The 144,179-nt window shown below is 43.2% G+C and overlaps 1 protein-coding gene across 2 annotated transcripts; it reads left to right on the top strand.

Annotated features, from left to right (window-relative positions):
* Positions 1-23,689: 23,689 nt before the first annotated feature.
* Positions 23,690-137,859, top strand: GABRG2 (gamma-aminobutyric acid type A receptor subunit gamma2). 2 transcript variants are annotated; one of them, XM_077327194.1, is made up of 10 exons: positions 23,690-24,282; positions 55,983-56,131; positions 59,857-59,924; positions 63,599-63,819; positions 64,893-64,975; positions 68,790-68,927; positions 127,743-127,895; positions 131,981-132,186; positions 134,350-134,373; positions 135,699-137,859. In XM_077327194.1, exons 1-10 carry the CDS (start codon positions 24,173-24,175, stop codon positions 135,972-135,974), a joined length of 1,428 nt encoding a protein of 475 aa, XP_077183309.1. In that variant the 5' UTR covers positions 23,690-24,172; the 3' UTR covers positions 135,975-137,859. The 2 variants fall into 2 exon arrangements, with proteins under 2 accessions (XP_077183309.1, XP_077183311.1); XM_077327196.1 differs by lacking the exon at positions 134,350-134,373 and having other exon boundaries at positions 23,691-24,282.
* The last annotated feature ends 6,320 nt before the right edge of the window (positions 137,860-144,179 follow it).

Below are 144,179 nucleotides of genomic sequence, written 5' to 3'. Positions count from 1 at the left end.
GGAAGTCTGAGCAACAATAAAGCTAGTGGTGGTGACAGCCTTCCAGTTGAACTATTCAAAATCTTAAAGGACGATGCAGTAAAAGTGCTACACTCAATATGCCAGCAAATTTGGAAAACTCAACAATGGCCACAGGATTGGAAAAGGTCAGTTTACATTCCAATCCCAAAGAAGGGCAATGCCAAAGAATGTTCAAACTACCGCACCATTGCACTAATTTCTCATGCTAGCAAAGTTATGCTCAAAATCCTACAAGCTAGGCTCCAGCAATATGTGGACCGAGAACTTCCAGAAATACAGGCAGGATTTCGAAGAAGCAGAGGAACTAGAGATCAAATTGCCAACATACGCTGGATCATGGAGAAAGCTAGGGAGTACCAGAAGAACGTCTACTTCTGCTTCATTGCCTGTGCTAAAGCCTTTGATTGTGTGGAGCACAAAAAATTGTGGCAAGTTCTTAAAGAGATGGGAATACCAGAGCATCTTATTTGTCTTTTGAGAAATTTATATGCAGGTCAAGAAGCAACAGTGAGAACTGAACATGGAATCACTGACTGGTTCAAAATTGAGAAAGGAGTTCGGCAAGGCTGTATACTGTCGCCTTGCCTATTTAACTTGTATGCAGAGCACATCATGAGAAATGCGGGATTAGAGGAGTCACAAATTGGGATCAAGATTGCAGGGAGAAATATCAACAACCTCAGATATGCAGATGATACCACTCTAATGGCAGAAAGTGAAGAGGAACTAAAGAGCCTGTTGATGCGGGTGAAGGAGGAGAGTGCAAAGGTTGGCTTGAAACTCAACATCAAGAAAACAAAGATCATGGCAGCCGGCCCTCTCAATTCCTGGCAAATAGATGGGGAAGAAATGGAGATAGTGACAGATTTTATTTTCCTGGGCTCCAAGATCACTGTGGATGGGGACTGCAGCAAAGAAATTAAAAGACGCTTGCTCCTGGGGAGGAAAGCTATGGCAAATCTAGACAGCATCCTAAAAAGCAGAGACATCACCCTGGCAACAAAAGTGCGTTTAGTCAAGGCTATGGTCTTCCCAGTTGCAATGTATGGTTGCGAAAGTTGGACCATAAGGAAGGCCGAGCGTCAAAGAATTGAGGCTTTTGAACTCTGGTGCTGGAGAAGACTCTTGCGAGTCCCTTGGACTGCAAGGCGAACAAACCAGTCAGTCCTAGAGGAGATCAATCCTGACTGCTCTTTAGAAGGCCAGATCCTGAAGATGAAACTCAAATACTTTGGCCACCTCATGAGAAGGAAGGACTCCCTGGAGAAGAGCCTAATGCTGGGAGCGATCGAGGGCAAAAGAAGAAGGGGACGACAGAGAATGAGGTGGCTGGATGGAGTCACTGAAGCAGTAGGTGCAAACTTAAATGGACTCCGGGGAATGGTAGAGGACAGGAAGGCCTGGAGGATCATTGTCCATGGGGTCGCGATGGGTCGGACACGACTTCGCACATAACAACAACAACAACATCTAGACGCCACCTACTGGCAAGTACCCAACTTTTTACTCTCATATCCCATTGGCATAAGAAATCAAAATGAACTCAAGCTCCTAAGTTTTTAATGTTAACTGTTGTAATATTTTTAATGTTAGATTCTAAATTTTCATGTGGAAATGTTTTATCTCTGTTGTTATAGATGTTGTAAGTCACCCTGAACCCTCGGGGAAGGGCAATATATAAACTGAATAAATAATATGACAAATAGCAATGGAATGGATAGCAGGAGCTAGTGTTAGCAAGTGAAGCAACCAAATTCTATTTGGTGGTGGTCTCTCCCTCACTGCCTTCTTATTTAATTTCATAAAGCACCACATACTTCTCATCCTTCGATGGCACCCGGTAATTGGAGCTGGACTCTTCCTGATGAGCCCCCATCCAAGTTGCCAGTATGGCCATTGGCCGAAGGACATGGGGTTTTAATGGGGATTTGTGATATTGTTACCCGCCACGAGCCGCAAGGGAGTGGCGGGATATAAATCTAATAATAATAATAATAATAATAATAATAATAATAATAATAATAATAATAATAATAATGTGAAGAAGTACTTTGGCTGTCTTTCAGCTTCATTCAATTTGATCAAAGACAGAGGAAAATCCTCTTTCTACAAATATTTTATTATTCTCCCCCCTTCAAAATATCTCATTTCCAAGCTAAAGTGTCTTAAATGTTTTCCTCATAGAAAATTCCTTTGTTTTTTCTCATACCTTTTCCAATTCTATGATATCATTATGGAGAGGGGGCAACTGGGTATTCCAAATATGTCCACGGTATTCCAAATATGTCTCTTTCCTTGAGCTACACAAAAACACATTGAATACTTATCCGTTTATTCTAGGTCTGTCTCCTAATAATTCTGAATACTGAGTTAAGCACTTCCCTCATTATTGCTGCATACTAAATTAATGTTTTCAGTAAATTATCTGCAAGATGTGCAAGGTCTCATTCACGGCAAGCTCAGACTCCATGTGAAGTTAGAACTTTTGCCCTAAGGTGTGTCACTCAGTACTTTCTTAGATTACATCTGGCCTTCTGTGTTGCTGACTAGAATGTGGTCTCAGGAGTCTGTGCTGAGAGACTTTTCAAAGGAAAGGAAATTAAGAAGTGGATGACAACAGCAGAGCTGTTCCAACCTTGTATAAATGTCAGGCTGTCTCACATCTCAGCTGCAATTGTTCTCTTGAGCATCATTCTTTTCCATCAGTATTCTTCCACAAACACACTGGCCCTTCCATTGAAGTTCTGCAAAAAGTTCAATTAGCAAATAGCCAAATCAAACACATTAATGCATGTCATGGGGGAAAAAATCCAATAGAAACACTAAAAGGAGAGGGAAATGATAAGTCAACAACCAGGGTTAGGGTAGCATATAAAATTTCTTCTAAACATCCATAGAAGTTAGTAAGCTGTAATACTTTGAGTACTCACAGATATATCTTAATGGTATATTTACTAGTGTACCTTCAAATAGCAACCGTCAGATAGCATTCAGATATCAGATATTCTAGCTGAAGAATTTTGGCTTCAGGTCTTTAGCTTGAATCCTATTCCCATATATCTTTTACAAGCAACCTGTGTGCACATTTAAAGGCACATATAGTATATGCACATAGAAGAGTGTATGATTGTGCCCAGTAGGTCCTCTGATCATCTGATCACACAACTGATGATCTGTAGGAAACCCTGTGTATGTCTAGGTGAATATGTTTAGCATTCATAGGAACACATGAGATAACCTATATGTAGGACTTTTTGCTAATGTTCTACTGAATGTTTGGACACCAAGGGAGGAATAGGGGTGAGGTTCCTGCTGAATTTCCCAATAATCCGACTCTTGGACAAATTATGCACGGGGCTGATAATCCAGGATGGCGGCAGCAGGGCAGCCCCAGTTATGCACCCTGCTGCCGCCATCCCAGACCTGGCCCCGCAGCGCCCCGGGAATACCCGCAACAATCTTCTGCATTCCCTGGAATGCTGCAGGTACCAGTGGGAGTGGGTCAGGCCAGCCCTGTGCATAAGCGAATGAACTGGGCTTTTTGTCACAGCCCTTCCCTCAACCTACAGTGTCCCTGGAGGGACACTGCACACTGGAGGGAGCCGTGGAACCGACTGGGGAGTCCCCTCACCCCCACCTTGGTGGGAGAACAGCATGCTGCTCCCCACCATTGTGCGGTGGGGGGCCCATTCCCTCCACTCCCCCACACCCACCTCCTCGCTGTTGCTGCCTCCAGGCAGCAAGTCGGGCTTTCCAGCCCCAGCGTTGTGTGTGTGGGCACGCCCGCACTACGCCGGGGCAGCCTGCGTACTCTGGGGGATTCCTCCCCTGTGAGTACACAGAAAGCACCGGGGCATCCTGTGGCTGCTGCTGTGAATAATGGGTCTTGTAGGAGCAAAGAAGGCTTTACTGATTGGTTTTAGAATTGATTACAGGCATACTCCAGGTTGTTGACAAAGCTACCAGACCAGGTCAAGTTTCCATCTATAATACCCATGCCCAACCCTCCTCCGTGGCCCCCAGGTGCTCCCTTTCCACAACACTTACCCCATTTGTTTCACTGTTATCACCAAAGGAACCACAAAGGGCAAGACACTATATTTCAGTACAGACATATGAATCTTGAGTGCATGACTAGCAGTTAGGGAGCTCACAATCTCCTCCACCCCCTCCTCATTCCCTCAAGCATGGTACCGCACCCCCATTCCAGTCAGAACAGAGCAGATCACTGCACAGCCCTTCCCCTGCAACCGAGCCAGATCCATGGTTTGGGTAGATCAGCCTGTGATATCATGGCACAGGTAGAGTTCAATCTCTCTTTCTTCATTGACAAATACTGCATGCCTTCCTCAACATTTCTCTTGAGCTGTGCTTAAGTATATATCGTATTTCTTGTAGTCCCAATAAAAGCCCACTGTTGTTAGAAGAATGATAAGTTGTCACTTAGTTCCCTCATCCTATTGTGGATCAGGTTTCATGTATCATTCCCTTTTATCACATATTCCAGTTGTGCAACAAATGGTGCCTTGTGTTTTTCATCCCCTTGAACTGATTGCTAGAGCACAGCTTGAGTCACTTAATTACAGTGACTTTGCAGACTAGTGAACAACAAATTGGAATGAACTGGGACAAATATATATCGCGTGTCTCCTGCTGAGACTGCTCCTTAAAGCAAGCCAATGTTGTGATTGGATCAAAGTGCACTTCTCAATACCATGACATATTATTTTATGTATTATAAGCTTCCCTTCTTTGGTGAAATGCAATTGCTGTTGTGCCTCTAGGGAAGAGGTTCTGTGGGACTTACTCCATTGAGATTCAAAGTAAATTGAGCGTAAGATTCTTCAGCCATGGTTACATCTTCTGATAAATGTGAAGCAAGATGACATCGCTTGTTTTACCAAAGCTGCCACAAAATGCACATTCACTGTTGAGTAAAGATGCCTAGAATCATGCAAAAATGTGCACAGAATGAATGCACATATTCAGTGCATTAAACATTCTTAACATAAAACACATTATTGGAAATGTATTTAAAAACTTGCTTTAGAAGCCAGGGAAAGACAGGGTGATATAAAATAAATGAATTCAGCATAGAGTAACCAGAGAAAATTTGTCTGCAATGTGCAATGATAATGGGAGTGGGGCAGTGATTAGTTGTACAAGAACTGGTACATTACACATTCCCAAAAGTATCCTATTCTCATATAGGAAATGGTGGTGGGCATGCTTCTCTGCACAGCTGCCCCCTAGATATGAAAATAGGGTATATGAATGGCTGGGTATATGAATGGCTTGATGTATGTTGAAAGTAAGCACATTCAATCATGTAAAGTGGCCTTCTGATGGTAGCCCTAAAGAAAGATATTGCCACTGTGGTGATAACATCTAGATTAAATTATTGCAATGTATTCTATGTGGGGCTGCCCTTCAAGACTATTCAGAAACTACTGATGTTACAGAATGCTGTGGCCAGAATGTTTACTTGAGTGGGTTGCAGGTAGTATATCACTTCAGTCTTCTTCCATCTACACTGGAACCCAGTTTGCTCATGGTCCAATTCATGATGTAGGTATTGACCTTAAAAGCTCAATACAGCTTGAGGTCAGTATACCTTAAGGCAGGGGTAGTCAAACTGCGACCCTCCAGATGTCCATGGACTACAGTTCCCATGAGCCCCTGCCAGCTAATGCATTCACTGACAGGGGCTCATGAAAATTGTAGTCCATGGACATCTGGAGGGCCGCAGTTTGACTACCCCTGCCTTAAGGTATTCTCCCCTATGAACCTCCTTGTGCACGCTAATCATAATTGGGGACCTTGCTTTGGGAGTCACCATTGCTTGAAACTAGGTGGATGGCAACCTGAGAAAGAGCCTTATTGGTTGTGGAGATTGGACTGTCTCTCTTTATATCATTGTCTTCTGCCAGTGGGCATTTTTGTTTGTTTGTTTCATTATACTTTATGTAAGAAGAGGTGGGCATAGTTTTTTGCAATTGTACTAGCTTGTGTTGTTAAACGAAACTTTAAATGTTAAACTCTATTTTATTCATGACTTTGTATTTTGATTTTTGTATGTTTGATTTCTGATTTCTCAGGGCCACCCTGAGCCCTTTTTGGGTATGGTAGGATAAAAGATTTAAAAATAAATAAATTTGTGAACCCCCAATAACTGTTATTGGCTATCCCCCCTATTATGTTATGTTTTTGTGTTTATATGTTTCTAATGATTATTTATTTGATCTATATTTGTTCATTTAATGTTGTGACATTTTAATGTTCTGATTTTTGCCTGCCTTGGGGACTTTATTTGGGCAAAAAGGTAGCATAGAAATGTTTTAAATGAATATTAAAATAAAATAAACACTCTATGCATGCAGTATTTGAAAGATGGTCTCCAGTGTTATCAGCTATAATGTGTCCCCCATGCCTGCCAATAACACTACATGTGATGGCACCAGAGGGAATGACATCTATTTCTTTCAGATAATTATAGTTATGGAACATTCTGAGTTTGTATTGCAATAAAAATAACTAAATATGGCTGTTCATGATGGAACAAGTCCCTAGACAGATTGAGTATCTGGCACTGACCCTTTAATAATTCCTTTGTGCAAACGCTTTTGAGTGATAAAAGAAGGTGTCTTCCCTCTCCTACTGATACCTCAAGCCTGGATAGCTTATAGATGTCTTTCCCACAAACGGATTAACGATTTCTGTCTCCTCTCACCCTGCTTTGATTGGATTTTTTATTTTAAAAAGTACTTTCCAACAATCTACTCTGACACACTGTGGGTGAGGAAAAATAGCTTCCATGCCCTTTCTTTATGCATGCAGGTCTTGAAATAGAAGTCTGTGGGAAGAAAGGCCCTGCACAGTTCACAGTTGTATTATTTACAGATAATGATGAAACTTGTTCCCAACTTAATTTAAATTTGACAATGCTAGCTATACTAAAATTAGGAATAACGTCTGTGGTAACAATCACAAAAACAGCATTATCGTTTAAAAAAATCTTTAGGCAACTTTGAACAACATTAGAGGAACACTTGGAGAGGTAAAATTGAAACTTTTAGAGGACCAACTGGTAAAGAAGTATATCTGGGAAAAATAGAGGAAAACATCAAAGCTGAAAAGAATGTGCTGACTTGGACAAGATTCATTATAACTTACAGTCCATGTTCTGTGATTAACTTTCTGCTAATTGGTAAGTACTATCTGGTAAGCCTAGAACCATATGTATGACATGGGATTTTAAAAGCACAGGTATATTAATCCTAGCAGGAAAAAAAAATCCAGTGGAGCAAATTGGGTCTAGCTGTCTCATCTTAATAAGCCAGGACTAAAAGACCTGGATAGGGGAATGAAACCACGATTGCCTATATTTTTTGTGACTTTTCACATGAAATTTCCTTATATTAAATTAGACCTGAGTAGGATGGGGTCCTAAGTAAATAAGTGCCACTTTATTAAATGGGATTTACTCTCAAGAAAGTGTTCTTAGGATTGCATTCATAACTAAATTTATATTGATTTAACTAATACCCAAAAGGATAAATAATTCCAAATCTAAGGGTCCAGTAATGCTATGTTTAAATATTTAAAATGTGTTGTTAAATATAGGAAAATAGGCCTTGGGCCTATAATTATTTTTAATTCAGTTGTGACAAATACATTTATTTTCCTATTGTTGATAACACATATGTTAAATATGAAGACATAGCATTACTGGGCCCTTAGATTTGGAAATATTTGTCCTTTTGGGTCTTAGTTAAATGAATATAAGTAAAAATATGAAATAATAATAGTAAGAAATTTTAAAAAATGCCAGTTGTATATGTTTTCAAGTTATATATTTAGTTTACATCAATACCTATGGGGCCACCTATCTCCTTATGCCCTCTGCAGGGTACAAGTCTGTTGGAGGTCACTGGCCCACAGAAGGTTTGCCTGGCCTTGACCAGTTCCACAGGGCCTGCAAAATGGCACTCTTCCACTAGATATTTGGTTGATGCCAGAGCAAGGAAGATCTGGGCCACTCTCGGAGCAAATCTATGTGGTTACCTTGTGTTTCCCCCTGATGCACTTTTTAAGGAGTCTGTTGAGCAGGGGAGGGTTAGTTGCTGCCTAGGGAAATTTAATTTATTATTATTATTATTATTATTATTATTATTATTATTATTATTATTAAACTTTTATACCGCCGTTCCCTTAGGCTCATGGTGGTTTACAAGATAAAAATTACAATAAAACCAATAGTTAAAACCATTAAAACCAATCTATACTATCAACGTTATCAACGTTAGGCAACAGGCAAGAACTAACTAACCCCACTACCCCCCCCAAAACCGCCCCACGTTAGCCGAGGGACATCAGGTTGCTAATATGGGAGTGAGGCAATCAGATCATTCAGATGAACCTAGGGAGCCCAGATCTAATGTCAGGACCGCCCGCCCTGGCCTCAACCATATGCCTCGTGGAAGAGCTCCTGTGGAAAGCTGTTAACTTAGCTCTTCCGGGAGCTCATTCCACTAGGCTGGGGCCAGGGCCGAAAAAGCCCTGGCTTGGGTTGAGGCCAGGCGAACATCCCGAGGGCCTGGAACCACCAGTAGGTTTGCACCCGCAGAGCAAAGGGCCCTGCAGGGGGCATAAGCAACCAAGCGGTCCCGTAGGTAGGCAGGACCCAGGCCGCGTGCAGCCTTAAAGGTTAAAACCAAAACCTTGAACTTGATCTGGAAACAAATTGGCAACCAGTGCAGATCTTGGAGTACCGGCTGAATGTGGGCCCTCCAAGGTGTTCTAGTGAGGACCCTAGCAGCTGCATTCTGTACCAATTGTAACTTCCGGGTCAAAGACAAGGGCAGACCCGCGTAGAGCGAGTTACAGTAGTCTAGTCTAGAGGTGACCGTTGCATGGATCACTGTGGCTAAGTGAACTGAGGACAGGTAGGGCGCTGGTAGTCTGGCTTGGCGAAGATGGAAAAACGCCATCCGGTCTACTTTTGTGACCTGAGCCTTCATGGAAAGGGAAGCATCAAAGGTCATGCCCAAATTCCTGGCTATTGGTGCAGGTGTTAATTGCACTCTGTGTTAATTGCACTCTGTCCAGGCATGGGAGGCGCCCTTCCTGATCCGGCCTTCTTCTACCCAGCCACAGGACCTCCATCTTGGCGGGGTTGAGTTTCAGGCGACTCTGCCTGAGCCATCCAGCCACTGCTTCCAAACAGCTGGCAAATGTATTCGGGGGGGGGGAGTCCGGCTGTCCATTAGGAAGTAGAGCTTGGTGTCATCCACATATTGGTGACTTCCCAGCCCATAGCCCTGGACCAGCTGGGCTAGGGGGCGCATATAGATGTCGAAAAGTGTGGGGGAGAGTATTGCCCCCTGCGGAACCCCACATGGGAGCTCACAGGGTTCCGATAACTCATCCCCTGCTGCAATCCTCTGCGTCCGGTTCTGGAGAAAGGAGACCAGCCATTGTAGTCCCTCTTATTCTGGTTCCAGCGAGGCAGTATGCCAATATCTCGTGGTCAACCACATCAAATGCAGCTGACAGATCTAAGAGCGCGAGTATGGCAGAATTTTCTAAACTTTTTTATTGTGATTGTATTGTGGGAATGAATATCACTCCCCATGAGTCACTGCTAGTGGTAGGATACAAATAGAAAAATAAATAAATAAATATTAGCTATAGCTACTAATGTTTTAGTCATGGATCAAGAAAAATAAATTGTCAAGCAGCTGGTTGTTGTGATGCATTGTCAGCTTTTTGTGGGATTTTAAAGGAAAATGAAATATCATAAAATGGCAATAAATAAGGAAGTAGCTCCAAACTCAAATAAAATGTGCTCATTTTGTATCATAATATTCATATCTACCATATAATATTGCTTTGCCTGTTGCCTGTAAGATATATCAATAACACTTGCATAAGACTTTCTGATAACTTGAGAAGAGCTGAGGCAGTGAACCCCTTTGGATTCAATATTTATGAGATCACTTGTTCTTCATTACCTAGAAACAGCCCTCAGTGCCCGGGACAATATCTCATCATATGCAGTGGGCCAGATGGTAGTGAAATTTGTTTTTATTTCAAGTAAAAACATGGTACATGATTTAAATCTTATGGATTAATCTAGAAACATAAGGCATAAGTGGTTAAAAGACAACTACTTGCCACAGTAATTTTCTGATTTCTTTGTTCTTTCCAAGATTTATCTCCTAAAATAAGGCTCCATATTTGCAAAGCATTCCTGGATAGTAGATGACAACTGAAAATGTCCACATACCTGGCAGCGGTACTTTCACTTTTCAATTAGTAGTTGAGCAAATGCCAGCCAAGAGATGGGTCTGGGGCTTTCTTGCAAGTACACGTTATAGTAATGAGATATAGCATCTTATCTCAGAGGATTCCAAAAGCACTATACAAGCGGATACGCTGTGAGGGTTGCAATTACTGGAGTGCAACTTCCTCTTGACTCCATACACTGTTTGCCAATACCTGATGACAATCACAATGCCACTTCATCATGTGATTTTTATGCTTCAGAAATGGTTTTATGAATTCACTCTCAGAACTGGCATAGAAAACAGCAGAAAGAGAACACTATAGAGTTACAAAGTTACCCGGAACAAGAATCACAGAATCATAGCCTCTGAGGCTACCTATCTACTATCTTCAAGGAGGAGAGATGGTATTGTCTTGGATGTTTTGGTATTGTCTTCTGCTTGTACAGAGAGCTAGAAAGAAGCTACAGTATGTGTTATGTAATGGGCAGCAATGCCAGTTTCTTATATTCATCATATTCCAACCACTATATAGAATGGGTACAAGAGATGAGATTAAGAATGTGGAGATGTTCTTGTAACCAGCCATGACCTAGCCTTACCAGGATAGTTTTACGTGCATGCATGTCTCTGCTTTGAGATAAGGATGCAGAATAATATTTTAAATAAATCAGTAGTTTAATGAGCGAACCATGAACTACTATGAGCAACCACCCAACAAAAGAATCTTCATCATGGACCAGTTTGTCAGCCTTATAGCTGTAACCCTTGCATGGTGCTATTACAGTTCCAAGGGAAGAAATAATAATATGCAATATTATTGAAAATGAAAGAAGAATGAGCATTAGATATTTTATTATGCAATTCTTGAGCAGAAAAAAATACAGAAGTCTATTTTATTTTATTGATAAGCCATTTATTGATAAGCCTCTTCAGAGACCTGCTCAAGGGAGCTCACAAAAATAACAATACAATAAAACCATACAGCCATTAAAAAACAAACTATTAAAAGAAGCCAGAGCATAAAAATAAGCCATTAAATATGGAAAATAATTCTCAGGCTAGAGCAGACTATAAAAACAATTTTAAAAGAGCAAGCTCTTAATGAAATACTTGAGTAAAAAGAAATGCTTTGGTTCATCTTCATGTCTGAAGAAAAATCTGATAAAAAAAGAAACTGAGGTATTTTAAAAAAACCCTGGAAGGATATGATTATGAGCTGGGATAAGGGGTGTTGTACCCTGTTTTTTACTACCTGAAGGTATCTCACAGTAGCTTATGATCACCTACACTTCCTTTCCCCACAACAGACACCCTGTGTGGTAGATAAGGTGGAGGGAGCTCAGAGAAGTCTGTGACTGGCCCAAGGTCACCCAGCTGGCTGTATGTGAAGGAGAAATGGGGAATCATAGTTCTTCAGATTACAGGCATACACTCTTAATCACTACACCAAGCTGTCTCTCAAGTGATGGTGAAGGAGAAAAAGCAGAAGAAATAACCTTTAGTGTCTGAGGTTCTGGGTTGCACCAACAATGTGTAAATGTGATGGCAATTGCTAATTGGGTCAGGTGAGGAAGGGATGCTGGTGCAGGTTCCAGTTCCTACCCACTGTCTTCTGAATTGAGTGGCAGACTGCTAGGAGGAAGGGTGACCAAGGGGGTAGGGGTGGAAGCTGGAATGAACAAGGCTGGGAAGGAAGGGAGAATGAGTGAGTGGAAAGGAAGGTGATATGGAGAGGAGAGAAACTGAGTAGGTGGTATGTGGAGAAAGTAGAATCAGAGAGAGGAGTGAATGGAAGGAAAGTGAACACTAAGAATCAGTGCAGGAATAGGATTTCCCTTGGTAACACCCTCCTATCCTATCAGCTCTGAATTTGGTTGATTTGAAAATGTCTGGAGTTCTCGGTTCATTTAAAAAAAAAGAAATTAGAGTGACATGACTAATGACATCACAGAAGTTTGTTAACCACCTCATTTACCATGTGAATTTGTGAAGTATGTAATGTTTAGCTGTGTCAGATATTGAGCTCCATATCTTCAAGTTTCTTTCCAGCTCTGAATGTTACACAACATTCTGAGCATGCATGAATAGCATTCAATAAGCTGGGCAACCAAAGCACCTGGTTTTAGCACAGGGACAAAAGAGAGCCAGTTTGGTGTAGTGGTTAGGAGTGCGGACTTCTAATCTGGCATGCCGGGTTCGATTCTGCATTCTCCCACATGCAACCAGCTGGGTGACCTTGGGCTCGCCATGGCACTGATAAAACTGTTCTGACCGAGCAGTGATATCAGGGCTCTCTCAGCCTCATCCACCCCACAGGGTGTCTGTTGTGGGGAGAGGAATGGGAAGGCGACTGTAAGCCGCTATGAGTCTCCTTCGGGTAGGGAAAAGCGGCATATAAGAACCAACTCTTCTTCTTCTTCTTGAATATTAGGTCCATTTCCACATGAGAACAATGTTCCTGGACAACCTTGGCATGTTGGCAGCATATAAAGCCCCCTCAAAATGACATTGCCAACATCCCGATGCTGTCCAGTAGCAAGGGAGTGATCTGGCCATTTTAAAATCACAATTTGGGAATCCAGGAAACTGTATTTAACACCCTAAATCGCATGAACTACTGGTGAGCAACCAGTGAGCAACCAGGGAAAAGACCGTATGGAGGGGGAAATGTGCAATAGTCTCAGCAGCTTTGTCCCACCTTTACACTCACCCACCCCTCTATATTTCCTGCTCTGAATAATTTTTTTAATTGCATGGTCCATGTTGCCGCGGGACCACAAACCTACATTATTTATGATGAAATAAAATCTTCTTTTAGGTGTCCATAGTCTTCTTGGTATCAGGCTGGCAAAACACAGCCCCCTTTTTGTTTTCTGACAGTGGGAAATGAGCTGGGAAAGGGGGGGGCAGGCAATCAAGGAACTTTTTTCCAGTCATTCAGCCATGTGTGCACTTTCTTTGTAAGCCTACCATTAGGATAAAATGTCTTTTTGGGTTCCAGGGACAATGTGCAGTATCTCAGAAATCCACCAAAAACATACGAATCCCCAAAACGGTGGGGAATGTTTTTCATTCTGGCTTTTCTCCTTAGCAATGGGGCAGTGTTGATTTTATTAAAAATACATTTGTGTCGTGGCATTATCGCACAGCAATGTGGAAGTGCCTTTTTTAAAAATTAATTTCAGGGCTGGAGCGGGGGGGGGGGGGAGAGAAAGTTTCAGTCCATGAGAGAACTGCTGCATTGTGATTGACTTGCTTGCTGTGATTGAGCAATAAGGTTGTGAATGATAGGGTTGTGAGCAATAGAGTTGTGAGTGTCTTGCACAGTGCAGGGGGTTGGACTAGATGACCCAGGAGGTCCCTTCCAACTCAATTAATCTGTGATTCTATTCTATGATTCTGTGATTGACAAGCCAATGAGCAGAGGGAGAAGTTTGTGTTTCTTTCCCTTGCAGCCTCGTCAGGAGGCAAAAAGCCTCGATGAAGCAGAGGGAAAATGCGTTTGCCAGCAGGAAGCCACTTAAGTTTAACCCCTCTGTGCGGAAATCGCCTAGCTCTTGTCAAACCATTTGCAGATCGCTGTGAATGAATAGCCAGAGAGGTTTTTATCCGCTGATTATCATGTTCTTAATTTGGGTCATTAAGTTTCCTTGATGGTTACTTGCACAAATTTTGTGACTATTGTCATCCATCCAAATCTTTGCTTCCTTGTTTGTTTGTTTGTTTGGGAGCCTGGACGAAAGGTAAATTCCCAGGCAGGTGAAATTCAGCTACTGTTCCATCGGGGCAATGCATAGAAGCACCCATGTGCCTTATGGCTCACTAAGAAAGCTTGTGAAGACTGAGCCAGTTCTAAACTGAGCAAAGCGAGTTTGTCCATCACTAGGTATAAGTTTAATGGGGGGGGGGGGGTGCAGTCTAATTCTCTATCCCATGAGGTACAAAATGATTTTGATCATAATTATTTCTAAATGATGGGCTATGCTTCTCTAAGGAAGCCTGGGTAGCTTCCAACAATGGCATGAGTTTATCTGTGGTTCTCCCTAGGCATGTTATAATTGCCTGGATAAATAGATGGCATGTACAATGTGTTTCAGTACCCATAGTGTGTTGTATGGCGTAATTTTAAAAAATGTCCATTAAATAAATGTCAGGTTCCTTTTCCCACTTCCAAGTCATCTGAGCATGAGGAAGTTCATTCAAGCACACTAGCAAACAAAGCCTTGACCAAAACTGTGAACATTAATAGACATTTTTTTTCTGAATGGAACCCTATCCCCCTTCCTCCAGTGTTCCTTGTCTTAAGGCCCATCTTAGCTAAAAAGGGTTTAAAACAAGATACGTCTCACAATGTCATTACATTGGCACAAGTCTGACATCAAAAGCCACAGGATTGAAAAACCTGTAGCGGAACACTTCAACCTTCCAGGACATTCAGTAAAGGACCTGAAAGTAGCTGTTTTATAGCAAAGAAATTTCAAGAACAGGCTAGAAAGGGAGATTGCAGAAATGCAAGTTAATATAGCACTCAATACTTTGACATACCTTGGACTCAACAAGGACAAAGCTTTTTTATCTCACTATGCATGCTAACCTTATGTAACTTGTATATCCACATTCCTCACAATTTATTTTAATTGGGATTATGGAACTGTTAGTAATATATAATGTAATTTTGAATACTACTTTCTGGTCCCAGGACAAGATAACTGCCAGCTTAGCTTCTACTTGTAAGAAAGTTTCAGACTAGTATGGGGACAGATGGGGCCGGCAGTAAATAGTAGGGTGTGAGCTGTGGATCACTGGCTTTGACAGTTTTATTTCTCATATGTCTTTGTGAACTACAAATGGGCTCGAGGGGTCTGATTGGCTGTTTTGGCAGGGAGTTATCATCTGGCTGTGTGTGGATGCTGTGACACAGTTTACTAATGTAACAGAATTAACTTTTGCTTTTATATTCCTACTGTTACGAGGGTCAGTTCTTAGTCTGACAAAGAGTGCTTGCACTCGAAAGCTCATGCCTTGAATAAATCTTTGTTGGTCTTAAAGGTGCTACTGGACTCTAATTTTAATGTCACAATGCTTTCACAAACCCATTAGAAAAATAGCATGGTGGTACAAGGTGAGTCAATATGAGAGTTGCCATAGATAATTGACTAGGATGTCTGCATTTCTGAGCAGGTGCTTTCTTCTCCTCATGTGCTATATGATGTAGTGGCTAAGAATGGCAGACCCTAATCAGGAGAACGCTGCATCTCTTTTGTGAGTCTTCTTGTGCCTGGTTGCTATATTTGGAGTGCAACCCTGTTCTCCTCACCTTAGCTTTTGTTCTCCCAGAACTTTTCTGCGCATGGGATTTTGTGTGTCTCAGAGTTAATTCCTGCAGGGCTAATTCCTGCTTCCTGATGATGTGAGTGCCACCCTGGGGTGGTCCCAGCACTTGCACGCTTCTGGCCATCAGCTGCAATGTTACAATTCAACTGTTGGGGGGTAGGTCATATGTGGGCCCTCCATGATGTCCTAGTAAGAACCCAAGCAGCTGCATTTTTTACCATCTGCAGTTTCTGGGTCAAGGCTAAGGGTAGGCCCATGAAGTTACAGTAATTAACCCTGCAGGAGACCATCACATGGATTATTGTGCCCAGGTTTTCCAGGTTTAGATAGGGTGCTAGTAGCCTCAACTGATACCAAATTCCAGTTGCAACAAACTGCCTCAACATTCACCCAGAATATTACACAACTGTAATAGCAATCCTGTTGAAATTTGCACTTCCCCTTCCCCTTTGCCTTTCTATGACCCAGCAAAATGGAGGCCAGTCAACCATTAGTTTTATGTGGTCCAAGAAAAGAACCACTGTCAAATTTGATAGGATGCGAACTGCTAGGGATGGACATGAACAGCTCATGAACTAACGTTTGTGATGAATTTTGGCTGATTTGTGGCTTGTAAAGTGAAGTTTGTGGCAGGTCAACCCACAGAGAAGGGAAAGGTGCTTATAAGCCACTTTGGAACACTTTTGAGTAGTGAAAAGCAGAGAATAAAAACCAGCTCTTCTTTTCACAACTTTCAAGCTGTTTGTGGTGGTTTGTGAATGGCTACATTTCTGAAGAGTTTATCTCCACAGTCTAAATGTTTATTAATCTTCAAAACAAAAGGGTGGGTAGAATTTTGGAGAGCATGTAGAGGAGCATCTCGGGACAGTCCCCTGCTATTCTGATGTCTCCAATTTGCACAGGTTATGTTCTAGATACTCAGGAGCCTCCCAAACCTGTGAAAGCATTTTCCTGGGGGCACCTTCCTTGGGCAGCCATAAGTTAGACCCTGGAAATTTAATCCTCACCAGACTTGGAGGCCAGAATGAGTCAGAGACTCCCTGCATGGCCCACTATGCACGGCCGCCGAAACGGCGATTTCAGGTCACATGGAAAACGCGGAGGGGGAAGAAGCGAAGCACACCAGTTATGTACGGGGTGGGGCGCGACAGCGGCAAAACCCAGAGTAACCGATTATGCACGCGGCGATCCCAGCAACACTTCTGGTTGCGCCCCGGTCACCCGGAAGCTGTGCTTTCTTCCGTGTTCCGTGAACGCGGCATGCACCGAAGCTGCCAACCTGGGGTAGTCCCAGCACTTTTTCGGCGGCATGCACCGAAGCTGCGGCCGATTGCAGCTGGCACCGTGCGTTATCGGTGATTTTAGTCGCCGCAATTCCACCCCGAATGTGCGCTAAAACCCCCGTGTATAATGGGTCCAAGAGAGACTCCCTCCTGAACCTGTCATTTCTTCAAAAAGCAGTGTTCTGGGGGGCATCTTTTTGGGAAGGCCATAACTCAGACCCAATAAACCCAACTCAGCCATTAAATGCAAGGAGAGTCAGCCAGAGAACCCTGTGAGCTTGGGGTCTGTAAGAAGAGTTGGTTTTTATACCCCACTTTTCACTATCTAAAGGAGTCACAAAGTGGCTTACAATCATATTCCCTCTCCCCACAACAGACTCCCTATGAGGTAGGTGTGGCCAAGAAAGCTCTAAGAGATCTGTTGAGCAAGAACAGCCCTAAGAGAACTGTGACTAGCCCAAGGTCACCCAGATGACATGTGGAGGAGTGGAGATTCAAACTTGGCTCTCTGGATTAGAGGCTACCACTCTTAACTAATGCATTTCACACACCATTTCACAAACTAAACCAGTGTGTCTGGTGGCAAAAAATGTCCTGATGGTTCGTAGTTTGCAAACTGGGTATGCCACAAGCTATGAACGAAATGTTTGTGCTCATCCCTAGAAACTGCCCCATTCAACTCAGTCAAGTTACCATTGTGATAAGACTGACAGATGTATGCTTGAACCCCTCCTTGGATTGTCTGTGGCCCCCTCCAGCTTATTTACATCCAGACCTTTACAGCCCAATATTATGTAAGTAGCACTATTTATTTGGGATGCTACTGCTCATGTGCCAGTGCCACAATCTTGCCAATTAACCGTGTAATGACCTGTGTGAATATCTAGGCAATTAGGATTTTAGCTTTCAATTGAATCCAGATAATAGGAAATTGGACTGAATTACTATAAAGAAAAGAAATGCAGTTATTATAGACATCACTGTGAATTAGGTTGTAACTTTAATAAATGCTTGAGATTGGCTATGCTTCATTTAGCAGCACAATATATGTTCTGAGAAAAGCAGAAACTGTGGATTCTGGCACTTACCTATTGCCATGCCTATTTATAGTGGCTTGTTTTTTTCCTGATTTAAGGCTCATCTGCTATCTTTGCATTTGCCAATTACCATCACTGTGAGATAGGATTTTAAAGCAGATTTTGTTTGCATTTTTTAAAAATAATCAGGCATTCTCCTTCCCCCTAGCCTGCATTCACATGACTGCTGACCTATACATTCTCAATAAGTTTAATGGAGCTGATATTGTCAGAGTTATTCTGTGCAGTTCACACTTGTGCACATGTTTGCTTTTTCCCACTGGCAATACAATGTTCAGTGAAGTCCTGTGACATTATCCCAGGGCTTCCCGCTTTGATTTCTAGACACTTTTGTCATAGTGTCACTGAGGTCATTCCATATTCTATTCATGTCCACATGTATATGCAGTGGGAAATTATGTAGTTTTCTTACACTAGTATTTCATATTTCTTATATGTTTACCTTAATTCCTCTCTCGAAGCTTTTGCCATTTCTTCCCATTGATAACTATAATTTATCTTCTCAGATGGGAACAGATGGGGTCTGCTCAACAGAAGAAGATGGGGTTTTGTACTCCAATTTTTTGCTATCTGAAGGATTACAATTACCTACCCTTCCACTCCCCACAACAGACACCCTTTTAGGTGGGTGGGGATGAGAGAACTCTGAAAGAACTGAAGCTGGCCGAAGATCACTAAGCTGGCTGCATGTGGAGGAGAAAGGGATCAAACCCGGTTAAGGCCACTGCGCTTAACCACTATACCAAGCTGGGTCTCTGATTTTCTGTCACAGTACAGAATTTCCTTTGCTCACAAGGCTAGTCCAGCTACTTAGTATTCATCCCCTAGCATAGTGATGCTCTCCATGGCAGGTTATTGTGTTTTGTTTTTGCCATCAAATCACAGCTGACATAATTTTTAATTATATATTAATCTACTCTTTAATCAGGTTGTTTACAAAAATTATTTACTCGGCCTACAATGATAACCAGGGTTGACCCTGCTTACTTTCTAAGATATTATGAGACTAGGGGCAAAGCCCGTTGTATCCAGGAATACAATGGGCACTAGAGCTTAGCGGTGGGAGGAGGAAGGGGAGGAGTTGTCTAGTCTGTAAGGGCATGGGGTAGAATGTGTGTGTTGTGTGGGAGGTTGTGGTGGTGTGGTGTCAAATGAGGACATGGGTGTGGAGAGATGGGTGTCAAGAACCTGTGGTTTGGAATGTTCGTTGTGTGTGGGAGAGGACTGACCTTTGGAAATTGTGGCATAGTGGTTACAGATGAGCTTTCCAGAGCCATGTCTTCGGTTATGTGAAGGGAAGATCAGACTGGAGACTCTTCTTAGGGGGAGCTTACATTGCAACCAATTCCTCCCAGTTCTGCATCATTTTCCTTCTTGTGTGAATTAGGCCACAGACACCGTAATATCCCCTTGCCCTAATACACATGGGGTAGTCACAGTACACAGGTGTCCACCCTGCTCCTTCTGTCTCCATTTTTTCACTGTTGATAAAATGTTATGTGCCCACATGCGTCTTAAAAGAACTGGATTTTTGTACCCTGTTGTTTACTACCCAAAGGAGTCTCAAAGTGGTTTAACAGCACCTTTTCCCTTCTTTTCTCCACAATGGACAACCTGTGAGGGATGTGGGGCTGTGAGGGGTCTGAGAGAACTGAAAATGGGCTGCAATGACCCAGCAGGCCTCAGGTGTCTCAAAGCAGTTTCCCATTGTCTTCCCTTCTTCTTCCCATAGCAGACTCCCTGTAAGGGAGGTGGGGTAAAGAGCCTCACAAGGAAGCTGGCAACCCTCAAAGATAGTTTCTCTGTGCACAGCAGTCTTGACCTTAGTAAGGTTTTTTATACTGGTATTTTATTTGCCAGGCCAAGGTTGAAAAAAGTCACTTTAGTTCCCATGTCTCTCCAGCCAGGTGGGGCCTGGAGAGCTCCTGGAATCACAGTTCATCTGAAGAGTATAAGAATCAGCTCCCCAGACTGAAAGGGCTACTTTGGACAGGGTTGTGGCGAAGAAACATTTAAGGCCTCCCACACAGATTGCTATTGAATTGAAAGTTTTGAGGCCTACTGCACAGGATTGTTGTGCAGATGAAACAGGAGACCAAAGAACCTCCACAATAGCATCCAGTTTCGTCTGCAGAATAACGCAGTGCAGTAGGCCTCAAATCTGCAGAGAGTTGTGAAGAAGAAATACACATGGGTTGGCTGTGTCTAACCCCTTCCAGAGCAGTATTTAAAATGAGAAGGGGCTTTTCTGTGGTCTCCGTCAGGCAACTGTTTGGCAGAAGGGGAAAGTTCCCCACCCTCAAGCCTGGCTCTTCTTGTTTTATGTCGGAACTAGTAGTAAAGCCCATTGTATTTTAAATACAATGGGTGCTGGTGGGGTGGGGGGGCTCGCAGGGCTCCTTGCGCCCCCCCTGGCACAGCGTCCCCACCGGCCCTCTTTTAACCCCCACCCCCAATATGGCTGCTTCAGCGCGGCGACAGGAGTAGGCCCGGCACATTGACGACGTGCTGGGCCTGCTGTTTGGGGCGCAGCAAAGCCTTTGCTCTCCCCCTGCCAGGTTCCGTGGTGGTTTGTCATTGCCTGCTTCCATGTCAGCCCTGTAGAGCTTCTGAGATCTGATGAGATCATGCTGTCCTGGAGCTATCCATGTCAGGGCTAGGCTAAGAGTAACATGACTGGTCCAAGATCACCCAGCAAGCTTCCATGGTAGGAGCAGGGATTCAAACATGGATTTCCCAGATCCTAGTCCCACACCATGCTGGCTCTTGTGATGGAATAGCCTGTTAGAATTTGACTTTTTAAAAATTGGAATTATTATTTATATGAAGTTAAATAATTTTTTCACTGTCTGTGTATAAAAATAAATTATAGGGTGATATGGCCATATATAGTCATGTTGATCCCCACCCCCTCAAAATGGCCAGTGAGGGTACTAGAGGGGGTGGGAAGGGGAGGGGTTGTGGCAATACAAAGTCACATGTGGTAGTGACTAAAGTCCAGAGACGCTCATTTTAACTTAACTGCAGGGTGGGCGATGGAGTGGCATAGGCTTGCCCTAGCCCTGTTCCTGCATGCTCCTGCTGCAGGTTCCCTTTGGTGAACAACAGCAAACTGATAGCCAGTCCAGAGTGCAGGTAAGGTTCTGTTCACAAATCATCTGAAAATATTTTTGTTCTGCCACTTCCTGTGCTGTGGCCTGGTGACATCACATCTGGTGGGAGTGCCTGTGTCCTGTCACTTATAGTGACATGTGACTTCTCAGGTTGTGGTAGGAAGCTGTGGCCTGCTGATATCATTCCAGGATTTCTTGAAGTCTGAAGAATGTTTCAGGAGTTTCTAAATGGGAAAAATGTTGAGAAAAGCTGAGTGGCACATTTAAGGCCCAACTTTGTCCTGCTGCTTCAGATCAACATGGCTACTCACCTGAATCTATTTTCTGGCCATTATAATTATTTGTTTTATTTCATGATTATTACTGAAAATCATTTTGTCATATCAAGGAGGGGACCTGATCTGGATAGCGCCAGCATAGCCTGATCACATTAGATCTCCAGGGTAGTGGAAGGCATTTCTTGCCTTGAAAATCCTATGGGGTCATCATAACTCAACTGTGACTTGATGACCCCCCCCCAAAAAAAAAGAAAAGAAAAGAAAAAAAGAAGAGGAGGATGGTTTTAAAAAATGATTCACCCTAGGTGCCAAACAGGCAGGGTACACTACTAGATAATGCTGACTGTGGATGTGTGAATGTGCTTCTGAACCTCTCTTGTTTCCTGTCTGGTATGACTGGGAACAGCAGATCCCCTTCAAAGACTGTTTTGCTTCTGCATCCTCCCTCAAATGCCCCTTCTTCTGAGATCCAGACCTCTTCTCTCAATTACGGGAGTTGCTTAGCAACCGTCACCATTCTCCCTCCCGCCTGCTCCCCCCCCCCCAATAAAATGCTTAGAAGAGTAGGGTGTGTGTCTTGGGTCACCCAATCACTTCTCTGATGAGAAAGGCAGGATGTTTGTGAAGGCAAAAGGCTTTTCTTTTTGTTTCCCTCCCCACCTCCCCAGCTGATCTGGATTCACCATTGAAACTAGCTCACTTTCCAAATCCAGCCCTGCACATGTGTAAGTAAGAAAGTAAACGTTGGATCTACATAGATCCTCATGGATTCTCCACTTTTAAAAACTAAACTCTAACAAATCTAGTATCAAATCACATGCAGAAGACAGGACTATGGACTGGACCATAAAAAAAAATGAATCCAACATGTTGAGGTGCTTCAGCAGCACAAAAATGTGGATCCAAGGCATGGATCCTTATGAATTCGTAAATTTTTTTACATTGAAACAAAATAAAAACACCTTCATACTGTAGACCCTGTCTGAGACTACAGGCAGCACCACAGAAACCCAACATCCACTGCATTGTGGGCTGCAATGGCAAGAAATGGCACCATTGAAATACGTGGATCCTCGTGATTTTTGCACTAGTGTTGCCACGAAGGTGTGGATCCATGATTGTCGTGGGGTATGCTGTGGCTATCAATGTAATAGGTGATCTTATGGTGAACTTGGGGAGGCCCTATGCAACAACTTTGAGGATTCATGAGGATCCATGCTTCAGAGCCATATTTTCACTTCATGGTGTTGCCACAAAGGAATGGAGCCATGGATTTTCTGGGGTATTCTGTCGCTATCAACATAATAGGTGATCTTATAGTGAGTCTGTGGTGACCTGAATCCATGCTTTGGAACCATGTTTTTACACCCTGGTGTTACCATGATCCATGATTTTTGTGGTGGGAGCTGTGGCCATGGACATGATATGGGATGGTGAGTTTGGGGTGACCTGATGCAAAAACCCTGCGGATACGTTTCAAAACCATGTTTTTGCTATCGGTTGTTGCCACAAAGGCATGGATTTGTGATTTTTGTGGTGGGAGCTTTGGCCATGAACATAATGTGTGATTTGATGGTGAGTTTGGGATGACCTGATGCAACAACCTTGAGGCTCCATGATTTTTGTGTCCAAGGACATCATATGTGATAGTGAGTTTGGGGTGACCCAATGCAACCCCCCCCCCGAGGATCCATGATACAGAACTATGTTTTTGCTCCCTGGTATTGCCACAAAGTTGTGGAGGCATGATTTTTGTGGTTGGAACTGTGGCCATAAACATGATACTTGACCCAATACAAAAATCCTGAGGATCCATGCTTTGGAACCCTGTACTTTTTCTGTGGCATGGCCACAAAGGTGTGATTTTGTAGTGTATGCTATGGCTCTCAATATAATAGGTGATCTTATTGTGAGTTTGGGGTGATCTAGTGTCAAAATCATGAGGATCCATTTATTTCAACTTCGTTTTTCGCATTCCCATTATGCTATAGATGCATGATCATCATTCCCATGATGCTATAGATGTGTGAGTTTTGTGATGCTGTCTATAGAATAACTGCAGTTTTATTTCCTTTCAAATGTAAAAATCATACGAATTCATGAGGATCCATTTTAAAACATCTCGCTCAGACGCACCCCTCCCCCGTGTAATGATAATATATACAGTAAAAAAATCCACCCCCAAGAGCTGGCTGACACCACGCATGTGTTGAGGCGGGCTGCTGCAGCCCCGTGTGCATCATTTCCACTTTGACCTCCTGCTTAAATCTGCAGTGAAGCAGACAACTCTCTCGCTCGCTCCGCTCTCTTCCTCAAAGCCCCCACCCCACCCCAGTCCCTTCCTTACCATGGACCTCAGGGGGCCCTTCTTCCCTGGTCCTGCCTAGGTAGTGCCCAGCGCGTGTGCATCCTCGTGCAAACCTCCCCACCCCCGCGTACGTCGTCCCCCTACATTTGGACGGTGTCGCCCGAGCAGAGGCGTTTGTCTCGACCAAGGGGGTTTGCACAGGTCTGCTTTTTAACACTCCCCCCCCCCCTCCTCCCAGTCTTCAATTCGGTAGCCGGGAAACCGAGCCGATGCGCCTTCCCACCCGGTAGCAGGCGAGGCGAGGGGGGGGGAGGGGGTCACGGCCATGGCCCCCCCCAATCACCAAAAATAAAAGGGAAGGAGCCGTCCGCGGCTAAGAAGAAGGCGACGAGGGGGGCGGGAAAGTGTGTGGGGAGAAGCGAGAGGGCGGGCGAGAGCGAGCGAGAGGGATGAGTCCTTCGAATCCACCCCGCCAAGGGAGCCTTCCACTCCTGCTGGATGCAGCATCTCGGCTCACAATGCTGGCGCGGGCGCTGCTGCTCCTCGTTCTCATCCAGGGGTAAGCGGAGCTTGCGGTTCGCCATGGAGGGCGCCGGGGGGTGGGGGTGGGAAGGCAGCGGGGTGCGTGTGAGTGTGTGTCGGGCCGACCGGGGGGGGGGCGGCGGGAGGAGATGCCAGCAAGGAAGGCACAGAGCCGCAAGGAGGAGGATGGAGGGCTGCAGGGAAGCCTTCAAAACATACACACCCGAATACGCGCGCGCGCACACATACACACACACACATACACGCACACTGCTCTAACCTTCCGAGCCGCTCACAGTCATCCCGAATAGATGCTGCCCGTCCTGTCCTTATAGTGCAAGAAGGGCGAGCCTGGCAGAGGGTGGCTGGTCAGCGGGCTGGGGGATAAGGCGCTTTTCCAAGGAAGGCTCCCCCCCCCCCATGGGAATGACAGTCGAGCCTGACTGGGCTAAGAAGAATGTGCTGCTGGAGCAGCAGCCATAGTGGTTGGTTCCCCCCCCCCGCTCCCCCCGGTGCTCTGGATTCGGCTGGGCCAAGCAAAAAAACAGGGATACTTCCTTCTGCACCCCCCCCCCCGAGCCCTGGGCCTGAGTGTCCAGTGATGGCATGCCGAGCCCCTAGAGAAAGCACTGGCATCTCCCCCCCCACACACACACACACCCATACCGTCCCATTAGGCAAATGACGCTGTCACGGCTGTATTGCTTTCAGGTAGGCTTCGTTGGTGACACTGTGCCGACAAGCACCGTGATGGCTGCATGTGCGTGTGTGTGAAACAGCTAAAATAGACACAGCCTCAGGGCAAATGGGAGGATAGGAATTATACAGCAAAGATGGGGGAGAAGGTGTTGGAATTGCAAGTGCTTATTACTGCAGTGCCGAGCAGCCCCCTGCTGCTGAACTAGGCAGGGTTTTTTTTGGGGGGGGGGGAGGGGGGTTATACACATGGCGGACTGTGCATTTATCAGGTTGGGAGTCAAAAGTAGCAAAGCATTTGCCAAGCAGGTATTCAGATCCTGCCTTCTCTGTAGGGACAGTGGTTTTCTTTCCTTCTCTGGGTGCAAGGCAGCAGGAGGTTCCCTCCTCTCTCCAGCTCTAAGACCAGGTAAGGGGAAAGCAGATGTGATGCTTGGGCTGCTTGCTTCACTTCTCCTTTACCTGCCATGGTTGTTTGGGAAAGGAAAAGCACAGCATGCTGTTCTGTGCTTAGACTGTAACATGATCATAGCTTGAGGGAAGGAGAAAAAAAGAAATAAAAATGCACATTTTCATTCCTACCACAGACATGCAAGTGTTATTTTCATGTCCATAGAACAACTATAAGCAAAGTGCTTGACATATTTTGTTTTTCTCATATACATGCTATCCCTAAAGTGGGAAGCTGTGACACAGAAGGGGACTGCTGCTCAATGACCCCCCCCCCAAAAAAAAGAATCAAGTAATGAGGAAGTTTATTCTTTGAGTCTGAGGAGCATCTGAGGTCTGTTTGGTTTCCTAAGGAATCAAATATTTCTAGCTATACTTCCAGCAGAATTTCCAAGAGGCTGAAACAAACATATGGGCTGGCCTTTGAGTACCTCAGTTGAAGCTATTTTTTGCCTTGCTACTTCTAGTATATTTCTTCTCACCCACGACTAAAAGGCAGGTTTTGCATGCAAGAATTCCAGCATAAAAGAAAGATGTGTAAATGAAGAGCATGTGTGCTGGCTTGTTTCTGTTTCGAACCCTTTCCATTAGACTTGATAATAGTACTTCTGAAACTGGTTGTCTCTGAGATGGGTAGGCCGCAAGTTACAATGGCCATCCACATAGCCTTATGGAAAAGTTACCAAAGGTTCCCATTTTTTTCTTTTTGTGATTGTGGACATTCATTTACACTTCACATCTGCAATGGGAATTACACATCTGCAATTTTCTTAGTCATTGTCCACAACATAATATTTGGAAATCAATTCTCCAACTCCTTTGCCCTCATTTTGAGACAATTAAGAGGGAATAGCTGGTCAGTCTCAAATAGTATTACATTTTCAGCAAACCAGTGTCTGTGAATTTCCAGATGGAACATGCTAGGATTGGTTAAAAACAAGAGAAATCAGCACAAAGATCTAATGGTATTATATTATTATTTCTGATTTGTATTTTCTTTTTTATCAGTTAAGCGCTTAAGCCTTACTGATTTCTAAGCAAGACATATGCTATAAAGTACATAACCTTGGCTAGATCATTACTTGTAATAATGCACTGGGATGCTGAGGCTGCTTAAAGCACAAAATGCCAGATTTGATCCCTCCAAAGTTAAGAACTGTCAAGTCCCATTGACAAGGGAACCTCACTCCTCATCCATCCTATTCTTTGTTTATGCAGTTGTTTAAACAATGTTAGCTAAGAAATATCACTACTGTCTAAACTGCTAACAGTGCCTTTCTTGATTGGAACCACTCAGCCACATAAATTCTCTCTCCAGCATTTAATCACAGGTAAGGCTGTATTAGTCTGTCTATTCAAAGGTCTCTGAGTACCAGCATGGGGTAGTAGTTAGCATGGTAGACTACCATGCTGGGAATCTGGGAAACTCAGGTTTGAATTTCCACTTTGCTATGAAAGCTCACTGTGTAACCTTTGGTCAGTCACACTCTCCTAGTTTAATCTTCCTTGGATTTTTGATTATTTTTTGTGAGATTGAAACAGAGGAGAGGGGAATGGGGAAAGCTATTTTTGGTCCCTGTTGGGAAGAAAAGTGGGATAGCTAAAAGTGACTGAACACAATAGCTACAAGAGGTGAATGCACATTGGGGAAATTCTTTCCCCTGTTCTCACCAGCAGACATCAATTGCCCTCACTTATTAAAATCCCTGTCAGTGTGATATCAACAGAAGGGAACAACTGTTGGCACAATATGGTTAAATTCTGGTGTTATAAGAACCAGGGCTAAGTTTCTGTATGAATCCTGCAATTTAACCCCACAGAAGTAAAGCAGTTCTTGGGATTGGGTCTTCAGCAGAATGACTAACACGCTGATCCTAGGTATAATGATTCAAAATGATTAAAAATGAAATCTATGCATTTTGAACAGAACTGACTTCAAAGAAAAGATTTCCCCCCACACAAATTGCTATCTATAGTACCCAAATTTTAGTAGATCTACAGTGCTATTTTAACCAGAGTTACACACTTCAAAGCCCATTGACTTCATTAGACTCTGAAGGATAGAACGCTGTTTAGGATTGCACTGTAATCCTTAGATATGTGACACAATTAATAAACAGTTTTGTGGGGAAGGGCTTGTTCCACAATGAACCTCCTAGAGCTCTGAAGTCATCTTTGTTCATACAGACAAATGGATAATTCTTCCTTCTAAAGTAAGGCAATTGGTGACCACTAGCAGGATCTTTTCTGTGATGGCACTCTTTTTGTGACTAGGCTATTCAAATGGTCATATGGTTTTTACTTTATTTTATTTTCTGGTGACATACATAAATGTGGCATAGTGGTTAAGAGTGGCAGCTTCTAATCCAATGAGCTGATTTGGATTCCCTGCTCCTCCACATGCAGCCACCTGTTCTGACAGTTCTCTCAGAGCTCTCTCAGCCCCAGTCACCTCATAGAGTGAAGATCACAGGGAGGGGAAGGGAAGGTGATTGAAAGCCACTTTGACACTTCTTCTGGTAGAGAAAAGCAGGGTATAAAAACCAATACTTCTTCCTTTGTATTTTTTCTCTCCAGCTTTGGTTTTACTATTTCTGAGATAATTGCTCTCGTATGTGTGTTTGATGCTATTGCTTGTTATTTTATTATTATTCTATCGGTGCGATTTACCTAAAGTATTTGTAGTACATATACATTTTCTAATTTTCTAATTAAGTATAAAACACAAAATATAAATGTGTTGTCTCAAGTTACTGCTTCAATTCTGATGAAACTCTCAGATTATATGAATTTGTTATTAGTAAATGCCACTCTTGGTGCCATGCTGAGTATAGCTGTATGAATGCCAGGGGCACCCGTAGTCTTTGTGACATGGCAGTAAGAGAGCAGTGTCAATAGGTGTGCTAGTGTAGGTTTGTCCTATGAGGCAGCCCCACCCAGTGAAAAAATGCTGTGTTGTCTCCCTATCTAGTGTATCACTCAAAGCGCAAATAAGAGAGTAGAAAGTGGAAGATATCAACAAACTATCTCCTGCCTCTGAACCAATACTCTTGCTAATCCTGGTTTTATTTTTCTATAACTTTTAAGCTAGTTGTTTTGGCTTTTCTGATATCTACTTCTCGTATTGCATACATGGCTACTTCATGTGAAAAAGTTATTTCACTTCCCTGTTCAAATGAAAAAGATAAGGCTCTGCACAAAATCATTTCCTTCCACATATTCTTTACTGTAGGAATTATAAAACAGCTTACTTGTGGCTCTTGTGCTGAAAGGACTAGGAATAAATTAGGTCTAGAGCAGTGATTCTCAACCTGGGGGTCGAATGACCCTTTCAGAGGGGTCGCAGCAGGGTGAGCAGCTTGGCACGGGGGGGGGGGGCTCTGCCACTGCCACTGTTGCTGCTTCTCCTGCAGGCGCCTGTGCTTGGCTGCCAACCACTCCAGCAGAGCCCCCATAAAAAACAAACAATTTATGTACAATCATGAACAATGGATCTACAGTTTCAGTTTAATTTCTGTGAAAGAACACTTGCATAATGTTATGGTTGGGGGGTCACCACAACATGAGGAACTGTATTAAAGGGCCGCAGCATTAGGAAGGTTGAGAACCACTGGTCTAGAGGTACGCAGAATGGTAACCAAGTTGGCTTCTGAAACTGATGTATAGGATTGTAGATCAGGCTATAAGGCTATCATCCAGCATCCAGTTTAAGGAATGTTGTGTACCAGTTAGATTTTGGGACATTTATGATCATTCAAATAATCTGAACAGGACAACTGGTAGTGTAATACAGTAGTGTATAGCAATTTACAGATGAAACTGAATATTCTCATGAAATGTATTTAAACATTAAATATAAATAGTATTAATAATTTTAATATAAGGCAGTTATTAGTCATAATGACTATTATTGACTTGATATGCCCTAAAAGATCTTCTGTAAATTGTTTTTCAAAAGAATTAAGAACCCAATCTTTTAATAACTCTATAAAGTAGCCAACTACTGCTTTATTCTTTGTTCTAGCTCCTGTCATGTCCCTAGGGTTTAATCAGCTCTAAATTGTAACAATGAGGAGTCTATAAATAATTTTGACGTGCTTCTAACAGCTGGCTCATATGCAAACCATGGAATATATGTGATGGATGTGATGGGGACTGGAAGAAAGCTTCAAATTGGTCCTGAGCATAGGGGAGTACTTGGGAATAACAAGTACTATGTACTTTGTATAAGTACAAGCAGTTTTTGTTCACATAAAGTTTACTTTGGATCTGATCCATGTGTACAGAGGCCTGTGTTTATAGATTAATATTAATATAGAAGAATGGCAATGTACGCGTGATCTATTGCAAAAATAATAAATGGATCACATCTGAAGGACATGCTTGCCTATTTAGATATATTTATGGGAGATAGCAAGTCTATGTATGGTATAGCCATCACCTTTGCATGATTTGAAATTTAGCACCTGATGATCAAATTCAAAATTCATACTTGCTTTGAAGAAATGCCTTTTTTTTCTGTGGAGGGTTGAATTGAGGGAAAACATCACTCTGAGTTTAACAGCCTCCCCCATCCCCGCAGAGAACATTGGAATCCTTTGCACAGCCTGGTGCTGTGCTAAAAGTTTGCTTATATTCATTTTCTTTTAAATAAATACTTTATAAGTTTGGATGCTGATAGTGGTTCTCTGTATCACTTAGATCTCTACCTTCTCAGAAACTATTGTAAAAGGGAGCTCCAGGAGAGGGAAGGCTGGCAGTTGGCAAGCAGCTATTCCTCCAGGAATGTACCAGGCCAGCCTTTCTCAACCTTTTTACCATTGAGAAACCCCTGAATCATTCTTTAGGCTTTAAGAAACCCCAGAAGTGATGCAATCATGTTGGACATGGTTATGAAGCATAGCTGTGTACATGCCCACCTCTCCTTCCCACCCTGCCCAGATTCATCATTGGCCATTCTGGGAGGGTCAACATGATCATATATGGTCACCTGATAAATGTTGAACAAATTTTAAATATATTAAAATTAATTAACTCCCACCCATTTAGGAAACCCTTCCAGGGCCATCAACCCCCCCCCCCCAGGGTTTCATGAAACCCTAGTTGAGAAACTCTGCACCAGGCAGTAAATTGTTCCCATGGTGGTCAGGCATTGGGAGGCTCAGAGGCAATGCCTCAGAACTTGGAAGGGAAACTGGAAGTCCTGACCTTCTCAGTGGGTAATATTGTATAAAGGTCATGTGATGGGGTCAGTTTACCTGAGAGAGACAGACAGACAAGCCTCTCAAAATATTGGGAACCTCTTGGAGTGTGCAGGGTGGAATATGGTCTCCAATCTAGAGCATGCCCATTCCACCACACTTGCAAAGGACAAAGATTTGAGAAGAGAATAACTCTAAAGCGGTGGTCCCGAACCACCCTGGCACCAGGCCGCGGCTCCCTCTCTCCGCAGGCTCCCTCTCTCTGCCATGCGCGGCCGCAAATGTGCATGCGCGGCTGGGTCACACATGTGCATTTGCACCGTGCGCACCACAAACGCACATGCGCGGCACTCCCGCGCTTGCACACATGCGTGGGAGTGCCACACATGCGCATTTGTGACCGCGCATTGCACAAACACGTGTGACCCGGCCGCGTGTGTGCGGCGTGTGCGGTGTGCGCGGCCGGGCAATCGCCCTCCCCGCCGCCGGTCCACAGCCTGAAGAAGGTTGCAGACCACTGCTCTAAAGCCTTTGTATTGTAGGTAAAAATAATATCTTTTGTAATTGATACAGGGTCTTTATTTTGGAACTAGATTTAAAGCCCATTTTATCTTTAAATAACATGGGCGCTAGATGTTCCATCCCCCGGGGGCGAGTTCCAAAGGCTTCTGCCAAGCTGTGGCCGGCGTGGGTCGCAGAAGCAGGCATCCTCATCCCCGGGGTGTAGTGCGGAAGGCTTCCGCCGGGGCGGGCTTCTTGTCGTCTAGCATCCTACCTGTGGTGTGCGCTGGCGTTTCGAGAGCTTCAGTGAGCTGCAGGGATGCTGGGTCGGCGGCTGCTCGGAGGCGTGCAGGCATGTGCGTCGCTGAGGGTGGGCGGGTCGGCTGGCGGCGGCGAGCGGGATGCTGGTGGCCGGTTGGTGTTGGGGGGAGTGGGAAGGGAATGACGCATGGCATGGATCTGGCGCAAGCGTCGTGTGTTGTGGTCCTTTGGGCGGGGGAGGGTGGGTCGAGGCAGGGACGCATACGTGGAACTCCTCGCATGCGTGGGTCAGTGTGTCGGTGGCTCAGCAGGAGCGCAGGTCATGCGGTCTGCCAGCACCTTTGCCACGGCTCTCAGCGTGCCGGGGGAGAAGGGGCCGGTCTCGGAGGGGGTAAGGTTTTGTCAGAGTGTGTGTGGGTGGGTGGCGGGTCTAAGGGTGGTGTGGGAGGGTAGGGTTTAGGGGGGAAAGCGCGGGGGAGTTGGCGAAGGAGGAGATGTTGGGGGGTAGTGAGGGAAGGGAGGGGGGTTTCACCGGCGGGCGTCGTCGAAAGCGGGCGGTGGCCGAGCATCTTCCTCTGTTGGCGGCAGGGTCCTGGAGGTTGGCGGTGGGTAGGTGGGAGGCGGAAGGTGTCCTGGGACCGTGGCATTGGTCCCCGGCTCCCCATCGAAGTGTGGAGGGTGTGCGGCTGGAAAGGAGCAGGGCTGCCGCGTATTTGACGCCGCATCCCTGCTCCTTTCCCTGCATCGAGATGCAGTCCATGGCGGCCAAGGAGGCACAAAGCGCGCCTCCCCATTGCCTCCTTGGTCCAGGATTGACACTCGCGGCTCCTGATTTGCCCCTCCAAGTTTTATCCCGGACAGAGCCCACCCTAACTCCTCCCAACTTGCCCTTAGCCTTTTATTTAATAACCGCGGAGCGGTTTACAGATATGATTTTTAAAGACTATGAATGAAACTATCCTGTTACAACTTCAGTTCTATCTTTTGTTGTGTGTATTCTTCTATTTATACATTTTGAAGCAATGTGAGATCTGCCACCAGATTTTTGCAGAAAAAAATATATATTTATATGTGTGTGTGTGTGTGAATTATATCCTACTAGTAATTAATCCCACCGCAGGCTGAATGCAGTGGGAGCTAGAGGTGCGAGGGAGTCCCGGGGGTCGTGGCAGGACAGGGCCGGGAGGTGAGGGGTGGGTCGTCCAGTGTCCACCCTCCCCGCAGCGTGGCATACTGTGGCGTTGGCGGAGGAGATGGAGCAGGCAAGGGTGTGGTTGTTGAGGCATTGGGGCCGTCGGTGATGTGGCAAGGCTCCGTGGAGGCGATGGGCCGAAGGCGGGCGGGCGGAGTGACAGGGGGTGGCAGGGAGGGCTGGCCCCGGGTGTGTGGGAGAGGCGTTTTTCATGCGGGCGGCTCGAGGCGGCGTGAGGAGGACGACAGGCGGCCATCCCTGTGAATGTGGAGGCGAGGACGACGGGGGGCGGCCCTGAGTGGTCGGGCGGGAACGATTAGTCAGTCCAGTGCCGATTAGTCAGTCCAGTGCCAAGGGGCCAATTGCGAGCTGCATTTTGTGCGGCTCGCAATTGGTCCCTTGGCGCAGGACTGACAATTGGAGGGCTCAATTGGGCTCTCCGATTGTCAGTCCAGAGGAAGGGGCCTATGGGCACCCTTCCTCATCACGGACAGGGCCCGCCTTGGGTGCCATTACCGAATTATTTAATTTGCTCCGCTAGGAGCGGGTTAAAGATAATGTCCTAAAGAGTAGAGTAAGGGAGTGGTTTGAAAATCTAAATTGTTGTTGGTTATTGCTGTTACCTGCCACAAGCCATTGTGTGGAAGTGGCAAGCTATAATGTATACTGACCTGAGATCCTTGGAAGAATAGTGGAATGAAAGTGTACCAGATAGATTGTTGAGTTAGGTTACAGGAAGTTCACAGTTCAAATATATCTTTGCAAAATTGTTGTCTTCTAACTTTTTAGAGGCAAAAGTGTGTTTCTGAGTACCATGAAAATCCCATTCTTTATTTTTCCACACTGATTTCTCTCATTCACCCCATTTCTATGGAGATTGTTTTTTGATCTGCCACTGTCTACACATTTTAAGCACTTCCACAAGACTTCCAGCTCATTCAGTACATGATCCAAAGCCAATCACAGATCACATAATGAATGTGATAAGATCACAGAACAATGGAGCTAATCAGTTGAGGTGACAGCAGTGAATGAAGCAACATTGCTTTTACTTTGTAGTCCAAGTCCAGCTCTTGACACAGTAGAATATGCATTAGAGAGCCCAGTCCAGTGGCAGCAACAGCCACAGTCGGACATACATGCCAATGTGACTTTCATCACATGGATGTGTCTCAAATAGCGTGTAAACTGATGCTACTCTTCTTTCCACTTCATCTCCTCCCACAAGACTCTTTTGAGCTCTTTAGCGTCTCTGTCAATGATCACTGAAAATGTTACAAGATTTGACAACATTTTACTGGGTTGGCTCAGCTGTACCTCAACCTCTAGATGACCCTGGACAAATTACTCTGTTTTAGCCGTTTCATCCTTCCAGATGTGTCTGGATAAAATGAGAGAACATCACTATGTATGCCTTTAGTGCTCCTCATGAAAGGATATAATAGAAATATCACTGTAAGGTTTTCTTGCAATTCTCATTCTTTCTCCTCTCCTTGCCCTATTGCTGAACCCCTTCTTCTCCTTTAGTGACTTGAAGAGAAAAAAGATTGAAATAATTCATTATAAAGTTCAGAGTTTCTTAAACAAGGAGTTTGTTTGCCTGAGGACAGTGTTCTGGTGTAGGAATGAAAAGGCATTCCTGGAGGAGAGGATCATCTTGATTAAAAAATCCAATAGGGTACACCTGTGTCTGCCCTTCTTTCCTCTTTTCTGAAAGATTCAGAGAAAAGAGACTGAACACAATAGCTGATAATTTTCAGATAACATGGCAAATAGGTACAAATAGGTTGCTTTAGATACTGTCTACACATCTCTGCCGTACTATAGTTTGGCCATATAAATAGTATATTCTGGTCATATGAGGCTTTTGCTAAGCTGCATGAGACTATCTTCAGATATAAGTCTGTACTATCTGGCAGATTGAGGATTAACATCTGAATTGCATTTCCAGTTGCCTAGTCTTTTAGCATAACTTGTCAAGTCTTATACTAAATATAAAAGTGGCTCATAGGTGAATTAATGAGAGTGACATATCCCATCTCAGGGACTGTTCTTCTTTAACAATGACCTTGTTTGACTGCATATGAAAGCACAATGGAATGGGATTGTAAAACAACACATGTATGTTTTCTGTTCTTTTTTTTGCCTCATTTAAAACCAAAATAGTGCTGATGTATACATTATTCAGCAACTTCCATGGGTATACACCATGATTGACTGCATGGCCAAAGCTGAATAGTTCCTTAATGAAATAGCAAGTGACATCACAGTAGATCTGTTTAGCTGCTTGAGTCCATTGGGAGATCAGAGCAAATCTGAGCTAATACCTTGAGAGAGGGGGGAAATTGGCTGCAGAAGGCTGTGGGGGCCCCAGTATGTGGTGTTTGCCTCTTCAGTAAAGTGTACTCACTGTGGAGGCGGGTAAATGGTCTGCCCTAAGGCCAGAGAGACACAGGAGACAGGATGTCCTCAAGACCTTCATTAATGTGTAGAACAACAAGACATGGAGCAACTTAGATTTAACAATGGCTAAAGTCCTAACTACCAGCAGCCTGCTTTCTAACTGGTATATCCCAGAAGACATACCCCTTCCTGTAAAGAAAGGGAGTTCCACTTAGGACCTAGGCCTGTCTCTTCAAGAGAAGGAGTCCATATACTACATCCTCCCTCTTTACACAGCTATCACCTAGTGTGACATTTCTTCAAATGAAATATCTATTGCAAGTTTGAGGTCAAAGGCTCAAGTGCATGCCTCTCCTGCAGGGAGTAGTGCTTTTCACTTTCATATAACAAGATCAGCATATTTACATGGCAGCGGGATTGCTGACTGACTTACCCATTCCTGGTCTTGGTGAATGTTTGTTGCAGATTTGCTGACAGTTTTGGAGGTTTTGCAGAATGAACACTTTTCCTAGGCATGGACTCAAGGTCCTGTGCTAGAGAAACCTCTGGGGCTTACAGGAATCAGGATGGTGCTTGGATAACAAGGTGCTGTCTTTTCTATGGAAGAGTACAGTGGGAGCTAGGTTGTGGCACCCACACATGCACCAGTGGGCAAGAATCTTTTACAAGTGCCTCCTGTTCTTTCTGAAGGTAGCCAGTCGGAAGTCTTCAGATCGGGGGGGGGGGGGGGGTGTGAAGGATTTTTTGAAAATCCTGCAATTGTCAGGTTCAATAGACCTGAACTAAAAAAATGTCAACAAAAATATACCAGCCTGATCCTGGGGCTGGCTTGGCTTTTTTTTGCACCTCAGTTGTCTGACAGAACTATTGGTGCCCTCTGCTTCATTGAACCTGAGCTGCCTAAACTGACAACAACCAAAAAACAGGATTATTTTCTGGGTTTACAATAGTTTTTAAAGGTTGTTAGGACTTCTTCCAGGGTTTCCCTGGCTGGATCTGCAAACACTTTCTGCATATTATTGTATATTTCCAAGGCTTTATCACCAATACAGTGCAGTAAGACTACAATCTTATACTCTTCTGGTTTATTTATTGCATTGGATACTGTGAGATAAAAATGGAGCATGTGCTGTTATCGTCTCTAGCTGTCCCCCAAATCACCAACTCAGATAGAGGCTTGAATTACTGCATTTTATAGGTCTGAACAGAAACCACAGTCCCTAGGAAAGCTGTCAGGCTTAATGAAGGTGCCAACCCACTTGTTACACCAAGTGATGTTTGGCCCTTCCATAAAGTGTATTTATTGTGATGGTCAGTAAATGGACTATCCCAAGGCCAGAGAAACACAGCAGGTAGGATGTCTTCAAAACCTTCCTTAACGTGCAGGACAACACAGCAGTGAACAACTTAGACTTAATAAGGGCTGGACTACAATCAACAACTCTCTTCTATATCCCAGAAGACATGGCCGTTCATATGAAGAGAAAGAGTTCAACTTGGAATCTAAGCTGGTATTTTAAGGAGAGAGGTTCCATATCCTACACAGTTCTGATGGATTTGCTCCAGAACACAATTCAGATGGCTTGGCTCCAAAAATCAGATTTCAAATTCAGGAGCTTTCACTGGAGCAGCCTCTTCCCAGGAAAGAGGACACTGCACGTAAAGCAGTAAAGGTAAAATGCATCATTTCTATTTTTACTAGGGAATATGAAAAGGATAGCAACAAATATCTTGCTGTGCTCCAGGCTATAAAGAAGAAAAGGAAAAGGAAAGAAAGCCAGGGGCTTTCTCCTTTGAGAGGAGAAACTGTTGAAGGGTTAGATTCAAGTCCATCAAGATTAGGCCTGGGTCATTGGTCTGTTTGGGGGTCCTACTTCCCTGGACCACCCTCTTCTGCACTGGCTGAGCTGTCCCCAGCCTCAGCTATGCTGCAGCTGGGCTTGGCAGGGTTGGACATGCCCTCTGATTTGCTGGCTCAGCACAGCTGTGCTGCCAATGGCTGCAATGTGCATGGCCAACCAGTCTGCTCCTGCTCCCACCTGGGTGCATCGCCTCTGTTGCATCCCTGCCCCATTAGATTTCAGGCAATCAGCATTGGGAACTTTCTCTTTCCAGCATGGCTTGAGGAATTTGGGGGGGGGGGCTTCCCCTCACCATGGCTCTGGTCCTAGAAAGATGTTAATTCAATGTATTTGCTTTGTTTTTCATTTCCATTGCTTTCAATGAAAGATGCATGTCTAACTGCAACGTCCTCCAGATTGGACGAAATTTTCAGACATTGTACTTATTGACCAAAGGATTCTTTACCATCCAGAGTCCTTAGGAAGTGATATGATTGCAGGGGACTAGCTTACCATATGTCAGGGCTTTCTGCTACATAGTTCATTGGTTATACATTTTGTGTATATATATATTTGCAATTAATGTATGTATTAAAATATAGGGTAACATGGCTTCCCTGCATTTCCTGCTTGGTTGTGTGTATGTAAGGTGCTGTCAGTTCACTTTGGCAGCTCCACAAGAGACAAATAGGTTTGTCTTCATAGCAAGAGATAAATAGGTTTGCTATCACCTTCCTCTGTGTACCAACTCTGGTATTCCTTGTTGGTCTCCCACTCAATCCCTAAACATGGCTGATACCACTCCAAAATATGATGAGATAGTGCTAGCCTGGGTCATCTAGGTCAGTGGTCCCCAACCTTTTTATCACCGGGGACCACTCAACGCCTTTTACTGAGGCCCGGTGGGGGAGGGAGGTTGTTTCTCTGCAACGAGATAGTCCCATCTGGGAGTGATGGGAGACAATGACACCTGAAGTGTGTTGTAAAGGGCCGGGGGGGGGGGGAGAAGGCGTCCTTCGGGGCCCACCTCCAATTAGTCGAAGGACCACATGTGGTCCGCAGCCCACAGGTTGGGAATCGCTAATCTAGGTCACGACTTACTATCTGACTATTGTTGTATTTGCTAGAAATCCAGTGCTGATTTATTTTCCTTTAAGATATTCCCTTAAAAATTTGAGTTTTATTTGATTAATTCAAATATTTTACCTCGTTTTTCTCTTTCTCTGGGTACTCTGGTCCCAAGTGTTCTTCTGAAGCAGGTGATAAGTCACAAGATTATCCCAGCCTGCTGCTAGTTCTGCCACCAGGTTATATACAGAATCACCGCTGTGAGCGACAGACTATAAACGAGAAAGTCAAGAACCCTTTTGCTTGTGCCAAAGGCTCCTGCTTCTAGCCATGCCAAGGCTGTAAATTACTCACAGAAAGGGAGGGACATATGCTCAAGACAGATCTTATTCATTCAGCTTCAATGTATCTAGTTTCTCCAAATGCTGCTGGCCAGATAGATTCACATCAAACTTTGTAGGCTGAGGACCCTGAGGAGTCCTTCTTCTACTGCTTCTTTGGGATTCAGCAGACTGATGTTTATATAATGAGAAGTGGAGTTTTTTCCATCCGTGGAATGGCTGCCTTTTCTCCATAGCTCCAGGTTTTAACCTCAGCAGGTGTTGTTTATGCACTGAAAGATTAAAAGTATGTGTGGGTTTTGTACGTTTTTGTACTTTTAATCTTCATTTTTGTATCGATATGTTCACTTCTTTTTAACAGTAAACAAACTATTCTGATATCTCTTATGTTTATGCCTTGTGTGATAAGGAGCCCTACAGCCCAATGGATGATATAAGACTGCTATGTCTCTTATCGTTGTCCCTCATCTTTATGCCTTATGTAAATATTTGAGGAGGGTCCCCCTCCTTTTCTTTTTTCACAAAAGAAGTGAGTACAGTTGTACCATTAAGAAAATGACTTGAGTAGAGAATATCACAGGCAATGGACATGTGTAATTTAAATTACAAACACAATAGGGGTGTGTTTTAACTATCCACGCAACGATCTCATTCTGTAAACAAACAGCCAGTAGACTGATAAAATGTTTCAGCAATGCATGGAGAGATAAGTAGGACTAACATCAATCCATTAGCAACTGATATGGGTCAGTGGAACAACAGTGGTTGCAACTTCCAGGTGGGGGCTGGAGATCTTAGAATTACAGCTGATGTCCAGATGGCAGAGATCAGTTCTCCTAAATAAAATGGTTGTCCCAGAGGGCAGCATCTATATAATATCATTACTGTTGTTAGGTGCGAAGTCATGTCCGACCCATCGTGACACCATGGACAATGATCCTCCAGGCCTTCCTGTCCTCTACCATTCCCTGGAGTCCATTTAAATTTGCTTCAGTGACTCCATCTAACCACCTCATCCTGTGTCACCCCCTTCTTCTTTTGCCCTCAATCGCTTCCAGCATTAGGCTCTTCTCCAGGGAGTCCTTCTTTCTCATGAGGTGGCCAAAGTATTTGAGTTTCATCTTCAGGATCTGGCCTTCTAACGAGCAGTCAGGGCTGATCTCCAGGACTGACCGGTTTGTTCGCCTTGCAGTCTATGGGACTCGCAAGAGTCTTCTCCAGCACCAGAGTTCAAAAGTCTCAATTCTTTGACGCTCAGCCTTCCTTATGGTCCAACTTTCGCAGCCATACATTGCAACTGGGAATACCATAGCCTTGACTAAATGCACTTTTGTTGGCAGGGTGATGTCTCTGCTTTTTAGGATGCTGTCTAGATTTGCCATACCTTTCCTCCCCAGGAGCAAGCGTCTTTTAATTTATTTGCTGCAGTCCCCATCTTGGAGCCCAGGAAAATAAAATCTGTCACTATCTCCATTTTCCCCCCATCTATTTGCCATGAATTGAGAGGGCCGGATGCCATGATCTTTGTTTTCTTGATGTTGAGTTTCAAGCCAACTTTTGCACTCTCCTCCTTCACCCGCATCAACAGGCTCTTCAGTTCCTCTTCACTTTCTTCCATTAGAGTGGTATCATCTGCATATCTGAGGTTGTTGATATTTCTCCCTGCAATCTTGATCCCAATTTGTGATGTGCTCCGCATACAAGTTAAATAGGCAAGGCGACAGTATACAGCCTTGACGAACTCCTTTCTCAATTTTGAACCAATCAGTGATTCCATGTTCAGTTCTCACTGTTGCTTCTTGACCTGCATATAAGTTTCTCAAGAGACAAATAAGATGCTCTGGTATTCCTATCTCTTTAAGAACTTGCCACAATTTGTTGTGCTCCATACAATCAAAGGCTTTAGCATAGTCAATGAAGCAGAAGTAGATGTTCTTCTGGAACTCCCTAGCTTTCTCCATGATCCAGCGTATGTTGGCAATTTGATCTCTAGTTCCTCTGCCTCTCTGAAATCTTGCCTGTACTTCTGGAAGTTCTTGGTTCATATATTGCTGGAGCCTAGCTTGTAAAATTTTGAGCATAACTTTGCTAGCATGAGAAATGAGTGCAATGGTGCGGTAGTTTGAACATTCTTTGGCATTGCCCTTCTTTGGGATTGGAATGTAAACTGACCTTTTCCAATCCTGTGGCCGTTGTTGAGTTTTCCAAATTTGCTGGCATATTGAGTGTAGTATTTTTAGTGCATCGTCTTTTAAGATTTTGAAGAGTTCAACTGGAATGCTGTCACCACCACTTGCTTTATTGTTGCTCAGACTTCCTAAGGCCCATTTGACTTCACATTCCAGGATGTCTGGCTCCAGGTCAGTAACTACCCCATTGTGGTTATCAGGGATGTTAAGCTCGCTCTTGTATAATTCTGTATAATTTTGCCACCTTTTTAAAATCTCTTCTGCTTCTGTGAGGTCCCTACCATTTTGGTCCCTTATCATACCCATCTTTGCATGAAACGTTCTCTTTATATCGCCAATTTTCATTAAAAGATCTCTGGTCCTCCCCATTCTTTTGTTTTCTTCTATTTGTTTGCACTGTTCATTTAAGAAGGCATTCTTATCTCTTCTAGCTTTTCTCTGGAATTCTGCATTCAATTGGGTGTATCTTTCTCTTTCTCCCTTGCCTTTCACTTCCCTTCTCTCCTTAGCTATTTGTAAAGCTTCCTCAGACAGCCATTTTGACTTCTTGCATTTCTTTTTCTTTGGGATGGTTTTAGTTGCTACCTCTTGTACAATGTTGCGAACCTCCGTCAATAGTTCTTCAGGCACTCTGTCTATCAGATCTAATTCCTTAAATCTATTTGTCACCTCTACTGTATATTCGTTGAGGATATGATTTAGTTCATACCTCATTGGCCTAGTGTTTTTCCCTACTTTCTTCAAATTAAGCCTAAATTTTGCAACAAGAAGCTGATGATCTGAACCACAATCAGCTCCTGGTCTTGTTTTTACTGACTGTATAGAACTTCTCCATTTTTGGCTGCAGAGCACATAGTCAATCTGATTTCTGTGTTGCCTGTCTGGTGATGTCCATGTGTAGAGTTGTCTCTTGGGTTGTTGGAATAGAGTGTTTGCTATGACCATTGTATTCTCTTGACAAAATTCTACCAACCTGTGCCCTGCTTCATTTTGTACTCCAAGGCCAAACTTGCCTGTTACCCCGGCTATCTTTTGGCTTCCTACTTTAGCATTCCAATCCCCTATGATGATAAGCACATCATTTTTGGCATTGCTTCTAGAAGGTGTTGTAGGGCTTCATAGAACTGATCAACTTCATCCTCTTCAGCAGCAGTGGTTGGGGCATAGACCTGGATTACTGTGATGCTGAATGGTTTGCCTTGGATTCGAACTGAGATCATTCTGTCATTTTGGGGATTGTATCCCAAGACTGCTTTTCCTACTCTCTTATTGATTATGAAGGCTACTCCATTTCTTCTGTGAGATTCTTGTCCACAGTAGTATACCTGATAGTCATCTGAATTAAATTCACCCAATCCTGTCTGTTTTAGTTCACTGATTCCTAAAATGTCGATGTTCAGTCTTGTCATCTCTTGTTTAACCACATCCAGCTTGCCTTGATTCATGTATATCATAGAGTCCTGGAAAAATAGAAGTCCCTTCTCATTTACTGCACCATATCTTCAGGTATTTTCAAAGCTAGAGTTGGCAACCCTAGGGTCAACATCATGAACTATTACATTACCAGCCACAATTGTAGGTAGTGCAGCACATTAGAACACATTGCAGAAGTGCACAAACTTTAGGTTGGGTGCAGTGAAAGAACTAGGGCTTCTGAGTTCCCGAAAATGTTATGGTTTTACCACAGAGTTTATGCTCATTCCTAAAATTACCCACAGAAATTCTGGATTTTTTTTCAGAGGTAATATTGTCACAATAGCAATGCCACCCTCACACCAACCCTTCTGTTGTTTGTCAGGCTCAGCTTGTCAACCCTAGCAAGGACTATATGAGGTCAGTGGAAAAATCCCAGATCTTCCTGAATTTCTCCTCCCTCTAGCAGCCTAACCATCTCTCCTGCCCCTTTTGTGAGTGAAGCTCCAGTGAGCGAAGATCCATTTTTCCCTTACCACCCTCCCTTCCAGCTGTACTTTCCAACCTGCATGGCTATTACTGTAGGTGGATCTTGAGACATTAGAAATGCTGTATGTAGGTCCTGTGACCTCATTTCTGGGCTCAGAAAGGGCTATGAGGGAGAAGGAGAAACCAGGAAGAGTTGGGCTTGTCTGAGAGAGCTGAGGAGAAAAGGCGAGCTTAGTGGAACATAAATGACAGGGTCTCTGTTCCATGGTGGAAGTCAGTAGCTAATATAAGCTTGCTATATCTCTTAGTTCTTTTTGTTCCTCATCTAAAATAAAACATAGGGCTATTCCGCACAACCGGTAATGTAGCTAAATCTGAGCGTTATTGAAAAGCGCTGCAATAAATAGCAGCAGGTCTCAGTAACGCACACAGCCATTTTTCTTGGAGAAAAGGCTCTCCCACTAGCACTGTTCTTGTTACGCACAAGTTTCTGGTCTCGCCGAAATTGCAACAAAGGAGGCGATATTTTTCCGCGCTTCCTCCCGCCCCTGGCCATCACTCAAACAGAACAGCCAATTAACTGTTGTGTTTGTGCTTCCCTTTAAAAACTGTTTTTTAAAAACCCGAAACACCTGTTGCAATGCATATTTGTTCATAATCGTTTACATGCTCTTATAGTTAAAAAAAAAATCCCCACCCCCGGTGAGATTTCTGGCTGAAATTAGGGCAGTGTCAAACAGGAGGCTATATTGTGCTCGGAAACTTTACAGACAATTGCTTGTGGAGGGATTTCAGCCAAAGAAGCATTGCTTATTCATTGTTTTTGCCGGTTTAAGGGTAAAAAATGGCGATCGCGATGACGGAAGCTCGGGTGCGAGAGTTTAGGGAGGGACATTCTTGCTACCGCTATATTGAGAACACACATGTCTTTTTTGGATGTGTTGCAGGTTGTTCTCAAGAGTCTAGCAGTTTTTAAAGGGGAAATCCACTTTTGTGGATTCCCTGAAAAGCGCTACAATGAAGAGATTTTTGCGGGAGTGTTGCAGATTGTATACGACGTCCTGCATAATGTTAAAAAAATAGCGTTACACTATGGTGAGACTTCAGCAACATTAACGCTGTGCAGAATGGACCATAGTATACCTCACATATACTCTTATTTTTTGTTTGGTAAAGTTAAGCAGCACTTTGAAGATCAAAAGTTACACAGAAATGATAATTGAGACTGATTTTTGTCATTGGCTATGAAGTTCGTTCTTCATACTTTTCATGCATTGTATTGTTTTGTTTCTTACTGCCTTTACTTGTTTGCAGTTTGTAAAATGGTAAATGGCATCATCTTCTAGATCAATTCTTTTGGTGGTGTTGGTTTAAAATACATATTTTACTTTACTGTTACTACCCCGAGTCCTCAGCAGTCAAAGAGTACAACAGAATAATCACTCAAATCCTCGGGCATGTCATTTTTTGTTACTTCCTTACACGTGATATTTCACATCATTTATTCTTGCGATTCATCTGTTTCACAGCTCCTTCCGATAGCAGCCTACTGTGTTTTTTAATGCTGCTAACAACTTGTCAGGCCAGTGATCATTCAAAGTCAGTTTTGTTACTGCAAACTTCCACCATAGTTATTCAAGGTGTAAAAGAAATTTCTGCTGAAAAGGTAGTGGGATAAAAGAAAACAGTAAAACTGGAAAACAATCCCAGTTCTGAAGAGCCATCCTTTGATAATGTTTTAATGTGATGTCAGACCGCACCTTGATTAATTTTTACTTTCTTTTGTATTTTGGGTTTGAAAAAGTCATTGATGGCGGCAGAAAGTGCCTCAGATGACCTATGGTGACCCTGTAGAGTTTTCAAGGCAAAAGATGTTCAGAGGTGTTTGCCATTGTCTGCCTCCATGCCATGACCCTGGGATTTCTTTGGAGTTCTTCCATCCAAATACTAGCTTAGCTTCTGAGATCTGACAAGATTGGGCTTGCCCGGACTATCCAGATCAGGGCCAAAAACCTATTGGGCATTTATAAGTTATCTTATGAGCCACATCTTCATCCATGAACCTGTCCATATGTTAATATCTGTTTCAAAGGCCTAGCTCCATTAACTCTACATTCAGAGGTTAGGTGGATGGTGACTGGGCATAAGACTTTCTTGGTTGTGTTATCCTGATTGTGGAATGACTTATTTCCAGATACCAGCTAGGCTGAAGTAAATATATGGACGTTTTGACTGTGTTACACTGTGTTCTGGAGCAGTGGCCCCAACCTTTTTATCACCGGGGATCACTCAACGCTGGGGACCAGTCACTGGGGACCACTCAACGCCTTTTACTGAGGCCCGGGGGGGGGTAGTTTACTCCTCTACTCTCAACCACTGCCCTAACGCTCTCTGATCACTATGGTAATGTTTAAACATCCCTTCAAAATAAGATACAGACACGCCATAACAATGAACATAAGGAACATTTTATTTTCATAGAAATTTTAACTCATGACAATGACAAATCAATGGGAACCCTGAGCTTGTTTCTCTGCAACGAGATAGTCCCATCTGGGAGTGATGGGAGACAATGACACCCGAAGTGTGTTGTAAAGGGCTGGGGGGGATGAAGTAAAGGGCCGGGGGGGGGGGAGAAAGCGTCCTTCGGGGCCCACCTTCAATTAGTCGAAGGACCACATGTGGTCCGTAGCCCACAGGTTGGGGATCGCTATTCTAGAGTAAAGCTGCTCTAACACAGACGCCTCTTGAGTGACCCATAATGTTCTGCTAAGAGGGATACATACAAAGAAAAAGCTGCACTTTTGGCTGTTGGTTTACAGTTTTAATGGCTGAAGAATATAGTGACTATCTTCATTACTTGTGTAGAAGTGCAGATATTTTTGCTGCATTCAGCCTTTTGCGGAAAATCTGACAGGCACTGAGAGAGGAAAGATGGGACTGGAACTATCATTTTCTGTCCCTTATCTAATGGTCTGACAAATAATAACCCAAGGACTTTTCAGAGATTGTAGGAAGAGAACATCTGACTAATATCTGTGCTGATGTTTTGTTCTGTTTTTATTTGTAATATAGAACAGTTAGCAATGCAAGATCAGAAGAAACCAAATAGTTGGAAGTACAGAAAAACTGCATAGCAAAAAAGAGCGGAGGCCAATTTACATGGGTAGCAGCTAAATATGCAGAGACAACAGAGATGTAATCAATAAAGAACCCTAGAGAAGATCTAATGAAAGACTGGACTGGACAGCTTGCTATTCTAGCTAACCAAACTTAAAAGTTGCTTATTGCATTCAGGCTTACAGGGTTCAAGCTGATTCCTTATGTACTTGCATGTCAGTATGCATGCACACATGTGCTTGACTTAGTTAATCTCGAGCAAACATATTACAGACTTCATCCTTAGGAAGAAGCATGGAGGAAGAGAAAGAAAAAACAAGTTCCAGAATAAGTCCTAGCAGTGCAATCCTAAGGACAATTACACCTTTTGAAGTCCATTGTTGTCAATTGGTTTAGAAGTGTGTAAATCAGGTTTGAATTTCACTGTAAGTATCCCTGTATTCATTTGTGCTGAGATCCTGGAAAACTGATGCCTTTGAGATGGGAAAAGGGACATATTCACATTAAACTTTTGACACCTTTTCTGATGAATTCTATAAGCCTCCTTTTCCAGCAGTAATGTACTATTGTAGACTAGTAAATAGCATATAAGCTCTTGCCCACATTTGTGAAAAGCATTTCTTACTCAGAAGGCACAATGCCATATAACGTGCCATTAATACTTTCTGTAGTGTCAGATGAACCTTGAAACAAAGAAAGGGAAAAAACGATCCACCCATGCACATTCTGCTGTTAAGCATGAGTACAAGTTGTAACTTCATTTTTAATTATGTAAACTGTGGATTACACAGGCACATACAATTTACTACAGCCCATATGTTAAGATTTATGCAAAACCAAATGCCTTTTAGAAAGATGGGACAGCATTGCAGTATATCTTTTCTGTTTGCTTGAAACCTCTAATGGTTAGCATTATTGTCCAACTAGTCAGGATCATCCTGTGAACTGGGACTCTTGAGCAGTGAGAGACAAGTTGGCCAGGATTTGTTCATTTCTAATTGGCAAAGTGGTCAGACAAGGTTGCATTTTTCTTCCAGTATGTTCAGACTGTATGCAAAACATAAGAAAGCTGGATGAGATATATATGATGGAGTAAAAATTAGTGGAAAGAACATTAACAATAAGAGAAATGTAGATGATACCACAATATTGGCAGAAAACAATGAAGACCTGAAACAGTTCCTGGTGAAAGCAGTGATGAATTGTACAACTTTAAGGTTGAAGATGAAGAAATTGAAAAGGTTTGTTTTCTATTTTATTCCTTGTCTCCATCGTTTACCAAAAGGGAGACTGAAACAAATCAGCCTGTCAATCACTGGAGGCAACCAATTCCCTCTCAGCGGAGATTTGTGGGTCTCAAAACTTTCCCCGAGTGCAAGGTCTTATCTCTGTTTCCCCGAGGTCTTATCTCTGTTTGCTCACTGGTTGCTCACCAATGGGATGTGTGATACAGGGTGGTAAATGCACTTTCCTGGATTTACTGGGGCTTTCCGCATTCGTCCAAAATAGCACAATGGTTACTAATTGAAATCACTACAGTTTTGCCGTTATGCACAACGTCGTTGACAATCTGCAACACTCCTGAAACCGATCTGCCAAAAGCGCTTCGTTGTAGCGCTTTCAGGGAAATCCCAAATGTGGATTCACCCTCTGGAAAGCGCTATACTCCTGCAACCAATCTGCAACACTAGCGGGAAAGTTCTGTGCATTACCATTGTTGCGGTTTCTGCAAAGTCCCTCCCCCTGGCTCTCTCCTCTGATCTTCCGGCGAAGCGATCACCATTTTTTTTTCTCCGAGCGATCAGAGATCAACGCACCGGCAAGCCTTCGTTTACCCAGTGAGGCTTCCCCGGCTGCAGTCCCTCTGTTTAAAGTCACCAAGCACAAGCCCATTTGCTGGTTTATTTTCACTTTATTTTCACTTTATTTTCACACTGTTTTCGGCCGAAAATTGCACCCGTGAGGGGGGGGGATTTTCTTTTTTCACTCGGGGGGAGCGTGGCAACGATGAAACGGCAGCTCAAACATCACCTGCTAGCTGGATGGGTCCGTTGCAACAAATCAACGCATATTCGTTGCAACGGGTGTGTTTAAAAAAAAAAAACCCTTCCTTAAAGGGAAAAGAGCTGTTTGGGAGCATGCTAACGGCCGCCCATTGGCTGCTTGATGGCCAGGGGCAGGACACAGCTCAGCAATAGCGCTTCCTTTCTAGCGATTTTTGCCGAGACTAGAACCCTGTGGGAAACGATAGAAACACAACTGGATTCCACTACAAAGGCAGGTATGCATAACGACGAATTCCACTATTTAAAATAGCGATTTTTCGTTCAGCAAACAATTTGCTACATGGATCCCGGTGTGGAATGGCCCGCTGTATTACAATTTAGAAATGGCTGAATCTCAACCCGTCTACTGGACAGCCTCGGGATGTTGATAATGTAGTGTGGAGGGGGCTCTAAAAGCCGCCAACATTCAGAGGCTATCTAGGAACATATTCCTTCTGTGGAAATGGTGTCTGAATTCTCCCTCAAAGCTAAAATTACCAAACTGGGGTAATTTTAGAGTGCTCATCTGTCTGGAGCAGTGGAAAAGAGTGAGATGGACATGGTGGGACAAGAGGCAAAACAACTGAGAAACCCCAGAAAAATATCAATTTATATACAATCATGAACATTGGATCTTCATGCCATTGGTCAGTTTCGGTTTAATTTCTTAGAAAGAACACTTGCATAATTTTATGGTTGGGGGTCACTGCAACATGAGGAACTGTATTTAAGGGTCGCGGCATTAGGAAGGTTGAGAACCACTGTATTAGGTGGATGGATGTTTATGTGCTTATTACCACCCTGTTCTGTGTTGTATTGTTGTTATGTCCTGTTTTAATGGGGTTTTTACTTGGGATTTTTTAAACAAGGGACTGTTGTAACCTGCCATGAGCCGGTCTCAGAAGTGGCAGGGATTAAATTTAATAATAATAATAATAATAATAATAATAATAATAATAATAATAATAATAATAATAGAGTTAATAATAATAATAATAATGATAATAATGATGATGATAATAATAATAATAATAATAATAATAGAGTTAATAATGTTAGTGAAATACAGTTAGTGCAATTCCAGCCTTGGCTGAAGGGACAAAGACTTCATAGAAAATGATAGGGAAATAAATATAAAAATATCAAGGCACACAATAATGTATTAATAAGAAGGGCTAAGCCAACTCACATTGTATATATTGCCAGTTAAAGTCTAAAGATTCCAGAGCTGATACAAGGATGATACAAGACAAACCAAGACATGAGATTTTTTTAAGCAGCTAATGAATTACCAAATGATAAATGAACCCAAGCACAATATGATTTTCTTCTAGAATTTTACTGATAATCTGCTGAGATAAATTGTGTTGCATTGAACTAGGGCCTTTCCGCACAAGGACCAATGTTGCCAATTGGTCCCGCAAAGCGGAAACGCTATTTTTAAAAGTGCAATCTCGGCGTTACGCATACCTGCTTTTTTAGTGGAATTCAGTAGCGTTTTATTAGTTTCCCACAGGTTTCCGGTCTCGCAAAAATCACTAGACAGGAAGCGATTTTTTCTGTGCTTTGTCCCTCCCCTGGCCGTCAATCAAATGTACAGCCAATGGGTGGTTGTTATCATGCCCCGGGAAAGCCCCTTTCCCTTTAAGAACAGTTAAAAAAACACACACACACATTGCAACAAATATGCCTTGATTCTTCCTAACGTAGAGACCCATCTATCTGGCAGCTGGCGTGTGAGCTGGCGATTCATCGTTACCATGCTCCCCCCGAGTGAAAAGAAAAATCCCCCCCCTGCAAGGGCGTGATTTTCGGCCGAAAAGAAAGGGAACTTGCAAACGGAGCTGTGTTGTGCTTGGGGACTTAGGGGAGTTTTAAAGCACTTCTGTGGAGGGACTGTAGCCAGAGAAGCCTTGCTGGGTGAATGAAGGCTCACTGGTTTGTTGCTTTCTGCTCCCTCCGAGAAAAAAAAAATGGCGATCGCTTTGCCGGAAGTTCGGGGGAGAGAGCCAGGAGGAGGGACTTTGTTGGAACCGCAACAATGGGAACTCACAGGTCTTTTTCGCTACTGTTGCAGATTGTTTGCAAGAGTGTAGCGCTTTCTGGAGGGTGAATCCACTTTTCCCGATTTCCCTTTAAGCGCTACAACAAATCGCTTTTTGCGGGATTGTTTCAGGAGTGTGGCAGATTGTGTGCAACGTTTTGCGGAACTGCAAATTAGTAGCGTTTACAATTTGCAAGCCTTCTGCTACATTAAAGTCGTGCGGAATGGCCCCTAGCTTCCACCTCTATACCATTATGGGCCAGCCAGCAATTGCCTTTTGGATCACATTCTTCTATTACTGAGGGAGGACTATGACTGGAAAGTTCCTTCAAGCTGCTTTAGAATTCCCCATGGAAGAGTTTGTAAGGGCCTGGAACATGTTGGAAGTTTGCAAATAAATAAAAGACATGTTTATAAGCTCCTCAGCGACTTTGTTTCTTTGTAATATAAAGCTTATGTACTCTTCCTGTTTGCTTAAAAACATTAAGACAATGTCACTGGAGGTAGGTTGCAAACTACAATAGAAAAATGAAATTTCCATGCTGAAAGAGTGCATAATCTTGAGTACCAGATCCTGAGGGAAGCCAAGAGGGAGAAACCATCCTCTGGCAAGGCTTTATAATTATACTATTAAAGAAGAAGAAGAGTTGGTTCTTATATGCCGCTTTTCCCTACCAGAAGGAGGTTCAAAGCGGCTTACAGTCGCCTGCCCATTCCTCTCACCAGAACAGACACCCTGTGGGGTGGGTGAGGTTGAGAGAGCCCTGATATTCCTGCTTGGTCAGAACAGTTTTATCAGTGCTGTGGCGAGACCAAGGTCACCCAGCTGGTGTCATGTGGGGGAGCGCAGAATCAAACCTGGCATGCCAGATTAGAAGTCCGCACTACACCAAACTGGCTCTCTGGCCAGCACTGTTTGAAATTGAATGATCTTCTGTTTTGACTGTTGATTTTTGGTATAATTTGTATGTTCTCCAAAATTTACCTGGAAATATATCAGATTGATTTGGGAAATTATAATTTCATAATCTCTTTTCAGCATTGTTGTATATTCTTGTTCATTTTGTTTTATTGTTTTTGGTGTAGATTATCCTATGCTTTATTTTTTAACCTTTGCATGACCTATGGATGATTTTTTTTATTTTTGCTGTCTACAATCTTACCATTGCTTTTAAGAACTAATGAAGCTTTTGTAGAAAATCATCCCATGAAGTTTTGTTTCTCTGTGTAATAAAAAAAGCTAATCTCATTTATTCTGTGGCTGAAGAACTCAGAGGGGTTTACAGATTTTTAAATTATAAAGAAACCCAGATTAGCGTGTAGTGGTGGAAAGTACCATCAAGTAATGGCCAATTTATGATGATGCAATGGGGTTTACAAAGCAAGAGACATTGGCCCATTATGCATGGGCCATAATGCATGCTTTGGCGGCGGCAGCGCTTTGGGGAAAATCCCTGATAACGCTCGCTGCTGCCCCCAGCGCAGGTGCCTCCTGGCACAGGGCTACGGAAGGTCCTGTAGGGACATGCACGCCCCTGCAGGCTCCGCGGATCCCCGGAGCTGGCAGGGGCAACCCCCCTGCCCCCACTTGGCATGCGGAGGGGGCCTGGGCCTCCCCACTCCTCCCAGCCATCCAAACCTCCCCTCCCGCCGCTCTGGCTTACCTCCTGGCCCTGGTGTTCAGCGTGCGCGTGCTACACCGGTTCAGTCCAGCATGCCCCACCCCCGTGCTTACACGGGGAACAGCAGGGCATCATGCCCCATCGCAACGACATGGCAGCAGCACGCAGTAGCTGCCGCTATGCATAAAAGGCTATTGGGAGTTGGTTTGCCACTGTCTGCCTTCGCATAGTGGCCATGAGCGTCTATGGTGGTCTCCCAAGGGCTGACCCCCGCTTAGCTTCCAAGTTACAAGAAGAACAGGTAAGAATTATAATACAATCATATAATCCAAATGCATTGAGATATCAAAAATATAAAAAAATCAGATTTACCCCTCTATCATTACAATGAGCTCCAACTGCCTCCCATTTCCTCTCTGACATTATATAGTTCTCAGAGATCCACTATCATCAGTGTTTTAAGCATCTAGAGAATGGGCATCTCTGGTAAATAGGATAGATTACCCAAAACACCTATACACATTCTATGGTAGTCCTCACTATTCTGTGTGCTGGAGCCACTAATAATGGAAGACCAGTCTCAATTTTTAAAAGATTACTTTGTTTTTAAAAATGTGTATACACTCACCTCTAAACACATTTATTAACAATATATTGTAGGTATCCTTGTCTTAGGTTTTCAACCTTTGTCATTTGTAAAAGACTACATTCAGACAATGGATAATCCTATGAGAACAAAATTCTTGTTGTCACCTTAATTTATCCAGACCGACCAATGCAATTTTATAATCTAATATCTGCATGACTACTTCTCTGAAAGCTCTTGGTTTTATTTTATATTGCAAGTATCAGATCTTCTGTGTATTTAAGGTTTTGTGAAAAACTACTTCAAAATGTAACCCACAAAATCTAGAAGAAAGTATATCTTAATTTAAACCTATATAGGCCTATTGGGTATCAGCAAGCATATGCTTGTCTATTGATTCCAACACTTTAAAAATGCCAGATTTAAGCTTAATTGAATTTTTAAAATATCCAAATCATGATATTATTTATTTTTAGATTCTTCCACCTTCTGGTTATAAATTGCCTGGAAACTCTTTGTGCTGGTAGCCTCTTGTGTGTGGCACTGACAGGTTGGGAGAAAAGCTTTTCTCCAAGCGGTTGCTATACAGCAGATGACATATCATTATTGGAAGGAATCATTAACATCACAATTGTGTTCAACCTGTCATAATTACTTAATAACTGATACTTGACCTCTGCTGCTATATTAAGAAGCTGCAGCTATGGCTATTATTTTCTTTTTCTTTTCACATCTTTTCATCATGGAGTCATTTTATTGGACATTGAATAAGGTATTATAGTCAGTATTGAAATGAGCCATACCTGGGACATCATTTTTTTATACAGAAGTTGACAGTCCTTCTCCATTTGTTACCTTCTGCAGTGACCTAGATAGTCTGGGAAAGTCTGATCCTATAAGATTTCGGAAGCTAAAAGTTGGTCCTGGCTAGCACTGGGCAGGTCATGACATAGGGACAGGCAGTGGCAAACCACCTCTGAATGTTTCTCTTGCCTGGTTGACAGTAGTATCTCCTGGCTACATTACACAAATGCTACATAAATAATAATAATATCCTTTTGCAGTTAATTGCTGTTTATAAAGATTGATATTTATGCTTTTTTCTCATGAATTGTTTATGTAGCGTTCTGTTATTTATTTTGTAACAATATTGGTCATCCATCCATCCCTGTGATATTCATGTTGTTACCTAATGGCTTATCATTCTGTTTAGGGACCTTATTTTGTTTCTTTTTTCACACTGTGTGGCCCTGCCAGAAAACTTACTATAAAATGGCAGACATTTATATGTTATATGCTGTGTTTTCCTGTAATGATTGTTATTTCTAGTGAAGCCTTGCATAGATTGAATATGCCTTTGGTAATCTCTGTCAGAAGGAGGTTAATAAAATATTTCTTGGAAAACTGAGGCAACTAACAAATTAAAGAACGATGCAAATTGAGAATTCTGAAAGAGGTTGTAGCTGATAGGAGGGTGGGGATTTCAGAGACAGTGGGAAATTTGTCTATTTAAAGTGCAGTTAGTTTGTAATCAAAATGCCAGGTTGCTTCATGTGGGGCTCGAACTACACTTTGCATGGAGGTCTATGATACTTTCCCATGTGTTCCTTGAACTTCAAGCCTGGGGCAAGCTATCTGAGTGGGAGAAAGGAGCGTGAAAAGAGGTTGCTTAGCCTTTTCCCAGTGTTGTCATTTTTCAATTCAGGATCACACTCCCAAAGTTGTTTTTTTGTCTGTGGCAAGAAAGATACACTGTCTCGACTATCTTTTTTCCTTTTGTTCATGGGCAAAAAACCCAATTTGGAGAGTAGGATTAAGCAGCCTATCAAGACTTTTCCTTCTCAGATGTAGTTTAACCCTTGATGCTCTGGGTTAAAACAAAATTGTGACACTGTATATTTTCTCTGAGGATGTCAGCATAGCTTAACAGAGCATTCCATTTGCCACTTCCCAGACTTATAGAGCTGTTTCTCTGTGTAGCTGTACAAACTGGTGGTTGTGTGGTCCAAGTGCAAGCAGATATATAGTTGCTAGCTATCAATCGCATCAATAGGTGTCCTTCAGATACCCTATTTCTTGTCTTTCCACACATGGTATAGAAGCATATTTTCTACTAATTTAGTTTTGAGGTAATATGGGTAAAGAGGCAGAGAAACTAGAGATCAAATTGCCAACATACGCTGGATCATGGAGAAAGCTAGGGAGTTCCAGAAGAAAATCTACTTCTGCTTTATTGACAATGTTAAAGCCTTTGATTGTGTGGAGCACAACAAATTGTGGCAAGTTCTTAAAGAAATGGGAATACCAGATAATCTTATCTGTCTCTTGAGAAACCTATATGCAGGTCAAGAAGCAACAGTGAGAACCGGGCATGGAATCACTGATTGGTTCAAAATTGAGAAAGGAGTTCGGCAAGGCTGAATATTGTCGCCTTGCCTATTTAACTTGTATGCGGAGCACATCATGAGAAAAGCGGGATTAGAGGAGTCACAAATTGGGATCAAGATTGCAGGGAGAAATATCAACAACCTCAGATATGCAGATGATACCAGACTAATGGCAGAAAGGTGGGATTAGAGGAGTCACAAATTGGGAACAAGATTGCAGGGAGAAATATCAACAACCTCAGATATGCAGATGATACCACTCTAATGGAAGAAAGTGAAGAGGAACTAAAGAGCCTGTTGATGCGGGTGAAGGAGGAGAGTGCAAAAGTTGGCTCGAAACTCAACATCAAGAAAACTAAGATCATGGCATCTGGCCCTCTCAATTCATGGCAAATAGATGGGGAAGAAATGGAAGTAGTGACAGGTTTTATTTTCCTGGGCTCCCAGATCACTGCAGATGGGGACTGCAGCAAAGAAATTAAAAGACGCTTGCTCCTGGGGAGGAAAGCTATGGCAAATCTAGACAGCATCCTAAAAAGCAGAGACATCACCCTGCCAACGAAAGTGTGTCTTGTCAAGGCTACGGTCTTCACAGTTGCAATGTATGGCTGTGAAAGTTGGACTATAAGGAAGGCTGAGCGTCAAAGAATTGAGGCTTTTGAACTCTGGTGCTGGAGAAGACTCTTGCGAGTCCCTCAAATACTCTTACCATCTCATGAGAAGGAAGGACTCCCTGGAGAAGAGCCTAATGCTGGGAGCGATCGAGGGCAAAAGAAGAAGGGGACGACAGAGAATGAGGTGGCTGGCTGGAGTCACTGAAGCAGTTGGTGCAAACTTAAATGGACTCCGGGGAATGGTAGAGGACAGGAAGGCCTGGAAGATCATTGTCCATGGAGCCGCGATGGGTCGGACACAACTTCGCACCTAACAACAACAACTGCTAGTTAGACTGTAAAGTATTTGACATAGTCACATCCATATTTGACAATCTTATCCTGTCATTTTCACATGGGAGGGAGAATGCTTGTGAATCATTCCTTATATAAGAAACAAAAAAAAATGTACCACACAGGACAGAATGCAAAGAATATCAACTCAAAGGCACTGTGTGCAGGCAATGTCCTCAAAAATACAAACATGTCAGAAAGGGATATAGAAATTGTGGGCTGGATCCAGAATAAGCTGGCAATTTTAATCATATACCCTCTTTATATTATTTACCAATTTCCATCATTTACCCGTTTTCATGTTTTTTTTGTAATGGTTCCCTATTTTCCAGGAGCAGCATGTGTGGGAGATCAGTGGATTGCAGGGTGGGTAGGTGGATGGGCAGATAAGTTCCATCCTACTGAATTTTTTTTAGAATGCATCCAACCCCATATTCAATATAGAACATATATATATTGCACAACAGGTTATGGTTAAACTTAGTTTGGTTTTCTACAGTAGGATATTTGTGTGTGAATGCAGGGATTATTTAACTGTATAGTAAATTAATTCTTTCTAAGGCACAGATTGTGTCATGTGTAATCCTGCTGATACACATTTACGTAAGGGTGATGCCCTGCTTTTTTCTCAAATCTTTAATCTGAACTAGCAAAAGAAATGGCTACAATGAAAAAGATTCAGTGACATAGGACAGAAGAGCAAAAATCTGTCCTAGTACTTTGGAAATTCACTAAAATTGAGTTGTAAACAGCAGTGATTATATGATGTCACTTATATCATTCCTTTCACTAAAAACATTTCTGTGTTTTGTGCAGAAATTGCATTATTTAAAAGGGAGTTATCCACTCATCGTGGTCCCTAAAGGAGCTATCAGTGAGGTAATTGTTATAGTTATCCCTTATATGTCTCCAGTGTTCTCTCCCTTCTATATTTCAAACAGTTCTAGCCAAAAAAGTGATGATGACTATGAAGATTACCCAACCAACAAAACCTGGGTTTTGTCTTCCAAAGTCCATGAGAGTGATGTTACACTTATTTTAAATGGCCTGCTGGAGGGATATGACAACAAGCTAAGGCCAGATATAGGAGGTGAGTAGCATTTAATTTTGTTTTCAATGGCAGTGGAAGAGGGAACGAAACTGAAAATTATTTTACGTTATGGTCAATGTAACAGAAGAAATGGATATCAACAAAATGTAATATCCACTTTAAAGCTGACCACCAGGATTTATATTCAGGAATTTGTAAATAAAACCTTCTGAAACAAGTGGATAAATTTTTAAGCTTCTAACTAGTTTAATGAGTTAAGTGGGAACTAAGGGCCATTCTGCATAGTTAATGTTGCTGAAGTCTTACTATTGTGCAACACTATTTTTTAACATTACGCATAACGTCGTACACAATCTGCAACACTCCCGCAAAAATCGCTTCGTTGTAGCGCTTTTCGGGGAATCCACAAAAGTGGATTTCCCCTAAAAAACCTGCTAGACTCTTGAGAACAACCTGCAATACATCCAAAAAAGACATGTGCGTTCTCAATATAGCAGTAGCAAACATGTCCCTCCCTAAGCTCTCTCACCCGAGTTTCTGGCGTCGCGATCACCATTTTCCCCCCTTTGTTGCAAAAGCAATGAATAAGCGATGCTTGTTCGGCTGAAATCCCTCCACAAGAATTGTCAGTAAAGTTTCTGAGCACAATACTGTTCGACACTGCCTGTAATTTCGGCCAGAAATTGCACCGGGGGGGGTTATTTTTTAACTTTAAGAGCGTGTAAACGATTAAGCGCCAGCTCTTACACCAGTGAAAAAGGTCGTTCTGATACATCCAATGAATAAATATGCGTTGCTACGAGTGTTTTCGGGTTTTTAAAAAACAGTTTTTAAAGGGAAGGACAAACACAAGAGTTAATTGGCTGTTCTGTTTGATTTACGGCCAAGGGCGGGAGGAAGCGCGGAAAAATATCACCTCATTTGTTGCGATTTTGGCGAGACCGGAAACTTGTGTGTTACGAGAACAGCGCTTGTGTGCGTTACCAAGACTTGCCACTATTGATTGCAGCACTTTTCAATAGCGCTCAGATTTAACAACATTGCCTGTTCTGTGGAATGGTCCTTAAGATCCACTTCATAACTGTACTATGCTACTCTAATATATTATTAGACTGGATTAAATTCCGTGACTCCCTCAGTACTGGAGATTAGCTGGGTTATGGGACAGGTATCTTTGTCAATAATGGCCTGTATCACCAACAGAATTTAACACAGATATTAAATAATATATAATGATAGGGAAGACAGAGAATAAGAACTCTAGATAAAAAGAAATGGTACTGAGTTTGAACTGGGATGCATTAAGGCAGTTGCATGACTTTTTATGTGATGTGTAGTAGTGTTAGATACAAGTTCTAATAGTTTCATTAAGTCTTGCAAGCAATCTAGCATGGCCACAACAAGCTGAGCCATTTCACTGAAACGATTAGTAGAAATACCTTCAGGAACAAGAAGACACCCAGATCACAACAGTCTAATTTGGGCGGTCGTCAACCCCCAGGCTGTGGCCCGGTACTGAGCCGCGAAAGCATTGGCACTGGGCTGCTGGCAGCCGCGCCACCCTCTCCCCCCCCCCTGCAGTGAGAAGCTTGCTGGGCCTTGAGCGAATCGGCCGCTTCGGAGCTGCCACACATGTGTGTTTGCATCCCGCCGGCAGGCACAAACTCGCCAGCGCGGCAGCTCCACACATCCCCAGTCTTACAAAGGTTGGGGGCCACTGGTCTAATCCAATGGCAAATAACAGAGGGAACTTGTGCTTTAGGAGTCTGAAGCAGCAATGAAATAGGAAAAACTGAGGAAATAAGATCAGGAAATGGGAAATGAGAAATTTGATTCTGGGTTGAGAAATTCCTGCACATTTTAGGGCAGAGCCTATGAAGGGCAAGGTTTCGAGAGGGGCTCATAGAACAATAGAATCATAGAGTTGGAAGGAACCTCCAGGGTCATCTAGTCTAACTCCCTACACAATGCAGGAATCTCACAATTACGTGCCCATCCACAGTGAACCCAATTCCATGCCCAGATGATGCCTCCTCCCCCCAAAAAAGAATCCCTGGCCAGTCTACCTGGACAAAATTTGCCTTCTGACCCCAAAGTGGTAATCAGATTTCCCTGGGCATGCAAGAAGGGTCCACAAGAGCCAAGCACCAACACAGTTCCTTCCGCCCAACCATTCACAATCTACCTGAGTTCACAGAATCAACATTTCTGTCAGGTGACTATCTTGCTTCTCCTTGAAAAGTTCTAAAGAAGGATAACTCAACACTTCCCAAGGAAGCCTATTCCACTGAGAAACTGCTCTGTCAGGAACTTCTTCTGGATGTTCAGCCAAAAATTCTTTTGAATTACATTCAACCCATTGGTTCTGGTCTAACTTTCTGGGTCAACAGAAAACAACTCTGCTCTATATGACATCCTTTCAAGTACTTGAAGATGGCTATCATATCACCTCTTCGTCATCTTCTCTCCAGGCTAAATCAACCAAGCTCCCACAATTTTTCTTTATATAACTTTGCCTCCAAACTCCTCGCCAACTTCATTGTCCTCCTCTGGACATACTTCAGTTTGTCTATATAGTTTTTCTATTGTCATGCCCAAAAGTGAACACAGTACTCTAAATTAGGTCTAACCAGAACCATTTGGTCACTATACTTCTTGTGATACACCCCAAAGTCCCATATCCATCCATCCACCGTGGAGGTCTCACATACGGCCTATTCTCCACCAGCTGCAATGGTTGCCAGTTGAATTCCGGATCAGACTAAAGGTTCTGGTAATTACCTTCAAGGCCATACGCGGTCAGGGCCCAGTGTACCTGAGGGATCGCCTCCCCACCTGTGCCCCCAAAAGAACTCTGCGCTCCACCGCCACCAACCAGCTAAGGATCCCTGGCCCTAAAGAAGTCCGCCTGGTCTCTTCCGCCAGGCATTTGGCTGAGACCAGACGTAATCAACAGCAACCGAAGGGCCCCTGCTCCCCTCCCGGCCCCCCTCAGAATTCCACCAATATGCTCTGGACCTGTTTGTATTGTTGCACTGTTGTATTGTTATATTGTTTATACTGTTACATTGTTATATGGTTACAACTATTAGTTGTTATTATTATTATAACGCTATTCACATGTTTTTATAGACCGTTTTATGTATTGATCCTTGTTCTTATGTAAACCGCCCTGAGCCTCCGGGGAGGGCGGTAAATAAATAAACAAACAAACAAACAAACAAACAAACAAATAAATAGTTTAAACCCATTACTGCGTGTCCCATCCTCTGATGCCAACAGGAACAATTGCTGCTCAAAATTAAAAGACCCCCCCCAACCTACTTGTACACTTCTTTTCATGAGTATCTATTTGTGCAGCATGCTCAAACAGTGTTTTAACTCAACTAGCAATTACATTGCAGTTTCCCAAGTGTTGTTCTTATAAGGGCCTAGTATTTTTATATCTTCAGTTCCCTCTTTGGACTGAGTCAATCATTTTGCATTTATCCTTTGAATGTGAAATATATATGTAAAAACAAAAACTTGCCTGAATGATAATGTGATATATGAAAGAGCAACATGTGAGATCATATCCCCTCATTTTGAATGACAGTAGAAGAGGTCAATTCTGCCCTTGTGTGTTTGGGAGTATCACACATTAAATAGAAAACAAAACATAGGCATTCTTCCCTTAAACATCTATTTAGTGTATGTATTTACATTTAGATTCATGTTTTTTGTTCCTGTGGGGATATTAGCAGCTCTTATTATTTTTATTACAGTGCAACCTACAGTTATTCGCACTGATATGTATGTCAATAGCATTGGTCCAGTGAATGCTATTAATATGGTAAGTAATATTTGTTTATACATTTTACTGTACTGTATTGTGTGGTATTATCATTTTAAAAATATTTCAATGCTTTAACAAGTGGAGGTAATGCCTAGATTTATGAGAAACTGAAGGCATCACAATGCATTGAAGGTGATGCTTAGCATCTCTTATTATTGGTCACATGGATTTTCAGTATACACAAAGGTACCCCATTCACTCGATTAAGCATAGAAGGGAACTGTATATGCAAGATATCCTGTAGCTAACATTATACAAACATTTCTGAATCTAACAATAATGATTATTGTGAGTTTCTGGTTTGTGTGGCCATGGCCTAGAAGTTTGAGTCTGTGATGTTAGTAACAGTGGCTGGCATCTTCAAAAGTAGGACACCGCAAAATGGAGATCTCCCTGCACAAAGTGGGGAGTATATAAACAATTTCTGGGCATTTTATTAACTTCTTTTCAGGCACAGCCATCTGAAACTCAACCCCTCTAAGACAGAGGTCCTGTGGCTGGATAGAAGAAGGCAGGATCAGGAAGTGTGTTTCCCAAGCCTGGATGGGATGCAATTAATACCTGTACCATCCACCAGGAATTTGGGAGTGATCTTTGACGCCTCTCTTTCCAGGGAGGCGCAGGTCACTAAGGCAGCCTGAATGGCTACTAGCACCCTACCTGTCTACAGAACACCTGGTCACAGTGATCCATGCAACATTCACTTCCAGATTAGACTTCTTTAACTTGCTCTATGAGGGCCTACCTTTGGCTTTGATCCGGGAATTACAGTTGGTACAAAATGTGGCTGTGAGGGTCCTCACTGGAACATCCTGGAGGACCCACATCTCGCTGGTGTTGTGTCTTCTTCATTGATTACCAGTTTGCTTCTGGATTAAGTTCAAGGTACTGGTTTTGACCTCTAAGGCTATATGCGGCTTGGGCATTACCTATCTTCGGGACTGCTCATCTGCTTACACCCCCTGCAGGGCACTTCGCTTTGCGGGTATAAATCTGCTGGCTGTCCCAGGCCCCTGGGACATTCTCCTGGCTTTGACCAGAGCCAGGGCTTTTTCGGCCCTAGCCCCAACCTGGAGGAATGAGGTTCCAGAAGAGTTGTTAGCTTTCCACAGGGCCTTTAAGATGGAGCTCTTCTGCTAGGCATATGGTTGAGGCCAGAATAGGGTCCTGGTATTTCAAACCAGGGATCCCTTAGTGCAGTGGTCCCCAACCCCCGGTCCGGAGACCGGTACCGGTCCGTAGATCAGTCGCTATCGGGCCGCAGCTCCTCCTCATCCTCCTCCCCAGCTGCGGCCTTGGGGGCTGCCTTCCACTCTACCAGCTCTCCAGTGGCCGCCATGGCTGGGGCTCCCCCTCAGCGTGGTACTGCACAGCTGCTGCTGGCAGTGCCCCCCAGCAGGCGGCGGGAAGTCAGGGGCACCGGTGGGAAAGCAAGTGGAGCAGGGGCTCAGCAACGTCCCTCAGCAAAGGACACCCCCCCCCCGGGCCTCAGTAAAATTGTCAAGCGTTGACTGGACCCCGGTGATAAAAAGGTTGGGGACCACTGCCTTAGTGTTAGTGTTGGTTAGTTTGGCCCTTTCCTCTAATGAGAGAGCTCATTTGACCGCATGCTGAACAGGAGGTGGGAGTTTAGAACTCAGACAGTATTGCCATCTTTTAAATGTTAATCTATTAAGGGTTTTTTAGGGGTTTATTGTATTTTATTGTTTATTGTAAACCGCCACAAGAATATTTGAGAGCGGCAGTATAGAAATCCAAAGATAAATAAAAATAAATAAATAAGAATGTGTGTTTCTCTGTAACACATCACATTCCTGCCTTATCTGGGAGTCTTCCAGGAAATTGACTGGAAGTGCTTTTCCTGTGTCTGGGTGGAGTTCATTAGGAAGTTTTTTTTCTCCCTGTGAGTGGGTGAAGGTCATTAGAAAGTCAGTTAGCCTAGGTCTTGTCTTTCTTATCTGCCGAATCATTGCAAGGTGTATTTTTAAAGTCCCATATTTTTTAATTGTAGTGTTTTAGGGCTGCCAGATTTTATTGATTTCCAGACACTTCTTTTTTGTTGAAACTAAATTGGTTCTTGTGAATTTCAATGGCTTCCCTGTACGTCTAACATAGTGACTGTTGGTGTTGTCCAGCATTTCTGTGTCTTCAAACAGGATTCTATGCCCATGACCATGGCTACACACCCTGGAAAGCCCACAACAACCAGTTGACTCCGGCCATCAAAACCTTTGACAATTTAACTAACATTAATGCTTGCTTGTTAGCATTTTTAGCTCATCTGAGCAGGGCCTTCTGCAGGTATCTCCCTGCAAATGGGCATTCATGTGCTTTCTCTGTTGTGGCCACAGCTGGATAGAACAGCCTGCCTGATGAGGTCAGGAAGGCTTCCACTCTCTTGGTTATCTGGAAATTATGTAAAACTGAGTTATTCAGGATGGCTTTCCTACACAAATAACAGAATGGTTAGAAAATGTAGGGACTTGGGTAAAAATATAGGGACTGTGATCTGCACTACTCTGTATAGCTTGGGCTGCGTGTTGCTATAAATTAGATACTTCAGTGTGATTCTTGTAGCGTTTAATGCTTCGTATTAATGCTTTGCTTCAATTCTGTTTTCAAATTTCTGCTTTGTTCCAGATTTTTACAATACAAGCCCTATTGAATTGTTTATTGGATGCTCCACCTTGTTGGTTATATTGACTGCCTATGTAATCTGGTTTGAGTCCCAATGGGAAAAGCAGATGATAAATTAAATAAAGAAAAAAATTAATTCCAAATTTACTACTGAAGATCTGCCCTCAATACTGTTCTTTTACGCATGCATGTACATTGTATATCTTCACCCAGGTTCAATGACAATGGGTTAGAGTTACAGAAACATCACATAGGCATGTTAGATCCAGTTAAGGCAGTCCAGTATTTGCTGCACTAAAACACAACACTTTGGGAAAGAACATGCTAATAGGTGTCATTATATTTAGCATTGCATCAGCACTTCAAGAAGGTGACAACAGTAGCACAGACTATTAGCTGCCTTGTACTGTTATGCCAACATTGCCAACAAAAGTGCGTTTAGTCAAGGCTATGGTCTTCCCAGTTGCAATGTATGGCTGCGAAAGTTGGACCATAAGGAAGGCCGAGCGTCAAAGAATTGAGGCTTTTGAACTCTGGTGCTGGAGAAGACTCTTGCGAGTCCCTTGGACTGCAAGGCGAACAAACCAGTCAGTCCTAGAGGAGATCAGCCCTGACTGCTCTTTAGAAGGCCAGATCCTGAAGATGAAACTCAAATATTTTGGCCACCTCATGAGAAGGAAGGACTCCCTGGAGAAGAGCCTAATGCTGGGAGAGATCGAGGGCAAAAGAAGAAGGGGACGACAGAGAATGAGGTGGATGGATGGAGTCACTGAAGCAGTAGGTGCAAACTTAAAAGGACTCCGGGGAATGGTAGAGGACAGGAAGGCCTGGAGGATCATTGTCCATGGGGTCGCGATGGGTCGGACACGACTTCGCACATAACAACAACAACTGTTATGAATTGGGTTAATGATGTGACTTTGTTCATGTCTATAAAAATGTTTGGAAAGTCTTGGCAAGCAAAGCTATGGAGATTTTTAAAGTGCATTCAGAATTTTTAGGGTTTCATCTAATATATTTCATTAATTCTGCAGGAATATACAATAGATATCTTTTTTGCTCAAACCTGGTATGACAGACGATTAAGATTCAACAGCACTATAAAGGTGTTGAGGCTGAATAGCAATATGGTTGGGAAAATCTGGATACCCGATACATTTTTCCGAAACTCCAAAAAAGCTGATGCTCACTGGATAACAACACCAAATCGGATGCTTCGGATCTGGAATGATGGCAGAGTATTATATACATTAAGGTATGCTGTTAAAATTTTGTTCAGTATAAATGCATGTGGACCCAATATGAGGGAGAAAAGTTATTTGTCATACTCCCAATATTTATGATGCGTTTTAATCAGTTTTACATAGCAAATGGAACCATATATTGTACTCTGTGGTAGAAAGCAGGCTCTCATTCTTTTACATAGAGGATGTTCCCAGTGCTTGAAAATAAATTGTTGAACCATCATAATAAAATAAAGGCAAGTCTATTTCCTGCAGAATGACCTCATGGTAGGGTTGCCAACCTTCAGGCAGTGACTGAAGATTTCCTGCTATTACAACTATTCTTCAGGTGACTGAGATCAATTTGCCTGGAAAAAACAGCTGTACTGGAAGGTGGTCTCTGTGACATTATATCCCAGTGGAGTCTCTCCCAAACCCCACCCTCTTCAGTTTCCACCACCAAAATTTCTAGATATTTCTCAACCCAAACCTTAAGGAGGGAAAGGGCTAGAGAGAGGAATTTGTAAGCTGCTTTGGACCTCCTTTGGGTAGTGCAAAGTAGGGTATAAAAAAAACAGTTCTTCTCTTCTTCCATGCAAAGTACATGCAAACACAGGAAACTGAGCCTACTTGAGATAGTGAGAGCAGATGATAATCAATAATTCCTGTTTATTAGAAATTCTTTCTGGAATTGTCTTTTTCAAGAGAGTTAATTATCCTATGAGTGTCCCGCTGATAATTCAGCCCCCAAATGTTCTCAATAGAAAACCAAGGTAGTTTGTAACGTAGACAAAATGAAAGTGAACTTTGCTGGTGCAACTGTCCCCTCTTGTGGGCCCAGTGGAGGGCACATCAAGGCAGAGGGGAGGATCGTGCAAGGCTGGGGTATGTTTTAGCTACCCAATGAGAAAGACTTGAGAAAGGGTCCTGGATGTGTCCATTTTTGTCTTTAAGAAGGGATAGGTAGTCTGATCTAGATACGTATTAAGTTACAGACTGGAAAGAAAAGGTACTCTGAAGACTTTGGAAGTTTTCTGAACAGGACTTTGTGAGCAATGAAAATTATGACTGATAGCGAATATAATATATATATTTTTATTGGTAGATTGACGATAGATGCTGAATGTCAGCTGCAGCTACACAATTTCCCAATGGATGAACATTCTTGTCCACTTGAATTTTCAAGCTGTGAGTAGTAAACTCAAAAACAATGTACATTTATTAAAATGCAGTAATGATATATAGTAAGCCCATGTGGAGTATTCACTGAATTAGGATATAGGAGGCCAGTTTAAAATCCTCTGCCATGGAAGCTTGGTGGGTGACCTTGGGCCAATAACTCTCTCTTAGTCTAACCTACCTCACAGGGATGTTATTGTGAGGATAAAATGGGGCAGAATGGCAGGAAAGATAATGGAACCTGCTTTGGGTCTCCACTGGAGAGAAATGTGGCATAAAGAAATAAAATAGATCAATAATTGTGCAGCAAAGGCAAAATTCATTCATGAATTCTGGATATTATACATTTCTAGATATGGTCACTCATAGCTTCACATTTTGAACAACAGATAATGTACTGTAATGATGAATAATAATGAATACAACTGCAGGATCTTCAGATGTAAACTGCATATCCTATTTTCAGATAGGCATGGGGGATTCAAGATCAACAGCTATATTAAGAGATCATCTGCCTACCTCCAGATTTCTATTTTTCTGTCCTTCTGTTTCCTTTCCCAACATTTTTCTTTTCATTCCCTTTGCCTGAGAACTATGTTAATTTGCAACTGAAAGACTGTGGAGGCAGCCTAGGTTTCACTCTGTTTTCTGTGGGAAATGGACATCTTGGATCTTCATCTTGTGAAATAATCCAATCCACATTTTAGCCTCCTAATGCTGCTGCTACTATTCCCACCACCACCACCACCACCGATAGTAGTATTTATTATGGCCTCTTATACTCAGTTCATTTCCTGTAGAGCAGTGGTCCCCAACCTTTTTATCACCGGGGACCACTCAACGCCGAGGACCACTCAACGCCTTTTACTGAGGCCCGGTGGGGGGGGGGGTAGTTTACTCCTCTACTCTCAACCACTGCCCTAATGCTCTCTGATCGCTATGGTAATGTTTAAACATCCCTTCAAAATAAGATACAGACACGCCACAACAATGAACATAAGGAACATTTTATTTTCATGGAAATTTTAACTCATGACAATGACAAATCAATGTGAACCCTGAGCTTGTTTCTCTGCAACGAGATAGTCCCATCTGGGAGTGATGGGAGACAATGACACCCGAAGTATGTTGTAAAGGGCCGGGGGGATGAAGTAAAGGGCCGGGGGGGGGAGAAGGCGTCCTTCGGGGCCCACCTCCAATTAGTCGAGGGACCACATGTGGTCCGCGGCCCACAGGTTGGGGATCGCTACTGTAGAGCACAGAGCAACTTTCATATGTTCCTCTGGCTGCCTGCTATCCAGGTATTATAAATTCAAGAGTGCAATCCTAAATGGTGTTATACTTTTCTAAACCCATTAACTGCAATGGAATGGTTTAATGCTGTTTAAGACTTCATGGCAGATCTCCTAAGAGTCAATAATGGTAATATGAGCTAAAAGTAGATGAAATTCACCATTCAAAGCTCCAGGTGGTGTATTCTTTGTACATAGTAGCCATGTGAGGGCCTGAATAATTAGTCCATGGAGCAGGATGGTGCTCCTCTGGGCCATTTTCTTGACCTGGAAGGGGTCCCCAGAACTGCTGTTTGCCCTCTGGAGGAAATATGCAGGGATTTCTAAATGTTGCCTGTATCTTTGTTCCAATATGGCACATTCAATCTCTGTGGTGTTAGGTGAGGACAGAAAGGGTTAACCTTTTCTTCTTCCTGTGACACGTTTATTATTTGCAAAGATGAAAACAGTTGGGAACTCCAAACATGGACTGTTCAGTATGCCATCAAATCTGGCACTCTTAGATCAGTATTCAAACCAGTGAATAAAAGGCAACCATAAATGAGAACTGACATGCTTTTACATGACACCAGAAATTGGCAAGATTAATTTCAGAAGACTTCATTCCATGTAGAGTTCACCTTAGGGTAACTAATAGTTAACTACACAGTAAAAACTAGCAATTGTGTGAATCCCTGTTATATAATTCAAAATGTTTCCTCTGCTGTTCTTTCACCTCTATGTAGGACTTTTAAAATATATCCTCCCTCACAGTAGCTGTGGAGAACATCAGTTTAACCAGTATTGGTAACCTCGTGCATGATTTTGTAATTTGAAAGGCTGACCCCCAAATATTTCTCTTAATTACAGCTAAACCACACCAGTTGGATTATTAACTTGGCTGTGCTCTTGGAGAGGTGCAAAGTGCAACCTAGATTCCCCCTCCTTTATCAACGCTGCTGGTTAATACCTTGCAGTTCTTGGCAGATGCTTTTTGGAAGGTGAAAACTATTCCAATTGCCCTGAGGACTTGAAACCATGCTAGGGTGTGTGCAGCCTTGCTCTGGCTTCCGTTCCTCACCAGCAGGGGTGGCCAGACTGTGGGTGTCTGTGGACCGCAGTTCCCATGAGCCTGTACCAGCTGGCGGAGGCTCGTGGGAATTGTGGTCCATGGATGGCTGGGGACCGCAGCCTGGCAACCTCTGCTCCACAGCTTACATAACTTCTATTTCCATAACTCTTTGCAGTTTCACCATCCTTTAATTGTTATTGTTGTTATTGTTATTATGTTAATGTTATTGTTGTTACCACCTTACTGTTACCAGAATTATGTTACCTGTACTATTCTGTTGTTTCATGTAAACCGCCCTGAGCCTTCAGGGAGGAGGGTGGTATATAAGTACAATAAATAAACAAACAAACAAATAAATAAATAAAACTCTATAAGGAGTTCAACAAAGGAGGAGGATGGGATGACCCCCCCCCATGCTATTTGTTCTTCTTGGAGCCACATGCTCAATATTCTATGGATTTGCATCTCCAAAAGGAAGACAGTTTTGCTCAGGACAATGGCTTGTGGTGGGGGGCGGGGGGGGGAGAGGTGTCAGGAGCTCCACTTGTATAGCTCATCCACTTACATGGAGAAATCTTACTTCTTGTTACTGTTGGACCTCTCAGTGGCCTTTGATACACTTGACCACTCCATTCTTTTTCATCATCTTGAATAGGGAGTTGGTATTAAGATTGAAAAGGTTTCACTCTTTTATGTCTTGTGGGACACAGAGAGTTTCTATCAGATTGTCCAGATCTTTGGGTTGTGTGTAATCAACATGCAGATGACATCCAGCTCTGTATTTCATTATCCAAGCCTCCAGGTGTGTTGGTCTTAGTTTTGAACTGGTGCTTTAAGGCTGTGGTCAGCCAGCTAAGGTAGAACAAACTGAAGCTGTATCCAGACAAGACATAGATAATGCTGGTTGGGGAATCTAATATCTTAGAGAGACTAGAACCACTTGTCCTAGTGATGTTGGCTTTCATCCTGTCTTTAGCTTTGTACAGTGGGCTCCCTGAAGAGGTGAGAGGGACCCCCTCCCTGGAGATTTTCAGAAGGTGCTGCGAGGCCTGCCTATTTTCCATGGCTTTTGAGAATGTTTAAATGGCAGGCATCTTTTAAGAAGGGGAAAAACCTGGGCATGGTATTTTCTCTTTGCCTTTTACTGGGGAAGTTTTATTGTAAGCCACTTTGGACCAGGAAGATGTGCAGGAGAGAACTGTGTTCATAAATACATATATAAGTTGAACTAAGCTTGCATGGACTTTTAAATGGCTATTCCCTGCAGCTTTTGTATGAATGTGGAGAAAATGAGTGGGATCTAAGAAACCTGCACCCAGCTCCTTTAAAAAGTCAAGTGTAACTTGGCCCATGAGAGCACTGAACCTCTGTTAATTCATAAGCAATTTTGTATACAAGCTAGAATTAGTTATACAGTTATAGGACAGTAACAGAACATTGATGAAAATATTGATGGATGTGTGATCTTTATTGTTTTAAGATGGTTATCCAAAGGAAGAAATTGTTTACCAATGGAAGCGCAGTTCTGTGGAAGTGGGAGACACCAGATCCTGGAGGTTATATCAATTTTCATTTGTGGGGCTCAGAAATGCAACTAATGTGGTAGGAACAACTTCAGGTAAGTGCAGCTACTTTTAATGAATCAATTACCTATTTTGTGAAGGCTTCTACAAAATGTATGATTGGGAGAAGAACAACAGTACGCTGGCTGTGCAGTCGAAAGGCACTACTGAGAGCCTCATGGGCTATTTCTGTTGTTGGTCTATACTCTTCAGACTTTATGTTTGGGATGCATTAAGATGCTTCTTCATATAAAAAACACCTGTATATATAAAAATAGCATGACTAGGAAAATTGTCTAGCCTAATTTAACATTCAACATTTGCACATGTGAACAGCATACCTAAACATATGTATTTAGGTACTGGAGGACATCTACAGGACATCTACAGTCTGATATTGTGTAGTCCAGCAACAGATGCATTATGTGAAGAACTTGTAAGTGGAGTTATACCCTTCTCAGTCCAGAGAAGTCAATGGATTTCGAAGGGTGTAACTCTCCCTAAGACTTCACTATGTATAACTTGATTCTTAGATTTTGTTAAGGTTCCAGTCTGGCTTAAATCAAGTCCATTCTGTGTGGAGAAGATAGTCTCTTGAACACGGACTTTGACTTAGAGCCTTGATAACCAGGATTGATGGATTCTTGGTTGTGCCTGCGATGTCATCAGATACGCTGCAGGATAAAGAAATATTCAGAGGGAAGGTTTTGTGGCATTATCTCAGCACCTTTTGTGATACGCTTCTGAAACAGCAATGCCTCATTCTGCCCCTTCTTCAGGGTCAGTAGTAAATTGAGCAATCTATTTCTAAATTAGGGGTTGTTTCTGTGTGCTGGATGGGCCTATATTTCTTATTTTGCCCACCCTTCTGTCTGTTTGCATCACCCTCAGTATAGATACATAACAGAAGTTGCGGTAATAAAAAGACAGTGACTCAGAGCAGTGTATTATCAGATTTCTTAATTTGGCAACACACACAAAAATTAGAATTTAAGAAAGAATTGCCTGGCTGGAAATGAATGACATATGCTTTAAACCTGTGCATATTGACTAGGGAGTAAGTCCTGTTGAATTTGATGGGATTAATTCTGAGTAAACCTGCAAAAGGTTTAAATCCTGAAAGATATCCCTGAGCCTTTGGGGAGGGTGGTATATAAATATAATAAATAAATAAATACTATATAATAAGGGCAACTGGGGTGGCTCAGACCAATGTTCCATCTAGCCCTGTTTAGAATAGTGGCCAATCAAATGCCACAGGGAAGAGCACAGGTAGGGCCCACAGTCAATAGCTCTCACCCGGAATCTGTTCCTGAGCAAGTATGACTATCTAAACCATTAAGCCTCTGAAATAGAGGCCCTATTCAGCTGTCATGGCTCACAGACAACAGTAGATGTAATCTCCATGAATCTATGCAGTCACCTTTTATAGTTATCTAAACTCAAAGCTATCTCATGGCAGTGAATCCAGCAAGCCAACTATCTTGTACATGAAGTTGCACTTCTTTCGGACTGTCCTGAATTTAATGACAATCAGTTTCATGGAGTGCTCCCAAGTTCTTACGTTGAGAAGGAGAAATGTTAAACTTCATTCACTTTTGTAGACCTTTATCTTGCTCCCCCCCCAAAAAAAACTTCTCTAATGAAGCTGTAAGACTTTGCTGTTCACCCTTAACTCCCTCTTCCTTGAACCTTCATTTATTCCTATACTCTACTTCCAGTTTTTTTTAACCAGTTACTATATGAAAGGATATATTTTCTTATCTAAGGATCATTGAGTTTGTTCAGAAGCCTTTGGTGAGGCACTCTGTGAAATGCTTTGGGGAAGTAAAAGTATACAGTATCAATCAGTTCACTCATGTCTACATGTTTTTAGATTCTTTGGAGGAATTCTCTCTACAGATGTAGGGGTGGACAGACCATTTAACTGACAGAGACATTTCCTGATGGGCCACCATCCTGCCGGGATATTGCTGGCCCGGAGGAAGCATAGCCAAGCTCTAGAGTCTTCAGGGGCCACTTGGCTCAGACCCATCTTCAACAATAATAACTGGTTTCAGTTCACCAATTGTCTTTCCTTGCTCTAATGCAAATTTTCAGAAGGAAGCACAGAGTATGCCAATACTCATTGCTTTTATTTCTGAGGTGTGAGTGCCCCCTGCAGACCTGGCTTATAGTGCCACTTGGGCCATTCAACTTGGCCATTTTGACTGCCCAGTCTTCCCCTGTACTGAAGCCATACTCACTCCCCCTTAACAAGACTTGCTTTCTAAATATTTTACAGTTTTGGCCTCAATAACAGTCTGTACCAATTTATCTGAGACAAATGATAAGCTAATCAGTCTGTAGTTTTGTGGATCCCCTTGTGTGCTTTTTGCAAATTGGCATGGCATAGGTTCTTTTCTTTCTTCTACAGAGAATCTGATGTTAGTAGCAAATTATATTTTTATTAGAAGATTGGCATTCTCATTTCCTTTAAGAAACTCTTGTGTGCACACCACTGAGACTCAGTGAATTGTTAATTTTTAATTTGTCAGTTAGCCCAAGAACTGCCTCTATTTGACTTAGTTCTTTACATATACTACTTGAAAATTTGATTTAGAGACAGAGACCTGTTCAACATTTACCATAGTGAGCACAGATACAAAAAATATGCTAATTATTGACAATCTCCTCATGTCCTTCAGTAATCCTCTCACACCCTTGTCATTAGTCCAATTGATGCTTTTCTGCCTCTAGTGTCATTTAAAGAAGTTTGTGTTGTTTGGCTGAAGGCTTCTAGTGGTGTGTTTCTCACATTCTTTGTTAACTTGCCTGTCTCATATTCCTTTTGCCAGAATTTTGTCAAATTTCACCATTCAACTACACTTCCATTTTCAGAAAAAGGCCTTCTTGTCTTTTATGGCTTCGGTTCCATTCACCACCCATGTCAGCCTATTCATTATATTATTTCTGTGTTCCACCTATACTTCAGTTATTTTGGTTTATGTAATCCCCAAGCATACTGAAGTGATCTGACCTGCCTAACACTCCCTTTTAGTTTCTGTTTTACTAATAGGTATGGGCACAAACCAGAAAAATTCAGATTGGTTTGTGGTTCATGATTTGCCCAGTTTGTGAACCATCACAAACTTTGAGATGCTAAATGATCTGGTTCAGTTCATGGAACATGCGATATAGTAGAACATTCCCTCCCCTCCCTGTGCTAGAGACACCAAACACAGCAGGACTCTCTGGCTGACTCTCCCCTAACTGCACTCCATGTTTAGTGAGGATAGGATGTGTGTGTCCAGGTGATGGCCTGCCAAGTAAGGTACCCCCAGGAAAGTGCTTTCTGGGGAAATGACAAACACAGGTTCAGGAAGGTACAAAATGGACTCTGTGCAAGCTAAAGGTATCCCACTGATATTCCTCTACGTTTCTTCCAAGCTATATGCAGATTGGACTTAGAGGGTCCAAGTTCAGGAAAGTGTCAGACACAGATTCAAAAGTTTATAGATTTGACCACATACAAGCTGTATATAACAAATGCACAGGGAATCTCACCCTGCCGCCTGCTCCTCTACAAACCTAATTGAGGGTAGATTACATTTCCCAGTTATGATGCCAACTAAAGGTCTCCCCAATATTCTCTCTGCAGAAAACAGCTGCAGTTACAGAAATCTATGGAATGGCTCAGGAACAAGACAGTGACCCCAAATTCATATGGAAACTTCAGCTGGGCAAACTCTCTTCCCTCTCCAGCCAGGCAAGCATCCCCCTACACTCTCAGCTCCCCAAGCCTTGAGAGGGAGGTTATTAAGGACAGAAAGGCAGACATCCCCACAGTTTCATCAAGGATCCCCCAAAGTAATCCCAAAACAGCTTGGCAGGCATGCTAGCCACAAAGTAAAAGCAAGAGAAACATGGCCACAGCTCTCACAGCCCCCTCCCAAGACTGAAAGAAACAGGTCCCGAGCATACCTATCATCTGGGATGTATTGATCTACTTTGCAGAGGAATGAAAATATATGTTGCTCTATCTAGGCCATCCCCAAGTATCCAAAAGCAGATTTTGAATAACAGAAAGACTGACATCCCAGAGTTCTAACATGGGCTCCCCAAAATAACTAATTGACAGCTTGACAGGCACCTTAAACCACACAAGACAAGCAAAGGAAGCATACCCACAACTCTCTCACACACACCAGGTTGAAACACACAGATCCAGAACTTATCTAGCAACCAGGATATATTATTCTACTTTGTAAAGGGATGGAAAAACACATGTTCAGTTGGCAGGGCCACCCTCAAATTTCCAAGGGCAGTTTCTATAAGAAATGCATAGACGGACATCCTCATAATTTGGGCAAGAGCTCCTCAAAGTAACCTCATAACTGCTTGGCAGAGATTCCTAGCAAGCACTGAACCCCAGTGAGGCATGCCCATAATGCTCCCCGGCCCCCTTAGGCCCAAACACATAGTTCCTCTGATCACGGACGACTTCTGGGTGAAATTTCTGGTCATTCATCATTAGCTGAACACATTATTCAGATAAGAGATCACCTGCTGTGAACTGTACAAATGCAATGGCAAAGGTAGTCAAACAGGGGTTTGCTTTTACAGGCTGATGTTTGTTGAAGTAGAATTATGCTGAGTTCGATTCCATGTGGTAGGTGTTGTGTTGTGAAGGAGATGTTCTTTCATGTGGCAGATGTTGGGTGAAGGAGGTTTTCTTTTCTGTTGACACTGGCATCTGTGACCGTGTCACTATGGATGAAGTGGATAACCCCTCACTCCCTCAGGCTACTCTGTATCACGGTAGTAATGTTTGCTACATGTACTCTACATCCATCTATGAAGCAGAACCATTTTGTAGCTGGGTGTCAGGACTGTCCCCTTCTAGGGCCTGGGCCATGCCTCGGCAATCTGGGCAGAGAGATCCTCTAGTTGCCATCAGTTCAGGAGAGGCAACTGTGCTGCTGGCTACTCCAGAGGACTACCATGAAGTACACAGTTCTGCTTTGTGCTCTAAAGAGCTGAGCCTTTGTCATAGCCACTGCAGAGCAGTGCATATTAGGCAAGATTCATCAGTTCATAACCCCACAACAGCTGGCAGAAAGCTATATCCTCCACAAATATCAGTCCCAGTGGCTCCGGATAGTGTACTCTTACCAAAATCCTCATTCTCTACTGCTATAGATAGGGTGATGGTTTTTATATGTAGTTCTTAAGCCACAGGACTGAGTCCATTCCTCTGACCAAAACCCTGCTGCCTTTTGAAGTGTTGTTAGGTAGGTGACCCCTTGCTGAATCTAGAGCTTTTCCAATGGTTGTTCTACAGAACAGCCTTTTGGAAGCTGTTAGAAAGGGTTCTACTTTCTATTTTATATAAGGCAGAGTTATTCAAGACCTCTTGTTTTTTATCATCATTTTTCAAAATCATTATCACCTGCCTTAAAGGAGCCTAGTTTCACAGAGAGGTGGATTAAAAGTGCTCTGAGTCATCTAATTGACTAATGTCGAATGATCCTTCTTTGTGAAGGAGTGAAACCTCCACACTCTGCTTCCCAAATCCTGGCCACTAACAATTGGCTATCTCTTCCTAACCATGGGAAAATGCCAGTGGCCCATCAAGTTATCATTCCTTCTCAATCCAGAGATGGCTTTTAGGCCAAATCCTATAAATCCCAGGAATAGGGATTTTCTGAATGCATTTCATGGACACCTAGTACAGCTTGTGAGATATGTCACACTGCAGGTATACAAGGATCTTGGGAGAGGTAAGATCTACTAGGTATGGTGTATTTAAAGGCATTAGATTCCAAGCTTTTTGGTTTTGTTGAGATCCTACCCATATCCAGTCTCATTCTCTATTTTGGCACTGCCCTCCAGCCTTTCCATCATGTGCACACAGTTCACAGTGCTTGTATTATACAGTACCACTATGTCCATATTCTCTGAGAACCAGGGTGGTGTAGAGGTTAAGAACGCAAAGCTCTAATCTGGAGAGCCAGGTTTGATTTCCCACTCCTCTGGGTGGGAGGCAACTGGATGACCTTGGGCTAGTCACAGTGTTCTTAGAGCTCGCTCAGTCCCACCTATCTCAGAGGGAGAAGGTGTTGGGACTTTGGGACTCTTTTGGAAAGAAGCTTTGGGACTCTTTTGAGTAGTGAAAAACAGAGTATTAAAAATCAGTTCTTGTATTCTTCTTCCCTTTTGTATCCTATTTCTTGCTTTAATAGGGTCTTCTTTAATTTCTTCTCTGATTCTTTAGTAAATAGCCACATCTCTCATTCACTTGTTAGTTTGTGCTTCTTCATTCGCTATAAAGGATGTAGTGGCAAGGGAGCAGCAGTGGGTTTGTCTAGTGGCCATTTAAAGAAAATGCCTACCCCATCAGCAGGCATTTGATTCTTGACAAAGGTACCAGCTTTTCTTCTTTGAATAAACAGACATAGAGGGAGGGAGAAGAAAGAAGGAGGGAGAAAGTGAAACTTAAAGCATAAATGAGTACTACTGCTAATCATTCAGTCACATGGCTCTTTCTTGGTCAGGGAAGACAATTATATTTATCCTATCCCTATAATTGCCATCAAAACAAAGGATTAAAAAATCAATCCATCTAGTTTTACAGCTTGGACCAATAACATAGAGAAAAAAATTCTTGCCTACAAAAATGGCTCGGTTCAGCACCCATAGAAAGTACTGCAATTGCATTAATAAAAACTGTATTCTATTTTGTATAGAATTAGCATTTTGTTTATTTACAGACTTCTGCCACCTCTTGTCCCACTTCTATTTACTTTTTTCTAGATAGAAAAAATCAGTAAATTTGAAAGTCTACATGTTTTGTATCATTTGCTTCAGTGCTTTCTCTATTGGGGGGTGTTATGTGCGAATCAATTTTATAAGGTTCTGGGCAACATTAAAGGAGAATGATTGTTGAAGGAAACGATCCAAGCACCGTCTTCTTAAGGGACCATTAATCTCATTTCAGAAACCACAGCAGTGGTCTAACAGTGCCAATGTAATTGAAATATTTGCCATTAATGCACTTATGCAAACTGGTCCTGTCCACTTACTTAAACAAAGAAACTGATCAGTATTAATTGTGCATTTGTATACAGTAAAAGCTCATTTTCTGCCAGTGTTTTTTAATCAGCACTTAAACATGCTTTCAAAAGATTATTTAGCCCTATTGAATTTTGCCAACTGGGGATACATTGTAAACCTTTGAAGAACAATCATCATCTTCCCCCTGCAAGCATATTTTCTTCTTGTATGGAAGCTGGCATTTCCATCTACTAGCTACAATGTGAACTGGGAAAAGAAGAAAGAAGACCCTGCTAAGAGCAATGGGGAACCTCTGCTACCCTTTCCTCAACCCAGAACAAGAGAGAGAAGTGTTTTGTTATCATGTTTGGAACTGCCTTCAGGAAGCAAGTGTGTGTGCTCAGGGGGGTTGGAATTAATGCCATTTGGTCCTATTGATTTTGGTGGGCCATTGTGTTCTAAAATGGGTAGCACTGCAAACTTAGATGGACTTAAATGTAAACACTCCAACTTCACTGATTTATGAACTAGACAGGCAATCTGTGTCTCTCCCAGATACCATCTGCCATTTTACTGAACAGCGAATTTGTTCATCTAAATGCAATTTCTCTGTGTACATAATCTTAGCTATCCTCCTGCCCCCATATACCAGAATAACAATGCCAAACACAATAAAATGGGTTCAATAAGGGTTATCCATTTAAGGATGAAATGTGCACTTAATAAACTCTTAGACATGTTAGTGCAGGTCCCCTTAAGTGCTGTAGGATATGGGTTCCTATGTCTAGGCAACCTGGCTCTGAGTCACAGCTCAGTATGAGCCAAAGGTCTCTCTTCACTTTTCACTGTGTGCACAGAAATCTGTGTTGAGATGTACTGATTATGATCAGCCCCCTGCCCCGTTGGTCAGCCTAAAGGTTCAAATGTTAATGCCTGTCCCCAATAGGCCTCTCATTTACCCACACGTGGGGAATTGCCGGCCTCAAGTTGTTGTTTGTTTGTTTCTTAAATTTGCTTTAAAGTATTGTAATAAAGACTACTGTAGCTGGCTTTACCTTATTTATTGGATGCCAGTGCTTCCTCCCTGGTGACTAGCCCATTGCTTTTGCTGCAACTGAAAACAATGGTTCTGCTTTTCCCTCTGCACATTGCATAAGCATTTTGTCACTACTCTCTGGTTCTTTAATTACAGATGCAAATGGTTAGAGGGAAGGTTAAAACAACCTCCTAATGTGGATCATTTACATTAATGAAGCACATTTCCCTACACATTCAAATAAATTTTGCTATATTTTTAATGTCTTCATTGTACAATTTCACTGTAAAGGGGAAAAATTGGTAGCAAACAACAATTAAAGAAACAAAAAAAATGCCTAATAGAAACTGTTAGTTAAATCTTTCAGATTTAAATCAGACTTGGCACCAGAACATCTGACAATGATGGAAGAAAAAGTAGGGAAGACAAACTATTTGCTCCCTACAAGAAATCTACAGGTGCAGAATTCTACTGTTTGAAGTACTACGGCCTCCATTCAGTGCCTCAGCTACAGATTGCTGATACAGATCATTGAGACAAGGGGGGAACGTAGGGAACCCTTGCCATTTTTGTAAAGATCCCAGCCCTTACCACCCATAAAAATGTATGGTAAAAAAAGGATACCAATACAGATGACCAAGCAATCACATAGTAACAAGCCCAGCTAATGAGAAACTTGCTGCCTTCGTATATAAGTATATTTAGTATATAAATGGTAGTATTTAGTATATAAATGGTAATGCTGATGCGTGTCAGAGGCATATATTCTGGTTGTACTATAGTAGACACGTAACCTCAATTTAGATACATACCAGAGATAGTTGCAAGGAGCTCTAAATGCATCTATTCTACTCCTGCTTGAGGTACAGTGAAATTGGCTATATTGGCTCAAGCGAGTAAGCTAAGTAAGAATAATGTCATACAAGTATTCATTCTCAGAAAAAGGGAGTAAATTTATCAGTTTTATGTCCCTTTCTCCAGCCAGTGGCCACATTTATTATTACTATCATCCTAATCTTGTATCATGAAACTTAGGTCAGTTGCTGGAATCAGAGAGGTTTGCTTCACTGATGTGATTATGTGTATTCTGAATGCAGCAGATTCTGTCTTGATGGCATGAGATGATATATGTGGTCTGTGGATTGTTTTTAGACTAGATTCTCACTTTTGTCCAGCACTATGAAAAGCAAGTATAGTATAAATCTCTAAAGCAATATGAACACCCTGACCAAAAATACTGTTCTTTCAAACCCTCTACAGCTGGCCCTCATTTTCTCCTGTTCTCAGCCTTCCCCCTCCCCCACCCCAGCAAACAGTGCATGATATCTTGATATAACTTGCTGCCTGTGAATTTATTGTGCTGGTCATAAAAGCTTATCAACCAATCCAAATGATTGAAGCACTAGAAAAAAACAGAACGGGGGGGGGGGGAAAGGAAAAATGAGAAAACATAGCTCTAAATTGCTGCAGTAGAGAGAGAAATAGATTTCTACTTACATTACATTCATTCATACTTTTATCCTATTCATGTAGTACAATGTTCTACACAAATAAGGGTGGTTATAGAGTTACTAATATTTCCTGTCAGAAGTTATTTGCTACTCATTGCAGAAACAGGAAGAATTGCCAAGAAGAATGGAGCCAATTATACAAGGGAGACTGAGTACAAGGGAGTTTGGTTCTGAAACTATGCTGGATTTGTTGGAAAGAGATTGTAGAAAGTTACTGTTGAGAAATGAGATTGCAAAATCTTCAGTAAAAGTAATTTGGGAGGGTGGTTTCCTATGCTTTTGTGGGTTTGACTTGGTATATTAATATAACAAGGACAGCTGTGACTCTATCAGAAGCATAGCAGACTGGACCTGTATGATGAAAGCAGCCTTCTCAATTCAAGGCTGATTCTGCACTTACTTTGTTTTTTCCATTGTAGATCCTGCTGAATTCAGATCGATTTTAACATGGGTCTTCCTATATCTCCCCCCACTGAAACAGAAAGTGTTCTGCACTAGATTTGGAAAACTCAGAGTGGGGAGGGGAGTCTCTTTTCTTGAACGTGGGGTGGGCGGGTAGGATTGGAGACAGTAGAGGAGGGGGAATAAAACCAAGAGGCCAATTTCTGCTGAAAGAAGTTAGGGCTTCTGCAGCACAGTCACTTTAAGAGAAACATTGCAACTGGGAACCAGGAAGTCTTTGAACTGATGCCATGGCCAATCAGGGAAGATTGCTTTAGTACAGTGTTGGAGGCATAAGGCAGGAAGTTTGGTGTAGTGTTTAGGAGTGTGGACTTCTAATCTGGTGAGCCGGGTTCGATTCTGCACTCCCCCACATGCAGACAGCCACCTTGGGCTCGCCACAGCACTGATAAAGCTGTTCTGACCGAGCAGTGATATCAGGGCTCTCTCAGCCTCACCCGCCTCATCGGGTATCTGTTGTGGGGAGAGGAAAGGGAAGGCGAATGTGTGCCACTTTGAGACTCCTTCGGGTAGAGAAAAAGCAGCATATAAGAACCAACTCTTTTTCTTCATCTAATTTGCAAAAACCAGAGATATGCACATTTACTGATGCCAATTTTTGAAATATAGAGGGTTATATACACTTCTGGATATCATGGGTGAAAAGTGGGTCACTCCAGATCAATCATACATGTTGCCGAGGGAAAATTTAAAGCACTCAAAATCAAAGTGGAAATTGAATTCAGTGTGGATGGCAGGGATTCATTCAAGCTGACAGTGGGTAAAAAGCCCTGTGCAGACTAGACCCTAGTCTTTCATTCTGTATGTACTATTAGTTTCCCTCATATTTCTTCCTATTTTAACATTTTCTATGAAAATTAGATGAGGTTTCCAACCTCCAGGTGGTGACTGGAGATCTCCTGGGATTACAACTGATCTTCAAGAGACTGAGATCAGTTCACCTGGAGAAAATGGCCTTTTTGGAAGGCAGACTATGACACATTATGCATGGCTGCCGCATGGCGGGTGGGGGTCTGAGAGAAGATGCGGAGGAGGAACCTGTGCGGCAAGCCGAGTACAAATGGCATGGCAGCAACACCCAGAGTAGCCAGGGGCGATGGCTGAAGAGACAGCAATGCGGAGCAAACAAGACGGGAGCGCAATGCTGGGCTTCCCGGACCCGGCCTGTCAAGCAGGCTGCTGCGCTGGAAGCATCCGATAGCCGGGCTGCTGAGAGCGCACACATGCGCAGACGACGTGTATGGCTGGTTTGCTCAGTGCGTCCAGGCTCGTCCAGCTCGAAGGTGGACCCTCCCATCTGTGCATAATGGGTCATTGGCATTATATCCCATTTGTGCATCTTGTGCATCCTCTCCTCTCCAAACCCTTCACTCCTTAGGTTCCACGTCTGAATCCAACTTTTTAATACCTCCCTATAAGTTATGTTTAATTTTGTACTTATTAAGCCTGTCTTGACTGATGGGTATGCCCAGTGATCAGAATACAAAACTGAAATAATTTCTTGAAGATCTATTTTAAAGTAAACAAAAATAATTTATTATTTTCCCCATGAAAACAAGTTTGTTTCTGTAGATACCAAAATTTTCAACCATTTTTTAAAAATTGCTGACACTAGAAAAAGTCAGACAAATTTAAATTGGTTGGCTTCTGTTTTCTTTTAGCTACTAAAAATTTGTTTTTTCTTGCTAGTAATATTAGTCTGGCATGTTATCAAATGTTTTGACAACTTTGGTTCAGACTTCTCTTACGGTATTGGTGCCAGAATTCCTTGTCTCTCCATCAACAATTGTATATATATGGTGTAGAAAAGGTGAACAGCATAAAAATTGGTAAAAATAAAACTTACATGGGAAACTTGCCAAATGGCCATTTGTGCAGCAGCAGGCCACTAAATGAGGCACGGTGGCTGTTGGGAGCATGCGTGCCAGCAGTACGTGCAGCAGGATGGTGGAGTGGGGCCAATGGTTGCCTTTTTGTGCCCCACGTGCAGTGATCCCGGCCTCTCTGCCCAGACTGCCATTGGGACAGCTTCCCTCCCTCCCCCCTGTTTTATCTGTTACTGGTTCTGGTTAAAGTTGTTAGCAATTGGTTGCTCTAGTTATGAAAATTTTAGTCACAGCTGTGGATTAGGAGGCATGAGAAGGAACCTGTTGTCAGGGAGGCTAGTCTGTGTACTGGAATCTCTGAGGTGTGGGGGTCTCAATATGAGACTAGCTGGGAACAAGCGTGGCTGACCTGGCTGGGAGGCTTTCATCCAAGCGGCCTTAGAGCCAAATAAAGGTGGGTGCCCTTTGGTTCCCATGATGGTTGCTTTCCAGGGTAAAGGCTAGTCCCAGGGCGCCTCTGGACTCCAGGTCATATAGCAGCCAGATGGTTATGGATTATGGACTTCCTTCCTCGTGCCTATGGGCCAACCCTCTCTTCCTGGTTAGAATAAAAGGTGTGGCCATGTTAATGCCATTCTTGAGAGTCGCGTATTATAAAAGTGCCAGCCTGCAAGTCAATAGGAAAGAAAGTAAAATAGAAAAAGAAAGAAAGAATTGGGGAAAACACACATTCTGCCCCCAGACCACAGCTTTGATTCTGCATTATATTTGTTGATATTACTTGTTCATTCCAACACCATTGTATACCTGAGGTGTTTGGTGCTTTCTAAAATACATTATTCAAAGGATCTGATTGCACTGTGAGTACCTGCATTCCAGCATTTGAGTCAAAAAGTAAAAATAATTCAATTAAAACTGTAAATATTTTCCCGTGTGGTTTTAGCTGACTATAATGACTTCTTCTCTTTGGAAAATGTGTTGATTTTTTAACCCAGAAAAGATGTTGTTCATGTCTCCTGGTTAGAAGGGTGTACGTTTTTTTGAATGCTGTTCAGATAATGTCTTCTATTCTCTTACTCCATTCAGTGATTTTGGAGCCTTCCTCCAATGGAAAAGGCTCTTCCTGCATTGGAAGAGCCTCTTCCACTGGAGGAATATGTCAAACTTGGCTAAACATAGTAGTAGGATACAGGTCAGGAGATTTAATTTGTTGGCTGATTGCACTATAGGATTTTTCTCCCATGGAGGAAGGGTTTGTGAGAATATCTGTAAAAATATCACAGTGGGATGTAAATCCATGTGAACTTTTCAGGAAGATTAATGGGTAAAAGTGAGTAGAGAGTTAGTTCATTTTACTTCTCTAAATTAATACTCTGCCCTTAGGGATATTAACTTCCAAGCAGTTTAATAATTAAGTGGTTGACTTACAACAAGTCCTCATGTATTTTCAAGATAAAAGATGAGCAGATTTGTTTACCCTAGCCTTTTTCTGCATAGCAACCCTAGTCTTCCCTGGTAGTCTCTCATCCAAGCATTATTCATGGCCAACACATTTAACTTCCAGTTTCTGAAATCAGGGCTATCCAGTGATATTTAGGGCTATTTATGCTGCTTCAAAGCAGCTTACATTGACTTGCAGGACGGCAGTTTGGTCTCAAGAAAGACACGCATACATTTCCGTTGGCTTAAAGATTTCAGTTGGCTTTATTATTATTCCACCATTGGCACAGCATGGGAGAGGGAACCTGACTTGTAGTCAGATGACCACAAGAACCTGGACCCCAACAGCACCCTGGGGCCTACCCGGTTACCCCGCTAGGAACCCGGGTCCCCTAGCCACTGGGGTCCCACCCAAAGTAAGTGACCAGGGGTGCCCTCAGGCCCACCTGGTTCCCTCTCTGGGAATGTGGGTACCCTTGCCACTGGATTCCCACTGTAGGGAAGTGTCCACCTGGGGTGCCAAGTGCCATATACTTCCTTTGGCCTTCTGAGGAAAAAGGCTTCCAGTATTATTTACTTGGAGGGAGACAGAGAAGGTACATGGCTAAGACATCTTTTTTTGTTCATGGATCTTTTTGGAATCCACGTGCATGTTATATTCTGATGTCATGTTTGTGACATTCTTGCTATTGTGAATGTGTCCACAGAAAGAAATCTTTGGATCAGAATCAACTCAATTTCTAACTTCAACTCAATTTATGACTGCAATCAATGTGAGCAAATTATTCCTTTTTATGTAGATACACACACTCTGATTACAGTTATAATCTGATGAAGATGAAAATGTTTCTTCTTGAACAATTTTGGCAAGACGTAGAGCAGACTGAATAGGAAACGATGCCACAAAATGTTACATGTTAGTGACACAGAAATATAAACAGCTAAAACCTGAGACAGTACATTTTTGGCTTATTACTAGAAACATTTCTTCACCCAATCCAAATTGGTTGAATTTGGTATAATTTAGGTATATCCTCTTTTTTAGTTGAAGGAAATTAGCTCCTGGCAGGTGACAACTTTGGATGGGAAAAGACAATTCAGGACTTGGAAACACACTAAACCCCCCAAGAATTGTTTCTTTATAACCTCTTTTGGTGAACATCTGTGCTGGAAAAAATATTTTTTTATGTCAATCCCACAAAGGCTTTATCAGAGTACAGAGGTCATGCTGATATATATACGTTCTCAACTAGATTGGGATATTTTGAGATGTCTAAACTTTCTCAGTCTTTTGGCTAAGATCATGTAGGAATATTTGAGGTGTGGGAAAAGGACTATTATGAATAGCAGGTTGGGATAAAAACTCTGGAACTTAATTAGATTATTATGATTATATTCTTTTTGATTATAACATAGGGTTGTTAACTGGCCCCTCCACCTTTCAGTTGCAATTATTTTTATTTATTCACATATTTTATATATTAAATTAGACTGGTGTTTTTCCATCTCTAACAAGCCAAACTACTAGCACCCTACTTGGCCCCAGAATACCTAGCCACAGTGATCCATGCGGCGGTCATCTCTAGACTGAACTTCTGCAACTCTCTCTGTGCAAGCCTGCCCTTAACCTTAATCCAGAAACTACCGCTGGTCCAAAATGCAGTGGCCAGGTTCCTCACAGTAACACCATGGAGGTCCCACATTTGGCCCATCCTCCATCAACTGCAATGGCTACCAGTGAGATTCCAAATCAGACTAAAGGTTCTGGTATTTAACTTAAAGGCCATTTGTGGTCAGGACCCAGTGTACCTGAGGGGCCGCCTCTCTGTTTATGTCCCCAAAAGAACTCTACACTCTGCCACCACCAACCGGCTGAGGATACCTGGCCTAAAAGAAGCTCACTTGGCCTCAACCAGGGTCAGAGCCTTCTCTGTCCTGGTCCCCACCTGGTGGAATGAGCTCCCAGAGGAGATCATGGCCCTGACAGAGCTAGAACAGTTCGGCAGGGCCTGTAAAAAGGAGCTCTTCCACCAGGTTGGTTGAGGCCAACTGGAATCAATGACATCTGCAGAGCCCGTGAACCTCCCTTCCAAGAACCCATAAACCTGAATCATGGACCTGTTGTACTGTTATGAATTAGACTGCTGCTTTCAGTTATTGTTATTACTGTTATAATACACATATATGTTATGAAGAAACAAAGTTCTCTGTATTGTTTATGTTCCATGTGAACCACCCTGAGCCTCAGGGGAGGTGGCATGCAAATAAAATAAATAAAAAATTATAAAATGTTTACATCCTGCAGTTCCCACTGTCAAATGGCATTTTGAGAATCAAAATGATAAATGTATCTTTCTGTCTCTCTGTTATTCTATGAATTATCCATATAGTTATATGCAGATGATAAGGTCTTGTTCTCATCTATGTTGGCTAGAATGAACCATTTGCTGAAAGATTATGAGATAATATGTTGTAAATAGCAGCTTAATGAAAATGGTACCCAGAACAAATACTCACTAAATGGATGGGTAATTGAGTCAGTGAGACTTTTTGATTATCTTGGCATATGGTTTATAGATAAGGGCACTTACAGCTATCAGTTGGCTGCTTATGCACTAAAGATCATCTCAGCCAATGTTGTATCCAGAAAACAGGCATCAAAATGAGGAGGCAGCAGAGTTTTAAACAGATGCAGATCTTAATAAGTAGGTTCCATATCTGCACAGAGTTACACAAACATACCTCATTTACTTCAAAAAAATCCCTTTTTTTTTTTGCCTTTCTAATTCGCTGTAAATTCTGGAGTGGATTAGCATATGATTAAACCATGACAGTCTGAAACACTATCCTGGATAAAGGAATGGAGTCATTTCAATAGTATAAGCATTCTTATGCTTTACTAGAACTAAATGAGGGTAACATGATCTTACCAGTTATGGGACTATACATAGCAAAGATTTTTTCATAATTTGTTTATAGAGCAGAGATTTGGATTTTGGCTGAAACATACCCTCCAGAAATCTCCTAAAATAAATGCATTAGATATTTATTGAGCTTGTCGCTCTTTACACAGAAACCAATATGCCTGTATAATTCTTGTACAATTTCATATTTTATGACTAAAATACTACTTAAAAGAGTTTAACAATACTACTTGAAAGGTTTTAACAATAACAAAAAGAAGATTCCTCAGATGTTTTTTTAACTAGCTGAAATCCTACAATCTGAATTCATGGTTATTTAAACATGCCTCATCATCTGAAGCTAGATGGTTGCCAACCTAACACTGGGTCTTCTAGATTGGCACCAAAACCAGGGAATTCCCTCTCCAGGGAGATTTGACTGCTCTCTTCTATCATTTTTTTTTTTACTTGTGGGTGAAGATTTTGTTTGGTGTTCCCTCCCTGATTTTCATACGCCCCCTTTTGATTTTATTAATAGGGATGGACATGACCTAGATAATGAACTAAAGTTTGTCATGAAGCTTGGCTGGTTTGTAGTTCACAAAGCTATGTTAACAAACTGAAGAATCACTATAAATTTTGATGCAGTTGTGGTGGTTCCTGACGATCAGAAAGCAGGAGTTTCTGCTCTTCATTAAAAGCTGATGTTTGGTTTAAATGGCTGGCAGTCAAAAGCCACAGGGAGCAGAAAGCAGGGGTTTAAATTTTAAAAGGCTCAGGAACTGATACAAAAATGTTCGGTCCCTAAATGAATGTATTGTTTTGTGGTTCAGTTTGTGTCTCAGTCATGGACCATGAACTGAACCACAAAAACTACCTGTTACAGAGTAACCTGATTTGTAGTGGCTGCTGAAATTCTGAAAGGACAATTCCTTATGGTTAAAGGTGAAAGGCAAAGATGCAATATGAGGCAATATAGGCTTTTTATACAGCCTTGTCCAACAAAGTTGTGTAGATATCGGTTTACTATGGTCCATTGATAAGGTGTAGAATATTCGGTTGGCAGTGTTTTTTTTTACTGTTTTGTTTTTAGTTGTTATGATTGCAATATATGGACCAATAAATTATATTGATTAGAGTTACAACTGTATGTTATATTTTTAATCCCCATATGAGCTATTCCCTAGTAATTATACTAGGAACTTCCATTTAAATCTATTTATATTCCCAGTTACTTGCACTCACTAGGTGAAAGGCTCACCCCATCCTAGTTTAAGGGTTGTTAAATTTAAGGGTTTTTTCTTTAGGGATAAGAATCACTTGTAAATTTAACAGTAGGATTAGTATATAGACTTCTACTTATCTGCATAATATTTAGACCAGTGGTTCCCAAACTTATCTTGCCTACTGCCCCCTTTCCAGAAAAAATATTACTCAGCCCCCTGGAAATTAATTTTTTAAAAATTTTAATAGTTATTCATCGTCCCCAAATGCACCTGTGGCCCATCGCTGCCCCCCTGGATCGCGGCAGCACCCACCAGGGGGCGGTAGCGCCCACTTTGGGAATCACTGATTTAGACCTTCTGATCATGCCAAGACTGCATCCATGTTAGTTAATGGCAGGAACAAAAATGGCAGTATTCAAGTTGTATATGGGCAGGAAAATATCATCTTGGATTTTTCTGTATGTGCAGACATACAAGTTTTACAACATTGAGCTAGCCACACACACACACACACACACACACACACACACACATATAAAGAACAAGGAAAATATATTTGATTACAATATTACAATATCATCCCTCCCTGTACTCCCCATTTGTTGAAATAACGCCCAAAGTAGGGTTGCCATTCTCCAGGTAGGACCTGCAAATCTCCTGGAATTAAAATTGATCTCCAGACTACAGAGATTAGTTCCCCTGGAGAAAACAGCTGCCTTCAGGGTGGGGGGTTGTATAACATAATACCATACTGTCCATACCACATGATTGGCAGCAGGCCCAGGAGGGGCCTACCCAGTGGCTGCATCATGTTAAAGTGGGGATTTGTCCTGCTTCCATATTACCACCCTCTTGGCCTTTTCCCCTTGTGAGGACTCAGCCACTGAGATCCCTCCACTCCCCAAGTCTTCCATTCCCTAGGCTCCACCTCTAAATCTCCAGGATTTTCCCAACACATTGTGTTGTGTCCCAACAAAGAAAGGGATTTCTGTAAGGATGAGGTTGGACTTTATATCTCCCAGGTCAGAAATGTCACAAAAACCAAGATCCAGAAAACAAATACAGGATTTTTTGTTCAGATAATTTCTTACTTTTTCATTAACAATTATAACCAAGAGGGAGGTGGGGAAACGAAGAGACTAGAACTGCAACACAGAAAGGAAGAAACATCATCCCCAAAGCATGAGTCATAACAGAATGATAAACAAATTCAAACTCAATCCCCTTGAAATCCTTCCAGTCTATTTCAGCTTCTCTTTTCATGCCCACAGAATATGTCAAACATAACCAAATCTGTACGTGCTTCTCTTCTCAATCACTGTTTCTCTCCAGCTTTGCTCCTGTACCCCATTTACAAGAGCATATGTACATGATAAGTATGCATGATGGTACACATTATTTTCCACATGATAAACTGTGGTTATCAGTTGATTGCTTTGATATTTCATGAATGTGGAATGGTTGGCCAATACTCTCTCTTTTTTTTCAAGCTCCAAACCTCCTTGCTTTTCTTCAGTAAGCTGAAGGGATAAGTGAGAACAACCGTGAGAGCAATTTGTTCCCCACATAAGCAAGCTGTGGTTGCTCATTTGGAAAAGTGGACTTATAGATCAGCTCTCAGGCAGGAAAGGTAAAAGCATTTGTAGAGGATGCATTAAGGGTGAGACTGGATCAAGCATTATCAAGACTTTTGCCAAGATGCAGGTGCAGGTACAGGATATTAAAGCGACAAAAGTGTGAGAAACAAAGTATTGCAAGAAGACTCATATATTAGAATATGCAAATATTAGAGGTGCCCTGAACTTATCAGATCGCTGAAGCTAAGTAGGGTTGGCCCTGGTTAGTACTTGCATGGGAGAGCATTCAAGGAAGACCAAGGTTGCTCCCCAAAGGGAGACAATGGAAAAACACCTCTGAATGCCTCTTGCCTTGAAAACCCTAAATGGTTGCCATAAGTCACTTGCCATAAGTCCACAACCATTAAAGATTAGATAAAGACATCAGCCTCCAGGTGGTACCTGGGGTACCCCAGAATTACAAATCTTCTGTGGACTACAGAAATCTATTCCCTTAGTGAAAAAATGAATGCTTTGGAGCAGTGGTCCCCAACCTTTTTATCACCGGGGACCACTCAACGCCGGGGACCACTCAACACCTTTTACTGAGGCCCGGTGGGGGGGGGGTAGTTTACTCCTCTACTCTCAACCACTGCCCTAGCGCTCTCTGATCGCTATGGTAATGTTTAAATATCCCTTCAAAATAAGATACAGACACGCCACAACAATGAAGTGTGTTGTAAAGGGCTGGGGGGATGAAGTAAAGGGCTGGGGGGGGGGAAGAAGGCTTCCTTCGGGGCCCACCTCCAATTAGTCAAAGGACCACATGTGGTCCGTGGCCCACAGGTTGGGGATCACTACTTTGGAGGGTGGACTCTATGGCTTTGTATCCGACTAAGGTCCCTGTCCACCCTAGGCTCCACCTCCAAATCTTTAGGAGATTTCTAACCTGGAGCTGGCAACCATATCCCTCATTCCCTGCCAGTGGCCAGGGAGGACCCGCCAACCTTACTTGTAGGTCACGTTGTTTGCTTAGGAAAAAAATCCAGAAAAGAACAGCACTATAATATCTTTTAATATGACCAACACAAATGTCACAATTAATCTGGCCTGAATGACAGTAATAATAAATTTGCAATTTCAGTTTTCACAAATGTTACAATGTACAGAATAAGCTTTTAATAAGGTGGCCAGATTGTCCCACTTTTGGAGGGACATCTGGGGGTACCTGGCAAATTGTATTTATGTTGAAAGTAAATATATATATATATATTACAATACTATTTTTGAGTTCTATGCGTTCTATGCAAATTTTTGTTGCTCCATATAGAGCAAATGTTTAATCAAGAACCCCCCTCCCCGGTCAATGGTGTCCCGCTTTACCAATGTTAAAATCTGGTCACCTTACTTTTAAGTTCCCAGAAATGTTCATCAGAATGTTCAGTATCAAAAGGGGTAAAAATGGTAAGCTTCTAGATGGCTTAAGATGCATTTAAAAGTTTGCTGTTTTAATTGTGTTAATATTGGGAGCAAAAATATTTTCAAGCTACACAAAGGCTACTAGAATTAACAGATAACCCTTTGAAAATAGGTATATTTTCAGCAAAGTAGCCATTTTTCATTTTTAAAAAATTCTTTATAAATGGTCATTGAGAAGATTCCCTCTGCACATTTGAGGATACAGCATTTTGCATGATTCTGGTTGTGTACATGTAGGGCTTTGGTTGTGCAACAGTTGTGCACATGTAGGGCTCTGTGCAGAAGGGTGAATCTTCAAACAAAGGTTGGCAGTCTTCAAACAAAGGTTGGATACACACTTTTCTTGGATGCTTTAGGACAGTGGTCCCCAACCTGCGGGCCACGGCCCGGCGCCGGGCCGCAAAGGCCATGGCGCTGGGCCGCAGCTCCCTCTCCCCGCCCCCCCCGCAGTAAAAAACTTCCCAGGCCGCAAGCTTGCGGCCCGGGAAGCTACTTACTGCGGGAGGGCGGGGAGAAGGAATCGGGGCCGGGCTGCGCCCGTGCATGCCGCGCCCCCGTGGCCCGATCCGCAGGCGCGGCCCGCGGGTGCGGCCCGATCCGCGGGTGTGGCTCGCGGGCGCGGCCCGATCCGCGGGCGTGGCTTCCGGGCGCGGCCCGATCCGCCGGCGCGGGTTCCGGGCGCGGCCCAATCCGCGGGCGCGGCCGGGCGCGGCTTGATGCGCGGGTGCGGCCCGATCCGCGGGTGTGGCTCGCGGGCGCGGCCCGATCAGCGGGCGTGGCTTCCGGGCGCGGCCCGATCCGCGGGCGCGGCCGGGCGCGGCTTGATGCGCGGGCGCAGCCCGCGGGCGCGGCCAGAAGCATGGGCGTGGCCCGCGCGGGCGCGGCCCGATGCCCTGCCGGTCCCCAGCCTAATAAAGGTTGGGGACCACTGCTTTAGGATGCTTTGGGCTGATCCTTGTTGAGCAGGGAATTGGACTAGATGGCCTGTGTGGCCCTTTCCAACTCTATGATTCTATGATTCAATGAATGGAGGATAGGATAAAGCATGCAGTTTGGGTAGACAGCCAAATACTGGCAATCAATGCATAAGTCTGGAGAGTGGGAAGACATAATTGGTGTCACACCAATGCAATTACGTTATGTCTAGAGCGAATCTGGAAATTATGTTGTTGCATTGGGACAATGTTCTAGTATTCCATTGAAACAACAGAGTTTCTATAGAATCTTAGAATGTCATTACAATGAAGTCAATGAACATCTGGAGGACCACAGGTTGACTACCCCTCGTATAAAGGACTCTATCAAAACCAAAAAGGGAGGGGGACTAAAACTGGAACCAAAAAAAACCCAACTGGTAAAAGTTAAGACCTTCAAAGGTTGAAGGTCTGTATTGTTGTTAAAATTATATTACTTTTATTGTGCACAATTTTTTAAAAAGCTACTATAGAAATTAAAAACATATGTCCAGCCCATAGGCTCTTGCAGTGTTTTCTGAACATTATGTGTACTGTTATGAACATTCATGGTGCTGAAACATAGCCCCTTTATTAAAAATGAAAATAGAAGGCACAGCTGCTCCATGCTTTGTTTCAGCATCTAAATACAACAATATAGTGGTGGCAGCTGAGCAACTCATGTACATTTCTCAGGCTTTATTCACATCAAGCATGTGCCAGGTCAATTCAAAGGGCCCGTCTCAGTTTTTTTATGGGAAGGAAAAAGAGGAAGATAATCTTGAGAACTTTTTGCTAAAAAATAAATTTGCAGGATGGAATGGACCACTCCTTTATTAATAAAACGTTAGGCATTAGCATCGAGGAAAAGAAGAATTTAATGGCGGCATTGCTTTTGTTTGTATGTGCAAACCAGTTGAGCCTTAGAAGTCATAAATAAGACCATGCATTCAAGCCTTTGCCATGCAGATCACTATGCTTTTGGTGAGACTGCCTCCAACATCCACCAAATTTTATAGGTATCATCTAAAAGGACAAATCCCAAAGTGTAGGACAGTCTTTCCTGAATTATGGAAGAGCCCTATTAAAGGAAAGTTCTTTGTAACTATCCATTGCAGAACATGGCATTTATTGAAGAGGATGAGTCATTGTTTTTTTTTTTTAATATTTTGATGACATGCTAAAGAAGGTGACTCTATAAATGTTCTTAATATATTTAACTTCACAGAGCCAGAGGGTGGTAAGAGAACTATTATTATCTTCATTTGTCATAGAGGAGGGAATCTGAGGCAAAAAGAAACTTGTTAGCAAGAGTTACATAGGAACCTGCAAGTGGCACAGAACCTGACACCAAGTAGTCCTGACTGTGCTCCCATCGGTAAAATCATTATTCATTGGAGAACATAGGAATTTCCACATTTCATGCAGCACTCTAGTACGTTGAATACACTCTTCCTCTTTTTACCCTCACATGGATTATTTTGCTTGTAGTTTTAAATGACGTTCTTAGAATATCTAATGTATTTTATTTACGTATATTACAAAATGAAACTGCCTGCGGTATAAAGCAGGGGTAGTCAACCTGTGGTCCTCCAGATGTCCATGGAATACAATTCCCATGAGCCCCTGCCAGCGTTTTTTGCTGCCAAAAAACCCCCAACTGGTAACAGTTAAGACCTTCAAAGGTTGAAGGTCTGTATTGTTGTTAAAATTATAATACTTTTATTGTGCACAATTTTTTAAAAAGCTACTATAGATATTAAAAACATATGTCCAGCCCATAGGCTATTGCAAACCAGGATGCTATGTACGATGTGAACCAAAAGACCGACACATTTCGGCCCTCATAGGGCCTTCTTCCAAGGTCTGGTTTTAGCATACTCCAGTTTAACATATATACAATATGCACAGCAGCCAATAAAAGCTCCAAAGTAAGAGTTGTAAAGTATCAGAGTATCAGAGTCACTTAATGAAGATGTCTAGTTTTCAGTCATTTCTCTTCCAAGGGCTGGCCAAAATTTTCAGTGATGTGTTTCCTTATTAGTGCATGTATTGTGTGTTAAAATGTGAGTTGTTGGCCCACTGCCTTGCAGGGTCCGGAATAAGGGGGACTCCGCTAAAATGGCTGGTCTCCTTTCTCTAGATTAGGACCCAGGGGTTGCTGTGTGGGATGAGATATCGGATCCCTTCGTACTCCCTTGTCAAGTACCACAGGGGGCGATACTCTCCCCCACACTTTTTAACATCTTTTTGTGCCCTCTAGCCCAGCTGGTCTGGGGCTTTGGCCTGAGTTGTCACCAACATGCGGATAACACCCACCTCTACCTCCTGATGGACGGCTGGCCAGACTCCCCCCTCCCAGGAAACATTTGCCAGTTGTTTGGAAGCAGTGGCTGGATGGCTCAGGCAGAGACTTCTGGAACTCTACCCTTCCAAGACTGAGGTCTTTTGGTTGGGCAGAAGGGGGCGGGATCAGGAAGCATATCTCCTTTGCCTGAACAGGGTGCAACTAACACCTGTACCAGCCACCAGGAACTTGGAGGTGATCTTTGATTCCTCCTTGTTAGTGGAGGCTCAAGTCATGAAAGTAGCCCAAACGGCATTTTTCCATCTTCTCCAGGCCTGGCTACTAGCACCCTACCTGTCCTCTGAACACTTGACCACAGTGATCCATATAATGGTCATTTCTAGATTAGATTTCTGTAACTCGCTCTACGCAGGCCTACCTGTGTCTTTGATCTGGAAACTGCACCTGGTGCAAAATGAAGCTGCGAGGGTCCTCACTAGAACATCTTGGAGGGCTCATATCCAGCAAGTGCTGTGCCAGCTGCATTAGTTACCAGTTTGCTTCTTGATCAAGTTCAAGGTCCTGGTTTTAACCTTTAAAGCTATATGCAGCCTGGGTCCCACCTATCTGAGGGACCGCTTTTCTGCTTATGCCACCCACAGTGCCCTCCGCTCTGCAGGTATGAATTTTCCCCGGGATGTCTATATTATATTATAATTTGAATGTTATTCTGTGAACTGCTATGAGATGACTGAGATGACTGGTTGTGAGTGGCGGTATAAAATAAATAAATAGAATCATCTAGTCCTAAACCCTGCGCAACACAGGAATTCACAACTACCTGCCTACACACATTGACCCCAATTTCATGCCAAATTGATCCCCCCACACCAAATATCTCCAGAGTCCAGCCTGGCCTGATTGTTGTTGTTGTTTTAGGTCAGTAAGCGCATATTTTCATGATTCAGGGAATATAGGAATAATACATTGGAGGTTTGCTAAGGCTCTCCAGGGATTGCCATGCATGGACTCAGTGGGAAATATTTTTGAGTTATTTGGGACTGCAAAGTACAGTTCAAAAATCATTAGAGAACTGTGCCAATAGTTTCAATCATTTGACTTTCCATAATATGAAACAGATTTGATACTTTATTTCATGATTATACTTTAATTATCCCTGAAATGAAACCTCACAGATGACAAAACATTTTTCTCCATTAGCCATTTACATGCACATGAAGCTGCCCTATACTGAATCAATTCATCAGTTGAACCAGGTCAGTATCGTCTACTCACATAGGCAGCAGCTCTCCAAAGTTTTATGTAAAGGTCTTTCACATCTTCTACCACCCGATACTTTTTACTGGAGATGCTAGTATTTATCCTGGGGCCTTCTACATGCAAATAAATGCTACAGCACTTAGCCTACACATCACAAAGCTCTAATGAAATCTTGGGTTTGCTTTTCCTGTGATCCCTAAATTGCGAGATTGTGAAGATTCCAGGAAACCATAGTAAGCAGATGTGGTTTTCTTCTATTTCCTCAGTCACAGAATTATGAACGTGCACACTGAGGGAACTTTAAACTGTTTCTCCTGATCCACCAATGGTATGTGCAAGCTCTAAACAACAGTCAAGGTTCGGGCGGCGTGTGGGCGGGTAGTGCGCCACATGGGCCGGAGGACGGGTCAGCGGTAGGCTTTGTATCGCGGCGTGGCGAGCGTGGCGGCAGTGGGCGCTTCCAGGCGCGGCCGTGCTGTGGAAGGCGGTGGGAAGTGCGGGGCTGCGGCATGGGGCCTTGAGGGGACGGGCGCGGGTGCTGGGGGGGCGGCCTGGCTAGGGCGGCGGGGAGACGGCTGTCGGGTGCCGGGGGAAAGAATGGCGGGGTCGCAGCTGCGGCGAGCGCAGGCAAGGTGGGGAGGATTGGGAGGTGCTTTGCGCTTCCCAATTCGTCACTCCAGCGGGAAGGGACCAATTGCGAGCCTGCCGATTGGGCCCCCCGATTGTCAGTCATGAGGAAGGGGCCTATCGGCACCCTTCCTCATCACGGACAGGGCCCTCCTTAGATGCCCTTAGCCAATTATTTAATCCGCTCCGCAGGAGCGGTTTAAAGATGAGCAGACATCATTCATAATAAAATGGCTGTTATATTTTGTAAACATTTCCATTCTTTCTAATGAAAGCATATTGAAAACTGCAGCTATAAAATAACCCTGCCTAATAGCATAATATTCTGTACACACTAGCACTTACTTTCTGAATGAGGGAAAAATATGACAATATGGTTTAAAGGACCGAAATATAATTTTTCTCAGAAACACAGGAAATTTGAGTTAGACAACTATAGGGCGATAAAAGCAGTTCAATCTAGCCTGTGTTGTCTTTCAGTCTAGACTGCTTGGAGTTTTTTAATGACAGAAATTGCAGTCTGAATCTATATTAAGGATAATCTCTTCCAGTGCTGGCAATTTAAAGGATGTCAAACATCTTCATACTCTTGCTTCAATTGTGAATGTGTTGCACTAAGAACTAATGACATTTTGTGACATGTTCTGTAAATTACATTCTCACACTCTCAGTTGTTTGTATTGAAATTACAATATTGAATCTGATTTCCTTTCATCTGTAACAGTAGTAGTAATGGAGAAATACACTACAATAAAAATCAGTGGGAATAGTTATAGGAATATCAGTACTCCATGAGCTGCAGTAAATGCATGTACAATCTATGTCCCGTGTACACTTGATTTTTCTTATATTTGTATTGAGTAATTCTCACATTACATTCAACGCATGTACAGATGAATGTATGATTGAAAACACACATTTATTCTGGTGCTGAGTCTTGTTTGCAAAGCAAGGGGATGTTGGCTCTGTCTTAAAAACACCTGCATGTAGGATTTATGTGTTCACTAGAGACATGGGAACAGGACGAGGGTGAAAAACACTGTTAAAATTTTTAAAAAGCAGGATTGACTTCTGGCATATTTATGTCTTCATTAATAAATGCAGATGTCCCCAAGGCAGTTCTTGCCCAAATAAATCCCTTCACATTATAACTCCTTTTGCTAGCTTCTCAGCTTCATGTTGTTATATAGCATTTTGGTAACCTACTTAGCTTCTTTTAAACCACTGTCACAGGGGAAATTTAACTTGCAGTTGAGCTGAACTGTCTGCAGCAAAATAGGATGTTCAGATGTACGAACACGATTGCCCTAGTAAAAACTGAAGTCTACACCGACACACACACAAAGCAAATGGAAATACATTGGGTTAAATGCCATTAAATATCTTGGCTTAAGTGGGTTGTGTATCCAGCTGTTATTCACACAACGTTACCACCACCAATGCTAATGTATGTGAACAAATGAAATAACATGCTGTGAAAATCTATAGTCAAGTAGATGTAAGATGTTGAAGGACCCAGATTGCCAACTGCTCCAAATTACTAAAACCTAAATGGGCCTGGATCTACTCTTTAACAATTTAAAAGGAAAATAAAAGTTCTAATTTAATCAGAAATAGGTACATTATGTGCATTCTGCTAAATTCCCAATAGTTTACCTTCCCACTAGGTATGCATTGCGCATGCTGTTACCTTCCATTAATAGAAGATAGCTGTAAAATATGGCTTGCTTTGCTTCTATAACATTTTTATCTCGAGGCCATGCAAGAGAAACTTCCTTCACTGTGGTTTTTGTACTGTTTTCTCTTCACATTTTAAAAAGATGCTTACTATCAGTGTTTTACTTTGGTTAACTAAATTATTTGTTGCATGTAGGAAATTCCCTTCTCTGATAATAAAAAGGCCCTTTTTGATGTCTAGGTGTTTAAAACTGCTATGTTAGGTGTGAGCCATTAAATGCATTTCCTACAATCCCAGGCCAGATGCCTAAGGGATTAGAGTCAAATGGTAGCTATATACAGGTGTTATAAAGCCCCCTATGGGGGTTGAAATATTAATACCCATTTATCTGTTTGAAAAAACCAAAATAATAAATAGCATTTATTTATTGTAGCAAAATATCGTTTGTACACTTCAAAAGGGGTTCCGTTAGGACTATAGGATGGTTCTTCCACATCATGTTCTATTAAAAAATGCAGTGGTATCCTAAGCACAGCTGTGCTCTTTTAAATCCACTGAAGTCAAAGGGCTTAACATGTGCTTATGACAGACAGATATAATAATTTTTATCCCCCCCCCCAAAAAAAAAGAAAAAATAGTAATAGGAAGATTCACCTAGATGGAAAATTATTTGGTCTATAAAGTTCTCTGTTATGAGTTGTTATAAAAATATTTATGTCTCTGGTGCAGTACATAGATTTTGGCTGAATTTAGTAATTACCCAAATTGTCCCATCTTGAGAAGTTATTGGACTGCCACTCACAAGCACATCTTTAACACTTTTTGCTCTTCATAATATTTGTGAAACAGCCTCCTGGGCAAAGACTTTCTGGGCCCTCCAGAGTGTCTGGACTCTGAATCCATCCCAATTAAAAGGCATACAACTCTTGATTGGCTGGGCCCCCTCAGGCCCACCTCCAGCAAAGCCAGTGGCTGCCATTTGGCCACTGGACGTTGCTGGAAGCTGATGTCAGCCTGACGGGGCTGCCTGGCCAAGCCTCCAGGAGCTGCGCACGCATAGCCAGTGGCCTGTGCAGAGGGGCAGTCACCCCCCCCCTCTCTCTCTCTCTCCCCAGAATTTTATGGTTCATACCCATACCCATCCCTAGTTGTAAACATAAAGAAAAATGCACAGAATTTGATATTAGTTTAACTATGTTTTACATTTTTTGGCATGGAAGCTGGACATACATTGAAATAGATTTGCCAACTACTAGGTGGAGCCTGGAAATCTCCCAGAATTAGAAATATTCTCTTGCCTTCAAAGATCAGTTTCCCTGAAGAAAATGCTCACTTTGAATGATGGTATTTATGGGATTAGATCCTCCTGAGAGCTTCCCCCTCCTAAACCCCACCTTCCCTAGGCTGTACCCTCAAATCTCCAGGAATTTCCCAACCTGGAGTTGGTAATAATACATAGAAGGCTTGTAGAGGTTTTCTATATTCCTATTGCTTCAGCCCCTTCCAACCTCCAAAAATGTCTCCCGTCAGGGTAATAGGATCCATACAAATGAATAGCCATATGGGTCAGTGGGCAAGAGGAACAAGGAGAGGAATCATTCCCTTTCCTCAGTGCATCTTGGCTTGCAGAAAAGAAAGGGGAAACAATTTCTCCCTCCTCATACCAGCACCCCAAGTCATTTTGGGGGTGAAATAAAACTGCAGGAACAATAAGCAATGTAGGAAAACTCTGTGTTCTGTGCATGGGATAGCTGAATCTATTCCAAGGGCTCTAAGTGAAGGAGTTTCATATGTAACTGAAGAAAGACTCTCTCTCAACCTTCAAGCAAATCCAAGAGAGTATCTCCATTTTATTGGCAATTATGATTGCAAAGCAAGCTTATGGATGTTAGAATTAGCACATGAGTAAGCTTCTCCCACCACTGAGATTAAAATTGGTAGTAGGTAATTTTTATTGCACTTACTATTTTATATGAAACTATAAAGATAGCCTGCTGTAGGAGGGATACAGCGGGCGCTAGGATCTCACAAGTCATGGTGTCCCGCGGCGACGGCTCTCTGGGGCAGCTCCGTGTGGCGGCGGCTGTCCGCGGTGGCGGCGGTGGCAGGGAGGCGCCGGCAGCTGTGCTCTGCGAGACTGCCGGAGGCTGTCTGGTGGCGGCCTGACGCGGCGAGAGGCGCTTCGCGCCTCTCGCCGTGTCAGGGCAGCGGGGAGGGAGCCCCCGGCAGCCGCGCTCCGTGTGGCTGCCGGGGGCTCGGGTAGCGGCCTGACGTGGCGAGAGGCGCTTCGCGTCAGGCCGGGAGCAACTGCGAGCCGCGCTGTGCGCGGCTCACAGTTGCTGGGGCTGGGAATCAGAGGGACCAATCGGCAGGCGCAAAGCGCCTGCCGATTGGTCCCTCCGATTGTCTGTCTAGAGGAAGGGTCCAATCCGGACCCTTCCTCATCACGGACACATTCCGCCCCAGAAGCCCTTACCGAATTATTTAGTCCGCAGCGCCCGCGGCGCCGTGGGTGGTGTTTAGATAACAGCTGTTGGGAGAAAGCAGATCCTGAAACAGCATTACTAGCTCATATTGAAAGAGAATCAAGTCACTTTTCATCACCCTCCATTTTGTCTGGTTTGTGTGTGTGTGTGTGTGTGGGGCTGCTGTTAGCTTCTGGTTCTATCCAGACCTATGGTTGCCATGAAATTAACACTGAGCCAATGCTGGCCTCCATCCTCACAAAACAAATAATGCATCATCCTCAAACCAGCTGCTCAGTAGATGTTCTGTAGAAGACCCTAATGGAGGCAATTTAATAAGTTAATAATATAATTTAATTTCATGTAAATAATAATTCAATTGAAATGTAATTGTTGTCAGTAGTTATTGGCGTAACTTTATTACATATAAATACCTATTTTTGCTTGCCCTGAGCCAACCAGGAAGGGTGGACTATAAAAATAAAGTTGATATTGTTATTATTGTTACTATTAGGAGAGGGAAGAAGTCTACTTAATGTGGAAGAGAAACCATACAATTGGGTGATTCTGTTGTCTCCATCAGTCCTGCCTGAATGTGCAAGCAAAGTCCTTTTCTCAGTCCCTAGTGTTTGGGATTGCTTGCATCAACTGCCTGTTACAAAGGCACAAATTATAGCCTCTCTATTCTCCCCATCCTGTCCTTTCATGCTTCTAGTAGCATACACAAGCAATACATTTTCCTGTCTGTCTAGAACACATGAAACTAGGTTCTGTAGTTCCAATTAGAAAACCCTCCCAGAGCCATTAAGATGGTTCAATGATGAGGGGAAGGTAGAAGTATTGAGAAAATCCTGTTTATAGCTGGTTGGCTAAAATATCTGTCACATATATAGACATACATTTGCTGTTGTTGATCAACTTTTTAGGGACATTCTGGCTGCATTTTCCTAATAATGAATACATAATAAGCCTTTCTACATATGATGAGCTCTCCACTACACAACACCATTGGCTGACAGCACAGTTCACAGACATGGGTGCACCATCAAGAGATTGCCTCCTGCCACCAGCTTTGCCTTTGTATGTTTTATTAGACTTGGAGATATCCTGAGGGCATTTCCGCACATCGTTTTAAAAAGTATTACGCCAGCTGAATAGCATAATGCTAAATATAATTACACCTCCTGGCCCCTCCTTACTTTTTTGATGTCTCGCTCTTCCCTGCCATTTTGCGCTTCTCCCCCTCCACATGCCTGCTTGAAATGATATAAGAATGCAAGACGGTTTATACGCAACTCTCTTCTACCTGTCAATCAAGCCAGGCAGCCAATCCCATTTTTAGCAAATAATTATCTTTCTGTTTAATTTGGATGTTATTTTTTAATTTAAATTTTTTATTAGACAAAGAAAATGACAATGACAACACAAATACTTTCAGAAAAAATGCAAAATGATTAAATACACTAATTAACATCATTACATTATTAACTCCCATACATTGCTAGCTGAAGAATTCTTTTTGTAGTTAACTACATTATTCCAGACTGAATCAAATTCATTACCTTGTTAAGTGCCTTGAATTACTCTTATATTATAAGTTAATTTTTCTAGAATCATAAGTTGCTTTAGTTTGTTCCACCATTTATCTATTACCAAATTTTTAACATTTTTCCAATTGTTAGCAATAACCATTCTGACAGCTACAATAATAAAATTAACCAGAGTTTTTTGTTTATAGCACACATTATGATTTAAAAATAAATTAAGGAGAGCTAATAAGGTTGATGATTCTATCTTATCTTTTATAATTTGTTTTATTTCTGTAAAGATTTAAAGAATTTTAACAACTGGACAATCCCAGCACATATGAATATAGTTCCCCAACTGGCCACATCCTCTCCAGCAGTTTTTGTTTCAAGAACCACTTAGATAATATAATCTAATTGGTTATAATACCATTTCTGAATTACTTTTAAAACATGTTATTGAACATTTCTAGATATTGAATTAAAAGGAACTTGCTTAAATATTTTATACTATTCCTCTTCTTTTATATTTATATGAAGTTCTGATTTTATGGATTGTAAATTTGGCAGCCGCTTTTCTAATAATATTTTGTATAATCTTGATATTAATTTACCTTCTATGGTTTATATATTTTCAAAAAATTGTTCAGATTCTGTCTATTCACCTGTTTTTGAATTTCTTTTTTTTCCCGAAAAATAATGTAATTGATATTTCAGAAACCATTTATACCCAGGAGGTAAAAGAAAAAAAAACCCTTCATCTGCTTCTAATGATTTTATAATATTTTTACAATATATTTGTTTTCCAGAGTATCCTTTCATATTCATATCATAATTTTTAAGTGATTGAAAGTTAGGGTGATGAAAAATAGGTATAAGGAGAGAGATCCCAGGGTACAATTTTTTCCTCATTTTTTTTCCAAATCAATATTGGGTTATGTAGAGTGGACATTAAACTCAAAGTAATATTTCTCTCCAATTTTTTAGCAAATAAAACTTGATGACCCCTTAATTCTGCTAAATTATGACTGTCAGTATTTAGTCTATTTAATTCTTTAAAAAGAGATAGAAAGGGAGTGATATGCCTTAATTGATAACATTCATATAATAATGAAATATTTGGAATTCCCCAGCTTCAGTGTTTTCTTTATATTTACATGTAATTGTCCCATATTGGTTTATAATTATATTGATATCTTATTAATAATTTTCCCGATTGTTATACCAAGATATTTTAATTTCCCCCCCCCACACACACTAATGGTATTTTTAAACTATGGGAAGCTTCTAATTGAATGTTGGCGTTAATATTATTGCAAATTCAACTTGATTTAGAGAAATTATTTTTTAAACCTGAGATTTAACCAAAATTTTCAAGTTCTTCTTTTAATAGTTTTGTAGCTACTTTAAGATCGTTTATTGCTAGTAACATGTTATCCACATATATTGTCAATATATTTTCCTCCCATCTACATTTTATAATCTCCTGATTAGATCTTAACATATTTGCTAAAGGCTCTAAAACAAAATAAAACGTAATGTATAAAGTGAGCAGTCCTGTTTAGTTCTACAATTTATTTTGGCTTTACCTTCTACTATGTTATTTATAGATATATTTGTGTATGCTGTGGAATAAATTACCTGGATTGTATTTTTAAATCTATATCCAAAGCCATAACTTTGAATTACCCTCTTCAGATAATTCCAATCCACAGTCAAATGCTTTATAAATATCAAGCTATGGATAACAAGCTCAGTTTTCTTCTTTTTTTTAAAGGTATAACAGTCTTAATACTTTCTGGACAGCATCAGCAATATATCGCTTAGGAACAAAGCCATATTGATCTTTGTTCACTAAAGTAGGGATATATGACTTTAGTATCAAGGCCAACATTTTTGTAAAGATTTCTAATCTATATTCATTATGGAAATTGGACAATATAAATCCCTAGATGTTGGATCCTTATGTGGTTTTGGAATGGGTACTAATTTAGCTTCCTGCTATCTAGGTGGAAGAGGTGTTCCTTCCAGTATTTCATTATATAATCTCTAAAGATGATGGATCAGTACTTCTTTGAACTGTTTATAGAAAACTGCTGTAAGGCCATCTGTTCCCAGTGCTGCCCCTGTTTTTAATTAGTTAATTGCTGTAATAATCTCTTCCTTTGTTATTTGACTATCTAACCTATCTCTATCTTCAGAAATTAAATGTGAGACATTTGCATTATTAACATATTCATCAATCCTTTCAGACTTCACCTTATTATCCCCATACAGATTATTATAAAATTCCACAAAGAAATTTAATATCTCCTTAGGTTTATTAGCTAGCTTTTCTCCAGAATCCTTAATTGCTGTAATTCATCTATTTCCCTGATTTCCTTTGATCCTATTTGCTAATTGTTTCATTCATTTTCCTTCTAATTCATATTTTTGTTTCATATACCATAATCTTAACGTTGTTTTATTTATATCTAATATGTTTAATTCTTCATTTTTTAATGTTTTGCTTATCCCATGTGGACCCAAATGTTTTATAAATATCTGTTAATTTACTAATTTTTGATTCAATGTATTAACTAGTTCATTCTTTTGTTTCTTTATTACTGATAATTTTTGAAACATGTACCCTAATTAGATGTAGTTATCTTTATTGTTTCTGTTCTGTTTTATGTGAACCATGCTGAGCCTTCGGGGGGGCGGTATACAAATATAATAAATAAATAAATAAATAAATAAATAAATAAATAAATACAGCTTTCATAGCTTCCCATCTTGTTGAAGATAAAGAAATATCAGCATTTTCTTGAAAGTATCTTTCTAAAGTCATTTTCAAATTTTCTTTACTTCCATTATCTATCAGACGAACTGGGTTAAAATGCCATGAATATTTAATACTATTTTGCATTGTGTCAATTTTTGCCATAATAGGATCATGATCAGTTATTTTAATCAGGCCAATTGACATTTCTCTAGCCCATTGCACTGCTTCTTAATTTGGATGTTATGACACAGTTTACTAATTTACTAATAAATTACCTTTAACTAATTTACTTTTCCCTTATATCTGTACTCTTATGATCTTTGTTCCATTATCTGAGGAAGAGTGCATGCACTTGATGCTCATGCCTTGAATAAATCTTTGTTGGTCTTAAAGGTGCTGTTGGACTCAAATTTTGTTATCTCACAAGGTTGCTGTGAGAAGAAATGGAGAAGGAACATCTGAGTACACTGCCATGTGCTGCCTGAAGAAAGAGATAAAAATGACCAGTTAAATAGATGATCATCCCATTTAGCACTTTTTACAAATAAAAAGTGATGTGTAAATAATAAAGATATTCTAATAAGTAAGTGAGCTGCAACTTTGGACACTTAAATCCTGGGACTAGCTGTGAACGGACAAGACATATTTGTACTGTTGGCAGAATCTAAACGTGCAAAAAAGTCTTTCTTTTTAAACTACAGTCCTATCTGACTGCTAAATAATTGGAGTCAATTATCACTGTCTCTCTGGAGTAGGGCATTTCTGCCAGCAATTAAGAGGGAATTTTCACTGTTTACCCCATTTCACCACAGATTCTGTAAATTGTATCCATTGCATTTCCTGCCCAAAAAATGAATTGTGGGAACAAAATTTCAGGCAGCATGGAAGGCTATGAAGCAGGGTATAAGAAAGAAAATATGATATCATATGTTTGTGTGTATGTGTGTTTTCTCTCTCTTGGCTGGAAGGGGAGGTAATTATTCCATATAGGGTCACCAGGTACCCTTTGGATATTGGCAGGGGATGGGGTTAAGGTTGCCCAATCTAGATTGGGAAACTCCTGGGGATTTGGAGGTGGAGCCTAGGTTGGATAGGAGACTCAGTGGGGCACAACACCATAGAGATGACCCTCCAAAGCATCTGTTATCTTCAAGGAACCTGATCTCTGTATTCTGGAGAGGAGGTATAATGCCAGGGAATCCCCAAGTACTACTTGGAGGCTGGCATCCCAAATTCCATGCAGTTCAAATGACAGGCTAGTTTGCTTAGTCTTGGTCATGTGGCTATAATGGGGGGGGGTTACTTAGGCCAGGGTTTGGAGAGAGTTGCCAACTTTGGGTCCAGGGCTGCCAACCTCCAGTGCCCTTTGAGAAAATGAAGGGAGGCAGCAGGCTCACAGGGAACCGGGAGGGGAAAGTAAATCTAAGAGGCAAATCTCTGCTGAGAGACATGTGGGCCTTTGGAGCGCAGTCACTTTAAAACACATCCCAAAATGTGGGCAAAAATAAGTCTTGTGAGGAAATGGCAGCTGGGAACTAGGCAGTCTTACTGATGCCCTGCCAAACCAGTGACAGACTTCTTCGCTACATCAGCGTTGGAGGCTGGGAAAATGCAGAGATCTACATTTAATACTGGGGCTCTCAGAGGCCCATTATGCACGGCCGCCGAAACGGCGATTTCGGGTCACATGGAAAACGCGGAGGGGGAAGACGCGACGCATACCGGTTATGCACGGAACGGGGTGCGACGGCGGCAAAACCCGGAGTGGGAGGTCTCGAGACGTCGATGCGCAGTCCAAAGGAAGCGAGGCTAGCGCGCCGCTGCGTCGGCAAGCTGGCGCCGCGTCGGGCGGCGGAGCCAGGAAGGGCGGAAGCAGGCTGCGCAGGCGCAGTCCTACCGGGTCCGACAGGGACGGGGGGGGGGGAACAAGCACCGTAGCCGGCGGCCCCAGAAACACAATGGATAATAGGGTACCGGTGGTGGTGGCCGCACAGGTGGCATCAGCAATCGCTGTCATAGTAGGCGGCGTACACGGTCTAATGCTGGCGACGGGCACAACTGTCCTGCAGCGCGAGCGGCGACGAAGGAAGCGGAGGCGGCGCCGAGCCGTGCACTCATGGCGCAGATGGGGAACATGGTGGGGTGCCTCTCTGTCTTGGAGGCGAGGTGCCATCCGCCGGTGGCACGTCCTGTCCGCAATGCGGTTCCCGAGGGTCCGCTGGGCTGAACGGCGGAGCCGAGACTGGTGGGAGAACTATGTGACAGCTAGCTGGAGCGACGACCACTGGATCGATAACTTCCGCATGACGCGGAGCACATTCCAGGAGATCGTGACAGCCCTACAGGGGCGGCTGGAGAGACAAGCCACCAACATGAGGATGCCCATCCCCGTGGAGAAACGGGTCGCTATCGCTCTATGGTACTTGGCGACAGGGGACACATATCGAGACGTCGCCCACCAGTTTGGTGTTGGGGTCGCCACGGCGGGGGAGATTATACGGGAGGTGTGCCTGGCGATGGAAGCGGAGCTGTACCGGACGGTAGTGTGTCTGGGAGACGGGGTTGGCGAGGTAGGTAGACAAGGCAGGGCACAGTGGCGGCCAGGGGACCAAGGGGCGCTATTCCCGCAGCCTAACGCCCCCTTTCATCCACAGATCATGGATGGTTTCGGCCGCCTAGGGTTCCCGCACTGCATCGGGGCCGTGGATGGCTGCCACATCCCCATCCGTGCCCCCGGGAGGCGCTACGACGAATACGGGAACAGGAAGGGCTTCTGTTCGGTCATCCTCCAGGGGACGGTGGATCACACAGGCCGTTTCATTGACGCGGAGGCAGGCTGGGGTGGTCGGCGGAACGACGCCTTCGTTTTCCAGCAGTCTAACCTACGCGTTGCCATGGACGCTGGAGCGTACGTCCCGGGGAACCCCACCGTGACGATGCAGGGGGTTCGCGTGCCAGCCCTCATAGTTGCCGATGGGGCCTATCCCCAACGCCGATGGCTCATGAAGCCCTATGCCCCCCCACGGAATGCGGTGGAGGCGTACTTCAATGGCCGTCTTTGCCGGGCACGCAATGTGGTGGAACGGGCGTTCGGCCGTCTGAAAGGACGCTGGCGATGCCTGCTGTCCACCCTCCAGGCCGCCATAGTGAACGTGACCCCGGTGATCATAGCCTGTGTCATCCTGCACAACATCTGCGAGGCACACGGCCATGAACTCCGTCTGGAGATGCCGCCCAGGGACACCATTGAGGTCGAGGAGGAAGGGCTGCCCAGTCGGCGGGAGCGGCTGCGCACACGGCAGCAGGGGCAACGCGTCAGGGACGCAGTGGCTGCCTACATGTTCGACCGCCGGCCACGGAGGGGCGCCAGGTGAATGACGGACACGTGACACAGGGGAAGGTAAGGGCCACCCCACTGACGGGACGGCCATTTATTTGTCACCGGTTTACAAGCGCCGGGGCCCGCGGCCTCCCCGGGGCCGGCGTCGGCCCCCCGTGGCAGCGCCCCTGGCTCGCCCCCGCGCACCGCGGCGTGGAGGGGTGTCCTCGACGCCGTCTACCCCGTTCGCCGCCCCCTCCCCCTGTGCCATGGCGACCGGAGCCTCCACGAGCCCAGGAATGGGAGCTGCAAGGGGTGGCTCGGCCGGTGGGATGACAGCGGCGGGGACAGGGGCGCCATCCATGGAAGTCATCCGCTCCAGGGCTGTCGCTATGCGGTCCAGGACTCCTGTTGCTGTCGCGAAGGTGGCAGCTGGCCCGGCCATCGTCTCCCGGTGCAGGTCCCGGAACTCTGCCCACTCCTGGCGGTCCCGCTCGCCCTCCGCCCTCCCGAGCTCCAGCAGCGTGGCCTGCAACTGGCGACGCTCGTCCAAGTCCTCCTCCCCCTGCTCCAGAAGCCGTTCCCCCACAGTGGTGAGGAGGGCGACGCGGCGGCGCCTGCGTTCCCGTTGTAGCCGCTCCTCGGCAGAGAGCGCCCCGAGGTCCAGGGCCGGCCCCTCCCCTTCTTCGCCGCCATCGCCGTCCCCACCGCCTCCACCTGCATGTGAATAGGTGTGTTGTGGTGGGGAACGGCCGTCCCAGCGCCCCCCCTGTCCCTCTGCGCCATCGCACGCACCTGCAGAGTCCTCCCCCTGTCGCTCGGACTCGGAGGCCACGTCCGGGGAGACTGGGCTTCTGTCCGGGGCATCCCCCCATGCTGCACCTATGGGCGACATGAAGGGCGGCGCCTTGGCCCGGGGTGGCAGTCCGCCGTCGGGCCAAAACACCTGGGGAGCCGGCTGCTGGCCAGCCCTTCCCACGGCTCCCACACCACCCATCCCACCCGCTTGGCAACCCATGGTACCCGTCGTCTCCTGGGTCCCGGCTGACTCCTCGTCTGTCTGTCCGGCATGGTCGCTGTCCCCCCCAGGCGACACCGGCGCCGTTGATGGCCCTGGTGGGGGTCAGAGACAGGGGGTGGGTTCGGTGGCTGTGGCGTGGCCCCCCCACCCTACTGGCCGGGCGGCCGCCCCCCGGGGCCATTACCTGGCCGTGGCTCCCGCTGCCTAGAGGGCACCCGTGGAGGCTGCGGAGCCCCACCGGCGGATGCCGGTCTCTTCGGTGGACGTCCCCGGCCCGCCCACTCAGCCTCCACCACCTCGGGCGGCCGGGGAACACGGCGCACACTGAGGCTCCGTGCCACCCGTCGCGGCCGCCCACTGCCGCGCGTGCCCAAAATATCAGCCAGCCTCCGGTAGTGCGGGCATGTGGCTGGCTCAGCTCCCGTGCGGTCGTTATGTTCGCGGACACGGTAGTACTCCTGCCGCAGCGCCTTGGTCTTCGTCCGGCATTCCAAGGCGCTGCGAACGACCCCTCGTTCCCGCAGGTCCCTGGAGACCCGTTCGAACACCTCACGGTTCCTGTGGGACGCGTGCAGGGCCTCCTGGATGTCCGGGGCGCCCCAGACCTCCAGCAGAGCCACGACCTCATGCTCCCTCCAGCTACGGCCCCGTCCCCCCTGCTCGCCCGTGCTTGCCGATGCCGACGAGCTAGGGGTCGGGTAGTCGTCCGCTGGGGCAGGTGGCACCTCGGGCGCTGGGGCAGGGGTCCGTGGACGGCGCGCTGCCATGGCCTCCCTGCTCGCTATGGCCGCGTGCTCTTGCACTAACCAGGTGGCCGGCAACGGGGTCTACACGGCGTGGCCAGGGAGCACGGGCAGCGTGGCCGGCGATAGGCGGTCGTGACACGCGTCAGTGCGTCCGGGGGATGCCGGCTTCCCAGGAACGTCGGGGGCGGTCCCCGTCCCCCTCGCGATACTGTCGGCCGGACGCCAGGGGGGCGTGGTGGGAAGGGGCGGTCCCTGGGAGGGGCTGGTCACTTTCGACCATGCTGCGAACGTGGAGGGAGCGGCGTGACGGAGCCCGATGGCAATGCCGGGCTGTGGAGCTCTTTTTGCTCCACTGCCTGGCGATGGGCGCGTCACGTCGCCTCATGACCACGCCGCAGCTGGTCAACTGTTATGACCTGTTCCGAGCGGCCTCGGAGTATCTCGAGGCCGCCGGATACTCCCGCACACCCCGCCAGTGCCGGGAGAAATTCGAGCGGCTGAGGGCAGCCTTCTTTGCGGCTCTGAGAGCCATCGCTGCCAGGTCCCCAGGACCACCTCCGCCCCACGCAGACGTCCTCGACCTGATGTGGGCGGAGGCTGGGGCTCCCCTCTGGATGCTACGCCAGCAGGAGGGTGTGTATGACGGCAACGGGCGACTGTGCGGACCCGGGCCACATGCCTGGCCGTTCTGCGCTCCCTTGCCGTCATGGCCCTGTAGGGACCTCTGGTACCGGTACCGCTCTCACCGGGTGCCTTTCTTCCCTACTTGCAGGGGATGCTTCAACGGACTGCTCTGCTGCCGGACCCTCCTCGCCGCCCACGTGAGCTGCCGCCGGCGACCTCCCGCTGCCCTGAAGCTGGACTTTGGGGGGGTTCGGGTGTCCCCTTAGTTGCCTCCCAGTTCGCCCCTCCCCTTGTTTGCTGCCCCGGTCCGTCCGTCCCCTAGGTCGTCCCCTTTCGCACTGTTTCCCCCCTCGCGTGTCCTGTTTTCTCGTCCCCCGGTTTGCACTGTACTTTCACTGTTTTTTATCTGCACTTTTATACTGTTTTTTAACTATTTTATAAAGTTTGTATGTTTCACCCGCACCCTCGTCTCTGGTGTCGTTTGTGGTTGTGGGGGGGTTCGGGGATTAGTGGGTTCTTGGGTGGCCTCTGTGCCGTCCCTCAAAGGACATGCTGCCCCTCTCCCCCGCTGGAGCTCAGCGCCCCAGCCCGTTGCCTCCAGGGCTCCCCTGCTTCCCCTCCCCTTTTTTGTGATCTCCGGCCGCTTTCTGTCCCCGTTCCCTTTAGTGCCCTCCGCTGCGTTCCAGCAGCCGCTTCGCTTGTGACTCTGGGGGCTGAACCCGGAACTCCCCGATTATGCACGTGGCGGCTTCGACGCCACGTCTGATTGGACCCTGGTTGTTAAGGAAGCTGCGGTTTCTTCCGCGTTCCGCTAACGCGACTTTTCCGGCGGCGTGCGTCGAATCTGCAGCCCATTGCCGCCGGCACCGTGCGTTATCGGTGATTTTAGTCGCCGCCATTCCACCCCGAATGTGCGTTAAAACGCCCGTGCATAATGGGTCAGAATGAGGCAAATTACATCCACTGTTTTCTTTCTGAAATCTCTTTGGGACCAAGGTTGAGACTTTATGGCACTTTATGATATGACAATCAAGAATAGGTGAAGATAGGATTCTCATATGTCCCTTAAGATCACCTGTTTCAAGGCTATGGTCTATGGAGGGTTAGGTGCATCAGCTATGCATCATAGTTCACTGGCAACACTTGAAAAATTAGCACGTATATGACCCTATTCTTAAATCAGACATCTGCCTCTAGGACTATCCTGCCCACAGGACTGCTCACAGGACTTGGGAGAGCTGTCATTGTTGACTGCTCTTGTACTCTCTTATTCTGTTAATGCCTGTTAATGGAAGATACGGTAATGAATACAGTTGTGCTTCTTCAGAGCACTGGTCCTGAAAACTACAAGGGACCTGTCCTGTATTAGGTCTTTAAGGTGAGTATCAGTGCAATCTTGAGGCTATTTTTTAAAAAGTCACTCAATGGCAAAGCCATTGACTTCAGTAGGCTTAGAATAATGTAACTTTGTTTAGGATAGGTTCAAATTGGTAGCTGTGTTGAAATAGCACAATAAAATCAGAGTCCAGTAGCACCTTTAAGGACAACAATAATCTTCTTTCTCAAAAATCCACTTATTCCCCTCCCCCTCTTTCAGCATGTTCCGTTCACATAGCTGATCTGCAATTCAGCTGTTTTTCAAGTGAAATGGCACCACTATTTATTTATTTATTAACTGCTGCTCCTGAGTCAAGCCGCCTCATGGTGGTTTACTATAAAACCTCCAGTAAAACATTGATAAAATTACAGAATTTCCCAGGCAGCATAACCCATCTTATTCCATCCTCTCCCTCACCAGTCCATCACACCTACATCTACCACCAGCCTACCTCCTGCGGGGGGGGGGGGGCACTTCTTGCCCTAGCTGTTCAGGACACCTTGAGGAGGGATCCTAGATCTTCCACAACCCGAATGCCTGATGGGAGGTCTTGCAAACCGTGCAGAACTGTGAAAGTGTCCCCAGCTTGACATCTGCACAGCTGATCATACTGAGCTTTCAAGGAGGCTGGTTTTGATCTGCACTGTTTTTGCCTTGCCAGCTAGAATTTTGTATCGAGGTTTCCCCCTCCCCCTTATCGCTTACTTGCTTAGATTGTTTTTCCAGAGAGATTTAAAATAAAATGTTCCAGCAGGAATGGAGATGCAGTCCTTGAAATAAACAAGTGGAAGTAAAAAATTGAGGTTGTAAAAAAAAAAAAAAAAACGACAGGAACTTGAGCAATAAAACAACTTTTAATCTTGTCTGCATCCCAGAATCCCTCTGGCCTTCTGCTTATGAAACCAGCTGACCAGGTCGATGCTGCTGTATAAGAATTCCTTCTTCAGTTCAGTGCAATGTCTCTGGCAAGCAGCTCCTTAAACTAGAAGGAAAATTTCCAGTCCAGCATTACTTGACTTCAAAAGGAACTGGAAATGTAAACTTCAAAGGTATCTGGCAATGCTGTGATTCCCTGCTATCTGGGAATAGAAGGCTTTTAGAGGAGTGTTCAGTTTGGTTTTTATCTGACCTCAGGCAATCTAGAGGGACTTGGAAGTCAGTTGAAAAAGCAAAATTCTCAGCATTAACCTCCTTGCCTCTTTACTTGGTGTGGCATTAATTCTAGAGAACTCAGCTGCCATAAAGATAGACAGTGGTTGTTTGATGAGCTGGCAGAAATGTATTTTCTAACCTATATGAGCAAGTGTGTTCTCCAGGATCTTCTTTTGAGATCTTCAGTAAATCTGAATTGATTCTGCATCTTGTCACTGATTTCAAAACCAGTTTCCACCCAAAATATATGTTTCAGGATTCTGGACCATTTTTAGAGCAATTACATTTTTGCAAAAAACTGTCAGGCACTCACTGTCTTCTCTGAAGTTAGTGGAGATGCTCTTCTGAGGGGCCACACTATTCTTGTGCATTGTGGCAACTGACTGTGGTACAACACATTAGGCTGCTTTCAAATATGAATAGAAAAAACTGTCCCTACTGTGCAAGTAAATTTGAGTAGGATTAAGACATGTAGGGGAGGTATTCATACACCATTTTCCATGCTGCTAGCAACGGGCAAAACACCACCCTACTTCCTCCCTCCCTTCTGACAATCCTGTTGCCACACCTCTGCAGCTCAGCAATCCCCCTAGCCCCGACCAGGATAGCCCAGGCAAGCTCAATCTTGTCAGATCTTGGAAGCTGAGCATGGTCGATCCTAACTAGTATTTGGATGGGAGACCCACAACAAACACTAGGATTATGACATGGAGGCAGGCAATGGTCAACTACATTTGAATGTCTCCTGCCTGGCTGTCAGACAATTCTAGCATCTTGTGGCTATACTACATACACTGACTGGTGTATTACTGGCTATGCACAAAAGTATAAAGACATCTTGAAGAAATGTTCTTCATCCAGTAGTCAGCCTGCATGTGTCTTATTTCATTAACTTCAGCTTTGATATCCAATAACAGTCTCCAAATGTGGTGAAAAGCAGTTAGTTCATCTTGTTTCATAAATAGAACTTCAGACACAACAAGAAGTCATAAATTGGCTTAAAATAGATTCTTATGATACACTGACATAATTAGCATTAATGCATTCTTAAGACATCAGATATATTTATATTAAAGGCATTACCCTTCATTCGATCTTACAGTGTTAACATCTATTAACTACAAAAATATAGAAGAATAATATTTCATCTAAACACCGCCCGCGGCGCCGCGGGCGCCACGGACTAAATAATTCACTAAGGGGTTCTGGGGCGGGATGTGTCCGTGATGAGGAAGGGTCCGGATTGGACCCTTCCTCTGGACAGACAATCGGAGGGGCCAATCGGCAGGCACAAAGCGCCTGCTGATTGGTCCGTCTCATTCCCAGCCCCAGCGCGGCTCGCAGTTGCTCCCGGACTGACGCGGCGAAAGGCACGAAGCGCCTCTCACCGCATCAGGCCGCCGGGCAGGGAGCCCCCAGGTAGCCGCGCGAAGCTTTTGTGTCTCTCTGTATGTTAGTGGCGCCCCGGGGTCTCACCGCCGCCACCTTGCGACGGAGTCCTGACGACTGCTTAGCGCGCCAGAACCGGACGTGCCGGCTGCGCCCCGCCGAGGCTCGGGTTTTCACCGCCCCCGGAAAGCCGTTCCTGACTGTCGGTGAGATAGTTGAAGACGAAGGAGGAGAGCTCTTCGTCCAGAAGCGCCCCTGCAGTCTGGCCCGGCTCCGCCATCTTCCAGCTCCTCCGGCAACAGCACGAAACAGCATGCGGCAAGAGCAGCGGCGACAGTCAGGAACTAGCCGAGCCGGGCAGCCGGCGAGGCGGAGCTAGGAGCCCGCCGGTGGGGAGTGGCCGGGGCTGCCGAGACAGGGGAGGCGGAGCCCGGATGGTGAAGTGCGCCTGCCGGGGCCTCCCTGCCGCCACCGCCGCCGCCCCCCGCACAGACCCGACGCAAGACAGAGCCACCGCCACACGGAGCACCTGGCAGTCGCGGGGAGTGCCGCTCCCGGGGCCTCCCTGCCGCCGCCGCCGCCGAGAGCCCACGCCACAGGGAGCCGCCACTAAGAGCCGTCGCCGCGGGACACGCCAAACGGTCAGTTGCTAGCGCCCGCTGGATCCCTCATGCAGCGGGCTATATTTCTAGTATAGTAATAATTCAGCATGGAAAAAACGAGGTTCTGCTAAAAATAAGATTAAAAGCTTACCACTGACAACCAAAGCTAATTCTGAAAATAATGTTCTGGCATGCTCCAAGCTGGTTGGAAAACGTTAGCACCCACTGTATTAAACTAAGCACTTCACTAAGCTTGTTAATTGTTAACACCTGTTGTTGGTTACCTTAAAGAAGCACAAGTACGTTGTTATATTACATCTCTATAATACAAATTTGTTTCTCATCTTAATTACATTGTTAAAAATATTTCCATTTTCTTACAATATCTTGCATATTATTACATATTGTTACAGACTACTTCTATATTGCAACCCAATAAAAATAATTACATACATAAATGGTATTTTGGGCTGTATCAAACGGAGTATTGTGTCCAGATCATGGGAGATGATGGTACTGCTGTACTCTGCTCTGGTTTGGCCTCACTTGAAGTACTGTGTTCAGTTTTGGGCACCCCAGTTGAAGAGGGATGTAGATAAACTGGAGCATGTCCAGAGGAAGGCAACAAAGATGGTGAGGGGGTTGGAGACCAAGACATATGAAGAAAGGTTGGGGGAGCTTGTTCTGTTTAGCCTAGAGAGGAGACGACTGAGAGGAGATTTCATAACCAACTGTAAGTATTTTAAAGGGTGCCATATAGAGGATGTTCTCTCTTGCCCAAGAGGGATAGACCAGAACCAATGGGATGAAATTAATTCAAAAGACATTCCGTCTAAACCTCTGGAACAAGTTCATGACAGAGCGGTTTCTCAGTGGAACAGGCTTCCTCGGTAGGTGGTAGGTTCTCCATCATTGGAAATTTTTAAGCAGAGGCTGGATAGCCATCTGACGGAGAGGCTGATTCTGTGAAGGCTCAAGGGGGTGGCAGGTTACAGTAGATGAGCGATAGGGATGTGTGTGTCCTGCATAGTGCAGGGGGTTGGACTAGATAACCCATGAGGTAACTTCCAACTCTGTTATTCTATGATTCTATGTACAGAGCTTGCAAAATTTGTATTCCTTGAGTACTTTTCAGCTTGCATTGCCACAGTAGCACTGGATTCTGCTGGGCATTCTGTACCTGAACTGGTTGTACTGTTTAATTTTAGATCTATGTTCAATCACTGACCAAGATAGCCCAGGCAAATTTAATCTTGTCAGATCTCAGAAGCTGAGCATGGTCGATCCTGGCTAGTATTTGGATGAGAAACCTCCAACGAACACTAGGATCATGACGTGGAGGCAGGCAATGGCCTTTGATTGCCTCCTGCCTGACTGCCAGACAACCCTAGGATCTTCTGGCTGCACTTCATACACGGCAGAAGATAAATAAGCTCTCTCCCTTCCACCTTGGCTGAGCCATGGCTTATAGTTGAGACTTAGCTGAGGGTTTTTTCCAGACCCATTAAAGAACTGAAGGGAGAGTTGCAAGTGGTTAGCACCATTCTTTTCAATATGGTACTAAACTTGGCCCACCCCTAGATTGGCTGTAGGCAAAGTTTTCACACAGGGACTCTGGCTGTAGCTGGTGTGCTGTTAACTCTTAATAGGTTTTTCTTTGCTCTGTCTAAAAGGAAAAGCCCTGGGAACCTCATGAGGTGTGCTGAGAAAGATCATCAAATTGGGTAGAAAGTCCCAAGTTGATGATGATAATGAAACAGCATATTCGATCCAATGCACCATTTCTGCTTGCACTAGAGCTTTTGTGCAAACAGAAATGCAAGAAAATGTCAATTGCAGCTGTCTTGCACTAGTGAACATTTATTGTTTCACATTGTGTTTCTGCTGTCAGAATCCTCATGGTTCTGATCATGGTTTAAGAGGTTGTTTGTTGCTGGGTGTCTGAGTTTGGCCTTGTAGTAATTAGAACAGCTTGCCTCTGATGTATGGTTTATGAATGTTTCTTCCAGAGCTCTTAAAGTCCCCAGGGAATCCTGGAAAACTTATCCAAAATTGAAGACTAGTGTCCTGGCAAGGACCCCAGAGGAGAAAATCCTCTGGCAAATAAAGATATGTAGCTTCTGGAAAAGGGAGAAAAGCAAGAAAATATCCATAGCTCTAATTCAACTGAATTGAAATTTAATAGTATGTCTCTATTCAATATTACTCTTCTTTCTTTCATATTTTCCTTTCCAGCTTGCTGCTTAAATTAGAAGAGTAAAAATTATAAACCATTTGTTAGGACAGCTGGTATATATTTGGGTTTCTGCATACCATGTGGGCATTATCAACTGTGCCAATGAAATTGTGCCTACTAGTCATCAAACAATAACAGTGACCCATGCTTACTCCAGATGTTAACCATTTGATCAGTTCTTAAAGAACAGTTGACAACCCACACGGAGAAAAAAAAACACCTTTGAACCTATACACTCATGCATCATAGAGTTGTCTTTATTTTTTTCCCCATCCATCTGGTGTTCTGGCATTATTCATTACTGAACAACCACATGGAATGCTGAAACCATGAAAAGTAAAGCATTTTGTGTTTTACAATTGTAGTCTTTAGTGAAGCCTCTTTTATTAGATTCACTTAAGATCTATGCATATATGTACACTACAATAAATATATGGGGCAATTCTAATGGTAATTTGTTATTGTTATTTAACTGTGGAGATTATAAAAGAAATTCATGCCTAGTAAAATCTGATGTTTTCTCTCTTGCCCTCCCAGTCTGTGTTAGAGGTATTCTTGCACTGCTGTTAGGGAAAGATCTAGCCATCCCAATCTTGCCTGATCATGCTTCAAAGTACCCTCCTTCAAATACTGGCAGCTTCCCTGTCACTATAGGTTCAGTACTTTGAAACTGCTTCTTCCTAAGTGCTGAGGTGAGCTTAGGGAATCACTAGGGTAACTGAGACTTCCATTATCAGTTATGTAGAATGTTTTAGATAGTCATTGTTACCATGGTATGATAGCTCCATATTGCCAATACATATCATAAAAGGGACTTCCACAATTTTAGAAAAAATGTTGTGTCCCTCAGAACTGTACATAATAAAATTAGGTGTATGACAATGTGTATGGGTTTGTGGAAGCATAGAGTTTGAGTCACAGTTGTATTTAGAGGGTCAGTAAAAGTAGCTAGTGACTTTGGTCCACTGCACTTCTATGATCCACTGAGTCACCTTAATGATGTACAATATATTATCACTCTATTGTGCAGAGATTTTATCTTGCATTTACTTTAATACAAACCAAATAAACAAGTCACTGATTAGACACCATTTGCACAGCTGTGGGCAAAACACAGTCATAAAATTTCCAGATCTTGAGAAGAAGCAGCATACTACATTTGGAAATATTGCCCCAAGTGAATCACCCTTATTCAGAAGAGGAGGAAGAAAGCTCTCTACAAAAAGTCCTTGAGCATAGCCCTTGGCAGTGAAAATTGTTATTGTTTTCTCCACATAGCTACCCCACATAAAAAGGGCATGATACATCTCAACAAGGGGTGTGATGGACAGCACTTAGAAAATAAGGCTGTAAACAACAACAGTCAGTGAGGAGTTAAAAATCCTCACTAGGCAGACAGAAACAGGATAACAGGCTATGAGCCCTGTTATTGGCCAGTGGAAGTTGTAATACTGACTGTGGGCTAGAGGGAGTTAAGTTCAGTCTGAGACTGGTGTCATTCTGGTTCTTAGCTAATGAACTCTTTTGAGGAGACACTAGTGACAGAGGGCAGACTTTTCTATTGACAGATAATTCACACAGTGTCTGAACAACTGGGGTAATTATTTGAATAAAGTATTTACTCCCAAATTAGGCCAGAATGAAAAGAGAATCCTTCTAAGGAAGAGAATGAGGAGCCCTGCTTAGTTGGTATGTGGAAATCTGGGGTAGGTACATTTTGCATGGTGGCGGCTATGCCAGGCCACCGGTGGTGTGCAACTGTGGAGCTGCATGCTGTGCAGCAGTCTGTGTCCCCATGGGGGACACATTTCAGTGCCAGATCTGCTTGGGTGTCAAAATGTGCTCTTCTGAGGACACATTATAGCAGGACATCTGATGTCTCACTGAAATGTGTCCCCCTGGGAAACAAAATAGTGGGCCACCATAGGGCAGGGAGAAACCGGGCCTTCCCTGTCCACATGGCCTGCTGTGGAACAGGCAGTGTTGGCCCCTGCATCAGGCTAAGGGAATGCAGAAGAATCCACATTCCCTTAACATGGAGCTTCTGGGACCCGATCTGTGCCAGGTCTAGGAGGGTGGCAGCCTGGCAGCGATGTCATGTGGAAACGGGGATTAGTCCTGGGTCCATATTGCTGCTGCCCCAGTCTTTTCTGCCCATGTGGAATTGGCCGTGCATTTCCTAAGATACCAGTATTTGTGAAAGCAGTCAGTCACCTCAGAAGGCGGCAGGAGACTGGTTCATCCAGCAAGGGAAAAAGATGGCACAAGCTAAGTATTCCCACTTTCGAAGAACCAGGAGAATTCAGGGGAACTCCAAGGAGGCAAAGGGGAACTCTTTGTGAAACAAGTCAAACAAATGTGTTTTGGAATAAACACAACAAAGAAACTTCTCAATTTAAAAAGAACTTTAACATCTCAAAACAAAGCTTGGGAACTTCTGTAAAAGCCTGTAATTCAGAACTAGATGTTGTGAGAAACTAGTTTTTATAAAGAAAACTGATTCCTCAATTCGAACTACCTTTTTCCTCTTTGTAAATAAAATCTTTACCATTCTGGTAAAGCTTGTTTTGTTTTGTTTTTTAAAGAAAGGACAGCTTTGTATCTTCCCAAAAGATTCCGGGGCTGAATAAAGCCAAAAAGATTTAATAGTGACAGGGTAGGACAGTGAGCATGATTATTATAACAAAGAAAACCATGGTACAAAGGCAGCTCAGTTTCTGAGGGAACAACTTTTCATTTTGGAGGGGAAATTTACCTCAGAGTAGGCAAGTATGTAGAGGTAACGGTCTTGTGTTAAGCACAGAGTAAGCTTTGTTGGTTAGTCATATTGTGCCCACAGAGTCACTGAATTGTATTTTATAATCTGCTGTTTCAGAGGCAAGTGTTAGTGTTTGTGCGTTCAGCAATCGTTTACAACTGCTGTCGCTCTGCATCAAGAAAAGTCAGCAGAAGCACTACAAAAGATTAAGATCTCGAACTTATGGCACATGAGGTAACTTAAAGAGCTGAGCTGAAGCAATTACAGAACCTATACAGAAATATATAAACAGGCCTCAATTCAGAGAAAATGAGTCACACCTTAGTCCCACTGAAATCAAGTAGACAAGTTAATCGTAATAAGAGTCCCTTTAAATTAATTTACTGAGCCTCAAGTGTGTCTAACTTTCTCTGGATTTGGATCAAACTCTCTGTCTGACCCACATCATCAGAGACTAATTAACATTCCAGTAGCAAAAAGTATTGAAACACAAATATATTGTTCATCTTAATTTGTAGTTCATTTTCTGGGCAAATGTGCAATTAACATCTGTGTTGCTCCCACAGCTCGACAAAAGGCAAGAATAACTTCATTGCCAAAAGCTGAAGAGCTATTTATTAGAATAATTTAAGGAAATTAAGATTTGTTGTGTGTTCTGACAAGGCGAAAGCATGTTGCTTTATATTGGCTCAGACACAGCATGATGACTTTAAACAAGTGTCACGGCAGCCCTACTAATCTACTGAGTCAATTGCCTTTTGCTTAAGAAATATCTGATCTGCAAATAATCTGTTTGCTATACAAATAAGTTTAATGTAACAAATATTCATTTTGTTCAGAACACTGCAAACAAGATGGTAAAGCATTAAGATTCTTTCTTAACAGGAGAAAACTATAGAATTAGCTAAATGGTACTGGGAAAGAACAGTTTGATTGAATTACAATTCAGAATTACAGAATTGGTGACATGAAGCTAAGTCATATATTCAGCGGAAACTTTGGAGACAGTGAGGAGATTTGAATCAGAGGTTCCAGGCTGCCACAAGGCATCATGTCTGAATTGTATTAATGGTCAGGGATTACAAGAAAATATGGGGAAAGGTGTCTCTTTTATCTTGTCTGACATGGCTAATTGCTTTCCTCCTGCTGTGGTTGCTGCTGTAAGATCCATTTTAGGACACAAACAATGGTGCTTTGTTCTTTTCTTGTGGGACTTGTTCATAGTGTTACACATGCAGTACATATATTTATACATACATTCAGGCTGAGAGTAAGGGCTGTGCAGATGAAAGGGGAAGGGCGCAACACTTATCCCTCAGCTTGCACATGGCTTGGCCAGGCCAGGTATCACTATCTACTTTACCTCAAGGGAGCTTGACCGCTATGAATGCCAGCATCTGCCTCACTTCATGCAGAATGAGCCAAGTACTACCACTTCCTCCATCCCACCTGTCATGTAGGGTTTTGTCACCCAGCTGGCTGGACACTGCCCCTCCTGCTTTGCATGGGGCCTGAATGGATTGGGCTCAGCCCTTCTGCAAGAGAACTGGCTAGCCTAGGTGAAAGAAGGAGGCTATTGGCCCACTAGGAATAATCAGGGTGCTCTTAATGGTCAATCTTGGCCCTGCCTATGAAGTTAAGTTAAGCTGAGAATACTGGCCCAAGGTCACTCAGTGAGTTTCTAGGACAGAAGGAGGATCTGAATTCCTCACCTGAATTTTAACTTCTATACCACGTTGGCTTTGGTGGGGCTGCTGCTGTTGAACATGATTCATACAAGTTGGGTAGTATCAATTTGCCCAAGATTCCTTCCTCAAAGACCAGAATAGTCCTGAAAAGGGTCCTGTTCCCATCCCCCTGCCTTTTACTGACAGAAGCTCAGTCTGTTGTGATTGCTTAATAAATAATAATAATTATTATTATAATTATTATTATTATTATTTCGATTTATTTCCCGCCACTCCCAAATGGCTCGTGGCGGGTTACAGTGTCTTAAAACCACATTAAAACTCCCATTAAAAGACTTTAAAATGTCACAACATGGCGGCACAATAATAAGATCCCTTTCCTACCCCCCTTCCTAAAAAAGGGGGGTGGAGGAGAAGGAGGTCATGATATTCAAGAAGAAGCCCAGGGGAGAGCAGTCGATGTACCCCAGCAGCCCCAGCCTCAACCATAGACCTGGTGGAAGAGCTCCGTCTTGCAGGCCCTGCGGAACGTTGAAGGGTCCTGCAGGGCCCGCAGCTCTCCCGGGAGCTCATTCCACCAGGTGGGGGCCAGGACCGAAAAGGCCCTGGCCCTGGTCGAGGCTAGGCGCGCTTCCCTAGGGCCGGGAACGACCAGAAGATTCTCACTCGCAGAGCACAGAGCCCTGCGGGGGGCATAGGGCGCTAGGCGGTCCCTCAGGTATGTGGGTCCCAGCCCGCGTAAAGCGTAAATCAGTGACAGCCCAACTCTCACAAGGTATGTGGACTCCCCTCTCAGACACAAACATTCACAAACTCCTTCCCCCCATTCCCTCCTGCCTCATCCCTGATTACCTCTAGCTTGCCTGACTCCACCCCTGATCCTTCCCCCTCCCCCTCTCAAACACACACAGATTCCTTCCTCCCATTCGTCCCCCACCCTCACCATTCTTACCTCTGGACTACATATTCTTCCTGGCCCCTTGCCTCTTCCTCAGAGACACACCCAAACTCCTTTCTCCCTCCCACCTCCCCCCACCCGGACTACTAATTGCCCAATTTTATCTTTCCTGAAAGGGGCAGAGGGAAGGTCATAAGACACTTTAACTGACAACATTTTGTTTGTATTTTATTTGGTGGATTTCCAGCAGGGAGGCCAACACTTACAGTTGTTATTTCAGCCTCAACCATAAGCCTGACAGAACAGCTCCATTTTATAAGCCCGGCAGAACTGGTTAAGGTTCCAAAGGGCTCTGATTTGTAGGGCATTAGTTGAGGCCAATATGATCTCCTTGGAGCTGGGAATCCTGAGCAGATTTTAGTCTGTGGAACTCTGCAGCCTCTCATCCCACATGGCTATTAGATTACATTGGTGATGTGACCCTAGGAACAAACTTTCCCTCTGTGAGAAAGTTCCCTATGAACAATCTGTGACCTTGCAGGAGATCCAGTTCATACTAAGAGGGTTTTTCAGAAGCATCCATTATCCTGCCCATCTTTAAATAGACATGTATCCCCACTGTTACACAAATGGAGTATTGTCATGGAAAAGGTTGCCACTGCTGATTTCTGCTTGTTAGGGCAGTTGTTGCAAGCCTGGAAGCCTTACTGGAGAAGCCACATCCTGGCAGCCCTTTCAAAACTGAATCCATGTCTTTGGCATCATGCAATTTGCCACCCATCATACCATTAAAATACTAAAGAAGTTTCTACTGACTTCAGACTTTTGTTTCCAAACCATTTCTATTCAGTCTTTTTCTTTCTCTGTATGTGTATGTATTATATATTTTGGCAGCTATTGAACGAAAGATCCTCACCAGTCTGGATGCGATAGATGTGAAGTTATGCTGCTTTTGTAATAGTCTTCCAACAAGTCTTCCTTTGTTCTCTAAAAAAAAGCTTTGAGCACAGGCAACTACAAAGATGTTTGCAAAAGGGACATAAATCCAAACTAGTTGGATCAGCATGTGATCCCAGTGAATATGTTGACTAAGGATGTGATATTTTGCAAATGCCACTGCTCCCAAATCCAGCTGCAGAAAAGCAAATTAAACAAAAAGAAGCCTTTTCTCTCTAGTCTAGGAGGCAGTGTTTTAAGCTTTATACTGGGAAGCTCTGTTTTCAGCCTTCCTTCCTTTGTATGTGCAATACAATAAGAGTACCATTTTTCACTAATAATCTTTTTCTGAGAACTTGCAACACATAACTTTCATTTAATTCAGTTATGGCAGATGCCTACCATTTCACAAACATAATATATCCAAGTAAAAGTAGTACTTAATTTAAAATCCTCAATGCAAGGAAATTTCACATTCAGCTAATACTAACATTTATGGACACAAAACCTAAATTCTGTTTTATGAAAAGAAAGGTGATTGAAAGCATCAATTCAACAGAATAAAAATGTAATTTAGATGGAATATCTGCCTAGCAATCATGTAAAAAGCAAATGTTGTTCAGCTTTGATCTTTTCCCATTTTATTTAATTGCTCTCACCTACAGGATGTGTTACCCAAAGAGACAGTCTACTATTTACTTAGGGAAAATTAGCTTTAAAGGAGACAAAGTGGGAAGGGGTAACTGGGATTCTCCACCAACCAGGTAGAAAGTCAGCTGGGAAGATTTTTTTAAAAAAGAGGACAAAACACACACATACTATACAGTAGCGGTCCCCAACCTTTCTTAGGTCAGGGACCGACTCCGGGGTGAGGGGAGAGCCGACGGCCCAGGTGCTGCAAAAACGCGCATGCACAGTTGCAGCACATGCACGTTTCCGCCACCAGGGGGCGCTAACGCGCATGCACGGCAAGTGCGCCCATGCGCGTTTCCGCCACCAGGGGGCATTTATGCGCATGCACGTTTGCGTCACCGGCATGCCGGTGGCTGCGCCTGCCTCTTCCCTTCCTTCTCGCTGCGGGCGGGGGGAGGCAGGCGCGGCTGCCGTTGGCCTGGTACCGTGGCCTTTGTGGCCCGACACTGGGCTGCGGACCGGGGGTTGATGACCCCCGCTGTACAGGACCTCAAAGTAGCTGTTTTATTGCAAAGAAACTTCAAGAACACATTAGAAATGGAGACTGCAGAAATGCATGTTATTACAACACTCAAAGCAATGGAATACCCAGGACTCAACAAGGGCATCAATTTCTTATCTCACTATGTATGCTAACCTCATTCAACTCTTATATCCACATTCTTTACAATCCCCTCTTCTTTTTATTTTAGTTTCAATCTAACTCTCTGTTCTCAAGACAGGATATATTCTGTACGGCTTGTCACTTGTGCAGATTCCACCATGCTTGGGTGGAGATGGGTGGGGCTAACAACAAGTTGCTTTTAATGACTTCTTTTGACAACTGGGAAAGTGTCTGCCATTAATCACTAACTTTACATTTTTATTGCCCCAACGTTTTTGTAAATGACAATTCAACCCATAGGACTGATTGGCTTTTCTAGCAAAGAATTATCATACTGCATATTTAAACTTATGATGTTGTTTACTAATTTGCTACCAATTTTCTTTCTCCTTATATCTGTACTCTTATGATCCCTGTTCCATTGTCTGTAGAAGTGTGCATGCACATGAAAGCTCACACCTTGAATAAATCTTTTTGGGCCTTAAAGGTGCCATTGCACTCAAATTTTGTTGTACTACTTCAGACCAACGCAGCTACCCACTTGAATCTATTTGAATGTAAGAGTTATTGAATGTCCCTCCTACTCCCATTTGGCTATGGCAATTATCATTTACTGTCAGCAAATTTCAGTTCTGGTTGTGAATGTTTATATGCCTCCTGGAAAAAATAACATTCAGTTGGATAAAGACTGGGAGGGCTTAGAAACATATATAACAGAACTGATCAACATCTATTCAGTTCTTGGGGGGTATCTTTAATGCAAGAACTGGGCCAGATGATAAGATATGTGTTAATTATAAAATCTGACTATGAATATATGGTTTTTACATATACAAGACATTCTAAGGACCTTAAATTTAACTGTGCACCTTTTCTTTTGACTCAGATGTTAAGCCAAATGGACCTACATATATGTTAAATGTTTCAGTTAAAGGAGATCATCTGGCTGAATTGACTTACTAGGCTAGGCACAGAAGAAGCATAATTCTTTCAAAACAAACTGTACAGTTTATTGTTTCAAAACAAATTGTACAGTTTGTTAGATAATTTAAAGTATCATATTATATTATATTATTTTATTTTATATTAATTAGGGTATTCACTCTCCCCTCAGCTAATTTGCAACTCAAAAAAGGATCAGCGGACCCACAAACATTGAAATTAAGCTAAATCCAGTCAGATGGAATGCCAACATAGATAGGTTTATGGCAGTGCCTTCCGAATGGGCCCTTACCAGGACCAGAGTTCCAGGGCAATCAGGAGACTTTGCTGCCAGTCTGCTCCTGACCACCGCAGGGAGAGGAGGTCAGCAGGGCTGCCAGGGGGGATGAGAACAGAGACTTGGACAGGATGTGCCAGCCCTTTTCTCCCCAAGGCTGTCCTAAGTGTCAAGTCCAACTGCAAATTGCCTCAGAACCCTGACAGAGCTGGCAGGAGGCTGCAGAGTGCTTCCCCTTCCCCCCATTCAGGCCTGCTGCAAAGGAGCCTCTGACAGCCCCCCACTGAGGGGAGGGAGGCATTTCCAAGAGCAACGCAGGGGAGCCTGAGGGCCTTCCTTTTGAGGGTGGGAAACTTTCCCCTTCTGCCAAACAGTTGGCTGACAGGGAGGCCACAGAAAAGCCACATCTCACTTAAAATACTGCTCTGGCCGGGGGTTAGACACAGGGCCATTTCGCACGTCTTCAAAATAGCACAATGGTTGCTAATTGGAAACGCTACTAATTTGCCATAACCCACGACGTCGTAGACTATCTGCAACAATCCTGAAACCGACCCGCAAAAAGCGCTTCGTTGTGGCGCTTTCAGGGGAATCCAGAAAAGTGGATTCACCCTCCGGATAGCGATACACTCCTGCAACCAATCTGCAACAGTAGCGCTAAAGACCTGTGCGTTACCATTGTTGCTGGTTCTTCAAAGTCCCTCCCCCTGGCTCTCTCCTCCAAACTTCCGGCGAAGCGATCGCCATTTTTTTTTCTCCGAGCGAGCGGGGATAAACGCACCGGCGAGCCTCTTTCTGTTTAGAGGCTTCCCTGGCTTCAGTCCTTCACCTTTAGTCACTAAGCACAAACCACTTAAAAGCCCGTTTGCTGAAATAAAGTCCCTTTATTTTTTACACATAAATTCAGCCGAAAATCGGGCCCGTGAGAAGGGGGGGGGGAATTTTTTTTTATCACTCGAGGCAGCGTGCAAACGATCATTCAGTCAAACGACAGCTCACATTAGGCAGCTGGATGGGTCTCTCCGTAGCAACGAATCTACCTAGATTCGTTGCTATGGGTCGGTTTTTTTTTTAAAAAACCTTTCTTAAAGGGAAAGGGGCTGTTTGGGAGCATGCTAACGGCTGCCCATTTGCTGCTTGACGGCCAGGGGCGGGACGAGCTTGGCAATAGCGTTTCCTTTCTAGCGATTTCTGCCGAGACCGGAAGCCTGTGGGAAACGCTAAAAAACGCAACTGATTCCACTACAAAGGCAGGTATGCATAACGACGAATTCCACTATTTTAAATGGCGATTTTTCATTCCGCAAACAATTTGCAACAAAGATCCCCGTGCGAAAAGGCCCCCAGCCAAGCCATGTGTCTTTCTTCTTTGCAACTCTCTGCAGATATGAGGCCTACTGCACAGTGTTATTCTGCAGACGAAACTGGATGCTGTTGCAGAGTTTCTTTTGTCTCCTGTTTCATCTGCATGCTTTAAATTCAACAACAACCTGTGTGGGAGGCCTTAAATATTTTTTCTCTACCACAACCCTGTCCAAAGTAGCCCTTTCTGCCTGGGGAGCTGATCTTTATACTTTGCAGGTGAGCTGTAATTCCAGGAGCTCTCCAGGCCACACCTGTAGGTTGGCTACCCCTGGGTTGGAAATATTCCTGGAGGTTTGGAGGTGGGACTTCAAAATCGTACAATGCCTCAAAGTCCAGCCTTCAAAGGAGCCATTTTTGCCTGCAGTTGGGAGGGAGTGGTACAGGTGTATCCCTCCTGGGATATGGCCAGCCTTTGCCAGCAACTGTTTGTATTCTGGGGCGCAAACAGGCAGAACAGCATCAGTCCTGTGAGTCTGGAAAGTGCAGGAAGATCTAAATAAATATTTATAGCCTGAAACTGTAAATAGTGAACAAGTAAATGGCTGGAGATACATGGGAACTGGCAAATAAACTTGGCCTGGCAAATAAAAAAGTATTAAAAACCTTACGAAGGTCATGACTGCTGTGCACAGTCTTCCTCTTAGGGTTGCCAGCTTCCATGTGAGGCTCTCTACCCCACCTCCCTCATGGGGAGAGGAAAGGAAGATGATTGGAAAATGCTTTGAGATACCTGAGGCCTACTTAGTCACTGCAACCCATTCCCAGTTCTCTCAGATCTCTCACAACCCCACATCCCTCACAGGTTGATTATTGTGGGGAGATGAAGAGAAAAGGTGTAAACCACTTTGAGACTCCTTTGGGTAGTAAACAATAGGGTACAAAAATCCGTTCTTCTAAGGAGCAACCATGAAAGAAGCATGTGGGCACATAACATTTTATTAACACTGAAAAAATGGAGAAGAAGGAACAGGGGGGACACCCACGTACTGTGACTACCCCATGTGTATTAGGGCAGAGGGGCATTTCGGTTGTGGCCTAATTCACACAAGAAGGGAAATGACGCAGAACTGGGAACAATTGGTTGCCATGTAATCTTCCCCTTAGAAGAGTCTCCAGTCTGATTTTCCCTTCACATATCTGATGACATGGCTCTGGAAAGCTCATCTGTAACCACTATGCCACAATTCCCAAAGGTCAGTCCTGTCCCACACTCAGCGAACATTCTAAACCACAGGTTCCTGACACCCATATCTCCACACTCATGCCCTCATTTGTCTCCATGCCACCACAACCTCCCACACAACACACATGACAACCCCATGCCCTTACGAACTGGACAACTCCTCCCCTTCCTCTTCCCACTGCCAAGCTCTAGCGCCCGTTGTATTCCTGGATCCAACAGGCTTTGCCCCTAGTCAGAATAATAATCCCACAGGCCTGATTTTGTTTTACTCAGAAACTGCCTTGTGAAATTATGATATTGATTGGGGAGGGGGCAGTTAACCATAAGGCATTGCAAGAACAAACCAATGATCTCCTGTGCCTAGCAATGGGAAATGCTGACCATACTTGTGGGATTCACTTGCTACATAGTATTAGTCACTGACTTCCAGCACAGCCTAACAGAAAATCCAGAGAGTGACTTCTTGTCTTATCTTTAACGATGCAAACAACTTTCTTGATGCAACAGACAACTAACTATAAGCAGGATGTGACAAACTGTAGTTTTTCTAAGCCCTCTGGAAGTATAGAAAGAAAATGAGATCTGCTATACTGAAGCAGGCCTGATTAGTCCACTAATCTGACATTGAAGTATAGTATGCCAATGGGGAAAAGTAACAGGAGCTGGGCAACTACAAAATGACCATCCGCTGTTGTTCCTTTCCAGCTTGTGGTGGACAGAAGGTTAATTGTTCCCAAATTAACTTGGTTCATTGCAATTAATGGGCCAAGGCACTTCAATATATGTGTACCACTATGGGGGGAGGGGGGTTGCAATTAGATTGCAATAATCTAGTGACATAGGATGGAATTGTGGGGGGGGGGCATCCTCCACTGGCCAAAAAGATTAATGTTTCTCAGATGCACACTTGGTAAGCCCTGCAATGTCAATAATAGATGCTGAATGCACTGGATTATCATGTTGTCTCATGTGACCACGTCACCTTGTGCAAAATATGTTTTACAGGAGATTATGTGGTCATGGCGGTCTACTTCCAGCTGAGCAGAAGGATGGGCTACTTCACTATTCAGACTTATATCCCCTGCACACTCATTGTAGTGCTGTCGTGGGTCTCGTTCTGGATTAATAAGGATGCTGTTCCAGCTAGGACATCTTTGGGTAGGTTTATTTATTTTATCAAAATATTTCTATCCTGCCTTTTCTTGTAGCTCAAGGTGATATGGAATTAATAGTGCAGACATTATCATTTAAAATTAAGAGAATAAACCCAGAGCTATCCCCTCCCTGCAAAAGATGCCTGCATTTTATACCCCATTAACAGCCTTGGCAAATGAAATGTCCTTGCAGATTTCTAACAATAGCGTCCCCCTCATCACCTCAGCAAAACCAATTCACAGAGTGGGTGCTAGAGTGGAAAAGCAACAGGCTCTGGTTCATGCCAATTAGACCACCTTAAATGGGGGAAATAGCCTGAAATTATCACTGGTACTTGGGGATATATGGGAGGAGACAGTCCTTAATATGTGATTTCTAGGTCCTGAAGGGCTTTAAAGATCATAACCAGGACATTGAACTGGACTTAGAAAGAAACTGCAGCCAGTATATCTGTTTTAAGTTGTATATTTCTACCAGATAGATCATGACGATATCAGGCTGTCATACTCTGAGACAGCTGAGGTCATCACATTGTTTTCAAAGGCAGTGAAATGTAGAGTACATTACACTATTCCAGATGTGAAATCAACTGACTCATGGAGACTAAATGCATCTGATCTGGGATGCCAACTTCCAGGTAGAAGAAGAGCTGGGTTTTTGCACCCTACCTTTTACTACTCAAAAGAGTCTCAAAGATTACAATTGCCTACCCTTTCTCTCCCCAGAACAGGCATCTTGTGAGTTGGGTGAAGCTGAGAGATCCCTGAGAGAACTGTGACTCACCCAAGGTCACCCAGGTGGCTGCATGTGGAAGAGTGGGGAATCAAACCACATTTTCCAGATTAAGTATTGGTGTTCTTAGCCCCTACACCAGGGGTAGCAAACACTGGTAGGGGCTCATGGGAATTGTAGTCGATGGACATCTGGAGGACCACAGGTTGACTACCCCTGCCCTACACTACACCTGGGGACCCCCTGGAATTACAGCGCATCTCCAGACTACAGAAATCAGTTGTCCTGGAGGAAATGGATGCTTTGGAGAGTAAATTTTAATGCATTGTATCCCACTGAGGTCCCTTCCCTCCCCAGACTCCACACTCAAATCTCCAGGAGTTTCCTATTTTGAATCTAGCAATTCTACTCCTGATCCCCTACCAGTGGCTACGAGAGAACTGGCAGCCTTAGTCACTATGCCACTTTTGAAATAGCAAGGCTGAGTTCATGGTCACCCTCGAGCTCTTAATCTACTCTGAAAAAGCCAACTATGCTCCATCCATGATAAGTAGATCTAATCTCTGTAAAATTTCAGCCAGTTGAACTAAAACTTCAGCCTGGCTTACCTGGACTCAGCTTTAGCTTGTTCTACCTTAGCCAGATCCTCAGATCAGTGGCTCAGAGTCAAAACTGATGAATCTGGAAGCTTGGATAATGAACTACAGAGCTGTTGTCTGCATGTTGATTGGACAGTCTGCATATTGATTGGATCTTATTTAAAAATTTTAAAGACAACCCTTAAAATCTGGAGGATTAGTTTAGAATGCTGCTTAGCACCAACTTTTGTCAGCAATTTTATTTTCTTATTTTATTTGTAGCCTGCCACTCCCAGGCATTCTGGCTCCTGGCAGGTAGCACAGTAAAAATTATCCACAATAAAACCCCAATAAAACAGAGTAAAATAATTGTCCCTCCCTGTGGCAAAAAAGACTCTTCCCCCTCCTCCCACTCAATGGAATACCGGTACCTAATGCCTCAAGGGAACAGATGGAAGGGGATGGGCAATTGTTCTAGCCCCTTTGGTGGGGGGGGGGGCTTGATTTTAACTGTTCTGGCCTCAACCAAAGACCTGGCAGAAGAACTCCATCTTACAGGCCCTGAAAAATTGAGAAAGTACCATCAGGGCCCTCAGCTCTCCCAGGAGCTCATTCCACCAAGTTGGGGCCGGGACCAAAAAGGCCCTGACTCAGTTTAAGGCCAGGTGTTCCGCCCATGGGCCAGGGATCAGCAGAAAGTTCATCTCCACAGAGTAAAGGGCTCTGCAGGGGGCATAGGGAAGTAGGTGGTCTATCAGGTATGGGGGACCCAGACTGCAAATGGCCTTGAAGGTCAATACCAAAACCTTGAACCTGATCCAGGTCATGACCGGTAGCCAATGCAGCTGCCTCAGCACTGGCTGGATATGGGCAGTCCAAGGTGTTCCTGTGAGGCCCCTAGCAACTGCATTCTGCACCAGCTGCAATTTCCAGGTCAAGGACAAGGAAAGGCCTGCATAGAAAGAGTTGCTCTACAAATCTCCAAGAGTCTGTGTTAGGGAAGACTGGTAGCCCATTGTAATCTTTGACAGTATTGTGAGGGTTTTTTTTTAGCAGAATTAAAATTAACTTTAGAAAATGCTTTAGCATCATTGTGCCTAGATTTCCTCTCAGTCACTTTGACTGCTGGTGCATTAGTTCTGTGGCATGAATGGGGAGGGTGAACCAACACTTAACGTAGCAATGAAATAGCGGGAGATGATATATTACAAGCTTATCTTTAGATGAAATTGAATAGTTGGCTCTTTTAGTCCAGACACCACAGCGTATAAATGCTGCCCTGTGTATATCAACATCACCATCACCACTTACCATATTGTGACATTTCTTATGCATTGGAGCTAACTTGAGTGAGATGTTTATACGGGCCAGTGGTCATACATAGATCTTAAGTGAAAGAGGGCCATTTATAAGCTCAGTTAATCAATAATTGTAAATGCTTAGGAGAGGCTAGAAGCGAGGGAGAGAGAGGCAGTACAGACCCAAAGGCATTATTATGATACATTGCTTTACCTTGTTCATAAGTACTGAGACCCCTGTGTGTGATTCTCACAGGGATTTCATAGCTATATCATGCTTTATATATGAAGCACCTCTGCCGGCTTTAGTCAGCTTGACTACATTACTCTTCATTATGATTCCTACACTTCTCAAGTACATTCCATTGATATGTAGTCATTTGTTCTTAAGTGTTAACATGGTGACTATTGATAATTAATTTCATGCTGTTGTAGTTGCTTCTCTTTGGTAATTTTAGTATGTCTGCATTTGCATATATATAAATTAAAAAGAATGTTAAGGTGAAATTATAGATAAAAAAGGAAAGATGGGACATTCCCAGTGCAGTGTGTTTCCCTCACACTCCAAAGTGGGACTACCAGAAGAGTTATAGGAAGGAATCAGTACATGAAAGCTGTATCCCCCACTTGCTCATTTTCCCCTGCAAATGCCATTCTGAACCCTGATCCAACATATTTCCGTTTTTTGAGATGAAAAAAGTTACATTTTCCAACAATCTCATTATGGTAATTAGTAATCTGGACTGCAAATATATGAACATTTACACAGAAGTAAACTCCATCAGTCCCAATCCCAGTCAGACATATTGCCTGTTCCAGAGGACTGGACTAAATAATACAGAAGTATTATGAGGGCCATAATGGCAGATTATACATATATAAAATGTACTTTATTAAGAAATATTAGAAGAAGAGTTGGTTCTTATATGCTACTTTTCTCTACCCGAAGGATTCTCAAAGCGGCTTACAATTGCCTTTCCTTTCCTCTCCTCTCAACAGACACCTTGTAAGATAGGTGAGGCTAAGAGATTATTAAGTAAAAGTGCAATATTTTGTTAAAACAAAATCTCATGTAGTACAAAACTGTACAAAAGTTATATGTATATTTATACTCATGGTCCCTGCTTAGTCTGAAACTAGTGAAGAAGAAGAAATGTGGTTCTTATATGCTACTTTTCTCTACCAGGAGTCTCAAAGTAGCTTACAATTGCCTTCCCTTTCCTCTCCCCACAACAGACACCCTGTGAGGTGGGTGAGGCTGAGAGAGCCCTGATATCACTGCTTGGTCTGAACAGCTTTATCAGTGCTGTGGCAAGCCCAAGGTCACCCAGCTGGCTGCATGTGGAGGAGGAGCAGGGAATCAAACCCAGCTCACCAGATTAGAAGGTGGCACTCCACCAAGCTGGCCCCACAAATGGTAGAGCAAGAATGTTCACATTAAATGAGAAATGTTTTCTTTCGATTTCTGTCTTGTTACTAGGTATCACTACTGTCTTGACAATGACTACTCTCAGTACAATCGCCCGCAAGTCTCTTCCCAAAGTTTCTTATGTGACTGCAATGGATCTCTTTGTATCAGTTTGCTTCATTTTTGTTTTTTCGGCCCTGGTGGAGTATGGGACTCTTCATTACTTTGTCAGTAACAGAAAGCCAAGCAAGGATAAAGACAAAAAGAAGAAAAACCCTGTATGTATTTTGTTACTATGCAAATTGAAACCTTCATTGAATCGTGATGTTCTGAAGGAAACATTTTTCGTTATGCTAACTGTACAATACATTGAAACCCTGGGAGGCTTGTGTGGTTGTCCATGTAAGAGATCAGAATTGCATATCACATACCCTTTCATACGCTGTTACAGGCTCCCAGGGGTAGGGTAGTTTTACAGAAATGGTTAGACAAATGTGATATTCCCTCATCTATCATAGAGGAAGAAGCACAGGTGTTTTTTTCTATTTGTTTGTTCCTGGTTAATAGATTTGGGGAGACTTAAAAAAAATTATGGAGTTTTGGGAACTTCATTATGTGGTTCATGTGGAGTTCACTATACTGATTATTCTCTGCTATTGAAATGCAATACATTTCTGTTGCTTCTGTATAATGATGATTGTTGATATACTAGCACAGTAGGGTCCAAAGGGCAATGCACAAACCAGGACTGTTCAGTAGTACTTCCAGCCACTCCTGGGAGTGGGGGAATTGGCCTCCCCACAAAATACGTGCACAAGGAAGCGTCTTAAGTATGTGCAAGTTGCTGTTTGGATTCCAGACATGATAATTATGTCATCGAATATCAATGGTGAGAAGAAATGTTACCAATGGATATTTAGTTGGATCAGGCCTTCATAGTTAGACAATAACCCTTCTAAACAAGGCATCTGTCTCCATTCTCTCAATGAGCCCCTCATGTCAGATTTGTTTAAATGATGCATACCATTTATTTATTATTTGGCATATGTAATAGCCAGGAAATGCAAGGATTGTCTGGCAACCAGGCAAGAGACACCTGGGGATGGTTTGACATTTGCTGTCTCTGCATTATGACCCCTAGTGTTCCTTGAAGGAACTACTACCCAAATCCTTGGAAGTCTCCGTTCCAAATATTAGCTATGGTTGGCCATGCTTAGCTTCTTAGATCTGATAGGATAAAGCTTGCCTGGGCCATAAAGATCAGAGTGCCTTGAATTACCCCCCCCCCCAATCAGAAATGCATTTGGTTGTGATCAGCACTTGAACTGCATGACAGATGTGATACTGCTCCCAACCAAAGAAATTAATTCTGACTGGATTAAGTGGGTCTAGTCAAGAGTACTGGAGAGTGTCCATTACATTGCCAGCTCCAGTTTAAGTAGTGCATATAATGGGAAAGGAGTTAACATTTGGAATTAGTAACTAAACCATGCTATCACGAGCGCCTTCTACCCAAGTTCAGCCCAGGTTTCACTGTGTACAAATACCTTTTTTTTTTTACACAGAACAGGCCTTTCCCATGAGGTTGCAAACAAATGAGATTCAAGCCCTTCATAGGTTTCCCCAAATATCTGCCTAAAAGAGAGATGTAGGGAGATTTCCTCAAGGACTACCTCTAATCTGGAGCATCCCAATACCCAGAATAGTCTTGTTTTCATAAGAAATATGTATGACTGTGTACCTTTTTTCTCCCCCCCCCATATTTTCTTTAAAATATACCCTCCCTTCTCTCTTTTCCTTTCCTGCTATTTTCATGTATATGGTATTGCATTGACACAGGTTTTCCATCTACATGAACCTCCACTACCTGATCTAGGATCTTGTTGCAGAATAGTAATTAATATTGAGTAAACAGCTAAACAACTAAAGAAGATAAATTAGTGAAAGAAACTTGAGTACATTCCAGCCTCTGCAATTCAAGTGCAACATCCACTTTATGAACCTGGGTGGAACAGGAGCAAGGGCAGGAGTGGAGCATGGAGAACATTACAATGGTAGCAAAATAATAACTGTAGGCTACGGAGAGGAAAAACATCTTGTAAGACCTTCAAATAGATGAAGAGCCACAAAACTGATAGTAATTCAGTATTCCACTGATAATGTAATTTCTTTAAGAAATACCCCATAACAAACATAACCCTCAACATATATTAAATCAGAATTCCAAATCTGACAACTTTGATCTTTCTTTACTTGCTAATCTCTTTAAAAGTCCTTATTTAAATTCTATGCTCTTTTTCCTATCTGTTTTTTTTTACTTGATATGGTTTAGAAAAGTATCTTTAATTTATGCTACTTTTGTCTCCTTCTTCCGTTTTCTTCCTTTCTTTAATTAAAAAAAAAACTTTGATTCTTTTTTTTCCCTGTCTACAAAACCAAAGCTTCTTCGGATGTTTTCATTCAAGGTATAATATTTTTGGTATGGAAATCCACTGCATGTGACTGCTGAATTGAACAATTAGAGCTTCAAGTCTTGTGAAGTAGAATGATTGATAATTAGGAATTAACTTGCAAAGTTGATTCAGCAGCCCAAACACAATTCACAACTGTTTTGAACTTATCATAAGTTCAAATGACAGTAATACGCTTGGATCGCATGTGTGAAGAGAGCTTTTTAGTATACCAAAAACATTTGTGTTGCTCTCTTCATTCACTTATCCATGGGATCCAATTCAGTGCCACCAGCTACACCAATAATCCACAATTAACCCTTTTAGAACTCAATTTCAATCCTCTGGGTGTTCTCATTTGAAGAAATAACAAACTGCAAATCTGTCAAAGATCTGTACTAAACAGTTGGATGTCATTGGGACAATCTCTATATTTGTTCTTGCACAAACTGTCCGAGTTTTGAAAGGGTATGCAATGCTTACATTTTAATGTTATCGCTATTTCTCAGATCCTTGTTATCCAAAATGGCAAAATACAGGTAGCTGTATAGTACCTTTAAATGTTCCTCACTCTGAAAAATAATTCTGGCTGAGAAAATGTCTACACAAATTAATTGAAATTATTATTTTAATTAATTTGAAACAGTTTTCTATTGCCAAATTGAATCTTGAACAATCCATTTCCTTTCCGTTACTAACAAAAGCAGAATATTCACCAAAAGGTTAAAATATTTTGGGATTTTGTTGGGTGGTAGAACACATTTCAAGTGATTATACATGTACAGCTACTGTGTTCAGTGTTGGCATTACAAAGCTTTTAGATAGCAAATAGTTGTAAATCCAGAGCTGCATGTTGTCAAGAAAGGCTAATACTTGAAATCATTATAAAATTCAACCAAACCTATGTTCAAGTAACTTATCCAATTTTACCCTTAAAAATGCTAGGTGTCTACTTAAGAAGAAACATAAGCTGAGACTTTTAATTACCACACTTACAATTCTATTATTCACTGAAAGCAATTTGAAGGGGAAAAATGTGTTTATTCTCATATATCAAACACTCACTGCGCCCTGTACAGTTCAAGCTATTTAATAAAACATGGCAGTTGTACTTACCTCTAAATGTAAAGTTAAATGTTGGATTGTTGCTTTAAATAAGTTTATGTCTACATTAACAATTTATTATTATGCTTCAAGGCCATAGGGATTCCCTCATTTAATGATGAGGTAATTACTGACTCACAGATTTCCACAGGCCAAATGTTAGCCAAAACAGAAAATCATTGCAGATAGAAAACCATTCATCTCTTCTTCTCCTTCTTGCCACTCATTTGTCGTAGGCACCTACGATTGATATCCGTCCAAGATCTGCTACTATTCAAATGAACAATGCCACACACCTCCAAGAAAGGGATGAAGAATATGGATATGAATGTCTTGATGGCAAGGACTGTGCAAGTTTTTTCTGTTGCTTTGAGGATTGTCGAACAGGAGCATGGCGGCATGGAAGAATACATATCCGCGTTGCCAAAATGGACTCATATGCTCGCATATTTTTCCCCACTGCCTTCTGTTTGTTTAACCTGGTCTACTGGGTGTCATATCTTTACCTTTAAGGGAGCAGACAGGAAATAGATGATATGGGCCTTATTTTTGGTATCTATTAGAAAGGTGGTTTCCTGTATAAGCCCACTTAAACTCCATGATCTAGTGGCTGAAGTGCCCATGAGGGAACGCCAACATGCACATGGAGTTCCTGAAAGCAAGAGCCTTCCCATTCTATTCCAAGTTAGGGACCGTTCTGCATAGATGCCGTGATGCACACAGAGCATTCCTTCAGACTTGGGGGGAGTGGGTCAACTCTTGCTCATCTAAGCTTCCTGGAGCATCAGAGCTCCATGGAACTTTGGTCTTTATAATGCATATCACAGCAGTATGAATTCTTTAGTGCCATAACCCAGCAAATATCAGGCATCATATCATTTGTACAAGACTACTGTAAAATTATTGTGATTTTAATGTTACCATTCTATATTTAAAGAAGAGGAAAGAAACTCAGTATCATGTAGAAAATAATTAATGAAACAAAGATATCTCACAAGGAGAGGACCCACGAACTATCCTTAAGGTTTGGGTATTATCATTACAACTGTGAATGATGGCTGCTCAAATACTATATAGTTTGTTAGTATTAATTATAAATATGTGATATCTTTGTTCTCTATGGGCTTTTCTTTTTGGAAGAGTCATCTCCCCCCCCCTTAAGAGCAATGTAGCTAGCCTAGAAAAAAAGTAGCTTTTCTTCACACCTAGCTAAAAACAAAGCTTTTTGGTGCCCTCCCTCAAAGAGCACATGTACAAACGCTGTAAATATTTCACTACCTTCTAGTATTTGGGTCTAGTGCATGAAGATGGGAGGGGCGGGATGGCAGACTAAGTGAAGCAAATGTAACATATACAGCAATGTCTTTTATTTTGTATCCTTGTATTAGTTGTTGTAACAGGGAAAAATGTGGATTAAAAACCATCCCCATTTTTTTTCCGGCTGAACTTGGACTCATGCATGGATGACAGCACGTACTGTAAGACAAGCCTTAAGAAGCTGAGCAAAACAGCATAAGTAGAACAAAACAGGAAGGCCAGTAAACAATACCTTAGTCTATAAATTAGCTCCAAGTGTTTGCTGCTGCTTTATTCCCTCTTCTGAAGCAATTAAAATTGTGGATCAGATACCTTGTGAGGACTGGCTGCAGTCTTTGGAAGCAGTTGTTTGCAGTGACCAGAACTCCGCTCTGAACATGAATCCTTATTTGCACCTAGAATACTTTTGCTGATATGCACTATCTGTCTGAATGAAACAAAGGCGAAAAATATCTCTCCTTTTAACAAATGTAACTAGCATTTGTTTTTTGTTTTTTTCTGGGATGATGTTGGGCTACTTTAATTTGTGCCAATACATGGATCTGCTATTCACCATACATTCATGGAATATCAGTGCTGCTTGACTATTATAGAAACTTTACCTATAGCTAGAGGCAACATTGAAACACACAATTTTTAAAAAGGGAAGAGAGACTGTCTTTGCTGATTAACCATATCTATGTAGTAAGTGTGTTACAAACATCAAGAAATAGTTGGATAAATCATGAAATCCATTTAGCTACTGGTTTTAAAACACCTGTAAAATGCTCAGTTATGCAACCTAAGCACATGTAAATATGATTGACTTTTTTATTGTCACAAACTGAAAACATCAGTCCATGTCAAGTAAGTTTGCAGCTGAAAATACCTGTATGTATATTATCATTGCTGAATTAATGATAGCCAATACAGAGACCTAAGGACAGTTTTCCAATGTCTGTATAGTTTTGGAAATAAACATGTATAGAAAGGTTAAACTAATTCCTGATCATCAGTTGCTTCTTGTGTAATGTATTTTAAAGAAGGAAATGCACATACCCATAGATTTTTTTCAATAAAATTGCTGCACTCAGTCTTAAATGTCTATATGCCTGGCTTCTTTAAAATAGCGTGTGTCTATGTCCTATTATGCACGGCTGCTGAAACGGCGGCATGGAGAACGTGGAGGAGGAAGAAGCAAAGCGAACCGCTTATGCACGGGATGGAACGCAATGGTGGCAAAACCCAGAGTATCCGATTATGCACGCAGCTACTCCAGAGCCGCTTCTGGTTGCACCCTGGTCCCGGGAAGCTCCACTTTCTTCCGCATCTCACTAACGCGGCTTTTTCGACGGCATATGTTGATTGTGCACCCAGTTGCGACCTGCAGCGTGCATAATTGGTGATTTTAGCTGCCGCCATTCCACCCTGAATGCGGACCTTCCATTCCGTGCATAATGGGCCTATGTGGTGTGTATACCTGAATGCAAAGTCCTTTTAAAGATCTTCATTTTGTGTTAAAGAACTGGTTGTAAGATTGATCACCTGCAAGTGTCATCATGTAAATAGGTTGCTTGTAGATTCAGATAGGATTGATAGTGGGAGTGAGTGAAGGAATAACTCAGCCAAGATGTAACAGACAGTGAAGAGAACACATACGGAGAGAATGGGTATGTAGATTTACTTTCCATCCACCAATGTGCATGCACACTCTGAAGAGTCTTGGAAAGAGAGAGGCTCTGTCATCTCTCCTCACCATATCCCTCATTCAGTGCTGAACTTTTTTTCTAAAGTTTTGGTGGCAATACTTCTGCCTTTCCTTACTCTATCAGTATTCCTTGGATCAGCTCTTGGGTCTACCCCACCCCCAAAGCTTTCTAGCATGGAAACACAGAGATCATTTCCGCACAAGGAATATGTTTGTGGACAGCCTTTGAATGTTGGCGGCTTTTAGAGCCCCCCCCCCACGTAATGTCGCCTGCATCTCAAGGCTGTCCAGTAGCCAGGTTGCAATTTGGCCATTTTAACTCGCGATTTTGGGAATCACCAAAACTGGATTTACCACCCTAAATCACGCATCACATTTGTGAGCAACCAGGGTTAAAACTGTATGGAGGGGGAAACATGCAATAATCTCAGCAGCTTTGTCCCACCCTCATACACTCCCTCCCCGCTCCATTTTCTGCACTGAGTGATTTTTTTTGAAATTGCGAGGTCTGTTTTGTAGTGTGACTGCAAGATTACATTATCCAAGGTGAAATAAAATCATGTTTCAAGTGTCCATGGTCTTTTTGGGACCAGGCAGGCAAAACATACCCCCTTTTCTGTTTTCTGGAGGTGGGGAATGAGCTGGGAAAGGGGGGAGGGATGGGTGCCTTCTTTAGTGTGGTTGTGTGCATTCATTGCCAAGTTACAACTGACTCATGGCAACCCAATGAAGTTCTAACTTGTGGGGTTTCTGGGCAAGAAGAGAGCAGAGGTGGTTTGCTATTGCCTTCCTTTGCCTAGCCGCTGCTATCCTCCGTGATGGTTTCCATCCTGGTTAGGTTTTGAGCTCTGACAAGGTCGAGCTAGTATGAGCTATTCATTCTATGGCCCTGCCGATTTTGCCTACCTGACTCCCAATGCTGAGCATGTTCATATTCACTTTTTCTAAACTGGATCCTTAAATATTTTGTAAATTATTATTCCTGAGAAGTATTCACTCCAAGAGGGTCTGCAATTGCCTCAACTATTGTGAGTGCCAAAAATGAAGCACCATTACCTCTTACGGTGCAAAAGCAGCGCATGAACTCGAAATGTAGCTGTTCAAATGATATACATCTTGCCTCATTAGGGTCCTATTCTGCATAAAAAATCCAATCTAAGCAAGCCAATAAAGTTTGATTGCATCTAGCCTGCTGCCCTGCTGGATTCTACCTACAGCAGAAATGTTGACAAACTTGAAATGCTGCTTGTTTGCAATTGGGAAAGAACAATGTACAATCATACAAGGTGCTCAACTTAAGAACAACATGCATTTAATTCAACTTTCTGCATGAGGTCTACAATTCCAACAAGCCCATGGAGAGAAGGCAGTAGGTGAAGCTCCTCCTTGATTCAAACATTTCCCTTCCAAAATAAAAGAATGACAAATTGTTAAGGAAGAAGGGGAAAATATATTATGGCTAACCTATTATCAAATAATTTCAAAATTAGGTGGTCAATGAAGCGAAAAAATGCTTACAAAAATAACAGGTGATAAAAATCTGTTAGGTAAAATCTATAAACTATTATTACAGTATAATTGTGAGACAGAACAAGCAAGTTAAAGACTATATGATTAAATGGACTCAGAATTTCGAAGGTAAGTATTGATCAAAGGGACGCAATATGGGTCAATGAGCTGAAATTTGCTAAATGTCAAATTTAAAAGAAAATTGGTATAAAATATTTTAGATGGTATATTGCTCTTATAGACATAGTAAGAGCAAATAAGAGTTACAATGGGAAATGCTGGAAATGTCAGGATATAAATACATTTTATCATATATGGTGGATTTTTAAAAAAAAACAGAAATATTTGATTATGATTCATGAGATGCAAAAGATATTGAAAATTAAATTTATATTAGATACAAAATGTATGCTATTAAATATGGTACCAAAATATTAGAATTTATAGTGAACTTGTTAGGTAACAACTGCAAGGATTCTATATGCATCAAGATGGCAGGGCAGGATGCTGGTTCCATTAGCTGCAGAGGAAAGGACACGCAGTAATGGGTTTAAACTACAAGTACAACGATATAGGCTAGATGTCAGGAAAAAAATGTTCGCAGTCAGAGTAGTTCAGCAGTGGAATAGGCTGCCTGAGGAGGTGGTGAGCTCCCCTTCACTGGCAGTCTTCAAGCAAAGGTTGGATACACACTTTTCTTGGATGCTTTAGGATGCTTTGGGCTGATCCTGCGTAGAGCAGGGGGTTGGACTAGATGGCCTATATGGCACCATCCAACTATGATTCTATGATTCTAAGATGGAAAAAGGAAATCCTACCAGATCTCTCCTGGCAAATAGATGGAGAAGAGATGGGGAAGAAATGGAGGTAGTGACAGCTTTTATTTTCCTGGGCTTCAAGATCACTGCAGATGCAAAAAAGAAATTAAAAGACGCTCCTGGGGAGAAAAGTTATGGCAAATCTAGACAGCAGAGACATCACCCTGCCAACATAAGTGCATCTAGTCAAGGCTATGGTCTTCCCAGTTGCAATGTATGGCTGTGAAAGTTGGACCATAAGCAAAGCCGAGCATCAAAGAATTGAGGCTTTTGAACTTTGGTGCTGGTGAAGGACTTTGGACTGCAAAGCGAACAAACCGGTCAGTCCTAGAGGAGATCAGCCCTGACTGCATCCTTAGAAGGCCAGATCCTGAAGCTGAAACTCAAATACTTTAGCTACCTCATGAGAAGGAAGGACTCCCTGGAGCAGAGCCTAATGCTGGGAGCGATTGAGGGCAAAAGAAGAAGGGGATGACAGAGAATGAGGTGGCTGGATGGAATCACTGAAGTAGTCGGTAGACTCTGGGGAATGGTAGAAGACAAGAAGGCCTGGAAGATCATTGTCCATGGGGTCACGATGGGTCGGACACAACTTTGCACCTAACAACAACAACAGCAACAACCAGATCTCAGGAACTGTCCAAACAAAACGGCTGAATATGTGACAATGGCAAAACTTACATATCTGATGCACAACAGACCAACATCAGACGTCAGACGAAACTGTAGTCCTATCTTAGAATATATTGATCAGTAAAATGAGATGAAAAGGAATAACTGAGTTAGAAAGTATACATTGTAATATTATGGTCTTTTCTTCCCTTTCTTCTTTTCTTAAAAACTGTCTTCTAGAAAAAAGATTTGTTGTTTTCCCCGTTTTATATTATAAAACAAATAATGTTTTTTTTTAGAAATAATAGTTCTGTAATGTGCAATGTACTACTAAATACTTTATATTTAAATTTATAATTAAAAAACATATTTCCCTTCCAGCACTAGGAATCAGCAGCAGTCCAGTGCGGCTGCTACCGTGCATAATCGGTCCTTATGTGCCACGAAAAAGCTCTCTTACAGGAGGAAGAAGACAAAAATTTATTCTGTATTCTGCATGGGAAAGAAGAAAGACCATCCACTACCTCATGCAAAAGTGTGGGCAGAGGGAAAACTGGGAAAGGAGTAGCAAGTATTTGAGCACCCCCCCCCATTACCTGTTAGGCATATCTTTACCAAGAAAATGATCATGGCCATGAGACAGTGGCTTCATTGACCTAGGTCACAGTTTAATTCCATCCATCATGAAAATGACATTATAAGGAAATGTTAATTGGAGAAATCTAAGCCACTCACAACATCATCCATGATCTATGTTAAATGGTAAATGTAATCTGTAATGTTTCTTTGTACTTCTTAGCACAAAGAGTGATTCACTGGTGGAATTTGCTGTTGTGATAATTACTAGTTTAATTAGCTTTAAAGGGTGATTAGAGAAGTTCATGGAGGGCAGGCCCAAAATGACTATGCGGAATCTCCATATTCAGAAGCAAGAAACTGAATACCAATTGTGGGTGGCAAAAACAAAGGGAAGATTTGGCCTTGGTGCCATACATGTAGGTTCTACAGGGGCATTTGATTATCCACTGTGTAACAGGATATTGGATTGGACCACTGGTCTGATCTATCAGAGCTGCTTTTATGTTTTCTTATGTTCATTGCACTTTCCTCTTTGCTTGCTTTTAAGCTAAAGGACTGGCAAAATAATTTTATTTAGCATCTGACAAAACACATTTACCATTATAGGACACAATTTGCTGCCAGACATAACCTAATTTGCAATCTTCCCTATGGTAACTGAATTTTCATTTTCCGGTTTCTCACTTCTTTTGCTTGTTCCTATTACCCATCTCTGCGCATTGTTGAGCTGCATGTACATGTGTGTGTACGTGTGCACACATCTAATAATCCTTTATGTTCTCACAGTTACACCAAAATCCTTAGAAAATCTTTACCAGAATTCATCTCTCTCTTTTTAAACCTTCTCACTCTTAAGCAAAAGGAAAATACTGTGAAGTGATTTAAAGAAGTGACAGGTGGGGCTTCCAGAGTTGTATGTTTCTATAATGGGACTCCCTTTGTTGGAATAAATATAGCTTGATGCTGACATAAACTGGAAATGTTAAGATTTTAGGCACTGGTGCACCATAGCATTTTACCTCCTTCCCAAGTTTGCAAATGAAAGTTCTCATTTTGCTAGAGATGCAACCAAATTCTGCAGTCTTTTTGTGCTGGCTCAAAAAGTCCCATTGTGGGGGTGCTAACGATATATGGTGAATTCCCTCCCACACACACATCTCCCCACTCTGGTGTAAATTTTTCCTCCAAAACTACTTGTTGTACCCTCACAGACTATAGTCCTTGTCGCATGATTGATTGATTTAAAAAATGAAGCTGACTGTCCCATTGAGAGCCAAATGGCCAAATTAGGGTTCTTTTGCCCAGCCCCAATTAATCACACTAAGAGAAAAAAAACACCTTTGTTATAGTTTTACTGCAGAAGAAATATAGACACAGAGCAGTTCCAAAATCTGCGCAGATAACAATAGGATTACAATGTCTTTTCTTTGGAGGTTGGTAAAGATGATTTTTTGCAGGATGAGCCAATAGCCTGGGGTCTCGACCTCCATACTCCACCTCACGAAAACACCCTACAGCCCCTAAGCCAGCCTTCCAGGAACTGCTGGCAAGGATCTGGGTCTTTGCATGGCATCAATCCCAGCCCCCAAGGTTTACATATTGTAATGGCTTACTCGTGCCTTCCGGCCTTGGCACATAAGATAAGACCAGCTTGACCCTGCTCAAAACATTCCCTTCTCCAACTCATGGGAAATTATATTCTGGAGAGAAACATACTGTTTCCTTGATAAGAGCCAAGGGTCAAAAACAGTCAAACCAATATGCAGAACTATAGTCAATTTCTAATAACTGTATGATGAATCAGAAGGTTGCAATCATTTTTTCCCCCACCAGGCCATCATCTTATAGCGTTTCTCAGTCCTGGAACTATTTATGGAAAGAGTTCTCTTTTCTTATAACCCTTTTCAAAATGGCACTAAGATGTTGGGGGTTCAGTTGGAACAACAGCCCCCTCCCCCTTCTGAAAATACTTCTGCGCATCCCCCTGTTTGGTGAGCCAATCGGGGACACACGGTACAAAGGTACCCTTCAGCCAGGATGTGCTGTCCCTGGGCCCTGACCCTGCTTCTTCCTCAGACAAGGTAGACTCCCTGGAAGACTGGTCTTCTGATCGATGAGCGCTCTCTCCATGTCCCCTTTTCTTGCCATGTTGGCCCCCGTCATGCTGCATACTCCAACAGCTGATGGATGCCCTC

Source organism: Paroedura picta, chromosome 3, assembly GCF_049243985.1.
Source record: "Paroedura picta isolate Pp20150507F chromosome 3, Ppicta_v3.0, whole genome shotgun sequence".
In the NCBI taxonomy this organism is placed as follows: Eukaryota; Metazoa; Chordata; class Lepidosauria; order Squamata; family Gekkonidae; genus Paroedura; species Paroedura picta.
Note: the sequence above shows the minus strand (reverse complement) of the source record. Positions and strands in the feature narration are given on the sequence as shown.

Excerpts from the sequence above, each read along its gene's own strand:
- GABRG2 (XM_077327194.1), top strand. The coding sequence starts at position 24,173 with ATGAGTCCTTCGAATCCACCCCGCCAAGGGAGCCTTCCACTCCTGCTG. Across the intron at positions 24,283-55,982 it reads CTCCTCGTTCTCATCCAGGG|TTCTAGCCAAAAAAGTGATG; the intron begins GTAAGCGGAGCT and ends TATTTCAAACAG. Across the intron at positions 132,187-134,349 it reads ACAAAAAGAAGAAAAACCCT|CTTCTTCGGATGTTTTCATT; the intron begins GTATGTATTTTG and ends ACAAAACCAAAG.